The sequence below is a fragment of the Hemiscyllium ocellatum genome, chromosome 18, assembly GCF_020745735.1.
Source record: "Hemiscyllium ocellatum isolate sHemOce1 chromosome 18, sHemOce1.pat.X.cur, whole genome shotgun sequence".
Lineage (NCBI taxonomy): Eukaryota > Metazoa > Chordata > Chondrichthyes > Orectolobiformes > Hemiscylliidae > Hemiscyllium > Hemiscyllium ocellatum.
Window position 1 is genome coordinate 79,366,575 of NC_083418.1, and position 141,381 is coordinate 79,507,955.

The following is a 141,381-nucleotide window of genomic DNA, read 5'->3' on the forward strand; positions in this document are numbered from 1 at the left end:
AAAAGCATCAAATGTTTGAAAAACTGTCACACTTCTCAAGTTCTGTCAAGAACTTTCAGGAAATTTCCAAACTTGCCTACAGCATTCAAGAAGCACCAGTGAACTTCTTTGCTCTTTCCAGGTCACCCAGCCTTTTACAATCCCGAGTTAATGTTTTGAGTCCTGCATGACTCTTCACAAAATGTTAACTCTGTTTCTCTCTCCACAGAAGCTGCCAGACCTGCTGAGTTTCTCCAGCACTTTCCAGATTAGAAATGGCTTTGACACTGTGAGAATTTAAACCCCCAAATGAAATATGCCCAAAAAGTATTGATGGTTAGGGAATTTGTAAATTTAACTTTAAATTAATGAATATGTCTATCTAACTCTGCAAAAGTTTATTTTCATTTTCACTTAAAACAAAACTGAAACAAATTGCAGAGTGGTACAGTGGTGACATATTCCAGACAGCAACGATCTCTGTGCTAGGCTCCAGTGCTTAATTCTCTGTACAATAAGTGTTGAGAGCTATATGCTGTCATGAATACTTACCAGTTTGAAGATAGTGAAAATAACTCCTTCCAAATATATTCATTTATTTCAGGCATGTGCAAGGAGCAGTAACCACTCAGATTTCTCGGTGAGTGGGAAGTGTTTGCGCCCAGGACCATTCTTGTGAAAAGCTATTGATCAAAATAAAATTAAGTAAGATAAAGCCTGCTATGGCACAGTCCTAAATCTGCCTCTCTGTACAGATTTGTTGCGTTCTATCTCCTCACACCAGCAATCTAGAGTCTTGGAGTCATTGCAGCATGGGGTCTTCGGTCAAACTTGTCCAGACCAACTAATCCTGTCCCTTATCATCTCTGCAATCTCCTGTAGCCCCTTTACTTTCCAAGACATCTGTATGCATCAAATTCCCATCTCCCGAACACCCCCAATGTTAGATGGTTGATGTCTGGTGGCTTTGCCTTCAATACAAAGGCCTGAAACTCAAGACACCATTCCCCAAGCCTCTCTTTATCTTTCTTTCCTCTTCAGACCACTCTGTAAAACATAGCTCTTCAACCAACTTTTATACCACCTGTCATAATATAGCCTTATGTCGTTCCACATCAAATGTTTCTTTCTAATGCTCCTGTGAAGCACCTTCAGACATTTCATGACATTAATAATCAGATATAAATATAATTTTGTTGTAAAGGTCAGCATTAAGAGGTCTTTTCTTGATTCCTATTTCTAGGTTAGGTGTTAAGTTTTTGATGTCTATGATTTATTGATTCTGGCTTTTTTAGAATTCATTCACAGGATGAGGGTCTTACAGGTTGGGCCAGCATTAATTACCCTTCCCTAATTGCCCAGAGGGCAGTTAAAGAATCAAGCACGTTATTGTGGGTCTGGAGTCACATGTAGACCAGACCAGGTAAGGATGACAGCTTCCTTCCCTAAGGGATATTAGTGACCCAGATACCCTTTTCCTGACAATGGACCCATGGTCAACAGTAAACCCTTTACTTCCATATTTTTACAGACTTCAAAATCCACCATCTGTCATGGCAGGATTTAAACCCAGGTCTCTGGAACAATCACTGGATTAACATTCCAGCGATAATACCACCAGGCTATCACTTCCCCTTTCGTGAATAAATGTGAACTCGAACCACAGTCACATTCCGAATGCTGAAGTTAGATAAGTCCAAAGTTAGATAAGTTTCGATTGGCTGGTTGTCTGGCTTCCACTTTATAAATTCAAAGTAATTCTTCCTTGGGAGGTAACATAAGATGAGTCGCTGTAAGATTCTTTGTGAAGATAGAATTCTTCATTAAGATGGAGAATGAAGTAGTGAATCCAAAACTAGGGTTCTGAATTGAAATAAAGGGAACAATGAGGGTACGGGACGCGGTTTGGAAACAATGGATTGGCGAACGTTATGATGAGGGTTGACGGTGGATAAATGAAGCTCATATTTAAAGAATGTGTGCATGGAGTATAAAAGTGATTCATTCCTGTCTGGCACAAAAGCAAACCAGGAATGACATAAAAAAGGAATTAGGGTCAATATAAGAACCAAAGAGAAGACATACAAATTCACCCGAAAGAGCAGTAAGTCTGAGGATTATAAGTATTTTAGAATTTAGCATAAAATGGATAAACAGTTTGATCAAGAGAGAGGGGAAATAGAGCAAAATTGCAGGGTACATAAAACCTTAAAATTATCATAAATGTTAAGAGAAAAAGTTTAATAAAGACAAGTATTTCCCTGGGGAAGTTATGACAGGAAATAAAGCAATTGAGCCCATACTTTGCTCCTGTCTTCATAAAAAAGGGGCAAAAATAATCTTCCAGAAATGTTGCAAACTAAGTTTCTAGTGGGAGGGTGGAATTGAAGGGAATTAATATGAGTAAGGACATAGTGCTGGGGAAGTTAATAAGGCTAAAGGCTGGTGCATTATCAGAACCTGATAATCTACACCCACTAACCCTGGAAATATTGATGCTTTGGTGCTTATCATTCAAAATCCTACCAACTGTCGAGCAACTCTGACAGATTGGAAGATGCTAACCTCACTGTTTAAAAATGGAGGGAGATATAAAAACAGAGCTACAGGCCAATTAGCCAAACACCAGTAGTAAGGAAAATACCGGAGTCTTATTTTAAAAGATTTAATAGCAGCACATTTGGAAAAGCATTAATGGGATTGGACAAAGCCAGCCTGTGTTGATGAAAGGCCAGCCATGCTGACCAAATCTACAGGAGTTCTTTTTCAGATATAACCAGTAAAATAGATAAGACAGAGCCAGTGGATGTAATGTGCTTTTCAGAAGACTTTTGACAAAGCCCCTCCTAAGAGGTTAGTGTACAAAATTTATGCACTTGTGATTGAAAGTAATATACTGGCCTTTATTGAGAATTGGTTATGGACAGAAAACAGAGAATGGGAATAAATGGGTCTTTTTCTGAGTTGCAGGCTATGACTAATGAGGAACTGTAAGAATTAGTGTTTAAGTCCCAATTATTCATGATATATATAAATGACCTGGGTGATGGAACCAAATGCAATATTCCCAATTTTGAGGTTAACACAAGACTGGCAGGGATTGTGAGTTGTGATCAGGATGCAAGGAGGCTTCAAGGAGATTTAGAGAAAAAGAGTAGGTGGGCAAACACATCCTGTAGCAGTGGATAAGTGTGGCGTTATATTGAGTCACAGATGGATAGGATATTGAAGAAGGCATTTGGTATGCTTTCCTTTGTTGGGCAGAGTATTGAGTCCAGGAGTTGGGAGGTCATTTTGCGGCTGCACAGCACATTGGTTAGGCCATTGTTGGAATATTGCATGCAATCCTGGTCTCCTTCCTATCGGAATGATGTTGTGAAACTTGAAAGGGTTCAGAAAAGATTTACAAGGATGTTGCCAGGGTTGGAGGATTTGAGCTATAGGGAGAGGCTGAACAGGCTGGGGCTGTTTTCCCTGGAGCGTCGGAGGCTGAGGGGTGACCTCATAGAGGTTTATAAGATAATGAGGGGCATGGATAGGATAAATAGACAAGGTCTTTTCCCTGGGATGGGTGATTCCAGAACTAGAGGGCATAGGTTTAGGGTGAGAGGAGAAAGATATAAAAGAGACCTGAGGGGCAACGTTTTCACGCAGAGGATGATGCGTGTATGGAATGAGCTGCAAGGGAAGTGTTGGAGGCTGATACAATTACAGCATTTAAAAGGCATCTGGATGGGTGTAGGAATAGGAAGGATTTGGAGGGATATGGGCCAAGTACTGGCAAATGGGACTAGATTAGATTAGGATATCTGGTCGGCATGGACGAGTTGGAACAAAGAGTCTGTTTCTGTGCAGTACATCTCTAACACTGTGACTCGATAAATGGTTCTGAACCCATCAAATTCTCTACCATAGAAGGCTGTGCAGGGGAAGTCAGTAAAGTATAAAGATGTATTTCTCTTTTTCTGGAATATAGTCAAAGGCATCAAAGGTTATGGGGAGAAAGAGGGAATATGGCATTGGGGTAAAGGATCGGCCATGGTTCTGTAATGGTGGAGCAGGCTTAAAGGGCTGAATGGCCTACTCCTAGCTTCTATATTTCTAAAATAACTAAAAGGATGAGGGGGATGGATCTTCACATCTATCCTCACGACACACTAAATGCATAGAATCCCTACAGTGTGGAAGCAGTCCATTCAGCCGGTTGAGTCCACACTGATCCTCCAAAGAGCATCTCACCCAGACCCACTCCATTCCTGTAACACTGTATCCCCCAAGGACAAAGTGATGCTGGGGATCGGAGTCGAGAGTGTGGTGCTGGAAAATCACAGCAACATTCGTGGGGCAGGAGAATCGAAGTTTTGGGCAATTAGGAATGAGGCTTGTGGGCCAAGGAGGCAGAGAGATAAATGAGGAGATAAATGTAAAGTACCTTCCCCCAAGCCCCACCCCCCTCCTCAACGTTTCTTCCGCATCCAGCGTTACACTGGCACCATTCCCCACCCTTCCCTCCCACGAGGAGGTTGAACAGTTCATCAACTTCACCGACACATTCCACACCGGCCTTAAGTTCACCTGGACCACCTCGGATACCTCCCTCTCCTTCCGAGACCTCTCCACCTCCATCAACAGTGACCCACTCAACACGGACAGCTTCTACAAACCCACTGACTCCCATGGCTACCTGGAGTACACCTCCTTCCACCCTGCCTCCTATAAAAACACCACCCGTTATTCCCAATTCTTCCCAACCAATTCCACCACAGAACATTCCAGATGGTCTCCTTCTTCAAAGTCTAACTTCCCCCCAGCATGTGATCAACAACACCCTCCAGTGCATCTCATCCATTTCCCCAACTTCTGTCCTTGAACCCCACCCCTCCAACCGCAACAAGGGCAGAACCCCTCTAGCCCTCATCTTCCAGCCCATCAACCTCCATATACTTCACATTATCCTCTGCCATTTCTGCAACTATAAATGGACCCCACCACCAGAGATCTATTTCTCTCCACTCCATCTGTAAAGACCATTCCCTCTGCAACTCCTTTGTCAGGTCCATGTCCCCCAAAAACCCACCTTCCCATCCTGGCACCTTCCCTGCCACCGCAGGAATTGCAAAACCTGCGCCCACACCTCCTCCCTCACCTCCATCCAAGGCCCCAAAGAAGCCTTCCACATCTATCAGAGATTTATCTGTACTTCCACACGTCATCTACTGTATCCGATGTTCCCGATGTGGTCTCCTCTACATCGGCGAGGAATGACGCCTACTTGCGGAACGCTTCAGAAAACATCTCTGGGAGACACCTGCACCAACCAACCGAATGACCACCCCTCCCACTCCACCAAGAACATGCTGGTCTGGGCCTCCTCTATCGCCAAACCCTAACCACCTGACGCCTGGAGGAAGATCACCTCATCTGCCACCTTGGGATCCTGCAACCACATGGGATCAATGTGGATTTCACCAGTTTCCTCTTCTCCCCTCCCTCGACCTTATCCCAGATCCAACCCTCCAACTTGGCACCACCCTCTTGACCTGTTCTCCCTGTCCATCTTCCTTCCCACCTACCTGCTCCACCCTCCCCTCCAACCTATCACCATCACCCTCCCATCTTCATCCACCTATCACACTCTCAGCCACCTTCCCCCCAGCCCCACCTCCTTCATATTTATCTCTTCAGCCTGTTGGCCCACAAGTCTCATTCCTGATGAAGGGCATTAGCCTGAAATGTTGATCCTCCTGCCTCTCGGATGCTGCCTGACCCGCTGTGCTTTTCCAGCACCACACTCTCAACACTGCATCCCCCATGGCTATCCCACCTAGACTGTACATCCCTGGATGCTGTGAAGTAATTTAGCATGGCCAATCCACCTAACCTGCACGAGTTTGGATTGTGCTAAGAAACTGGGGCACCCGGAGAAAACTCACACAGACACGGGGAGAATGTGCAAACTCCACACAGACAGTCACCCGAGGCTGGAATTAAATCTAGCTCCCTGCTGCTATGAGGCAGCAGTGCTAACCACTGAGCCACTCAAAGGTGGTAAAGCGACAGCCTCGAAGTCAAATATCAATTCTTCAAAGGATGGCTGAGCTAAGGTCATTGAAAATCCATGCCCAATGAACATAAAATATGAATTTACTGAATAAACTGCTGAAGAGACAAATTTGTCCAGTTCAACAAATTTAACTCAATAAATATATTTGGCTCTTGGTCTTTGCTTTAGCCAATGAGATGGGACCTGGTATCGAGGCTGATTGTTACAGCAAGAGATTAAAGGTGTGTAACTATGTTCACGGGCTTTCATTCTGACTCAAACTGTGTTTTGTTTCCTGTAAGTGACCGAGTGTTCCCAGTTCTCTATGAGCAGAGCAGCGTTAATGCCAGTTCATGGCCTTTTTAAATCAGTGTTTACAGCTCAGATACTGTAATCTTCAATTTGTTCTGAAGATATTGCACTTTCAAAGACATTTTCATTGTGTTCATTTAACCACACATGTGCCAAGGGGCTGTATATGATCATTCATTAACCAGGATTCTGATTGATACAGCCTGCTTGGATTTCTCAACACTTTCCTTGTGGTTTTATGTATGAAATTAATTATAAACATGAAGCTATATTAAAATGGAAACCTTTGGACCATAAGCTTATTCATGGCAACTGTCCAGCTGTAAGCAGGAGAGTTTAAGTGTCAAAGAGTTTTATATTTCTTGGTGGTCTGTGTCCTTTCTTAAACAAGAGCGTCCAAATAAAAGACCAATCAGGTTATTATTTTGGCATCACTGTAAAACCAGCATTCATTGTGTGTTCCTCAGAGCCCTTCAGGAACGAAAAGTCATCTTTGATCATCAGCAGCTTGTGAAGAAGGAGTTCCTGCATTACTGTCATATAAAGGGCCCAGGGTTTTGACCCTGTGACAATGAAGAGACTGTTGTGATATATGATCAGATCAGGAGCCTGTGTGACTCAGCAGAGAACACGGCGGTGGCAACATTCCTGGTGAATTCAAAGCTACAAGGAAAGTGCAGCAGAGTGTAATCCAATTCCTTTGTAACATTGCAATATCACAATTTTAAACAAAGTACTTCAGACGCTGGAGATCTGAAACATAAGAAGACATTGCTGGAGAAACTCAGCTGGTCTGGCTGCATCTGTGAGGAGAAAATATCTGGGGTGGTAGAAAGGCAGAAAGGTGGTCAGCACTGCTGCCACTCCTACTGCCGTGGTCACTTCCGCCCCCACCAGCGCCACTCGCCTGCATTCTGCTGACATGTCCCCCACAGACCCCACTGTCACAATCCCCACACCCCAGAACCCCGAGGGGAACACCACCCCTGCTCATGACTCCACCCCCATTCCCCCCACCATCACACCCACTCCAGTGACAGGTTCCGTACCCACTCCCACTCCACACCCACACCAGATCCCAGCTCCCAGCCCTGCTGAGTTTTCACCATCCCTCCAGACCTCCCCCTCACTGAGGATGAACGATCAGTCCTCAGCAAAGGACTCACCTTCATCCCCCTCCGTCCACGCATCAATGAATTTAATACACGCCATGACGTCGAACAATTCTTCTGCCGCCTCCGCCTCCGAGCTTACTTTCACAATCAGGATTCCCACCCACCTTCCGAGGACCCCTTCGCCCACCTCCAACACACTGCATCCACCTGGACACCCCGCGCTGGCCTATTACCGGCCCTCGACCTCTTCATTTCCAGCTGCCGCCAGGACATTAACTGCCTCAACCTGTCTCCACCCTCCCCACTCCAACCTCTCACCCTCACAACACACAGCCCTCCAATCCCTCTGCTCCAATCCCAACCTCACCATCAAGCCAACGCATAAAGGGGGCACAGTGATAGTCTGGTACACTGACCTCTACACCGCTGAAGCCAAACGCCAACTCGAGGACACCTCTTCCATCGCCCCCCTCGACCATGACCCCACCCCCATCACCAAACCATCATCTCCCAGACCATACAGAACCTCATCACCTCAGGAGATCTCCCACCCACAGCTTCCAACCTCATAGTCCGGGACTGCCCGGTTCTACCTCCTTCCCAAGATCCACAAGCCTGACCACCCTGGCTGACCCACTGTCTCAGCACGCTCCTGCCCCACTGAACTCAGCTCTACCTACCTTGACACTGTCCTATCCCCCCTCGTCTAGGAACTCCCCACATACGTTCGAGACACCACCCACGCCCTCCACCTCCACTAAGACTTCCGTTTCCCCGGCCCACAACGCCTCATCTTCACCATGGATATCCAATCCCTCTACACCTCCATCCACCATGACCAGGGCCTCCAAGCCCTCCGTTTTTTCCTCTCCAGACGTCCCCAACAGTACCCTTCCACCGACACTCTCATTCGTTTGGCCAAACTGGTCCTCACCCTTAACAATTTCTCCTTTGAATCCTCCCACTTCCTCCAGACCAAAGGTGTAGCCATGGGCACACGTATGGGCCCCAGCTATGCCTGTCTCTTTGTTGGCTACGTAGAACAGTTGATCTTCCGTAATTATAACGGCACCACTCCCTTCCTCTTCCTCCCCTACATTGATGACTGCATTGGCGCCACCTCGTGCTCCCATGAGGAGGTTGAGCAATTCATCAACTTCACCAACACATTCCACCCTGGACCATCTCTGACACCTCCCTCCCCTTCCTGGACCTCTCCATCTCCATTAATGATGACTGACTTGACACTGACATTTTTTACAAACCCACCGACTCCCACAGCTACCTGGATTACACCTCTTCCCACCCTATCTCTTGCAAAAATGCCATCCCGTATTCCCAATTCCTCCGCCTCTGCCGTATCTGCTCCCAGGAGGACCAGTTCCACCATAGAACACACCAGATGGCCTCCTTCTTAAGAGACCGCAATTTCCCTTCCCACATGGTTAAAGATGCCCTCTAACGCATGTCATTTACATCCCGCACCTCCGCCCTCAGACCACACCCCTCCAACCGTAACAAGGACAGAACGCTCCTGGTGCTCACCTTCCACCATACCAACCTTCGCATAAACCAAATCATCCGCCGACATTTCCGCCACCTCCAAAAAGACCCCACCACCAGGGATGTATTTCCGTCCCCACCCCTTTCCGCAAAAACTGTTCCCTCCGTGACTACCTGGTCAGGTCCACGCCCCCCTACAACCACCCTCCCATCCTGGCACTTTCCCCTGCCACCGCAGGAACTGTAAAACCTGTGCCCACACCTCCTCCCTCACCTCCATCCACGACCCTAAAGGAGCCTTCCACATCCATCAAAGTTTTACCTGCACATCCACTAATATCATTTATTGTATCCGTTGCTCCTGATGCGGTCTCCTCTACACTGGGGAGACTGGGCGCCTCCTAGCAGAGCGCCTCAGGGAACATCTCCAGGACACCCGCACCAATCAACCACACCGCCCCGTGGCCGAACATTTCAACTCCCCCTCCCACTCTGCTGAGGACATGGGGGTCCTGGGCCTCCTTCACCGCCGCTCCCTCACCACCAGATGCCTGGAGGAAGAACACCTCATCTTCCGCCTCGGAACACTTCAACCCCAGAGCATCAATGTGGACTTCAACAGTTTCCTCATTTCCCCTTCCCCCACCTCACCCTAGTTCCAAACTTCCAGCTCAGCACTGTCTCCATGACTTGTCCTACCTGCCTATCGCCTTTTCCACCTATCCACTCCACCCTCTCCTCCCTGACCTGTCATCTTCATCCCCTCTCCCACTCACCCATTGTACTCTATGCTACATTCTCCCCATCCCCACCCTCCTCTAGCTTATCTCTCCACCCTTCAGGCTCACTGCCTTTATTCCTGATGAAGGGCTTTTTCCCGAAATGCCGATTTCGCTGCTCCTTGGATGCTGCCTGAACTGCTGTGCTTTTCCAGCACCACTAATCCAGAATCCACTGCTGCTGTACTGCACCAGGAACCTAGGCTCAGTTCCAGCCACGGGCAGTGATGAGCAATGCAGGGTTTCAGGGATAGGCTGGAGGGTGGGATGCTGTGTGGAGAGTTGGTGTGGATTGGATGGACTAAATAGCCCACTCTCACGCAGTAGGGAATCTATGAAAGCAGAGTTAATGTTGTGAGTCTAGTGACCCTTCAGAATCAAACAAAGTGAGGAAAACGGTGGTTTATTAGCTGGGGAAAAGGTGGGATATAAGCAGATAGCCAGGGGGTTGAGGTGCGGAAAAGGACTCAGTGTAGACAGAGCCCACAGAAAGACGAACACAGTCAGACAGGTAAAGCGATGGTTGATAATAAGTCAGGGAAGAAGAGCAGCTGATAATGGGGACCATTACTGGGTGAGAATGGTTTAATGGTGCTGAAATCAGCCCATGTGATGACAGTGCCTGGAGTGCGGGGGTGGGTAAAGAACATGGAAGGAGGTATGTTCAGGTTCTAAATATAATTCAATGGCTGACAGGTCCAGTTCAGGAGTGACAGTCCTGCAACTATTCTTAGACTCTGCCCCTGGTTCAAGAATCTCCAATCAATGGATATCATTTATCTTTATCGACCCTGTCTTTCCCAGTCAATATCTTGAACACCTCGATTAGATCACCCCTTACCCTTCTAAATTCTAAGGAATGAAGGCCTAATTTATTTCATCTCGGCTCATAATGCCTTAGTGGTTCAGTGGACGGTAAATGGCTCAGTGGTTAGCACTGCTGCCTCACAGCACCAGGGACCCGGGTTTGATTCCAGCCTCGGGTGACTGTCTGTGTGGAATTTGCACATTCTCCCTGCGTTTGTGCGGATTTCCTCTGGGTGCTCTGGTTTCCTCCCACAGTCTAAAGATGTGCAGGTTAGGTGAATTGGCCGTGCTAAATTACCCATAGGCTTCAGGGATGTGTTCGTTAGGTGCATTAGCTAAGGGTAATTATACAGTAATAAGGTAGGGGAATGGTCTGGATGGGATACTCTTCGGAGGATAGGTGTGAATGTGTTGGGCCAAATGGCCTGATTCCACACTGTAGGGATTATATGATAAATCCTGGTCTCATTGTTACAAGCCTGCATTAAACTCTCTCCAGGGTCAAAGCATCCTTCCTAAGATGTGGTGTCCTGCTCTGCTCACAGTGCCCTAAGTGAGCTCTAACTAGGGTTTGGTATAACTGTAACATAATGCCTATATCTTTAAACTCCAGGCCTATAGATATGAAGGCCAGCTTTCTATTAGCCCTTGACTATTTTCTGCACCTGTTCATTGCATTTGAAAGAGCTTTGTACCTGAACCCCCAAATCTGATTGGACATCCTCCGAACTTCAGTTTCTGCCTTCTAAAAACGCACCCTGATTTATCCCTGTTTGCTCCAAAATGGATAACTTCTCAGTGGCTTCTGTTAAAATCCATCTGCCACAGCCTTGCCCATTCACCTAACGTATTAATGTCCTGTTGTAATTTTATGCCGTTGTCAAGACTGTCTACGATGCTGCCCCATTTTCTGTCATTAACAAATTTGGATATTTGACTTTTTGTGCCATTATCCGAGTCGATAATGAATATTGTGAATAACTGAGTAACCCACACAGTTCCCCACACTAGACGTATCCGGCTAGTTTGAGTGCTGACCCATGATTCTAACTCTCTGTTTCCTGCTTCTCAACCAATCTCCTATTCATGTCAGTAAGTTACCCTCAATTCTGTGGGATGGGTAAAGCCAGACGACCCATATGATGAACTCTCCAGTAGTTGTTGTACGCAATCACTCACTAACGGGTTTGATTATTCACCTTGGAAACTCCGTGTCCCTGGTCATGGGATTTGTGGGTTCTTGTGTGGCTGGGGAGCCCAATCCTAGAGTCACATCTTCCATCAGACACCTGCCTGGTGGCTCCGGGAGGTGGGATTGGGCCTTGGCCTCATGCCAGTTCATTTTCAATACATCTTGTTGCTGATGGATGTTTTCAAAGAATTGTGCCCTTTCACTTTGGGAGTTTCTTTCAAATTGGCTTCTTCTGGAAGAGGGTCTCCTTTACATTGACATCTAGACATCCAAGAGTACATCCTGGTGTCTGAGAGTCAAACAATGAGGGACAATAAAGAATGCACACAAACTATGGTTCGATTCTCCGGATTTGAGAAGGCTACCCAGTGATTTGATTGATGTATTCAAGGTAATACAAGGAGCAGTGAGGGTCGATAGGGAATAAGGAAACAGGTTGGAGAGTCTAAACTGGGAGCATTGTCTAACAATTACAATCAGACCTGCTTGGAAAGAGATTAAGAACAACATTTCAACACACAAAGGATAGGAAGAGGTTTAGAATACTCTTCAGGAATGGTCAATCAATTTTACATCTTGAAAACAGAGATTGATGGGACTTGGTTAACCAAAGTCATTAACGGTTTTGGGGTGAAGATGCATCCATGAAGTTAAGTCACAAATCAACCAAAATTTCTTTCAATGGTGAATGGCTTCTTCCTGTTCCCATGTTCCTATAGTTCAGAGTTGACAATTAACTTCGACGCACCATTCTTGCTGAGCAAGTCAGGGAGAACTTAAAACCAACTGCGCTTCTGCTTTAAATCAACAGAATAATAGTCTCAACGAGCAGCCCCATAGAAAATTAAACTGGGCCAACAATTCTGACTTTGAAGCCAGTGATACAGTCCCTTCTTGCACGCGGTTGTATTGGAGAATGGGCTAATTAATATTGAAATGAGGGGAATGATTAATATTCAAATAAGGCAATGATGACATGAATGCTACATGAGCCTTCCTTTTGTACCAATCCCATCGGGGGGTTTTGAAAATTCCGGGCAAACTTTAGCAACCACTGCCTCTGGGCAGAGGTCACATTTATTATATCTCAGTACAAAAAGGAAGAAAACCCTTTCTAATCTGGCAACTGCCACTTGTGGGAGGGGAGGGTGGAAGGGGGAGTGGGGGGGAACATCCACTAACTGTCTGGGATAATTATCCAGTTTTGTTCAGACCAAAGAGAGGTTGGGGCCCAGTGACAATTTCGTGTCAGTTTCAGTCTGTGCATGGGAAATTGACACTTAGCAGACCAACCCCGGGAGTTCCAGGGTTTGAAAATCTGCCAAATCCTGGCACATCTTTCAGTGGGAGTCAGCAGTGACAGGCAGCACATATATCCGTGACATAAACAACACAGAGATATTTCGGAATGAGAAAAGCTTATGTCGAAATACACTTGGCTGAAAGTAAATGCTTTTAATGTTGGCTTGCTACGTTTTGTACAAAGAACCACAGAAAGTACTATGATGTTGAAAATATAGGTTGGGAAAGTAGCTACATAACAGGCAGAATTCCAGTAAAGATTTACAGAGAATTTACAAAGGGATTAGGCCATTCAGCCCAATCAGTTTGTGTTGGTGTTCCTTCTCCAACAGAGTCTCCTCCCAACCCTTTACCATCTAACCCTGTAATATAACCATTCTTTTCCAATCCATTCTCCCTTTATTGCATCAATTCTATTTACCTCAATTATTCCATGTGGTTTATTGTTCAACAGTCTCACTTAGTCCTGGTTAAAGAAACCTCTTCACTATTGACTTTTTTGATTCAATGCCTCACCTTTTATTGACACATGCAGGTACAGCAATTATTCAGAAAGCTAATAGAATATTCACATTTATTTCAAGGGGTATTACATACAAAAATAGGGAGTTTATACTTCTGTTACAAAGGTTACAGTGCATCTAGAATACTGTGTACTGTATTGGTCTCCTTACTTAGCAGTGCAGAGAAATTTTACCAATCTCATACCTGGATTGCCTTATGAAGACAGATTGAATTGACTAAACTTGTATCCATTGAAGTTTAGAACAGTAAAATGTGATTAGGTTGTAATACAGAAGATGAGTAGGGTTGTTGACAGGGCGCATGCTGAAAGAATGTTCCTCTTGTGGGAAAACATAGAAAGGGGGTCACTGCTTAAAATCAAGGGCTCATCCTTTTAAATTGAGAATGAAGAGAAATGTTTTCTCTCCAAGGATCAATGAGTCATTGGAGCTTTCCAAAGAGACAGGAGAAGCAGAAACCTTCAATACTGTTAAGGCAGAAGCCGGGTTTTAGAAAGCAAGGTGGGGAAGGTTTATCAGGGATGGTCAGGAATGCAGAGTAATCAGATTAACTGTGATGTTATCCAATTGTGATGTCAGCTTGAGATGCTAAGTTACTGATTCTTGTTTCTAATTCATAAGTTTGTACATATTTATGAACCCTAGGATCCAAAGTAACTTCACTACATCTGAATGTATTAAACTATTAAACTCATCAATATTTTTACTGAGAAAAGAGTCCCCAGTCTCTCCAGCCATTCTTCATTGCTGATCGAGTTAAGTTCTCTTTCCTTTCGCTCCTGCTCTATGATCTCAAAGGTGTTCCAGTAGGTTTGTTGTGGAGAATGCTGGAAAATAAAGACTGAAGTGACTGCCCTACCATTTGACTATAGATGCCTTTTCTCATGCTTGCCAGAAACTGTCCACTTGTCAGGATGGGTGCAGCTCCAACAACACTCAAGGAGCTGACACTATCCGGGACAAAGATTAGATTAGATTAGATTATTTACAGTGTGGAAACAGGCCCTTTGGCCCAACAAGTCTACACTGACCCGCCGAAGCGCAACCCACCTAGACCCATTCCCCTACATTTACCCCTTCACCTAACACTACGGGCAATTCAGCATGGCCAATTCACCTAACCTGCACATTTTTGGATCGTGGGAGGAAACCGGAGCACCCAGAGGAAACCCACGCAGACACGGGGAGAATGTGCAAACTCCACACAGACAGTTGCCTGAGGCAGGAATTGAACCCAGGTCTCTGGCACCATGAGTCAGCAGTGATAACGCACAGCCCCACTTGATTGGCATCACGTCCACAAACTGTCAATCCCTCTATCACTGACACACAGAGGCAGCAGTGTATACCATCTCTAAGATGCATTGCGGCACCTTACTAAGGTTCCTTTGACAACACCTTCAAACCCTGCAAACATTACCATCTGTAAGGACCAGGGCAGCAGGTACATGGGAACGCCATCACCCGCAGGTTCCCTCCAAGTGACACACCTGTCCTGATTTGGAAATATATCTCCGTTCCCTCACTGTTGCTGAGTCAAAGTCCTGGAGCTCCGTTTTTGACACCATTGTGGGTGGACTTTACCAAGTACTGCAGTGGTTCAAGGAGGTAGTTCACCACCACTTTATTTTTCCAGGGCAGTGAGGGATGGGTGAAAAATGCTGGCCCAGCCAGTGATTTCCACATCCCATGAATGAATTAATAAAGCTGCTCTTGGCTTCTCCTTTCTGGGTTCTCACACATAAATATAACAGCAGCAGGGAGGCTCCAGGTTCCAGATAAATTTTCCTACAGTTTATTCCACTTGCTGTAACTCCCTATGTCGACATATCAATAAGGCTTGCTTTTTGGTAAATATTTAAGATAGCAAGTTTTGAGAAGATTTGTAGCTCAGGTTGAGGTTCTGGATGTACGTTTACTGTCTGAGCTAGAAGGTTCATTTTCAGATGTTTCGTCACCATACTAGGTAACATCTTCAGTGAGCCTCTGGATGAAGCACTGCTTGTGTTTCCTGCTTTCTATATATATGTTTGGGTTTCCTTGGGTTGGTGATGTCATTTCCTGTGGTGACACCATTTTCTATGGTGATGTCATTTCCTATTATTTTCTCTCAGAGAGGTCGTAAATGGGGTCCAAGTCCATGTGTCTTTGAACCCATTTACCAAACCCATCTGAGAAAAAAAAGCCTATCTGGCTCACTAATATTCTTTAGGGAAGGAAACTGTCATCCTTACCTCGTCTGGATTACATGTGACTCCAGACTCACAGCAATGTGGTTGACTCCTAACTGCTCTCTGGGATTGACAATAAATGCTGCCTCACCAATGACACTCTCACCCTGTAAATGAAAAAATAAGAAACTGTCCATTTTGTCAGTTGGAGAATAATTTCAAGCAGGGACTACTTGCAGACACATAAATTACACTTTAAGACATCAGAGGGTTCAGTTCAGAAGAATATTTCATATCTGCAGGACAGACATCTATTGGGAACAAGGTAGAAAATAAACATGGAGATGAAGAGGATTGGAAATTCATCTTCAATTGTACCGTTGGCATTTATCAGCTTTTCCGTTAACCCACTTTTATTCTTGTTCTGAATAGTCATCCTGTAGCTGCTCACACAGTGGTTCGGAGTGCCAAGGAGAGTGCGTGATAATCCAACTCCAACATTTCCACAGAATCACTCAGTGTCTGTCCAAAGTTAAGTGCCCTTGAGCAGTGCAGTTTGTTGGCATCCTCTCACTGAAGCTTGCGTAAGCTCACTGCCGAAGGTAACCTTGCACAAGTACCAAATGAACTTGGGACTTGTACTCTTTCATTTCGCGGCAGGGTGGTCACATGTTCTACCGTTACATTTTTTTTATTTCAAAAATATACTTTATTCATAAAATATTCATAAAATAATTTAATACACTGTACATTAGGTAATGCCTCACATATTTCCACATTTACATACACAGCTCGGAATTCTCATTATTACATACAGATCTGTGCATTTCTCACTCACATATTGAGCTGAGGCGTCAGCAGAGCCCAAATGACTGCATGGGCCCCCTGTTCTTCTTTAGACAGGCAGATGTTAAACGGTGGTCTTTCCCCACCGCGCCTTGGCGGCAGCTGCCCCAAGCTTCAGCGCGTCCCTCAACACGTAGTCCTGGACCTTGGAATGTGCCAGTCCACAACACTCAGTCGGGGTCAACTCCTTCAGCTGGAAGATCAACAGGTTTCGGACCACCCAGAGAGCGTCCTTCACCAAGTTGATGATCCTCCAGGCGCAGTTGATATTCGTCTCGGTGTGCGTCCCGGGGAACAGGCCGTAGAGCACGGAGTCCCACGTCACGGCGCTGCTCAGGACGAACCTCGACAAATACCACTGCATTCCTCTCCAGACTTCCTCTGCATAGGCACATTCCATAAGGAGGTGTGTGACAGTCTCGTCCCCCCCGCAGCCGCTTCGCGGGCAGCGTGCGGTGCGGCTGAGAGTCCGGGCGTGCATAAACGATCTCACAGGTAGAGCCCTTCTCACCACCAGCCAAGCCATGTCTTGGTGCTTGTTGGAAAGTTCTGGCGATGAGGCATTCTGCCAAATTGCTTTGACAGTCTGCTCAGGGAACCACTCAACAGGATCCGCCCTCTCCTTTTCCCGAAGGGTCTCAAGGACGCTACATGCTGACCACTTCCTGATGGACTTGTGGTTAAAGGTGTTTTTCTTCAGAAATTTTTCCACAAAGGACAGGTGGTACGGAACGGTCCAACTACTTGGAGCGTTCCGCGGCAGCGAGGCCAGGCCCATCATTTGCAACACTGGGGACAGGTAGAACCTCAGTACGTAGTGACACTTGGTGTTTGCATACCGGGGATCCACGCACAGCTCGATGCAGCAACACACAAAGGTGGCCATCAGGGCAGGGTGGCATTGGGAGTGTTTTTTCCCCCATTGCACCTGACGGCCCAAGGGCCCACAAGCTCGACCACCTCCTGTAGCTGCTGAGGTGCGGTATCCCACACTCCTGCAGAAACAGGACGTCGGCTTTGACGCTGGCCAGGAAGGCCATCATAGAGACACATCGAGTAGCCAATTTGATGCTACGCACGCTGATGCTGGCAATTTTCAATCCCATTTTAACAGTTTACAGGTTTACCGGTGTCCATTTGCTGCTGGTCTTGCCCTTCTGGGGTAGCTGTGTGCATCCCTGTGGTGGCGGCAAACTGTTGGACCTTCACAGGGCTGAGGTAACTGTCCAGCTCCACGCTGGAGCCATTTCCGCGCTCTGGTGTCTTCGTGTCGGGCCCGTGGTCCGCACTGACCAGTTCTCCATCTGACAGCGGGGCTGTCATAGGACCGCTGCTCGCAGATACTTGGAGCTGTGGGCAGGTGAGTACCTCCTGGTTCTCACCGGATAGGGGGAGGCCTTTACCCGTCCCCTCAGAGGGATCGTCCTTTCCTTCTTGGGTGGTGCTGCCCTCCTTTCTCCCCACGGCGCTCTGTCTCTTCCTCTGGTGGCGACCCTTCTTGCGCCCGTCCTCACCATTGGAAGAGCTGCATGCGTCTTCGACTTGTAGGTGTCGCTTTCCCCTTCTCTGGGTTGCTTTGTGGCCCCAGAGAGGTTTCCTCTTTCTGTTTTTGACTGTGATCCAGTCCTCTGCCTCCTTTGATTCCTCCTCTTCCATTTCCTCCGACTGCCTTGATGGAGCTTGGATCGGCTGCTGCACCTCCCCGCTGTCTGCCGTCTGCTCCGCTACCGCCTGCTCTTCCTTCTGGGTGCCTCCAGGCACCACTTCCGTGCTATTTTCTGGTGCCTTGCTGGTTTTTGTTGGTCTGTGGCTCGTATTCGTGTTGCCACCTCCGGCCATCTGTGCGTAGGTGGCGGCTCCTCGTCTTGGGCAGGCCTTGTACATGTGGCCCGCCTCTCCGCACAGGTTACAGTTCTTGGCCTCCTTACAATCCTTGGTCAGGTGGCCTTCCTGCTTGCAGTTTCGGCATACGGTCACCTTACAGTCGGCCGCCATGTGGCCTGACCTCCCGCAGGTTCGGCACACCTTTGGCTGCCCTGCGTACGTCAGGTAACCTCTGCTTCCTCCGATGGCGAAACTGGAGGGTGGGTGGAGGATGTTCCCGCTGCCATCGACTCTCAGGGTTACCTTGACCTGCCTTTTACTGGTCCAGATCCCGAAAGGATCAACCACATTGGTGCTTTCTCCTTCAACCTGGACATACCTCTTCAAGAAAGTGAGAACATCTGCCGCTGGGACGTAAGGGTTGTACATTTGGATTGCAACAACCCGACTCCTCTGTGCAGGAAGCACACACAACAGGACCACCGACAAGATGGAGAACAGAGGTTCCCCTTCCTTCTCCTTGAATGCTTCACGCTCCTGAAGGTCACGTCGAAGTAGCCTGCCCCAGGGAAATCCTGCAGGCAGTACACGTCCACTGCTGCAAACCCACAGCACTCCAACAAAACCCCCTACACAAACACCGTCCGATCGACTGGTGTGTGCTCCTCCACCTTCTTCACAGTCACCCTGACTGTGTTGCGAATGCCCTGGCCAGGGCTGCGAATGGCTGCTGAGGCCATGGCTCCAAGATTGGCTGGTCCCTGAATTGGCGTTAGGCCGAAGCCAGCATGAAGATCCACCAATAGCAGGTCAGCACAACCAAACGATCCTCCAACGTCCAATCACGATCCAGTTCTACCGTTACATTTACCAACCCATATCCAGTTTTGCTCCTTTTCACTATGAGGCATCTTTCTCTTCCTCTACATGGTTATTACTTTCCTCACTGTTTCAGTTAGAGTGAGTTGTGTGCTGCATTATGGCTTTAAAACAATAAAGATTCAAATCCAATGATTTGTATAACTGTGACTTGATCACAATGTCAAATTATCATTAAACTAATACTTTGCAGAAGCAGCAATTTTACGCCGTTCACAAAATCTTTTTTTTCATTTGGAATAGCTGCAAACTATCTGCACACCCACATTACCAGCCACTTTATGCAAATACTTATTTTGCCTTTTCCCTTCAGTAGAATGGCTAGTTTAAAGGGCCCACACTGCTGGGGAGTGCAACACTATTGCTCCCAGAGCAAATCTCTCATGTTAACGTTCAGAATGAAGGTTTATTGTTACAGAGCTGTGTTGTGCAGAGTGCATTGCCTTTATGACTCACTCATCTCAGCACAACTGTCAGGGGTAATGATTTGGAGATGCCGGTGTTGGACTGGGGTGTACAAAGTTAAAAATCACACAACACCAGGTTATCGTCTGACAGGGTCATTCAGAAACACTAGCTTTCGGAGCTCCCCTCCTTCATCAGATGATTGTGGAGTGTAAGACCTTAAGATGCAGAATTCATAGCAAAAGTTTACAGTGTGATGTAACTGAAATTACGTATTGAAAAAGATCTGGATTGTTTGTTAAGTCTCTCATCTTTTAGAATGAACATGTTGGTTTCAGTTCTTTCATATGTAAATTGGAGAACATTTAAAAATAACATTTGAAACTTAAAAGTGTGATTTTTAACTTTGTTTCAGGGTAAAGAATACATTGCTTTTCCAAACTTTTTCTGAAAGATCACACTGAAGCATTCACAGCAGGTTTCAGCCAGGAGTACCAAGTGGATGATCCATCTCGGCCTCCTCCAGTGGTCCCCAGCATCACAGCTGCCAGCCTTCGGCCAGTTCGATATGCTCCACGTGATATCAACAAATGGTTGGAGGAACTGGATACTGCAAGGTCTGTGCCATTTGGGCAACATTCTAGAAATGTTACTGAAGGCTCATGCTCCAGAATGTGGTGCTCCCTTAGCCAAGCTCTCCCAGTATAGTTAAAACACTGGTATTTGCCTGACAATGTGGAAAGTTGCCCAGGTGTGTCCTGTACACAAAAAGCAGGACAAATCCAACCCGGCCATTTACCACCCCATCAGTCTACTCTCCATCATCAATAAAGTGATGGAAGGGATCATCAACAGAGCTATCAAGCAGCACTTACTCAGCAATAACCTGCTCAGTGACACTCAGTTTGGGTTCCACCAGGGCCACTCAGCTCCTGACCTCATTACAGCCTTGGATCAAACATGGACAAAAGAGCTGAATTCCAGAGAGGAGGTGAGAGTGACAGCCCTTGACATCAAGGTGACATTTCACTGAATATATTATCAAAGGCTCAGCAAACTAGCGTCACTGGGAATTAGTGGTAAAACTTTCTGCTGCTTGAAGTCATACCTGGCACATGGGAAGATGGTTGTGATTGTGGGAGATCAGTCATCTCAGCTCCAGGACATCTCTGCAGGAGCTCCTCAGGGGAGTGGCCTGGGCTCAACCATCTTCAGCTGCTTCATCAATGACCTTCCCTCCATCGGAAGGTCATAGTGGGGATGTTTGCTGATGACTGCACAATGTTCAGGACCATTTCTGACTCCTCAGATGCTGAAGCAGTCGATGTTCAAATGGAACAAGATTTGGACAATACCCAGGCTTGGGCTAACAAGTGGCAATTAACTTCCTCTATCTTAAGTGTGGAGAGGAAGACACCTCATCCCACTAAGATTCATGCACAACTGTGAGTATGATTGTCTTGAATTTTTGTTTGAATACCCATTTTTTTCATCAAGTACATTTGGAGAATCTGTGCATATAGAAAGTAGAATTGTCATGTAAAAATTACTTGTAATTGCCATATGCTCTATGATCTCAACTTTTACTGTGTTGTAATTCATAATTGATTCTTTAAATAAATATATATAAATGTGTAGTAAGACATTGTACTGTCATTCCTCAAGAACCCAGAAGCAGACAACAATTTTCTAGAATTCTTTAGTTAGGTTTCAAAGTGTTAAGATCTTGGTCAATTGAGTCAAGTGGTTTAGAAAAGATTAGATTTCCTACAGTATGGAAACAGGCCCTTCAGCCCAACAAGTCCACACCGACCCTCTGAAGATTAACACACCCAGACCCATTTCCCTCCCCTATATATACCCCTGCACCTAACACTATGGGCAATTCAGCATGGCCAATCCACCTAACCTGCACATCTTTCAACTGTGGGAGGAAACCCACGCAGATACAGGAAGAACGTGCAAACTCCACACAGACAGTCGCCTGAGACTAGAATTAAACCCAGGTCCTTGGCACTGTGAGGCAGTAGTGTGAACCACTGAGCCACCATGGTTTCTGCCGTAATGTATCCGGAGTTATATTCCATCCTGAGATTATTTTGCTGGACTGAAAACTCCTCACGGATTGTAGGACCATGTTATTTTTTAAAATATTCGTTGATGGGATTAGGGTGTCACTGGCTGGACCAGCACTTATTACCCAACCCTAACTGGTTAGGCGTCTGTGGATCTGGAGTCACACAGAGGCCAGACCAAATAAGGATGGCAGTTTTCTTCATTAAGGATATTAGTGAACCAGATGGATATTTCTGACAATTGACAATGGATTTGTTGGATTTGTGGTCATCATTAGACTCTTAATTCCAAATTTTCATTGATTTCAAGTTTCACCATCTGTCATGGCAGGATTATAAACCGGGTCCCCAGAGTGTTTCCTGGGTCTCCAGATGAACAGTCAAGTGATAACATCACTAGACCATTGCCTCCCGCACCCCACTCCACCCCGCCCCACCCGTCCCCCCTCCAGCCCCCCTCCCTCCAGTCTATAGCAAGTAAACTCACTTGTGAAGGTTGTTTAAGGAACGGAGAGCTCTCCTAGTTCAGGCGGACAGTAGGAAGTGGTTACCATGCTGGGGGGAAAGACAGAAGAACCATTTACATGATGCAAAACAGGACAATAATGGAATGTTCTCTGTTTGCCTGAGTGAGTGCAGCTCCAGCAACTTGAGAAGCTTGACATCATTCAGAGCAAAGCAGCCCACTTGATTGCCATGCTATCTTCAACATTGACTTCCACCACCACCGATGCAGCAGCTGGGTACTATCTCTAAGATGCAATGCAGCACCTCACTAAGGCTCCTTTGACAGCACCTTTCAAACCTATGACCTCTACTTCCAAGGAAGGCCAGGGCTACCGATTTATGGTAACACCCCAGTCTGTAAATTCATACGCCATCCTGATTTGGAACTATATCCTTTGTTTTACAGTTGCTGAGTTAATATTAGGTCTTGGAAGGCTATAGTTCACCGGACAGGCTGAAGTTCAGAACAAAACTGCTTTTTTTATCAATGGGGACATAGAAATCTCTGGGGCCAGACCCATTGAATCCAATTTTCAATTAGAGACCTGTCAATGACAACAGGTACCACAGGTAGATAGCACAGTTCCTGCCATTGTTTCTGATCCATATTGTGGCAGGAAAGTTCGACATTGGCATCAACTCTGCCCGGAGACCCGCACTCAATGCCAATCACACCATCAGAGCGGCCATTTGAAGGTAATTCATTTGAGGAAGAATAAGGACATTTCCATCAGCAGGTTAAAAATATTTACAACTGATCCCTCCAACTTACAACTCTCCAGAAGTAGATGTTACCGAGGAATGTGTTGGGCTCTCCTTGTGGAAATGTTGTAGACTGAGACAATGATTCCTCACACTGTATACACTCATGCAAACGTCAAATTTTTTTAGACCAGTTTTTAAGGTTAAATTTGGGAGTTGACAATTACATGGATACTATTTTTGAGGGATTGAAATTCATTCTTTAGTCCAAAATACCGTATCATTAGCAGAAATCCAATTGATCACTAAATGAATAAAGAAACAAAACATGTCTTATGGTAATATGACTATATTCCATGAGTGCTACAGGGGAACTGAGCTCAGCTGAGTTGGACACAAAGGGAGGTTGTCACCTGACTCTGACCTGATGTGTCATAAACTTTTGCACCATACTGCTGAGAACTGTACATCAAAACACATAACAGCACGAAAAAGAAGTTAATTCCTCATTGTAACATTTATATACAGAATTATACCTTGACTCACAAATGTTGATTTGTCATGTGTGAAGAACTAGAGGTGACTTCTACATGAGATATATGGAAAATTCCAGAATTTTCTGGCCAAATATAGGGGGTCGAGTTTTCCACAAGATCAACTTTTACTTGAGTATACATGGAATGCTGTTATGATTGTTGAGAGCAAGAAAACTTATTTTAAATTGGACATAGGGACAGGCGTACCCATTTTTTCAGAGGTACAACATCTGGAGCCTTATGTTGTGTATCTATCATCTCTTAAACTTCATGCTGCAGGAGCTATTGCAGTAAGAGCAGACAGACAGATTCAGGCTATACTTCAGTGTTATGGGTGAGAAATCACTGATATTCTGCACTTCAGTCTTAATCAGCATTGTCCTTTGTTAAACGGAGAAGTTTATGCAGCTTTGAATCCTCTTTATTCACCAGCTGTGGTCTAAACTGGAATGGATTGATTACAGTGTGAGTTGGTCTTCTTTGAAGAAACAACACCACAAGAGCCACTGGTGAAAACTTTCACTTCTTTCAGGGATAACTGGAAGAAGCTGGAAAGGGAAAGCTTGAGAATGAAAGTGGCCAGTAGCAGGATGATGTTGCTCTTGTACTCTGTCATGAACAGTGGAGGAGAACCTCCTTCTTGTTGAAGAATGTGATAAAGAGTTGAATTTCTTTGCTTATTTCTTTGCTGCCAGAAATGACAAACACAACAGCTGTGGACAGACACACAGACAGACGGTGGAAATCTAACCATGGAGAATAAGACTTTTATGTCCAAATAGAATCTAACCATTGATGAAAGTTCAGTGATTATTAGCCTGTACAAATGCAAGGAGGAGTCTGAAACTGAATCTCATCAATGAGTCCAGGAAACTCTCATACACACGTTAAGTAACAAAGCAGTGATCGAAATTGCAGAAGAACTAACTCGAGAAGTCCTGATACTGACATTGCCCTTACCAATGAGGCTTTTGTAGAGAAAATGTCTGATGCCCTTTTTGAAATTTCAAGTAAGTTTGCAGACCACAAGGCCCAGTGCTGAAGATGATTCCATTATTGATAATGGTATAACTCTACTTTCTGCTGGAGACCCTGTGGTTAGTGAGTTTTGAGAAGATTAGTAGCTCAGGTTGTCATTCTGGATGTAGGTTTGTTCGCTGAACTGGAAGTTTCAATTTCAGACATTTTGTCACCCTACTAGGTAACATCTTCAGTGAGTCTCCGGATGAAGCGCTGCTTTCTATTTATATGTTTGGGTTTCTTTGGGTTGGTGATGTCATTTTCTGTGGTGATGCCATTTTCTATGGTGATGTCATTTCCTGTTCTTTTTTTTCTCAGGGGGTGGAAATGGGGTCCAAGTCAATGTGTTTGTTGATAGAGTTCCGGTTGGAACGCCATGCTTCTAGGAATTCTTGTGCATGTCCCTGTTTGACTTGTCTGAGGATGGATGGGTTGTCCCAGTCCAAGTGGTGTCCTCATCCGTATGTAAGGATACAAGTGAGAGAGGGTCACGTCGTTTTGTGGTTAGTTGGTGTTCATGTATCCTGGTGGCTAGTTTTCTGCCTGTTTGTCTAATGTAGTGTTTGTTACAGTTCTTGCACGGTATTTTGTAAACGGCATTAGTTTTGCTTGTTGTCTGTCTAGACTCTTTCAAGTTCTTTAGCTGCTGTTTTAGTGAGTGTAATGGTGACTGTTTTCCTGAAGACAGTGTGGTGTGATACACAATGAGAAATCCCCACCCTAACAGTAAGTAAGCAAAGTCCTCAACTCCAGGATCCAGCCTGCCCTTTTACCTGCTCTCGTTCCTGATGAAGAGCTTATGCCCAAAATGTTGACTCTCCTGCTCCTCGGATGCTGCCTGACCTGCCCCTCGATGCTCCCTGACCTGCTCCTCGGATGCTCCTGACCTGCTGTGCTTTTCCAGCACCACACTTTTTAATTCTGACTCTCCAGCATCTGCAGCCCTCACTTTCTCCTGCTCCTTTACCTGCCAGCTTAGTTGTTGGATCAGCACTTCACTGCCGCTCTTTAATTATTCATTTATGGGATGTGGGTGTTGCTGGTCAGACAAGCATTTATTGCTTATTCCGAATTGCGCAGAGGACAGTGAAGAGTAAACCACATTGCTATGTGTCCGGAGTCACATCTGGAGTCAGACCAGATGATAAGGATGGCAAATTTCCTTCTCTTAAGGACATTAGTGAACCAGATAGATTTTTACAACAACGGCTAAATGAACTTTTCCAGTTCCAGATTTCCATTGAATTCAAATTTCACCAACTGCAATAGGATTCGAACTGAATCCCCAACGTATATGTCTGGAGGATACTGGGATACTGGTTTAGTGACATGATCACCCCTCCTCTTTGATTGTGGGAACAACAACAATGAATGATACAACAATGAAGCTCATCATAGGAGCTGAAAACCTGTCCTTTTCTGAAGCTGGTGGTATTGAACACCTCTGGTGTAGTTTGAAAACAAAGGTAAGAATTTCAGTTTGAATTGCCATCCCCTTCAACAAGCTCTTCTCGTTTACATCCTGGAAGAATGTTTCCTCCGTTGGTGTATGCACTCAGGTCACTCTCAGTGTTGTCGGCCGGGTAGCAGCTCTCCCTCTGCCAGTGTGTCTGACCCTACAGAGATAATCGAGGAGCACAAACATTCCACAATTCCCAAGGGAACACTGTTAGAGAGTGACACCTTCAGTGAAAGAGACCAGGAACGTGTGGGCAAGGTGGGCACTGCCACTAATTCATGAGAGAATAGCATGTGGGCAGAATGAGCATGAGGAAGATGTAGTGGAATGGTTTAACTGTACCAATATTCTGACAGTAGCTACTGAGCATGATGCAAAAGGAACCAAGTCATCATGGTGTCAGATCAAGTGGGACTAAGAGTTGATGAAGTGAAGTGCTGTTTCTAGATTTTGACTCTGAGCCTCTTGCTTTCTCTGAGATATAGTTTATAGGCAACAGAGTTTGCATTAATCATGTGTTCAACATGTGTATGTCACAAGCTCCTGGAATTTCCAAATTAGAGTTTGACAATATTGGTTTCCCTCCCTGTTAGTTCATAAACTCTGTGCCCCAGACCCCTCCTCCAGAATGGTTGGAGCCCAGAAGCCCAGGAGCTCCTTTGAGTGTGTGTTTGGTGAGTGTCTTGTAACCATTCTATTGATTCTCTCATTAGAAGTCAACCTATCCCTTCTGAAGCTTATCACATCACCACCTCCTTATGCTGACACTTTAATGGTTATTATGTTTACATGGTCATTCTGTCTGCTTCATTCTGCATTTACACTCCATTCACTCCTGTAGACTCCACGCTGAGTGTCTTCAGCAATTTCTGATTTGTGCTTCAGGTTTTGGGTATTGAAGTATTTTGTTTTATCTGCTCATTTGTATTCATTTTCTCAATCACAAAACGTGCACACAGCAGTTGCTGTATATGTTAAGGATGCTGAAAACTTCTATAATTCTGTGAACTAAATTGCAATCTTGTCAGGAATACCACGTTTCCCAAGAACAAACAAAAAGAACAACTTTAAAATGCCTTTGGTGTGGAGATACCAGAGTTGGACTGGGATGGACAAGGTCAAATGTCAAATGACACCAGATTATAGTCAGGGCTATAACCTGGTGTCGTCTGATTTTTGACCTTAAAATAACTTGACAGCCTGTTTTGTGATCTGGATATGTTCCTGTTTGTGAAGGAAAATTGTCGGAATAAAGGATTAGATCGCTGATGTGATAACGCTCAACTCAATCTCCTGTCATTCCCCCGTGATTCTCCTTCCTGGTTAATATATCTGTCTGTCTCAGCTTTGAAAATGCTTAATGACCCAGCCTTGACAGCTCCCTGTCGTAAAGGATTCCACAGATTCACTCCCCTCTGAGAGAAGAAATTCCTGCTCATCTTTGTCTTAAATGGGTGACCCTGTATTCTGAGATGATTCCCCCTGGTCCTAGACTCTACAATATGGGGAACTAACCTTTCCTTATCTACTCTTAAGCCCCTTAAGAATCTTGTATGTTTCAATAATGCCATCTCTTATTTTTCTGAACTCCAGTGAGTCCAGGTCTAACGTACAGAACCTTTCCTCATATGACACTCCCCTCATAACTGGGATCAGCCTGGTGAACTTCTCTGGACAGCCTCCAATGCCAGTATATCACTCCTTGGATAAAGGACCCAATGCTGTTCACAATAGCCTAGCTGTGGCCTGGCGAGTGCCTTCCAGTTCCATCACATTACTGATGAGAGACAGTACACTGCTGGGACAGTAATTGGCTGGGTGGGATTTGTCCTGTTTTTTTGGGCAACTTTCCAGTTGCCAACATGCCAACGTTGAAACAGCTTGGCCATGATCCCAGCCACTTTCGGAGCACACATCTTCAGTCCTATTGCCAGAATGTTGTTAGCGACCGTACCATTTGCAGTGTCCACGTGGAGAGACTCGAATTGGCTGAAATCAGGCATCTGTCGTGCCAGGGACCACGGGGATCATTAACTTACCACTTTTAGCTGAAACAGATTACAGAGTGGCCCAGGCTTGTCTTCTGCTCCTGATGTGCTGGAGGTCCCCACATTCAAAAATAGGAGCAAAAACAGAAAATACTGGAGAAACCCAAAGTGAGAGAACAAAAGAGAAGTCCAGCACAGGAACAGGCCCTTCGGCCCTCCATGTCGGTGCCAATTATCGTGCCCTAATTCAACTGAAAATCAAATCTTCTGCCCATATTCAGTCCATACCCTTCTATTCCTTCCTGAATCATGTAACCATCCAGATGCCTCTTAAATGTCACCAATGTGCCCGCTTCCACCACCTCTCTGCCAGTGCATTCCAGGCTCCTACCGCTCTCTGCATGAAAAGCATCCCTCACACATCTCCCTTAAACTTTCCCCCTCTCCCCTTGAACCTGCGTCCCTTTGTAATTGAAGCTTCTGGGAAAAAGCCTCTGACTATCCATCCTATCTAGGCCTCTCATAATTGTACAGACCTCTACCAGGTTTCCTCTGAGCTGCCATCTTCCCAGTGAAAACAATCCTAGTCTCCTAATATCATCGAGACCAGGCAACATCCTGGTGAACGTTCTCTGCACTCTCCAAAGCTTCCACGTCCTTCTGGTAATGTGGCGATCAAAACTGTGCACAGGACTCAAAATGCGGCCTAACAAGTTTTATATAGAACATAGAACAACACAGCACAGAACAGGCCCTTTGGCCCTCAATGTTGCGCCGACCTGTGAACTATTCTCAGCTCGTCCCCCTACACTATCCCATCATCATCCATGTGCTTATCCAAGGATTGTTTAAATCTCCCTAATGTGGCTGAGTTAACTATATTGGCAGGTAGTGTATTCCACGCCCTTACCACTGTCTGAGTAAAGAGAGCTGCATCTCTTGTACTCCATGCCCTGGCCAATGAAGGTCAGCATGCCATATGCCTCTTTAATCACCTTGACCAACTGTATTGCCACTTTGAGGGGGCTGTGGGCCTGCTTGCTCCGATCTGTGTGTGTGAATGTTCCTAAGAGTTCTGCATTTCACACCAGGTATAATTCACACCAAAAATTGATTTCTCCAAAATGCATCACTTCACATTTGTCTGGATTAAACTCCACCTGCCATTTCTGTGCCCAAGTTACCATTCTATCTTTTTCCTGTTGTAATCTTTCACAATCATCGGCACTATCAGAAACTCCACCAATCTTCATGTCACCTGCAAACGTACTCATCTGGCCACCCACATTTTTCTCCAAGTCATTTATACCTTCTACAAACAACAGCAGACCCAAGACTGATCCCTGTAGAACACCACTAGTTACTACTCTCCATTCTGTAAAACACCCTCCCACTGCTACCTTCTGACTCTACGAGCAAGCCGGTTTTGTATCTATCTAGGCAGCCCACCCCAAATCCCAACAGCATGTGTGGAGAGAGAAACAGAGTTAACATTTTCAGTGCACTAAGACACTTCTTTGGAGCTGAGAAGGGGATATTTGTTGAGCTTCAGCCTCCTGCCAATTGTTTAGTTGTCTGCTCCATTGACACCTGGATGTGACAGGACTGTGGTACTCAGATCTGATCCATTGGTTATGGGATTTGTTTCACACGCAAGTAACTTTCTGTTAAGCCTTATGCCTAGTATTGCACCTGATATGTCTTGCAAACTTTATTGAACCAGGGCTGATCCCTCAGCTAGATGGTGTTAGTAGAGGAATCAAACATTTTTGGGGATGGTTGTGAATGTGGGATTCAGAATGCAGACAGCTCAGCCTTGGTCTTATTAAATGGCAGAATGGGCAGGAGAGCAGGTGGTTTATTCCTGCTCTAATTCCAATGATTGTGTTTGTAAGGAGGGGTTCCAGGAGTTTAATTGTCCCCCAGCCTGTTGCTGGACTGGTCTGTGGGCCTTCCTAATTTCGACTTTTTACCAGCTCCCAGATTGTAAGGGTTTTTCAGGATTGAAATGATTACAGGATGCGTTGTTATTTCCAGTGCCTCATTCAATGCTCTATCACGTGTTTGATTGTTCAATCCTTTCCGGTATCTTTGAGAGCAATTACGTGTCAGCCATATTGCCGTGGGTCTGCACTCACATGTAGGCCAGACTGGGTAAGAATGGCAGATTTCCTTCCCTAAAGGGCACGGATTGGTTTCTGTGGCAATTGACAGTGTCATAGTCTCCATTGCTGGGACTGAACTGTTGAATGCCTCTTGGAATAAACCTAGTCCCTAAATGATTTATCTGGGTCTCTGGAATACTCAGACTGTGAGATTATAACCAGTCATGTTGAATATTATCTGATTTAGAGCTGTTTCTGAAAAGTCACCATTTTGGCTCACCTTACTTAATGCAGAGTTCAAGAGCAGGTATCAAGCTGCTAGGTGCTACATCAATGAATGTGACTGTTTCAGGTAATATCCTTCAGCATTCATTCCCAGGTTACGTTTGACTGGGAGGTGCCCAAAGTGGGAAGCGTCAGCTCTAGCCAAGAGCGGTCACGTACACTCACCTTTTCTTTAAACAACATCTTGACAATGGGAACCTTTTTAAAAACTGTCTTGGCAGAATGAGAACTCATAAATACCATCTGCAATAACATTAAAGGCTTTCCAGAGTGTGGTGGTTGTCATGGTGAGACAAATACATGATATCGTGGAATCAAAACACTCACAAAGTCAATAGTTTCAAAATGTTACCATGCATCAAGAGTTCAGAGAATGAATGCTGTTACCTTTCACACATAAAACCACCTTTCCTGATAGCTCAGGACCTCAGGCAATTAAAGCTGTTCTGGTTCCAGCTTTAGCTACCCCATAATCTCCAGCAATTCAAAAACAATTAATTTGTCACATTTTTTTCTTTGTTTTCATTGTTTCATAGAATCATGGATTTGTTACAGCCCCTTTGGCCCATCACAAACGTGTTAGCTCTTAGCCAAGGCTATTGAGCTAGGCCCCAGTCCTGCCTTTCCCTGTGGCTCTGCAGATTTCTGTTCTTTGTGCCCAACCAATTCTGTTCTGAATGTCCTGATTGAATCTTCCTCTCTCACACTCTCAAGCCACAGACAGACTCCACATCATAACCGCTCGCTGTGTAGAAAGGGTTTGCCTTGGATTGCCATTTTTTTCATAACTCCTTAAACCAGTGTTCTCTGATTCTGCCAAAGAAAGGCTGCTTCTTTCTATCTGCTCTCTGAACCTCTCTGAGTCTTCAATGAAATTTCCTCTCTGTTTACTCCTCTCTCAGGGGAACAGCCCCAGCTTCTCCAATCTACCCAGGTAACCAAAGAGTCATGCACCCCATGTACAGGCAGGTTATGGCCTAGTGGTGTTATCACTGGACTCTCAATCCAGAGAATATCCTGGGGCTGAGGTTAAAACCATGCCACAGCAGACGGTGAAGTTGAATTTTATTTTAAAATCTGGAATTAAGAATTTAATGATGGCTATGAAGCTGTTGCCAATTATTGGGAAAAAACACATTTGGTTTGTCATGTCCTTTAGGGAAGGACACTGCCATCCTTACCTGGTCTGGCCTACATGTGACTCCAGATCCACAGCAATGTGGCTGATTCTCAATTGCCCTCTGGGTAATTAGGGGTGGGCAATAAATGCTGGCATGGCCAGGGATGCAGGCATTCTGTTACTGAATTTTTTAAAAAGCTGAAATTGGTACAGTAGAGTACAGCACACTCCATGTGTTACAGAACAGTATACTCCATGAGGTACAGTACAGTATACTCCATGAGGTAGAGTACAGTATACTCCATGTGGTACAGTACAGTATACCCCATGAGGTACAGTACAGAATACTCCATGTGGTACAGTACAGTACAGTATACTCCATGTCGTACAGTACAGTATACTCCATGTGGTACAGTACAGTATACTCCATGAGGTAGAGTACAGTATACTCCATGTTGTACAGTACAGTACAGTATACTCCATGTGGTACAGTAGAGCACAGCATACTCCATGTGTAACAGAACAGTATACTCCATGTGGTACAGTACAGTATACTCCATGTGGTACTGTACAGTACAGTATACCCCATGTGGTACAGTACTGTATACCCCATGTGGTAAGTACAATATACTCCATGCAGTACAGTACAGTACAGTACAGTATACCCCATGTGGTACAGTACAGTATACACCATGAGGTGCAGTACAGTATACCCCATGAGGTATAATACAGTATACTCCATGAGGTACAGTACAGTATACCCCATGTGGTACAGTACAGTTTACACCATGAGGTGCAGTACAGTATACCCCATGAGGTATAATACAGTATACTCCATGCGGTACAGTACAGTACAGTATACCCCATGTGGTACAGTCCAGTATACTCCACGTGGTAGGGTACAGTATGGTATACTTCATGTGGTACAGTACATTACAGTATACGCCATGCGGTACAGTACAGTATACACCATGACGTACAGTACAATACACTATACTCCATGTGGTACAGTACAGTATACCCCATGTGGTACTGTACAGTACAGTGTACTCCATGTGGTACATTACAATATTCTCCATGCGTATAGTACAGTACAGTATACTCCATTTAGTACACTACAATATACTCCATGTGGTGGAGTACACTATACTCCATGTGGTAGAATACAGTTTACTCCATGAGGTACAGTACAGTACAGTACAGTACAGTATACTCCAGTGGTACACTACAGTATACCCTATGTGGTACAGTACAGTACAGTACTCTCCATGTGCTATAGTATAATCCATGCGATGGAGTACACTATACTCCATGTGGTAGAGTACAGTTTACTCCATGAGGTACAGTACAGTACAGTATCCTCCATGTGGTAGGGTACAGTATGGTATACTTCATGTGTTGCAGTACATTACAGTATATGCCATGCGGTACAGTACAGTATACTCCATGAGGTACAGTGCAGTACAGTTACACTCCATGAGGTACAGTACCATATACTCCATGCAGTACAGTACAGTATACCTCATGTGGTACAGTACAGTATACTCCATGCAGGACAGTATACTCCATATGGTACAGTACAGTATACCTCATGTGGTACAGTACAGTACAGTATACTCCATGTGTTACAGTACAGTATACTCCATGCAGTACAGTACAGTATACTCCATGTGGTATAGTACAATACGGTATATTCCATGCAGTACAGGACAGTATGCTACACATGGTACAAAACAGTATACTTCATGTGGAACAGTACAATACAGTATACTCAATGTGGTACAGTACAGTATACCCCATGTGGTACAATACAGTACAGTATACTCCATGTGGTACAGGACAGTATGCCCCATGTGGTACAGTACAGTACAGTATACACCATGTGGTACGGTACTGTACAGTATACCCCATGTGGTACAGTACAGTATACTCAATGCGGTACAGTACAGTATACTCCATGTGGTATAGTACAGCATGCTCCATGTGGTACGGTACTGTACAGTATACCCCATGTGGTACAGTACAGTACAGTATACTCAATGCGGTACAGTGCAGTATACTCCATGTGGTACAGTACAGTACAGTATACTCCATGTCGTACAGTACAGTGTACTCCATGATGTACAGTACAGTATACTCCACGTGGTACAGTACAGTACAGTATACTCCATGTGGAACAGTACAATACAGTATACCCAATGAGGTACAGTACAGTATACCCCCATGAGGTACAGTACAGTATACTCCACGTGGTACAGTACAGTACAGTATACTCAATGTGGAACAGTACAATACAGTATACTCAATGAGGTACAGTACAGTATATTCCACGTGGTGCAGTACAGTATATGACATGTGCTACAGTACAGTATACTCCATGTGGTACAGTACTGTATACTCAATGCGGTACAGTACATTATACCCCATGTGGTACAGTACAGTATATTCCATGCGGTACAGTACAGTACAGTATACCCCATGTGGTACATTACAGTATACTCCATGCGGTACAGTACAGTATACTCCATGTGGTGCAGTACAGTATGCTCCATGTGGTACAGTACAGCATACTCCATGTGTTACAGTACTGTACAGTATACCCCATGTGGTACAGTACAGTATACTCCATGCGGTACAGTACAGTATACTCCATGTGGTGCAGTACAGTATACCCCATGTGGTACAGTACAGCATACTCCATGTGTTACAGTACTGTACAGTATACCCCATGTGGTACAGTACAGTATACTCCATGCGGTACAGTACAGTACAGTATACCCCATGTGGTACATTACAGTATACTCCATGCGGTACAGTACAGTATACTCCATGTGGTGCAGTACAGTAAAGTATACTCCACGTGGTATGGCACAGGACAGTATACTTCATGTGGTGCAGTACAGTATGCTCCATGTGGTACAGTACAGCATACTCTATGTGGTACAGTACTGTACAGTATACCCCATGTGGTACAGTACAGTATACTCCATGCAGTACAGTACAGTATACCCCATGTGGTACAGTACAGTAAAGTATACTCCATGTGGTACGGCACAGGACAGTATACATCATGTGGTACAGTACAGTACAATGTACTCCATGAGGTACAGTACAGTACAGTATACTCCACGTGGTACAGTACAGTATACGCCATGAAGTACAGTACTGTACACTCCATGAGGTTCAGTAAAGTATACTCCATGTGGTACAGTACAGCATACTCCACGTGGTAAGGTACATTCCAGTATACTCCATGTGGCACAGTACAGTATACGCCACATAGTATGGTACAATACAGTACAGTATACTCCATGGGTTACCGTATGGTATACTCCAAGAGGTTGAATAAAGTGTACTCCATGTGGTAGGGTACAGTACAGTATACTCCATGCGGTACAGTACAGTAAAGTAAACTTCATGTGGTATGGTACAGTAGGGTATACTCCATGTGGTATGGTACAGTATACCCCATGTGATACAGTACAGCATACTCCATGCGGTACAGTACAGTACAGTATACTCAATGCGGTACAGTACAGTATACCCCATGTGGTACAGTGCAGTACACTCCATGTGGTACGGTACGATACAGTATACTCAATGCGGTACAGTACAATACACTATACTCCATGCGGTACAGTACAATATACTCCATGTGGTACAGTACAGTATACCCCTTGTAGTACATACAGTATACTCCATGCGGTAGAGTACAGTACAGTATACTCAATGCGGTACAGTACAGTATACCCCATGTGGTACAGTACAGTATACTCCATGCGGTACAGTACAGTATACCCCTTGTAGTACATACAGTATACTCCATGCGGTAGAGTACAGTACAGTATACTCAATGCGGTACACTACAGTACAGTATACCCCATGTGGTACAGTACAGTATACTCAATGCAGTACAGTACAATATACTCCATGTGGTACAGTACAACATACTCCATGTGGTACAGTACAGTATACCCCATGTGGTACAGTACAGTATAGTATACTCAATGCGGTACAGTACAGTATACCCCATGTGGTACAGTACAGTACAGTATACCCCATGTGGTACAGTACAGTATACTCCACATGGTACAGTACAGTGCAGTATACTCCATGTGGAACAGTACAATACAGTATACCCAATGAGGTACAGTACAGTATACCCCATGTGGTACAGTACAGTATACTCCACGTGGTACAGTACAGTACAGTATACTCCATGTGGTACAGTACAGTATACTCCACATGGTACAGTACAGTGCAGTATACTCCATGTGGAACAGTACAATACAGTATACCCAATGAGGTACAGTACAGTATACTCCATGTGGTACAGTACAATACAGTATACTCAATGAGGTACAGTACAGTATATTCCATGTGGTGCAGTACAGTATATGCCATGTGCTACAGTACAGTATACTCCATGTGGTACAGTACAGTATATTCTATGTGGTACAGTACAGTATACTCCCTGTGGTACAGTACAGTATACTCCATTTCTTGTTTAACCAATTGTCTGATGAAATGCCCTCATCCTTCCGTTCATGCAGCTCTGTTACATTTGTGCCCTTTATTTTCTGTTGCCTCTCCTTTCTCTTCAATGACTTCTCACGCTCTGTACCACCTTTTGAATGATTAGATAAACAGTCATAAAAGTCTATTGTGTTTGGACTTATTACATTGCAGCTAAGCTGTCTTTAAGTGTGGCACTCCTCTGACTGGAATCTGCCTGTGTTGAAATCCTGAAAGTGATATCTTCCAACATAAACCCCAAGTTTCCTTCCCTGCTGATCATTGCTTCCTGTCTACAGCCACTGCGCATCTTCAGATGAATTACAGGTTGTTCTGCTATAGCACGTGTTTCGTGAATGTGAATTCACTGGAACGCGATTGACAAATTGGGGACGTTGTTGCTAAAGTGTGAACTGTTCAAAGGTGTGTTGACGGTATCGTGATTATATCGCCAACTCTCTAAGCACTGTTTCTAAACCGCGACTCTTCTATAACACAGGCTTGTACAAGAACTGAACCATTGTGTTAGAGAAGAACTACCTATAACAATTCTGCTTGCTTCATGTTAAACTTGAGTTCTGCATTTTACCCACTGAATTGTAGCAATTTCCTCCTATACCAAATGGAAGACTTACAGGAGGAAGCCATTCAGTTTCTCCAGACTGACCATAACAAGGGAATGGTCATTCAGCCTCTCCAGACTGACCTGCCTTTCCTTTAGTTCATGGCTACTCTGTGTTTTAGCTCTTTTTTTTCTGTATTAACGAATACCTCTTGGAATTTTTAATTGTTCTAGCCTCAGCAACATTACTGCAAAGGGAATTCTGGGTTCCCACCATGTTCTCTGTACCTGTGTAAGGAGAGATTGAGCAGTTAAGGCCCACACTGTCAGGCATTTCGAAGAGTGAGAGGAGATCTCATTGAGAGGTCTGAACCAGTGATTGACAGAACAGCCACAGAGAGGATGGTTCCTCATGTGAGACGATCTAGAATGAGAGGTCATCGGTTTAGAATAAGGGCTATCAGATTTAGAATAGAGATAGGGAGGAATTCCTTCTCTCAAAGGGTCATGAATCTGAGGAATTCACTCCCTCCAGAGTGTGGTGGATGCTGGGACACTGAGTAAATTTAAAGAGGAGATAGAGAGATTGTTAATGAGTAATGGCTTGCAGGGTTATGGAGAGAGGGCAGGAAAATGGAGTTGATTGGATCTGAGGTGAGGTCAGCCATGATTGTATTAAATGGCGGAGCGGCTTGAGGGGTTGAATGGCCTCCTCGTGCACCTAATTCTGTTGGTCTTGTGTTATGTGCTTCCTAAAATCACCCCAGAACGACTCTGCTCCAACTTCAAGATTTATTTCCATTGCTCCAACTCCTTGCTGGGAAAACAGTCTCTCTTTCTCTGTCTGATGAACAAATGAAAACATGAAAATGATAAAGAGACAATGTAGAACATAGTTTTGATATTAGTAGATATGATTCACTGGCACTTGCTCTATGAGTCTCATCTGTGTCTGTGTTTGATTTTTTGGAAAGCATGTTTGGAATCACATAAGAGCTGAGACGACCATCTCATGTCAGTGAGTATGTTTCAACTTAGATTGCAATTAAAGTACTGCACTGGTGAACGATTGACAGTGTATGAAGACTCCTGTTAACCTGGTAACTAGTCAGATGTGAGGAAACACAGTGCGGACCCCTTTCTGGTTTTTATTTAATGTAACACTGTCATTGACTGTGGAATGGTGTGGAAGTGCCAGTGTTGGGCTGGGGTGGACAAAGTCAGGAGTCACACAACACTGGGTTATAGTCCAACAGGCTTATTTGAAATCACAAGCACTGCTCCAAAAGCTTGTGATTTCAAATAAACCTGTTGGACTATAACCCGGTGTTGTGTGACTTCTGACTGTTTGAGGAAACAAAGGCTTTTGTAGATGGCAGTGTTCTTGTCACAGTCCAGAGAATTAAAGACCAAACCCAGGCTGGCACTTCACTGCGGTGTTGGCAGAGTGCTGCACTGCCAGTGGTACCATAGAACAGGAGATCATGTGACCCATCAAGCACCTGAAAGAGTTACCTAGCTCATCCCATTCTCCAGAAACAAAGACAGAAATTGCTGGAAAAGCTCAGCAGAAATAACAGCTCTATGGAGAGAAATCACATGAATGTTTCAGGTGCAGTGACCCTTCCCCAGAACCCATTTTCCATCCTTATCTCCTTGGCCCTCTGAATCCATCCCATTCAAATATATATCCAACTCTTTTAAATCCTCCCAGGAATTGACCTCCACCACTGTCCCAGGCAATGCATTCCAAATCCTAACAACTCCCTGAGTAAAGGGGTTTCTCCTCATCTCACTCCGAGCTCTCTTGCTGACAGTCTTGAAATTGTGATCGCTTTGTAACTGAGGTAATCTCATTATATTCACAATGCTTGTTGTGTACAACCATACTGTGCCTCCTACATACCACCACTGAATACATTTCACAAGTAACTCAATGGTTTGCCACACAACCATAAGACCATAAGACATAGGAGCAGAAGTGAGGCTATTCAGCCCATTGCGTCTGCTTTGCCATTCGATCATGGCTGATAAGTTTCTCAATCCCATTCTCCCGCTTTCTCTCCATAACCCTTGATCCCCTTGAACTCAAGAACCAATCTGTCTCCATCTAAAATATACTCAATGACCTGGCCTCCACTGCCTTCTGGCAGTTTCTGATGTTCTTAGATCATGAAAGACATTATATCAATCCAAGCTCTCTCCCTCTCTCTGTCTCTGTCTCTCTCTTTCTCTGTCTCCGTCTCTTTCTATCTCCATCTCTGTCTCCCTCTGTCTGTCTCTGTCTCCTTTCTCAGTCTCCATCTCTGTCTCTCTCTGTCTCCATCTCTGTCTCTCTCTCTATCTCTGTCTCTATCTCTCCCTCTCTCTGTGAATGTTTTGTGCAGTTTTGACCCATTGGACTGAACAAAACTCCAGTGCAGTCAGCTGCTTCTCCAGTCAGGGAGATGAGTTTTGTAAGTTTCTCTCCTACACCAGGTTGCTCCTGTATCACCAAGTTAACGCTCCAAAATCAAGGATTCTTGGGTTTTAATAACTTGCCGTCAATTTGAAATGTCATTGTAATGCAACAATAACCTCTCCTTCTTTGCTCCTACTTTCCCCAGAAACCTTCTCTTCAAATCTAACAATTAATACCTTGTTCATCACTTTGCTTCTTTTCTCAGAGATTAGTTTAAGTTGCAATCCGATATCCTCTCTCGTACAGAGGCTGTAATATTATCTTTCCAAAGCCAAATAAGCATCTGCCTCCACTTGTCACTACTACATTCTAACTATAAATCTGTACAATATTGATGCATTCAAATAATTTGGTAAAACATTCAGGATTTGGTGGCATTGTTTGGTGTCATCAAAGTCCCTCAATGTCTTTTGCTCCAACCAATGTTATACATTGGTTCTCGGCCAATCGGAGAATCCACATTCTTGTTTCTAAATTTGACCTTAGTCTTTGAAATCTCCTCCAATGCAGACTATGCTAACTGAATGACAGGAAAGATGGAAGTGTTTGTTTCTTGGGCTGATGGAACGTTTCGAAGTTGAGTTCTCCAGAGGTCAGTATTGGGTGCCCAGCTTTATTGCCTCATGCTAATGACCCAGCTTTTGGTTTGCAGGGAATAACTTCAAAATCTGAAGATGGTACAAAACTTGGAGGCAGTGTGAATGGTGAGGAGGATGGTGTAGAACTTCCAAAGGACATAGACAATGAATAGAAGTGGCAGGTGACGTTCAGTGTGGAGACACATTTTAGCCAGTGGTGAAATAACTCCCCGGAGGACAGGATGTAGTCACCAAGTCCCCCTTTACTGATGCCTTGACACTGACCCAGCTCCCTCGGTGCCTGCTCTCAGAGTAAACAGAATCTCTGACACTCCTGTTTATTTTTAAAGCTTTTATTAGCCAGTAGAACATACAGTTAACGTGAACAACCATATACAAGAGACATCAATTTACAGGGGAAAGGAGTGGCAAAACCAGACCCCCAACCCCATCGTACAACCACTTCACAGGGAAATAAGGACAAACCTGGAATCCCACCTTATATTATCAGGAAGGACACAATGAACACATGCAAACACTCTGATAAGCCGAACAATGGAATAGTGCATTTAATACAGACACCCCAGCAACCCAGCAAACCTCCTACCTTCCGGCAGTGCATCCTGCTGAAACGTCTGTTTCTATCTGTCAGTCAGGGTTCCCTGATTGGACCAGGTTAACAGCCCCAATCAGGGACCTCCTATTCTGCGAGGGCCACCGGGCTGACCTTGTTGCAATCACTACCTGTGGAACATGGCGAGATAATAAAATGTAAAAGTTATAACCAGAAAGGGGTTTCAGGAGTAGGAAAGCGTTGAAAAATGGAGAATAGAAGTTGAAGTTTGGTCCTTTGAGCTTGCTGTACTGTGAAATACCACCATCTGTCTCAACCCCTGTTCCTGCAACCTTCTCCATATCCTTTCATCCCTTTAGCTCTCAGAACTATACATAACTCCTCCTTCAAATCTTCAATGCTTTGGTCTCAATTGCTTTCTGTGACAGGGAATTCCACAGGCTTCCCACTCTCTGGGAGAAGACATATCTCCTCATCTTAGTCCGAAATGACCTACTCCATATCCTTAGAATGTGAGCCTCTGGTCCTGCACTCCCCCACCATTGGGAACACCCTTCCTGTGAGCTGGGTTTATACAGGCATAAGGCATTGGCAGTGACAGGGTAGGCACATGGAGTACAACAGCGTTGTGGTCATGATCAACTTGTGTCAGATACATTTTGGATCTCAGCTGGAGGGCTGTACCCAGGTCTAAGTCCCAACTTTAGGAAGAACAAGCTCCCATTTGAAAGAGTGCAGGAAAGGATGACGATCTTCAGTTGTGAAGATTGAAGACATTTGGACTGTCTCCACTGTTGAGAGAAGATCTGATGAAGGTAATTTATTCAAAATTGTGAGGGGCCTTGACAGATAGAAACTATTCCTACATACCAAATATTTGAGAACAAGAAGGCACGGATTTAAAGTAATCAGTAAAAGATGCAAAGGTGATTTGAGAAAAGATCTTTCACACAAAGAGTGCAGAATGTTTGGTCTGAGAGTGTGGGTGAAGTGAGAGGGGTGGGTCTGCAAGAATACTTCCTGTTTAAAGCTGGGAAGGAAGTGTTACTGGGGTGGGGAGTGTTACTGGGGCAGGGGAAATGTTGTGGTGGGGGGAGTGTGTTGTAGTGGGGGAGCGTGTTGTGGTGGTGCCAGAGGGTTGTGGTGGGAGGAGAGTGTTGTGGCGGGGTAAGTGTTTTGGTGGGGTGAGTGTTGTGGTGTGGTGAGTGTTGTGCTGGGGGGGAGAGTGTTGTAGTGGGGGGAGACTGTTGTGGAGGGGAGAGTGTTGTGATGGGAGAGTGTTGTGGTGGGGGGAGTGCTGTGGTGGGGGGAGTGTTGTGGCAGGGTGAGTGTTGTGGTGGGGGGAGACTTGTGGTCGGGTGAATGTTATGGTGGGGAGAGTGTGTTGCGGTGGGAGGGGTGTTAAAGTAGAGGGAGAGTGTTGTGGTGGGTGAGTGTTGTGGTGGGGGGAGTGTGTGGAGATTGGGGAAGAGTGTTGCGGTGGGGGGAGTGTTGTTGTGGGTGGATAGTGTTGTGGTGTGGTGAGTGTTGTGGTGGGGGGAGTGTTGTGGTGGGGGAGAGTGTTGTGGTGGGGGAGAGTGTTGTGGTGTGGTGAGTGTTGTGGTGGGGGGAGTGTTGTGATGGGAGAGTGTTGTGGTGGGGTGAATGTTGTGGTGGGGTGTGTTGTGGTGGGGGTTGTGTTGTGGTGGGGGGAGTGTTGTGGTGGGGTGTGTTGTGGTGGGGGGTGTGTTGTGGTGGGGGGAGTGTTGTGGTGGGGGGAGTGTTGTGGTGGGGTGTGTTGTGGTGGGGGGAGTGTTGTGGTGGGGAGAGTGTTGTGTTGGGGGGAGTGTTGTGGTGGGGGGAACGTTGTAGTGGGGGGAGTGTTGTGGTGGGGTGTGTTGTGGTGGGGGGTGTGTTGTGGTGGGGAGAGTGTTGTGGTGGGGGGAGTGTTGTGGTGGGGGGAGTGTTGTGGTGGGGGGAACGTTGTAGTGGGGGGAGTGTTGTGGTGGGGTGTGTTGTGGTGGGGGGTGTGTTGTGGTGGGGGGAGTGTTGTGGTGGGGGGAGTGTTGTGGTGGGGTGTGTTGTGGTGGGGGGAGTGTTGTGGTGGGGAGAGTGTTGTGGTGGGGGGAGTGTTGTGGTGGGGTGTGTTGTGGTGGGGGGAGTGTTGTGGTGGGGAGAGTGTTGTGGTGGGGGGAGTGTTGTGGTGGGGGGAACGTTGTAGTGGGGGGAGTGTTGTGGTGGGGTGTGTTGTGGTGGGGGGTGTGTTGTGGTGGGGAGAGTGTTGTGGTGGGGGGAGTGTTGTGGTGGGGGGAGTGTTGTGGTGGGGGGAACGTTGTAGTGGGGGGAGTGTTGTGGTGGGGTGTGTTGTGGTGGGGGGTGTGTTGTGGTGGGGAGAGTGTTGTGGTGGGGGGAACGTTGTGTTGGGGAGAGTGTTGTAGTGGGGAGAGTGTTGTGGTGGGGGAGTGTTGTGGTGGGGAGAGTGTTGTGGTAGGGGGAGTGTTGTCATGGTGAGGAGAGCGTGTTGTGGTGGGGAGAGAGTGTTGTGGTGGGGGAGTGTTGTAGTGGGGGGAGTGTTGTGGTGGGGGAGTGTTGTGGTGGGGGGAGTGTTGTGTTGGGGAGAGTGTTGTAGTGGGGGGAGTGTTATGGTGGGGAGAGTGTTGTGGTGGGGAGAGTGTTGTGGTGGGGGGAGTGTTGTCATGGTGAGGAGAGCGTGTTGTGGTGGGGAGAGAGTGTTGTGGTGGGGGAGTGTTGTGGTGGGGAGAGTGTTGTGGTGGGGGGAGTGTTGTGGTGGGGGGAGTGTTGTGGTGGGGAGAGAGGGTTGCGGTGAGGGGAGTGTTGTGGTGGGGAGAGTGTTGTAGTGGGGAGAGTGTTGTAGTGGGGGGAGTGTTGTGGTGGGGGTGTGTTGTGGTGGGGAGAGTGTTGTGGTGGGGGGAGTGTTGTGGTCAGGAGAGTGTTGTGGTGGGGGGAGTGTTGTGTTGGGGAGAGTGTTGTAGTGGGGGGAGAATGTTGTGGTATGGGAGTGTTGTGGTGGGGGGGAGTGTTGTGGTGGGGGTATGTTGTGGTGGGGAGAATGTTGTGGTGGGGGGTGAGTTGTGGTGGGGAGAGTGTTGTGGTGGGGAGAGTGTTGTGGTGGGGGTGTGTTGTGGTGGGGGGTGTGTTATGGTGGGGGGAGTGTTGTGGTGGGGGGAGTGTTGTGGTGGGGAAGTGAAGGACTAGTATTGAGGGGGTTGGAGAGTGTTTTCTTGCATTCCACACATGACGCTAAAGTCCTTGGTACACCTCCTAACGCCACGCAAAAGCATAAAGTCTTTCTCTTGTTTTCTAAGATTCTGATATCTCAGTTTTGACCAGGCAGAGTCTCGGTTGTCCTCTTTACTTGCCGTCAGGTTTTTGTAAGCATTGTGGGGAAATTCCACACTCAGTGAGAAACAATCAAACACTTGATGAAATAATTTGGCAACGAGTGACTCTCTGTGCCATCATTTCGATGCTAACTTGGAGCATGTTCAAGGACATTGAAGATGAAAGTCTGCAGACAGTCACAGGAAAGACACCTGCTTTCCCTCACTCTGATTATTTCTCTAAAGCTCACCACGCAACTTGTCACTCGCTTCCCTCATCGCTGAATTGTTTGAAACGTGCTTGAAGTTGCCTACCATATTTTCATTAAATAAGTCACATGATTGCTACCTGTCACAGCACAGAGCAAAGATGACAGTGCGACTATTGTCAATGCTCTGAGGGAACCCCAGGTCAGCTCTTTGTGGTTTGGTCTTTTAAACCCTTGGGTGGGGGAGCCAGAAAAGCTGTATTAGGGTCACCATGCACTATGCTAGCAGGTGAGACTAGTTCAGTTTGGGATAATGTTCAGCATGGACTAGTTGGTCTGACGGCCTGTTCCTGTGCACTCTAAGCACTCATTCTTGGGGAGGAGATGCACTGTCCACATCAATACCCACCCAGTTGGAGATACAGACACTGTGTGCAATGCACTCTACATTTACAAACTGTCAGAAACGGGCACATCTGCTGTTAAACAGGCCATTCTTGAGCACATGAAGCTGGGAGTTAGTCCTTCCAAATTAAATCTGTTTACTCTAAATCTAACCAAGCCATACTATATGGCGAAGGTAGTTCCATGCCTTCATTTGGTGGTGGTTTACCGTGAGCTTCACCATACCTTGAGTGATTGGAGAGATAGTCCTTCCAGCTGATGCAGGAATGCAGCCCAATATGTTCCAGCCATCCAGCCAACTGACCTAACAGACTGAAAACCCCCAGTGTTGGAGATCACAGTATCCATGGAGAGAGAGCCAGCTAATGTTTCGAATTAAGATGACTCTTTGTCAGCGCTGAAGTGAAGTGTGGAGGGAGCCCAGGGAGGGAGAGGACCACAGTAGAAGTAGATGGCGTGGTCTAGCCTGACCCTTGGTGGGAGGAGGGTGCAGGATTTAAGTTTGAGTGCGTGTGAGCTACCAGAGAGAAGGTGATGCCACTCACCCTGACAGAGTGGGGACTATCACTGACCTTCAGCCTACTGTGCTGCCCATTTCTCCAGACTGTGATACTGTACTGACCCAGGGGTCAGGTCAGGTGTCGGAGCATCTGCTGCTGCTCCGGGGTGAAGAGGAAGTCTCTCTGCAGCATCACTCCATTCAGCAAGAGATCCCCCAGCTCCCTGCCTCCAAACTGGGCCCTTGATCTCTCCCAGCCGCCTTCTCAGGAATGGTGAAGGGCAGCTTTGATGCTCAGCACTTGACCAGATTCTCTGGCGTTCAACCTTTGGAGAAGATGCTCCCTCAGTTGGCTGAGGGACATTAGAAACCAGATCAAACCGGTTCAGTGATCGGATAAGGGAACTCACTGAAGGGTGCAGGGTGAGACATCCACTCAGGCTCATGTTTAACACATTGAGTGAAAAGGTACACAATAATTCCTCATTCCTGATGAAGGGTTTTTGCCTGAAAGTTGATTCTCCTGCTCCTCGGATGCTGCCTGACCTGCTCCTCGGATGCTGCCTGACCTGCCCCTCGATGCTCCCTGACCTGCCCCTCGATGCTCCCTGACCTGCCCCTCGGATGCTGCCTGGCCTGCCCCTCGGATGCTCCCTGACCTGCCCCTCGATGCTCCCTGACTTGCCCCTCGGATGCTGCCTGACCTGCCCCTCGGATGCTCCCTGACTTGCTCCTCGATGCTCCCTGACCTGCCCCTCGGATGCTGCCTGACATGCTGTGCTTTTCCAGCACCACACTCTAGACTCTGATCTCCAGCATTTGCAGTCCTCACTTTCTCCTTACAATAATTCCAAAGCAAGGAAGAAATTGCCGAAAGTCTTTTTAGTATTTTGAGATTTTTCTTCATTGCACAGGAGCATGTACATATGACAAAATATGATTGGCAATGAAAGCAGGTGTGGGTAACATTTGTCAAGAGATGCCAAGATTTGCAAGTTATGCAAATCAAGTTTTAAGTTGCAGCTGACCCACACATTCTCTTTATTACCTTGAGACACATGGTAACAGATTGGATAACATATGCAAAGGAAAGAAGATTAAAACTTATTGTTGTGACAATATGTGCTGCTGGAGCAATTCAAGCATGCAGTTGAATTAAAAGCTCACCTTACCTGGCTGCATGGACTGAACTCTTCACAAGCTGTTGAAAACATCTGAGTGTCATTGCAGGAACATGACAGTCTGTCCTGGTGTTGGTTCCAATGAGCTTCGACAGTGCAAACTCACAGACCTCCAGATTTACAGAGATTTTGTGCCATGTGCTGATTTTTAACATTTCAAATGCCCACCGCTCAGGATGAAAGCAAAATGCACAATATTCTCAATCTCAAAATGCTCTCCAGCTCCCATCCTGGGAGAATGCAATCTCTCTTCCGATGTGGGAAGTGAAGCCACCAATTTGGACGTGAATCGCAAACTGTGATAATGATCTGGTCATTTCTTTTCATGATGCTGGTCGAGAGGGAGAAATATTGTCCAGGACTCCAGGAAAAACACTGACATTGTTGGAGTCAGTTCTAAAGAAGATTCATATCAGACTTGTAATGTTAACTCTGTTTCTCTCTCCACTGAGTTTCTTCAGCACTTTATATTTTTACAGCAAACTTCCAGCATCTGCAGTATTTTGCTTTTGTTTGATACAGGTGTAAGATGTTTTATGTCCACCTGAGAAGATACGCATTGCCTTGGCTCTCAGAGCAACACAGACAGACCCTCAGTACAGTGTGCACCAGCCCACGTTCACTGTACAAGTCTCTGGAGTGTGACTTGAACCTGTAGCCTTCTGACTCTGATCAATGGGGCCACAGCTGTCACCATATGTTAAAAAAAAGCTCCAAATGCATTAGCAGCTAATTGGTCAATACTTACCGCGTAAAATATAGAAACAGTCATTGTTTCTGATCATAAGGTTCTAAATTGGCAGCCAAAGAGGGACTCTGTCAGCTACAAATATTCATATTTCTCAATCTTTGAGAAAAAGCAAAAATCTGACCTTCCGAATCGATCCGAATTAGTGCTTTATTCCTGCCTCGAGTTCACGTTTACTTTGAAAAGTGCACAGAGTAATTGTTTTAACATTCCTCTGTGTCCAGGCAAACTGTCTGGTTAACTTTTATGATTATTTTTAATAATCTATTGGACCGTGAGAACCTTAAGTTATAATTTCAAGGGAGTGATGCCTGTTTCTTAGATGCTTAATGAGCAGCCATACACTCAATATTTGCATCGTGTGGTTGTACTCATTCCATTTCGAGTGACCAGGTTTGTTTCTGGTTAATAGAAAATGCTTCCAGAGCTAGTGTCTGCAGCAGGTGCTGGACTCTCTACAGGGAGGGAGGTAGATCCCTCTGTAACATTAAGGTGCTCTGAAAGCTGGACTGGGGGGCATGTCTTATGAAGTGAGGTTGAGGGAGCTAGGGCTTTTCTCGTTGGAGCGAGGAAGGATGAGAGGTGACTGGACAGAGGCGCACAAGATGATGAGAGGCATAGATAGAGTGGATAGCCAGGGACTTTTTCCCAGGGTGGAAATGTCGATCATGAGGGGATGTAATTTTAAGGTGATTGAAGGAAGGTTTAGGGGAGATGTCAGAGGTAGGTTCTTCACCTAGGGAATGGTGAGCATGTGGAATGCACTGGCAGCGATAGTAGTGGAGTCAGAAACGTTAGGGACATTTAAGTAACACTTGGATAGGCCCATGGACGATAGTACAATGAAGGGTATGTAGGTTAGTCTGATCTTTGAATAGGATGAAAGATCTGCACAACATCGAGAGCCAAAGGGCCCGTACTGTTCTATGTTCTATGATCTATGTTAAACTCGAGGGGGCCTAGGCTAATTCTCTCAGGCAATGGTCTACCTGTAACTCCAGACCCACAGCAATGTTGCTGATTCCTGATTGCCCTTTGGAATGGCCAAACAATCGACTCAGTTAAATAGCAAATAGGCGCGTGGCTTGTTGGCGAGGCCTTCATACCCTGAACATATGAAGAAAAAACAAAATGTCCACCCACTGCTGGTGCTGACCCCTTGATGTCTTCTTCCTTCTCAATTGCTTCTAACCTAGGCCAACACAATTGCATCTCCCCTCCCATCACGATAGCGAAAGAAGACAAACCCATTTGAGATGGAGGTTAAAAAAATAAAAAGGGCAAGAAGATATTGGTGGGAGTAATCTATAGGCCCCTGAAGATATCGGTGGGAGTAATCTGTAGGCCCCTGAAGATATCGGTGGGAATAATCTATAGGCACCTGAAGGTATCGGTGGAAGTAATCTATAGGCCCCTGAAGATATCGGTGGGAGTAATCTATAGGCCCCTGAAGATATCGGTGGGAATAATCTATAGGCACCTGAAGGTATCGGTGGAAGTAATCTATAGGCACCTGGAGGTATCGGTGGGAGTAATCTATAGGCACCTGGAGGTATTGGTGGGAGTAATCTATAGACCCCTGAAGATATTGGTGGGAATAATCTATAGGCACCTGAAGGTATCGGTGGAAGTAATCTATAGGCCCCTGAAGATATTGGTGGGAGCAATCTATAGGTCCTTGACGATATTGGTGGGAGTAATCTATAGGCCCCTAAAGGTATTAGTGGGAGTAATCTATACACGCATGAAGATATTGGTGAGAGTAATCTATAGGCCCTTGAAGTTATTAATGGGAGTAATCAATAGGTCTCTGAAGGTATTGGTGGGAGTAATCTATAGGCCCCCTGAAGATATTGGTGGGAGTAATCTATAGGTCCTTGATGATATTGGTGGGAGTAATCTATAGACCCCTAAAGGTATTGGTGGGAGTAATCTATAAGCCCTTGAAGTTATTAATGGGAGTAATCAATAGGTCTCTGAAGGTATTGGTGGGAGTAATCTATAGGCCCCTGAAGGTATAGGTGGGAGTAATCAATAGGCCCCTGACCAATTGCTAGATAGTAGAAGAGAATAAATCAAGAGATAATAAGGCCATGCAAAAATTTTAACCATGGTTGACTTTAATCTTCACATTTGAGAAATGCACCATGTATTCTATTTGCCTGCGTAAACCTGGGCAATATTGCACCCTTTCCACAAAACAGAGTCCTGGAGGCAGCCAAACTGTCCACATGGCAATGCCCTGGCCAATCAGAACCTACCTGCTTGCTCTCAAAATTAAGATTGACAATTAACTGTTCTTGCTGCATCTTTGTGCCAATAATGATCCAACCAATGAGCATCATTTTCTCATTCTGTATAAGATCACGTATCTTATTTTCAAGTCTGTTTCATGTATCTTAGTTAAAAATCACACAACACCAGGTTATAGTCCAACAGGTTTCCAAAGTACGAGCTTTCCAAACTCTGCTCCTTTGTCAGGTGCGCTCCAAAAACCAGTGCTTCCAAAATAAACCTGTTGAACTATAACCTGGTGTCAGGTGATTTTTAACTTTGTCCACCCCAGTCCGACACCGGCTCCTCCACATTATGTAACTTAGTTCTAGTAACAGCAGGAAGTAAAGCTTCAACTTCCAGTTTCCTTTTCGTAATATTTATATTCTGTATTTCCAAGCGTTTAATTCATAGAGTGTAAGAGGGAGATAGTGTGGAATGCAGATGTTGGAGAGCCAGAGTCGATAAACTGTGGTGCTAAGGGAAAAAAAACAGCAGGTCAGGCAGCATCTGAGGAGCAAGAGAAAAGGGAATATGCCCAAAACATTGACTCTCCTGCTCCTCGGATGTTGCCTGACCGGCTGTGTTTTTTCTAGCACCACACTTTATTGAAACTTCATAGATTGTAATCCAAACAGGTTCATAAAACAATCTGTAATTAATCCAACCAGTGATCAGGATATTTTGGATCCGCTAATGAGTAATGAGACGAGTTTAGAACATAGAACATAGAACAATACAGAGCAGATAAGGCCCTTCGGCCATCGATGTTGCGCCGGCCTGTGAACTATTCTCAGCCTGTCCCCCTACACTATCCCAAAATCATCCAAGTGGTTATCTAAGGATTGTTTAAATCTCCCTAATGTGGCTGAGTTGATGAACACTCCTCCTTCGGGAATGAACTTCGAATGAAAATTTCCTCAGAAAACAGTGATCATAATATTATACAATTTAGCACTGGGTTTGAGAGTGAGATACCTGGGTCAGAAAGAATTGTGCTAAATTTACATAAATGCAATTAAAAAGTACTGAGAGTATAGTTGGCTGATGTGGAATGAGCAAATAGTTTAGCAGAAAAGGTGGTTGAGAAACAATAGTGGGCATTTAAAAAAAAAGCTGCAAATGTGTTGCTGGTCAAAGCACAGCAGGCCAGGTAGCATCTCAGGAATAGAGAATTCGACGTTTCGAGCATAAGCCCTTCATCGTTCCTGATGAAGGGCTTATGCTCGAAACGTCGAATTCTCTATTCCTGAGATGCTACCTGGCCTGCTGTGCTTTGACCAGCAACACATTTGCAGCTGTCATCTCCAGCATCTGCAGACCTCATTTTTTATTTAAAAAAAATAATTAATGATGCAGAACAAAGATATATCCTGGTGAGGGCGCAACCATGGGGATAAACCAACCCTGGTTAACAAAGTCGGGATTTGGAGGAGCTGGTATTGGACTGGGGTGGGCAAAGTTAAAAATCAGACAACATCAAGTTATAGACAAACACCTGATGAAGGAGCAGTGCTCTGAAAGCTAGTGCTTCCAAATAAAGCTGTAAAAACCTGGTGTTGTGTGATCTTTAGCATGGTTAACAAAGAAAGCTATGGATAGGATCAAATTGGAAGAAGAATCACATGATCTGGCAAAAATTAGTGATAAACCAAGGAATTTTGAAAGCTTTAAAAGGATGACCAAAAAAAATAAAAAGGAAGAAAATATACTTTGAGGTAAACTACCAAATAATATAAATATTAGTGAAAACATCCATAAGGATATAAAAAGGGAGAGAGAAACCAAAATGATTACAGGCCCCTCAGAGAATGAGGTGAAAGTGAGGCCTGCAGATGCTGGAGAATCGGAGTCGAAAAGGGTGGTTCTAGAACAGCACAGCAGGTCAGGGAGCATCGAGGGGCAGGTCAGGGAGCATCGAGGGGCAGGTCAGGGAGCATCGAGGGGCAGGTCAGGGAACATCCGAGGGGCAGGTCAGGGAGCATCGAGGGGCAGGTCAGGGAACATCGAGGGGCAGGTCAGGGAGCATCGAGGGGCAGGTCAGGCAGCATCGAGGGGCAGGTCAGGGAGCATCGAGGGGCAGGTCAGGGAGCATCCGAGGGGCAGGTCAGGCAGCATCCGAGGGGCAGGTCAGGGAGCATCGAGGGGCAGGTCAGGGAGCATCCGAGGGGCAGGTCAGGGAGCATCCGAGGGGCAGGTCAGGGAGCATCGAGGGGCAGGTCAGGGAGCATCCGAGGGGCAGGTCAGGGAACATCGAGGGGCAGGTCAGGGAGCATCGAGGGGCAGGTCAGGGAGCATCGAGGGGCAGGTCAGGCAGCATCAAGGAGCAGGTCAGGCAGCATCGAGGGGCAGGTCAGGGAGCATCCGAGGGGCAGGTCAGGGAGCATCCGAGGGGCAGGTCAGGGAACATCGAGGGGCAGGTCAGGGAGCATCGAGGGGCAGGTCAGGGAGCATCCGAGGGGCAGGTCAGGGAGCATCCGAGGGGCAGGTCAGGGAGCATCCGAGGGGCAGGTCAGGCAGCATTCGAGGAGCAGGTCAGGCAGCATCCGAGGGGCAGGTCAGGGAACATCGAGGGGCAGGTCAGGGAGCATCGAGGGGCAGATCAGGCAACATCCGAGGGGCAGGTCAGGCAGCATCCGAGGGACAGGTCAGGGAGCATCGAGGGGCAGATCAGGGAGCATCCGAGGGGCAGGAGAGTCGATATTCTGGGCATAAGCTCTTCCTCAGGAATAAGACTTTTCATAGAGTCCCTTGGAAATGTTTTATTCTGAGTTCATTCACTAAACCTACCTCTTTACACACTACCATATCCAAAATATCCTGATCCCTGGTTGGATCCATTACAGATTGTTGGATTACACTTGGTGCAGAGTCCAATTCCTGATGAAGGGCTGATGCCCAAAACGTCGATTCTTCTGTTTCTCAGATGTCCTCGGAGAACGAGGTTGAGGAAATCATCATGGAGAACAAGGAAAGGACAGTGCAATTGAATCAATTCTTTACATCAATCTTCACTGTCAAAGATACTAAAACATTTCTCGAATCCTAAAAAATCAAGGGTTAGGAGAAAGTAAATACAGCAACTATCACCAGATAAAAAGGTACTAAGGAAATCAGTGGGGTTAAAGATTGGTAAGATCCCTGGGCCTGATGGATGCATCCTGGGATATTACAGGAATTCACTGCAGAGAGAGTGGACCCATTGTCACAATCCTCCAGGAATCTTTAGATTTTGGAAAAAGTTGCAGAGGATTGGAAAAATGCCAATGTCATGCCTTTATTTAAAAAAAAGAGACCAAGCATAGGTAACTATAGGCCAGTTACTTAATGTGTATTATAAAGGATGTAATCGAACAGCATTTAGATACATATAATTTGATCAAGCATAGTCAACATGGCTTCAGGAATGGGAAATCGTGCCAGACAAGTTCATTAAAATTCTGGAGGGGTCACAGTAAAGTCTCCACTCCAACTGACCATTGGGCTGCTCTCTCATAGAGAGAGAGAGAGAGAGAGAGAGATGATTGGTGGGGATTAACCCGAGGGTCACCTTGGTTCAGGTGAGGGGAGAAGTTGAGAAGGAGAGCCCTTCATGGTAACCTCAGCTGGTGCAGGAACTATTAGCATCAACTTGCATCACAAATTAACTGTTGCCATTTAAAACAGGTGTAAATGAACTCCTGAGACGTAATGGGGTGAGTAAACAGGTGCAAATGTGTTGCTGGTCAAAGCACAGCAGGCCAGGCAGCATCTCAGGAATAGAGAATTCGACGTTTCGAGCATAAGCCCTTCATCAGGAATAAGAAACAGGTGAGAGATATGTTCATTTAGGGTTAACTGGGTTAGAATTGAATGTATAGATAGTAATTGGAAGGGGTGTGAAGTTTACAGAGTTTGGTTAATTAAAATAAAACTGGCACTAAAAGCGTGGATATAAACTCTGTTTACATACAGTTAGATTCTGGTGTATATCATTTGGAGCAGACAAGAATTGAGTCAAGTTGTAATGTTTCTAGGTCCGATAACCCACCCCTGCTCAGAGTCGATGAGCTGGAGTCTGAGCTTCGAATGCTGCAATACATCAGGGAGGGGGACAGTTACCTGGACGCTATGTTTCAGGAGGCAGTCACACCCCTCAGATTAACCACCTTGAATTGGGCCAGTGGTCAGGGATGGGAAGGTGCAACTATCAGCGATCCAGGAGGTAGTGCTGAAGGAGTCTTGACCTTTGAGCTTGTCGAACAGGTTGGAGGTTCTTGCTCCCTGTGTGGATGAGGGTGGGGGCTATAGAGAGGTAAGCAAATTGACCAAATCACTGTGATACAGGGAGCCATTCAAGAGGGGGGGAGAAAAGAGAAATGCAGTTACAATTAGGGATAATATAGTCTCTGTGGCCAGGATCGAGAGTCCCAAAGGCTGAGTTGCCTGGTACTCAGGTTCAGGATCTCTCATCCATGCTGCAGAGGGACTGGGAGGGAGAGGGGAAAGGTCCAGTTGTTATGATCCATGGTGGTTCCAATGATATAGGTAGAAAGAGGGTAGAGATTCTGCTGAGGGAATATGCAGCTAGGGGCTACATTAAAATGCAGAACCAAAAAGAGAATAATCTCCAGATTACTGGCAGAGATTAATTTCCACGAGTTAACTGGCACAGGGTCAACAAGGTTAAAGAGGTAAGTGCCTGGATCAAAGATTGATGTGGGAGAATTGTGTTTGAATTCATGGGACATTGGCCCCAGGGCTGGTGAGGTGGGGGGAGCTGTTCTGATGGGATGGGCTCTGCCTGACTCGTGCTGGGACCAGAGGCCGGGTGAATCACAACCTAGAGCTGTAGGTAGGGCCTGAAACTAAATGGGGGGGGGGAGGGGAGGGGGTTGCGTTCAGTTGCATGGAAAACGAGGGGAAAGTTAAAGAATGGGGAGATCTTAGCAGAAATAGTTAAAGTTTGCAGAACAATAGGATAGAAAGTGCAGGAAAGGTCAGGGATCTAACTTCAGGTGCAGTAGATAAGGAGACAACAATGAGAATGGGTCAGTAGATGTAGGACTGAGGGTGTTACACTTAAATGCACACAGGACATGAAACAGGGTAACTGAGCTTGTAGCACAGATTGAAATTGGCAGGTATGAAGTTGTGGGAATCACAGAGACATGGCTGCAAGGTGATAGGGCTAGGAATTAAATATCCAATATCCAAGGAATATCACAAGGACAGGCAGATGGGCAGAAGGGGTGGAGATGACTTGTTAATAAGAAATGAAATTAGATTGGTTCCAAGAAGTGATGCATAGATGGAAGACTGTGTGGGTAGAGTTGAGGAATAACAAAGGAATATAAACCCTGGTGGGAGTTATGTACAGGCCTCCCAGCAGGGGTCAGGATGTGGGGAAGAAAATAAATTGAGATATAGAAATGGTTTGTAAGAAAGAGGACAGTGATAGTGACCAATAGAATTCACCTTCTAGTCTGAGGGGGACAAGCTGGGATCAGATGTAACAGTATGACCATTGAGTAAAGGGAACTACAAAGACATGATAGAGGAGCTGGCCAGGGTTGATTGGAAGAGGAGTCTGCCAGGGAACATGGTGGAGCAGCAATGGCTGGAGTTTCTGGGATAATTCGGAAGGCACAGCAGAAATTCATCCCGAGGAAGAAGAAACATCCAAAGGGGAGGATGAGGCAACCATGGCTGCCCAGGTGACATCAGGGACAGATAAATGCAAAAGAAAAGGTATACAATGCGGTAAAGATTAGTGGGAAGCCAGGGGATTGGGAAGCCTTTAAAACTGGCAGAGGATAGGTAAAAGAGCCATAAAAAGGAGATGAAATATAAGAGTAAGCTACCTAGTCATGGAAAAGAAGATTGTAGAAATGTTATTAGATAATCTAAAAGGTAAGAGTGAGGCATGGGTGGATATTGGATGTGACTGGTAACTGAAGCTGGAGAAGTAGTAATGGGGAACAAAGAAATGGCAGAGGAACTGATTAGGGGCTTTTCATCAGTTTTCCCAGTGGAAGATACCAGCAGCATACCAGGAAGTATGTTAGTGAGTTTGCAGATGACTCCAAAATTGTTGGTGCAATGGACAGTGAAGAAGGTTACCTCAGAATACAACCGGACCTTGATCAGATGGGCTGAGGAATGGCAGATAGAGTTTAATTTAGATAATTATGAGTTGTTTCATTTTGGTAAAGAAAACCAAGGCAGAACTTATGCAGTAAACAGTTGAGCCTTGGGGAATGTTGCCAAATACAGGTTCATAGTTCCTTGAAAGTGTTACAAGTAGACAGGGTAGTGAAGAGGGTGTTTGGTATCACTTTTATTGGTCAGTGCATTGAGTATAGGAGTTGGGAGGTCATGTTGTGGCTGTACAGGACATTGGTTAGACCACTGTTTGGAATACTGCACTCAGTTTAAGTCTCCCTGCTACAGGAAAAATGTTGTTAAGCTTGAAAAAGTGCAGAAAAAGATTTACAAGGATGTTGCCAGGTTTGGAAGGTTTGAGCTATAGGGAAAGGCTGAACAGGCTGTGGTTGTTTACCCTGGCTTCAGAGGCTGAGGGATGACCTTATAGAGGTTTATAAAATCATGAGGGGCATGGATAGGATAAATAGACAAAGTCTTTTCACCAGGGTAGGGGAGAACAGAACTAGATGGCGGAGCTTTAGGGTGAGAGGGGAAAGATTTAAAAATGACTAAAGGGGCACTTTTTCACTCAGAGGGTGGTACGTGTATGGAATGAGCTGCCAGAGGAAATGGTGGAGGCTGGTACAATTACAACATTTAAAAGGCATTTGGATGGGTATATGAATAGGAAGGGTTTGGAGGGATATAGGCCAAGTCCTGGCTAATGGGTTTGGATTAGTTTCGGCACTGGTAAGTTGGACGGAAGGGTCTATTTCCATGCTGTACATCCCAATGACTCCAGGGCTCTATGTGCAAGGGATGCTGGTCAGTGGTGTGATTTCCGGTGTGGGATAAATCATGGATGGAGTTGGAGGTGACAGAAGCCACAGTGGCAGGGCAGTTTGAGAATCAGGCAGGTTTGTGAATACGGTTTCACTGGGTCTTGTGACAGGAATCCTTCCTGAAAACACATTGTCACCTGAACTTGGCCAAAACAATGTAAGCTTCGCTGTCAGTGATCTCACTGCCTGTGCTGTGTGAGGTGGAGGCTATAGGTGGTCACCATTGGTAAAGTGAGTTCAAGGGTAATCTCCATGGTCACCTTGTTGTGATACCATCTTACAGCTGGCACTGACTGTGGAATGATGCTGAATTGGGTGAATCAACGTGTGCCAAGCAGCTGAAAAATGAAATTGACCTGCGTCATTAGCTCAGTTTCTCGCTCCATAACCTGCTGAGTATTTCCAGCATTTTGTGTTTATTTCACTTTAGTTCACCATACAACTTCTGATAAAACCAAACCTTTACTTCATATCTTCCAAATCCTGACCACTGCATTAGAATTCTGATTGTTTTGTTTTAGTTGTGAGAGTGTCTTTGAGTTCAACCTGTCTTAACTTTCCCTGTTCTCCTTTAACACAGCAATTTGTCAAAGGTACAATTTACTTCACGTGAGCGCACAATGGGAAATGACCCAGTTTAATCCAGAGTGATTGTTGCTGAGGAGACCTCTCCCTCTGCTGTCATGGTGATGTGTATGGGCCAGCTTGCCTTCTGACCAACCCTCAGTCAAATTGGATTAAGGCAGCAGTGAAAGGTGATTATCCAGGAGGCTGAGCAAGGGCTGCAGTTTGAAAATGTCTCCAGTTGTGCTTTCTGTATCCAGGGTGCTACACACACTCACCACACACTCACACACGCACACACACACACACACACACACACACACCCACCCCTCACACACACACACACACTCACATGCTCACACACACTCTCACCCCACACACATTCACACACACACGCTTGGACACACACACACTCACACCTCCCCCCCACACACACACATTTACCACACACACTCACACCCCCACCCCACACACACACACACACACACTCTCACACACACACTTACCCCCCCCCCACACACACACACACATTCAGACACAATTTACCTCCCCACCGACTCCCCCACCACCCCCCCCCCCACCCCCCCCACACACACACGTGCGCACACACACACACACACAGAGTCAGATTTTCCACATTCTAAACTTGTTTCTAAGTTCAGTCATGGTATGACAGGTAAAAATTAGATAGATAGAAATTTGTTGTTGCTTGTTATTTGTGAAAATATGGTAAAACGTGCGTAATTCACCACAAAAACAGCACTGTTTAATTACATAAATTATGTATTATATTTAAAAATAAATGAGACAAAGTTAAGCCATGCCGAGGATTGGGACCCGTTGAAACCACTGAGGATCAGGGCCTGCTGAAACTGATGAGGATTGGGGCCTTCTGAAACCGTCAAGGATTGGGGCCTATTGGGACCACTGAGGATTGGGGCCTGTTGAAACCGCTGAGGAACGGGGCTCATTGAAACCTCCGAGAACCCAGGGACAGTCCAACCAAAACTGCTGCACCTCAGTTGCAGAAATTAGAAAGGATGAATTTGATACAAAAACTGAAATTAAGAAAGAGTAATACGAAGAAGAAGTAATAAAAAAAGGATATGGCAAGACCGCGGAAACGGATTGGATGGGCCAGGAGACTGAACATGATCTAACCTGCTGTCTCTACCATCTTGCTATCCATCTCTGCCATCTTGCTGTTGGTTTCTGCCATCTTGCTATCCTCTGTGAGCTAGGGTTATCACATTGCATACCACACCCCTTTCAAAAAATAGCAGATGGGGTGGATTAACTTCCCAGGGTAGACTCTTATTCTTAACATGTCCCTTGGCATGCAAACCACTTCTTAAAGAAAGAATGTGCCAAAGATTCAATCATTTCTCAGTGTTTTCTTAAACTGTAGCAAAAGCTTCCATGCGGCTTATTGTGTGAGCTGCTCCAAAGTATCAGGCCTTGTCACCATATTCCGAAGTGGGCAAGCAGTCAGTGTTCTGAGCTTTGAAAACAGGTCGCTGATTATTTCAGTGTGAAGACAGACATTATTAAAAGGGAGGCATGTGTTCAATGTTTCTCATCTTGTGCTCATCAGGACTGGGATAAGGCTGGTCTGTAGGCCCAACATCTCAGTGCGTTGGGAGGGGATGGAATCAAAGAAGTCATCCCTGTGAGAGTGGACAGTGAACAGCAAGCAGATCATACCACGCCAGCCTGTGCTTAACAAACAAACCGGCCCAGGAACTGAATCTCTCCACGTGCAGGTCAAAGGAGTTGGGAGGTCGTGTTGCGGCTGTACAGGACATTGGTTAGGCCACTGTTGGAATATTGCATGCAATTCTGGTCTCCTTCCTATTGGAAAGATGTTGTGAAACTTCAGCAAAGATTTACAAGGATGTTGCCAGGGTTGGAGGGTCTGAGCTACAGGGAGAGGCTGAACAGGCTGGGGCTGTTTTCCCTGGAGCATTGGAGGCTGAGGGGTGACCTTATAGAGGTTTACAAAATTATGAAGGGCATGGATAGGATAAATAGACAAAGTCTTTTACCTGGAGTTGGGGAGTCCAGAACTAGAGGGCATAGGTTTAAGGTGAGAGGGGAAAGATATAAAAGAGACTTAAGGGGCAACTTTTCCATGCAGAGGGTGGTACGTGTATGGAATGAGCTGCCAGAGGAAGTGGTGGAGGCTGGTACAATTGCAGCATTTAAGAGGCATTTGGATGGGTATATGAATAGGAAGGGTTTGGAGGGATATGGGCCGGGTGGTGGCAGGTGGAACTAGATTGGGTTGGGATATCTGGTCGGCATGGATAGGTTGGACCGAAGGGTCTGTTTCCATGCTGTACATCTCTATGACTCTATGACTCTATGTCCTGAAGGAATACACACTTCACTTACAAAACACAGCTTCCTCAGATTTTCAAGGGATTATCTGATATCATGGTATCCTGCACGATCCATCATTCACCAATTCAATGTATCTTTCTGGGTGTCTTCGATTTATGAAGGGTGTACTTATGAACAAAATACCACATTATAACCACTTCTAAAGATCCAACATGTGGACGTTTGCTCATGCCAACAAACAGCTGTTTGTCCTGTATTGTTTTTATTACTGAGGGGATTCTAGTCTCCTGGTTATATTTTTTCCTTTTTTTTTAGTTGAGTTTATATTCCCACACCCGTGTTTGTGTGTGTGTGTAGGTGTGAGATACAGTGAAAACATCAGGTATAAGTAACTTTATTAATATTCCGCCACCTGCAGAAGCACCCATGTGACCAAGGAACTGTTGTGGTTCTGTTCGCCGAGCTGGAAGTTTTTGTTGCAAACGTTTCGTCCCCTGGCTAGGCGACATCATCAGTGCTCTGGAGCCTCCTGAGAAGCCTTCGCAGGAGGCTCCACAGCACTGATGATGTCACCTAGCCAGGGGACGAAACGTTTGCAACAAAAACTTCCAGCTCGGCGAACAGAACCACAACAACGAGCACCCGAGCTACAATTCTTCGCACAAACCTTGACCAAGGAACTAGTGACAAGCAAAGCCTGGAGTGGGCAATGGAGGGGAGGGCAGGGATTAAATCAGACAGACTTGGAGGGAGAAATAAATCACTCGGTAGTCCCTGCAGTGCCCACCTCCCCCTGAAGGCATCGAGACTATTGGTGGACACTGCTCGCTCCTTTTCCAGCGACACCCGGGCCCGAAAATAACCGCGGAGGATGGGTATGCAGTTGGCCATAACGACTCCCTCTACGGCCTGCTGCCTGGACCTGTTGATGGCCAGCTTGGCCAGGCTCAGGAGCAGGCCCACCTGGAGATCCTTTGAACAAATCGATTTATCAAAGTACTCAGAATGGAACCCATTTGTGACACGGGGACTGCCTGCTAAAAATCCGCTCAAGGTGAGGTGAGATCTATTCTATGAGATATATTCAGAATATAAAGCCTTTGACATCATAGGAAGGTAAATTTTGTAAATGAAATGCATCCATGGGTGAGCTATCATGAGAGAATCATGGATGGTTTCTAATGAAGGTTTCCTAGATGTTGTAAAATGGAATTGTTCATTGTTTAAAAGTGGTGTATTGATGGCTTTTTCTGTTTAATATGCTGTCGACGGATATTACTTCCCTCACAAAGTATCTTCTTCAGATTTGCTTAGAGAATCTGTGCATCACTGGCTTGGCCAACATTCATCGTCCTGAATTGCTTTTGAACTGACTGGTTTGATGGACTTTGTCAGAGGGGAGTCTGTAGCTCTAAGGTCACGTGTAGACCAGATGAGAAATTTCTTTCCCTAAAGGTGAGTAGAGAACCAGATGGGTATTAAAGCAACAACGGGCAATGGTTACATGGTCAGCATTTAATTCCAGAATTATATTGAATTAAAACTTCAGTACTTGCCACAGTGGGATTTGAACCCTCCATCCCCAGGACGCTAGTGTGCAGGGCTCAGGGTTTTTAACCCAGTGATGGCACCTCTACACCACCACCCCCACAAAGTACAGTACTCTGTCTCTACAATCAGAAAAATGGTTTTTAGCAGCTGGTTTGTTTGTAGTGTCTTTCTCCTGAGCGGTTTATTGCCATAGAAACCTAGATTGCTAATATTCTAACGATTTGTGATATTTCTGTACATCTGGAGGGGTTTGCTGACTCTCGGGGCCTGAGCAATGAATCCACTCACAGTGTATTGTCAGAAACTCTTGCAACTGTTGTTGCTAATGGATGATCACTCACACAGTGACAATGTCGGTCTTTGAAGTATTTTTATGGTTAAGGTGCCACTCAGTGCCATGTCATCTTGGACTGAGGCTTGTTCTGGCATTTTACTGGCATCATAGTTCAACTTCTCTTTTTGAGCCAAAGGAAGTGATTACATTTAGATAGCACTTTTTAGCATCCTCACTTTACAGCTAATGAACTGATTTCATCACTGTTGTCATGGCTCAGCCATTGTTTACACAGCAAGATCCCACAAAGAGCGATTGGATCATTTCCTGCAGTGATGGGTCAGCCCCAAGGTACCATCCTGTTGCCTTCTTCCTACAATGATGCAGCGGACAAAGCTGATATTTTTCTAGTTGACTGCATTGTATGATTATAATAATTAGGTGTTAACTTTCTTTCCAGCAGTGTCTGAGAGATAAATAACCAATCTTGGAGAAGTCCCTTGGTCCCTAACAAAGTTTGAGTTTCCATGGACAGGAACAACAAAGTGGTCTTTCAGAATTAGAATGAGGGGACTAAATTTACAGCAAGAGTTGAGTTTGGTTTAAATCCAGTTCAAATGGGAGCACAACAATATATCTGTTGGCCCATTTTACAGTGAGATATTATAATCAAGCTAGGCTAAAGAATTATAATGTTTTAGATTAGATTAGATTACTTATAGTGTGGAAACAGGCCCTTTGGCCCAAAAGGTCACACCGACCCTCCGAAGCGCAACCCACCCATACCCCTACATTTACCCCTTACATTTGCCTCATTTGACTCCCTGACTCGGAAATTTAACACCGCTCCTCCAGTGTCGCTGGGTCAGAATCCTGGAATTCCCTCCCTAAAGATATTGTGGATCTACTGACAGCACGTGGACTGCAGTGATTCAAGAAGGCAGCTCATCCCCACCTTCTCAAGTCGAAAAGTGGGATGCTGGAAAAGCACAGCAGGTCAGGCAGCATCCAAGGAGCAGGAGAGTTGACATTTCGGACATAAGCCCTTCATCAGAAATGATGAACAGCTAAAGACCGAAATGCTGACTGTCCTGCTCCTCCGCTGCTCCCTGATCTGCTGTGCTTTTCCAGCACTACACTTTTCCGACTCTGATTGCCAGCATCTGCAGTCCTCACTTACTACCACCTTCTCAAGGGCAACTAGGGATGGGCAATAAATGTTGGCCCAGCCACTGATACTAACACCCACAAGTGACTGAAAACATAATAATCAACGTTGTTTGTAAGCTGCATGGCCACAACTACCTTTAAGTAAAAAATGAGGTCTGCAGATGCTGGAGATCACAGCTGCAAATGTGTTGCTGGTCAAAGCACAGCAGACCAGGCAGCATCTCAGGAATAGAGAATTCGACGTTTCGAGCATAAGCCCTTCCTTTATTTCAGTAATGAGATTCATTTGGAGAGATTTGGACATTTTTCTTTGGAGAAAAGGGGGCAAAGATGATATCTGACTGGAATATTCAAAATCATGAGAGGCAGAGTAGATAGTGAGAAAATGCCCCTGTTTGTAAAAGGTTCAGGAATGAGCAAAAGAAGCAAATGGGTGAAAAACAAGTTTCCCACAGCGAGTAGTTTGGGTTTGAAGTGCACTGCCTGTGGTGGGGTGGATGCAGGTTCAATCAGATGGTCATTTCTGGGGAAAAGGCAGGAGGATGGCACTCAGTCAGGACCCTCATTCAGACACGATGGGCTGAATTACCTCCTTCTGCAATGTAACAATCTGTGATTCTGTTTCCACCCAAACCATACACGTATGGCCTCACAACTGCATTGTTTAAAGGGCCCATGCATCTAAACAAAACGCCCGTGCACTCCGAAAATAAAATTGAATGGTCTGCTGCATCAGCATATTGAATACAAAAATGACAGCAGGTAACAGAGAATCCTGCCCAGCCTTGTTCACTCATATCGGATTTTCCTTTTCAATACCTGAACTTAATTACTTCCTTCTTGCAGAGAGAGTAAACACCCACTCTGTGCTTAACTTTCAGCACCTACGGAAATTAAACAGACTTCTTGTCTTCAAATTCAAGCAGATTTCCTCCTTGCTAATGTTGACTTGGGGCTCAGCGATGAGTTAAGCTCAAAGGAAGTAGCTATTGTTTCTTTTGATTCCCATGGGAAACCTGTGCCGTGTTTGAAAGCATTCAGCACATCCATGGTATTCGGACAGTGGTGTCATAAGAGACATTGTTACAGCTGGCATCAGATCAATCCTGCTGGGGAATGCCAGTCTCCTGGAATTTGGAAGTCATGTTTAACTTCAGTGGAAAGGACAGTATAACAAGTTGTCAGAGAAAGCTGTGGGGTCAGGTTGAGAAACATGCATAGAAATGGAACAAGGGACTCTTTTGAAAACACTTGCTTAGTCAGATTTCAATTACGTTTAAGTCTTTAAAGGTGACATTTATTGCACAGGTTTCGCTTGAAAAATTTGGCAAATGTTTCATGAGTCAAATTATTAAGAAAGCTCTTTGGACATGTCAGAAAATTCCGTCTGTTCAGAGGTTAAATCTTTGACTCACATTCACAGAAGTGCCGCATTGTCTGTTTTAGAGTCACATTAACCTATTTAAGGCAGTTGTGACAATTACAAATGACTGTGTTAAGCACAATGTGCTGGTATAACCCATTGTCATTCCAAGGCAGTCATTACTGTATTTATTTAGGAGCTGCGTCCAGCGACTCGCTCTGTCCCATTACACCATGATTACTTTAAAGAGGATACCTACAGAAAATGAACAAACAAATTGCTGTACAGACCAAGACTGAACAATGATGTCAAAGAAGACAGGAAGTGAACATTTATCGAAATAGACTTCAGTAACATTAATTAATATTACTGCTCTCACACAAAACATAAGGGAAGGCAGAAATTCATTTATTTTGCTCATTTTCAAATAAATCTCTGTAAACCACATACGATGGCGACAGTGAGGACTGCAGATGCTGGAGATCAGAGTCTCGGTTAGAGTGGTGCTGGAAAAGCACAGCAGGTCAGGCAGCATCCGATGTTTTGGACAAAGGGCATTTCCTGTTCCTCAGATGCTGCCTGACCTGCTGTGCTTTTCCAGCACCACTCTGATTCTATGAAACCATCACACCTCCTTGTGAAGGGAGTAATGTGCATTAAATTATTGTCGATTAGTGAGTTCCCAATCTGTGGAAAGCTTACTTTATATTCGCTCACTTTTCTTTCTCGAACTTTGATTTTATTAATGCTTTGCTTTCTTTTAATCGTGGCTTATTGAAAGAGTTGAGATTTAATAAGTGCATGATATTGTTAAATATCCTGGCAAAGCTCTTATACGTGGTTGTTCAGCTATTGCAAAAGAATTGAAGTTAGACATATTTCCAATGGGTCCAAAGTGCTTGGGTATTCTGAAATGGACAGCAAAAAACCTCAATATCGAGGTTTTACAGGTTTGTCTTAACCCTTAGCCTGAACCTAAATCCAAACCTAACCCTATCCTTAACCTTAATCCTAACACCAATCCTCACCCTAACACTATCCTTAGCACTAGCACTAACCCTAACCCTAACCCTAATACTATCCTCAATCCCAACCATATCCCTAGTTCTAATCCGAACCCTATCTCTATCACAGCACAATCTAATTAGGTTAGTTCATGTTTAGAATGATGCTTATTATTAAACTCCCTTTTTATTGAAAATGATGTCATTTTTTGCATTTGTTAGATGTACTTGAAAATAGCACTGGAACAACTGGCAGTAAAGTAGAGAAAGAGAGTTTCATTAATACCACTCTGTTGCCTTGGGTGGGCTTTTTGTCAGCTTTTTATTGGTCCCTGTGTGAAGGAGAATCTATGGAGGAAATAAACAAACTGCAAGGAAAACTGCAAACGATGACCATGTACTCCCCAGTTGTAACTCTGTACCCAGGCCTCGGGCCTGTTCCCTACAGGAAGCAGAGTCTAGATTAGAGCGGTGCTGGAAAAGCACAGGAGGTCAGGCAGTATCTGAGGCTACTAGAAGCAGTTTCATTGGAGTTAGACTTTGGCTGGCAATGTAGAACATGTCAACAGGAATTGAGACAGATATGCAAATCTATTGTTTTTTTCTCATTTAATGTAAAACTGTGCAATTGCTCTTTAGATTCGATGTAACATTCTATGACACTGTGAGACAACTTTAACTCTAGCGCTGAAAATCAAAGCATCCTGCCTTTCAGATATGGGGCTCACTCAATAAAATGGCCTTCAAATATCTCAAATAAGAATCTATTGGCATTGACAGCTTGTCAACAACACCAAACAACGCTCAGAGAATCTATCAACTTTGTCATTACATTGTTAAACCTATTGAGATTGTGAATGATTTTAACAGAGTAAATAAAGATTAACTGTACCAGATGGGTCAATAACTATGGGAAATTACATATCCTTCAAAGGAACACAGACAACATGAAAACATTCCTAGTGGCTGCCTCCCTCTCAGACTCACCTTACATGGATTCTGACTGAAGTTTTATCCCTCGTGTTTTGAATCCCCCCAGGATTACAGGGATCTCTGTGATGCTCAACGTTCCTCATGCAGCTGCTCTCACCGCACCCTGAGATCCACGTTCAGTGCCATGCGTTCCCATGCGCACACTCTCAATCTCCCTCTCCCGCAGCAGCACCCCACACTGGCTCAGCACTCCCCCAGCCACCCCAGTTCTACTTCACCCACGGGTCATTTGGTGTATTAACAAGAAATGTTTCATTTTCCTTTCAGGCAAGATACAACAACTTAGAGATACCCACAACCCCTGGAGCCTTCCTCCCGCACCCCACCCCACCTTCCCACTGACTCTACCCCCTCCCCAATCCCACCTCCTGCTGTGTATTTATTATCCCTGCTGACCTTCTGCTCGCTGACATTTTGTATTCAGCTAAGGTCTTAGTTTTACCCCCGTCCTCCCCCCACCTTAATGAATTTTGGGCACGACATGATGTTGAATTCTTCCTCCATTACCTTCCCCTCTGTGCCCACTTCTTTGGGCAAGAGTACTCTCTCCATCCCACAGACCCCTTCACCCAGCTGGATCTATCCCTCTGGCCCTTACCCACTCTCGGCCATTGAGAACTGTCAACTTGACATCGGTCACCTTCACTTCCCTACCCTGTTAACCCTTCCAACCGGTCTCCCTCTGAACTGAGTGTCCTCCGTGCTCTCAGATCCAGCCCTGACTGTGTTATTAAGCCTGTGTCAATAAAGGCTATTGCTGTCTGGTGCACTGACTTCTACATTGCCAGATCCCAGATACCTCCACCATATCTCCTTCTGGACTGTTACCCCACCCCATGGAACACCAGCCCATTGTGTAACCTCATCCCGCCTGGTGATCTGTGCCCCAACCCCTGGGCCCCAGGATTGGACACTCTGGCAGCAGGAAACATGTTTCCGCTGATGGGTGAGTGCCGAATCAGAGGACACAGCTTAAAAATATGGGGTAGACCATTTAAGACAGAGATGAGGAGAAACTTCTTCACCCAGAGAGTGGTGGCTGTGTGGAATGCTCTGTCCCAGAGGGCAGTGGAGGCCCAGTCTCTGGATTCATTTAAGAAAGAGTTGGATAGAGCTCTCAAAGATTGTGGAATCAAGGGTTATGGAGATAAGGCAGGAACAGGATACTAATTAGGAATGATCAGCCATGATCATATTGAATGGCGGCGCAGGCTCGAAGGGCTGAATGGCCTACTCCTGCACCTATTGTCTATTGTCTATTGCCCCCAAGCTGACAGACCCCAGCCCCACACAGCTCACTTCTATCTCCTTCCCAAAATCCACAAACAGTACTGCCTGGGCAGTCCCGTTGTTCCTACATGCTCCTGCACCACAGAACGCATCTCTTCCTTCCTCAACTCATTTTTTTCCTGGCTCTGACCAGTCCTTTCCCACATATATCCGGGATTTGGCTGATATTTTGTGCCAGTTGCAGAATTTCCAGTTTACAGCTCCAGCTGCTTCCTCTTTGCCATGGAGGTGCAATCCTTTTCCACGTCCGTCCCCCACCAGGATAGTCTCAGGGCTCTCCGCCTCTTCCTGAAGAAAAGGCCTGAACCACCCACAAACCCACCCCCCTCGCCCACCCATCCTCACCCTCAACAGCTTCCCTTTTAACTCCTTTCACTTTCTTCAGATCAGAGAGGTGACCATGGGGCCCAGTGATGCCTGTCTCTTTGTGGGGTATGTGGAACATTCCTCATTCCAGTCCTATTCCAGCACCCACCCACAACTCAGTCCCTAATGTATTGATGGCATCATCAGTGCTGCTTCCCACTCTTGTCTGGAATTTAAAAAGTTTCTCAATTTCGCCTCCAATTTCCATCCCGCTCTCTCCTTGACCTGGTCAATTTCTGACTCCTTCCTTTCCTTCCTCGATATCTCTGTTTCCATTTCGGGGGATAGACTGTCCACTAATGTCCCTATATACCTATTAACGCCCACAGTCACCTCCCCACATCGCACTTCCTGTAAAGACTCTATCCCATTCTCCTAGCTCCCCCATCTCCATCGTGTGTGTTTTGATGATGAACACTCCGACAAGACAGCCTCCAAAATGTCCGTCTTCTTCCTCAACTGAGGAATCCGTGGTTGACAGGGTCCTCAGCCAAGTCTGTGATCGCACTTCAGCCCTCACCTCCTTTCTTCCCTCCTACAACAGCGATAGGGTCCTCCTTGTCCTTAGTTGAAAATGTGTTGCTGGTTAAAGCACAGCAGGTTGGGCAGCATCCAAATGATCTCCAGCATCTGCAGACCTCATTTTTTATCCTCCTTGCCCTTACCCACCATCCCACCAGTATCCATATCCAGAGCGACATTAGCCAACAATTCCACTATTTCCAGTGGGATGCCACTATCAGACACATTCCCTAGCTTTTCAACCGTCTGCAGGGACCATTCCCTTCTTGGTCCATTCTTCCTTCATTCCCAGCAACTTCCATCCCCCACCCCCACAGCCCCACAGACCCACAGACCCACCTCCCCAATCCCCTCAGCCCCACCCTCACCCCCCTCAGCCCCACCTCCCCACCCCCCACTCCCATGCAGCCTCACCTCCCCCACCCCCCACAGCCCCATCTCCCCACAGTCCCACCCACCCACGCCCCCACAGCCCCACCCTCCCACAGCCCCACCTCCCCACAGCCCCACAGTCCCACAGCCCCACCCCCACAGCCCCACTTTCCCACCTCCCCACAGCCCCACCCCCAACCCTCTACAGCCCCACAGCCCCATCCCCCACAGCCCCACAGTCCCAGAGCCCCACCTCCCCACCTCCCTGTGGGGGTGGGGGATGGAAGTTGCTGGGAATGAAGGAAGAATGGGCCAAGAAGGGAAAGGTCCCTGCAGACGGTTGAAAAGCGAGGGAATGTGTCTGATAGTGGCATCCCACTGGAAATAGTGGAATTGTTGGCTAATGTCGCTCTGGATATGGATACTGGTGGGATGGTGGGTAAGGGCAAGGAGGACCCTATCACTGTTGCAGGAGGGAAAGAGAGGAGGTGAGGGCTGAAGTGCGATCACAGACCTGGCTGAGGACCTTGTCAACCACGGATTCCTCAGTTGAGGAAGAAGACGGACATTTTGGAGGCTCTCTTGTCGGAGTGTTCATCATCAAAACACACACGATGGAGGTGGGGGAGCTAGAAGAATGGAATAGAGTCTTTACAGGAAGTGCGATGTGAGGAGGTGACTGTGGGAGTTGATAGGTATATAGGGATGTTAGTGGCCAGTCTATCCCCCAAAACGGAAACAGAGATATCGAGGAAGGAAAGGGAAGAGAAATCAAAACCAACTGAAATTCTGAGGAAGGGTCACTGGACCTGAAATGTTAATGTTGATTTCTCTTCACAGATGCTGTCAGACTTGCTGAGCTTTTCTAGCAACTTCTGTTTTTGTTTCTGACCCCAAATGTTAACTCTGATTTCTCTCTAGAGTTGCTGCCAGACCTACTGAGTTCTTCCCAGTGATTTCCATTTTTGGTTCTGATTTCCAGCAACTGTAGTGTTTGGCTTTTACCAAAAAAGTATTTTTTGGCAATGAATGATGCTGTGACACTCAAAGAGAAATGTGATAAATATTTGAAGAGATAAAAACTACAGTTGTAATAAAATCATTATTAAAAACATCATTTGTACTGTTTGAACTGGCAGCATGTTAGCACTGTAGTATTTAAACCACAGGATGTTCCAGTGCTGGAACCATTTATCCTGCCTTGTAATAAAGAGAGGATTCACTGGGAAGATTTTGATAAATCACCCAGATTAGTTCAATGGTTGGTGAACAACAGTTCAAGGGTCATTCAGTTTGTCACTGAGAGAGTGAGAGAAGGTGACGCCTTGGGAGGAATTTTCCCATTTGTGGTCAGTATTTTTATTGACAAAGTCATTATTCTTAAATTGCTATTTAAAGCTGGACAGGAAAATCGTAACCGTTTTTCTCAATGTTAAAATTCTAACTCTTCTGTCCATATTCTCCCACCTTTCTTGTCCACTGCTCACACCACCCCAGAGAGAGACATGTTCCACCCCATGTTGCTAAATGACTTGTTATTGGTCAGACCAGATCTCCTCAGGATATTTTAAGAAGGTAGCCTAGACCCTAACTTTTTCTTTGAAGGTAAATGTAAGTGCCATGTTCCAGATTCAATTCGATTGATCAAACAATTTCTTCAAACACTGTAGTTAAACTACATAAAAAATAAAGGAGTTTGGATTAACCTACTCTATTGGAAAACTCGGCAGAATATTAGACACAGTAACTATTACTAATTAACTGTTCCAATATAGTAACATTCCATTAGTACACCTGTGACAAAAAGGTGAATTCAGAAAAGCAGATTGTCTCAGATGCAGCTCTCCAATCTAGGATGAAAGAACATCAAAAGGCAATTCTGAGAGAGGGTGTAGCAGTCAGAAGAGATTCACTGCCTTCCAATCCTACTGAGACCCCAGCAGCAACTGCTCAAACTTAACTAAAAACCCTGGTTCTGCGAGAGCTTGACCACACCCAGTCAGGCTACTCCTATTGTTCCAACGTCTAAACAAAAACCCAAAGCCTTACACATTGTTTACCTTCTCATAGAGTGTTCCATACCTGTCCCCCAATCTCTATCTGAAGGAAACAAGGAGATGACACACCTTTTAAAGCATTATCACAGACTGCTGTTAGATAGCTCAGGCAGCTGAAGTAAAGGAAGACCCATGAGTGCACAGAGCAGCAACTGAATTGGAACTGAGCCAGTGATGAAATACTGGAGAATTTCCCGGGGAAGACGAGCTGGATACAGTCTCAGGAGTGGGCCAGTTGTCAACTCCCCTGCTCGTCTGATGCTGCTTGACCTATAGTGTTTTTTCCAGCTCCACTCTTTATCTGCTGTAAAAATATGACCAACAAATCTGATTCTGGGAGCTCAGGGGAATCCACCTTCAGCAGCAGGTTGGTGAGTTTCATCATTTGGTCAAAAACATGAAGTTGTGCTCCTAATTAGGATCATGTGAGCTACCTCAGGAATCCTGGCGATTGCGGTCTTGGGAGAAGAGTTCGGGTAACAGGAACAGTTATTTATGAGGAAAATTAAAGGCCAAGCCTCCAAAGTAAAGATTTAATATCACTCATGAAGAAGAGAAAGTATCCTGTGATTTAGTGACCCACTATGTCACTAACATCTGTGGGTAGTGATTGCAGAGAGGTCTGAGGGAACCACCTTGACTGTATCTGTTACTTAATGTGCTGTTCAAACACAGTTTTCTGTTAACTTATATTTATCTGACATTTATTTTGGATGTTAGTGCATTGACTGATTTTTTTTTAACTTTGTGCAGTAAATTTAACTTTCTGTGATAAAAAGGCATGAAATCTTTGGAACAAGTCCCTGAAATTTTCAGCTTACAGTAAAGAATTAGTCAGCAACACACCTTAATACTACATAATGTCTCCGCCAGATTTCTTCTTTCTATTTAATTACATCATTTATCTTTGGATGTTCCGCTCCAAGCCACTCACCATCCAGACTTGGAAATATATCGCTGTTCCTTCACTGTCACTGGGTCAAAATCCTGGAATTCCGTCCCTATCAACTTTGTGGGTCAACCCACAGTACAAGGACTGCTGCAGTTCAAGAAGGCAGCTCACCCCCACCTTCTCAAGGGGCAACTAGGGATGGGGAATAATTGCTGGCCCAGCCAGTGACACCCACATTCCATGAGAGAATTTTAAAAATTAGCAACAGAAATGTAGTAGTCAGATTCAAAATGCTAATTACAGAACAATCTGAAGTTTGTGGGTGGCAAATGAAGTATTTTTCCCTACAGTGCAATCAATTATTCCTAAATTGACCCTAGCAGAACCTATACTTCAATAAAGGACTTGTCTGGAGTTTAGGTTGTCATTATTAATCACAAGATGTTTGGTGATGAGGAAGACCCTATAACCCATCTCAAGTCATCTGTGCAGAAAATCTCTGGACTTAATCTCATTGCTGATTCAAACTGTAAGAAGAAATAACAGCTGAAAGAGGCTGTTCTTTGGTCCTTTGATATTGCTCTGCTATTCTATCCCAATGTGACTTGTATCCCAAACTCTGATTCCTGAATTATCCCCAAGTCCCTTCTCCTTGTACCCAAAAATCTATCAGCCTCTGTCTCAAATAGATTCAGCAGTGGGGTGTTCTCTGATATACTTCAGGCTGAATGTGTGTCTAATTTATCGAGGGATCTCCTGATTGTGTGATTTCAAGGGATCTGCTTTCGAGACTTTCAGCAGAGGAATGTCTTACAAAGGATGGAGATATCCTGACTATGGTGCTGTTGGAACAGCCCACAGACAGTGTTGGTGTCAGGAGGGAGTGGTGCCAGAAAATGCAGAGAAGAGTTTGAAGGGATGTACCATCTGATGGGGCTCTCAGTTCCTTCAACATACATTGGTCATAGAGAACAGAAAGTGGGAAGGGGAGCTGTACTTCATGGAGTACTCCGCTTATCTTAGCCAAGGACAGTATCTGAGGAGGCTCCAATTCACCAAGCTGGTGGTTACACCACAATGTCATCTCCTCCAACTGGATCCACAGCCTTTGGACAGGCTGAGATGGCACTTGCGATTGGCATAAAGATCACAGTGGCCTCTACCTCTACCCCTCAGGAATGGGAGATCGTGAGAACATAGACAGAGACAGAAAATAGGAGCAGGATGAGGCCATTTGGCCCATTGTGCCTGCTCTGCCATTCAATATCATCCAACTGATCATTCAACTCCATCCCCAAATGCTGCATTTCTCCCCATAGCCTTTTGGCATAAGCACTATATCTAACTTCACCTTGAAAACTTTCAATGTTTTGACCTCAACTGCTTTCCATGGCAGAGAATTCCATAGGCTCCCCACTCTCTGGGTGAAGATGGTCCTCCTCATCTCAGTCTTAAATGGCCTACCGTGTATCTTTAGACTGTGACCCCCTGGTTCTGGGCTCCTCTGGTCATTGGGAACACCCTTCCTGTGTTTAACCTGTCTAGTCTTGTTAGAATTTTAGATGAGATCCCCTCTCATTCTTCTAAACTCTGGGGAATACAGTCCTACTTAATCTGGTCTTCATAGGTCAGCCCTACCGTCACAGGAATCAGGCTGGCAAATCGTTGTTTCACTCCCTCCATCACCAGAACATCGCTCCTTTGCGAAGGAGACCAGAACCGCAGTATTGAAGAAAGCCGACATCTCACTGTTCATGTTGGATGGCCATGTGGGCAGGTGGCAGTGTCCTGTGGAGAGCCAGGAGGATTGGATTCGTGTCATTGCCCAGGTAGTGCAGGGAGGCACTGGCTACATGCCTGAGAGTCTGGAGGTATTATATGTTATTACTGAGATACCCTGGAACTGTGACAGATGGGATTCCTATCACGTGCAGTTTGTCTGTGATCACATCAAGTCAGGGAGTGCCTGTTTCTCCAGAGGTGCACGAGCTGCTGTCCTTTCTGTAGTGCTGAGTGGGTTATGGATGGTGCATGCACCGTGCGTGTCTGCTGAGCATACAGCACTCCATGTGCCAGGCTGCTCTCTGCAACTCTCTAACAGTGAGAAAGCAGCATGGGGTTTGTGTACAGTCTGCACTGCTTTGACCAGGATCGCCCTCACCCAAAAACTGCCCCCATCAAATCTTTACTCAGTGGGAGGCCATTTGGCCCATTGCGCCAGTGCTGGCTCTTTGGAAAAGACATTCAATTAATCCCACTTCCTGGCTCTTTTCTCAAGGTCTTATTGTTTTTGGCCTTTTTGTCCAGCTTCTTTTCGAAAATTGCTGTGAAATAGGCTTCGACCATCATCTTGAGGAGGGAACGCATTCCAAACGGGGACTACTTGCTGCATTCAAAACCAAACAACCACTTCCACCTGCCAGCTTTCTCTGCCTAATCTTAAATCTGTCCCCATTTGTTACTCTCTCAGCCAACCACTGAAAGGACCTCCTCCTCTACCACAAGGAAAACCCTTATAATGTCCTACACCTTCAGTGGCAAAGTGCTTGATCCTGTAAGTGTGGTCTCAGGTTCAAGCCCAAGCCTAGTAAAAGCCAAGGAAGGACCCACATTTCCAAGAGTCAATTCTTATTTCTCAGGTTGTCCAAACGTGCCCTCACAGCTCATGAATAACTTTTTAAAAGCACTCACTGCAATTCCTTTGAAGTTGAATCCCAGCGTTCTGACCCATTACCTCACCAGCAGTAAGGATACTTCTGATTTGAAACAGCATTGCTGAGAATAAACTTGTGTTTTTACTTGTTGATCACTTACAGGGAGCATTCCAAAGTAGGTCCCTCTGTATTGAATGAATTCTGGAAGGGTGTTATATACTTAGCATGAATGTGTTTTGCTTAGAAGCTACACCCCACTGGATACAAGGGATTGGATAGGTTTCTTCCAAAAGAAAATCCATTAAATTTCCCCTTGGAGTTCCACAACAGAAAATGCGAAGGATTCACAGAATTGAAGGCAATTACAATTAGTGGTGGTTTCGGGACCTGGATGGTGTAATGAGTTTTGATCAGTCCAAGATATAAAGAGGGGGACTTTCTACCAGCTCAGTTTAAAGAACTGCTGATGGAGCCATAGAAACATCGAGTTGTACAACATGGAAACAGATCCTTTGGTCCAAATCATCCACGCTGACCATCCTTTTAGAAGCTTATCATGGTTTCAAGTGAATATATCCTTCATCTGCTCAGGGTTAACCCTATGGCTGATCCCAATTCTGTCAAGTGTCCTGGGAAGTTTCATTATGAGATTAGCTATTACTGAAATCAGGAGAAATGTTTTTACCCAGAGAGTAGGGAGCTGGTGGAATTCTCTGGCACAGAAGGTGTTTGAGGCTGAAACGTTCAATATTTTCAAGAAGGAATTAGATATAGTTCTTGGGGGCGAACGGGATCAAAGGGTATGGGGGAGAAAGCAGGAACAGGAGACTGAGCTGGATGATCAGCCATGACCAATGCTATGACTTTAGGCTGGAAGGTGACATTGGTGTAGGTCTGGTGCAGTGTAACAAAGTCAGACACTGCTGGAGCAACTCAACTCTGCCGGGGAGATCTGCCAGACAGACTGAGTTTCTCCAGTAGTTAGTTTTTGTTTCAGATTTTCAACATCTGCACTGCTTTGTTTAGTTTTAGATTTAGTTTTTTAAAAAAATTATTCATTTTGTGGATTGTGGGCATCGCTGGCTGGGCCCGGCATTTATTGCCTGTCCCTAGTTGCCCTTGAGAAGGTGGGGGTGAGCTGCCTTCTTGAATTGCTGCAGTCCATGTGCTATAAGTTGATCCACAATACTCTTGAGGGGGGAAATTCCAGGCTTTTCACCCAGCGACATTGAAGGAACAGCGATATATTTCCAAGTCAGGATGGTGAGTGGCTTGGAGAGGAACTTGAAGATGGTGGTTTTCCCATGTATCTGCTGCCCCTGTCCTTCTAGATGGAAGTGTCATGGGTTTGGAGGACCTATTTGAGGATCTTTGGTGAATTTCTGCAGTGCATCTTAGAGATAGCACACAGTGCTGCTACTGAGCATTGGTGGAGGAAGGAGTGGATGCTTATGGGTGTGATTCCAATCAAGCGGGCTGCTTTGTCCTGGATGGTGTCAAGTTTCTTGAGTGTTGTTGGCTCAATACCCATCCAGGCAAATGGGGATTCCATCACAATCCTGACTTGTGCCTTGTAGACGGTGGACAGGCTTTGGGGAGTCAGGAGGTGAGTTACCCGCTGCAGTATTCCTGGGCTCTGACCTGTTCTTGTAGCCATTGTGTTTATGTGGTGAGTCCAGTTGAGTTTCTGGTCAATGATAATTCACAGGATATTGATAGTGGGGGATTCAGTGATGCTAACATCACCAAATGTCAAAGGGTGATAGTTAGACTGTCTCTTAATGGAGATAATCATTGTCTGGCATTTGAGTGTTTGGCAGTGAAGGTTGGGCCTCTTCGGAGTTGCTCTATGATTTCTCTGATTTGAAGACGCTGGTGTTGTCCTGGGGTGGACAAAGTTAAAAATCACACAACACCAGGTTACAGTCCAACAGCTTAATTGGAAGTACTAGCTTCTGGTGAGCTCCCCTTTCACAACCACCTGAGGAAGGAGCAGCGCTCTGAAAGCTAGTGCTTCCAAATGAACCTGTTGGACTATAACCTGGTGTTGTGTGATTTTTAACTCTGATTTCTCTGATCATGGTAAATGTTGGAGCAGGTTGGAAGGGCCAAATGGCCTACTCCTGCTCCTGTTTTGTACATTTGCTCCTCCACCAAACCAAAAACCATCTGCCTACTGCCCTCAATCGTTGGTTGGGTCAGGGGTCGTCTTGCTCCCTCGTGTTACCTGGGGACAATATTTTAACATTTACAGCCTGGGGATATGTGTCACCCTATGGTGTTGCCATTTTGCATATTCCTTATTTGTACATGCCAGCTATGCAAATGTGTGTGCTACTTGGAAAGGCTGGGGTGTTGTTTTTGTGGTTGACATGGATAAGATCTGTTACTGTAATGCAAATCCATCTAGCAATTATAGCCCTTGGTTTTAATTGCTGACGCAACATCTGTGAAGATTCTAGTGAGTTGAAATGGATACATCCTCGTGAGGAGCAGGCAGCTTTCAGTGAAATTAGATTTGCTGCTTCTTTTCAGTCTGTCGCCTGTTGGAACCGATGGTACATTCAGAGAACAAACTGATCTCCAGCTTCAGACTGCACCTGTCTCCATTACAGCAATGTGAACAATATGACAAACACAGCCCTGTCACATGGCCTGGGTTTTTTTTGTCAATGATAACAACCCATAATATTTGCAGTTCCCATGGCGCAGGCTTTCAGATGCCGAGATAATTGCATTCTTCAGACTTAGAGTAAATGACTGCATGCATTTTCCAGCATGTCAAGGTTACAATTAGTTCTTTTGCAGATAAAACTCTATAGCTACGTAAATCATTGAAGTTTTTTTTCTGAATGCGTTCTACAGTTCTGACAAAAAAAGCAATTAATTCAAAGTGCAAAGCAGCTTTCTGTTTCTGGAGGTTGAACTGTGATACAGTGATGACTGGAAATTCTTTGGAGAGAAACCATCATTAGATGGTGCAAGAGAGCTCCCCACGCTGTATCTCAAAAAGACTCCAAAGGGAGCCTGCTTTCAGACTGGGCTGGAGCTTGGGATGAGAATGCAGGCTTGTTCTCCAGTCCATAGGAAACAGAAACAGACAGGGGCTAAAGTACAGGGTATGATGAGAAATACAGAGGCCCCAGTTTGATGTAATGTCATGGATAAGTGTAGCAATGTGTGTTAGGTTTGAGGTGGGCTGGGAGGCAGTGGACAGTATAAAGTTTTTTTTTGAAAAATCGCAAATGCATCAGACTACAAACATTCTACAGTCGCTGTGTCAAAGACAACGAGGCACACAATGTGTGTTTTATAACCACAGCACATAATGATATTTTCTGTTTCCATAAGACAGCTTAGATTCAAATATAATTAGGCCTCATTTGAGCATAGTTAAAGCATTCCTTTTCTTTATCTGCCAAGAAAAGTCAAGGTTATAATTAGGGACTTGACAGATAGAATGCTCTGCTGACATGTTTTATATATACACACGAATACCTGCTCCACAAATCTGGAGGCTAAATAACTCCTGGTGCAATCTGTGAACATTTCACCACAGTGTCAAGTTAGGACAGAAGTGCTAGAAGAGACAAAATGCTGTCTCCAGATGGGGTGAAAGAGCCACTTATCAGGCTCAGCAATCAGAATCACAGCACAGCACAACACAGTCCAGGTCCTCGTGCAGAGCAGCACTCAGGCATTTGTCTGTGAGAAATGTGGCTGCGCTGGTCACTGACAACCTGAAAGTCTTCTCAGTTGGATTTTAAGTGAAGGAGATTTGCAACCTCATTTGCATGGCATTCCCAGAGTTCACTGTGCAAGCTGCAACTAGCAATACTGAAAGCCAGCAGAAAAAAGCTAGGATCCACATACTTGTCTAACTTGAATGCTCTTTAACTCACCCTTTTTTGCATTAACCCTCATCTTCCAGAGGATGTTTGCATTTGTGAGAATTTGCTGCCAGGAAGGACTGTTGGGATATGTAAAATTCTTTGATTCTATGTCATCGAGTTTAGACTTAAATCACGGGTGAGGAGCTGGAAGCCTGGAGGTTAGCTAATGTAGTGCCATTATTTAAGAAAGGTGGTGAGGTAAACCCAGGAAACTATAGACCGGCGAGCCTTGTGTCAATGGTGAGTAAGTTGTTGGCATTGGATCTGAGACACAGGATTCATTTTCATTGGAAAGTCAAAGATTGTTTAAGGATAGTCAACATGGTTTTGTGTGTGGGAAATCGTGTCTCACTAACTTGATTGAGTTTTTTTGAAAAGGTGACAAAGAAGATTGATGAGGGCAGAGCTATAGGTGTTGTCTACATGGACTTCAGCAAAGTTCTCGCATGGTAGACTATTAGTAAGGATAGGTCACAAGGGAGTCTAGATTAGAGTGGTTCTGGAAAAGCACAGCAGGTCAGGCAGCATCCAAGGAGCAGGGGAATCGACGTTTCAGGCAAAAGCCCTTCCTGATGAAGGGCTTTAGCCTGAAACGTCGATTCTCCTGCTCCTCAGACGCTGCCTGACCTGCTGTGCTTTTCCAGCACCACTGTAACCTAGACTCTGATTTCCAGCATCTGCAGTCCTCACTTTTGCCTAGTTAGATCACATGGAATCCAGGGATATCCAGTCATTTGGTTACAAAATTGGCTTAAAGTTAGGAGGTAGAGGGGTGTGCTGGAGGCCTGTCCTCAGCAGTGGGTCACAAGGACCAGTCCTGGGCTCTCTGCTTTTCATCATTTATGTAAATGACTTGGATGTGAATATGGGAGGCATGACCAGTAAGTTTGCAGATGACACCAAAATTGGTGGTGTAGTGGACAGTGAAGAAGTAAACTCAGAGTACAACAGGACCTTGACTAGATGGGCCAATGGACTGAAGAGTGACAAATTGAGTTTGATTTAGATTAATGTGAGATGTTGCATTTTGGTAAGGCAAGCCAGTTAACTTATGCCCAAAATGTCGATTTGACTGCTCCACAGATACGACCTGACCTACTATGCTTTCCCAGCACCACTCTCTCGAAACCAGTTAATAATAGGACCCAGGGGAGTGTTGCTGAACAAAGACACCGAGGGATGCAGCTGCGTAGTTCCTTGTAAGTGGAGTCCCAGGTAGACAGGACAGAGGTGTTTGCCTTTATTGGTCAGAACATTGAGTATGGGAGTTGGACGTCATATTGTGGCTACATAGGACAGTGGTGAGGCCACTTTTAGGATATGTGTACAATTCTGGTTACCCTTTTATAAAAAGGATGTTGTTAAACTTGAGAAAGTGCAGAAAACATTTACAAGGATGGAGGGTTTGAATTATAGGGAAAGACTAAATAGGCTGGTGCTGTTTTCCCTGGAGCGTCAGAGGCTGAGGGCTGACTTTATAGAGGTTTATAAAATCATGAGGGGCATGGATAGGGTGAAGAGTCAAGGTCTTGTGCCTCATGTGGAGGAATCCAAAACCCGAGGGCATAGGTTTACGGTGAGAGAGGACAGATTTAAAAAGGACCTGAGGGGCAACTTGTTCACGCAGAGGGTGGTGCATGTATGTAATGAGCCACCAGAGGAAGTGGTGGAGGCTGGTACAATTGCAACATTGAAGAGGCATTTGGATAGGTATATGAATAGGCAGGGTTTAGAGGGATATGGGCCGGGTGCTGGCAGGTGGGACTAGATTGGGTTGGGATATCTGGTTGGCATGGACGGGTTGGACTGAAGGGTCTGTTTCCATGCTGTACATCTCTATGTCTCTATGAATCTGTTTCCATGGTATATGACTCTACGATCCTTTGCAAACAATGAGGAATGTATCTAACAATGCACACCTAATAAAAACTTGCATTTATGTATTGCCTTTAGCATAACAAAAAGCTGCATGATAATTAAAATCTATGCTTGGATATAAATCAAAATTCATACTGGTGTAACAAAAACAAATATTACTGGAAAAGCTCAGCAGGTCTGGCAGCATCTGTGGAGAGAAATCAGAGTTAACATTTTGGGTCAAGTGACTCTTCTTTGAGTTCTGACAAGTTCTGAATTTTTCACCAATTACTGTTTTTATTTCTGATTTCCAGTAGCAAGAATTATTTAGTTTTTTTCTCATAGCAGGGTACTTTCATTGCAATATTTCAACCCTAGTCTCCACTGTAGTGTTTCACTGTACATGGGAATGCACTTAAAAAAAATGAGGTAATATTCTTCAACTATTCCTTGTTTGGACAGAATGATAAAACCATGATGTTCACATTTTGCCAGCATTAGTTTGATCAGGTTCTTATAATTTAATTCCTACTAACTGGTTCAGCAGCTAATTGAGAAAATCCAGCCGACAAATTGGTACATGTCTTGTGTCTTAATTGTACTGGATTTGAAGGCGACATTTTCACTCATTAAAATGAGTCACCAGCCCTTTTTTTGGATATGCCTAACTTGTAAATTGAGAAATGTTCAGTGTATGCAGTTTTCATTGCTGCATACATGTGGGTTCAAGTGCCCAGGTTTATACTGACATTCTGTCACAGCCCTGTGGCAATGCTGCACTGTTACAGGAGTTGTTAAACCATGTTACCTTAAAAAACAGACACGGGGAAATTCTATCGCACTATTTCTGAAGAAAGCAGGGAAGCTATACCAATGTTGGAGTCTATGATCAGGGAAGCTATCCTAATGGTGGAGTCTATGATCAAGGTTGGGGTAACTGATTGCCTTGTCAAGGTTATCATTCAGGGAGAGTCAACGTGAATTTATGATGACTAGCTCATGCCTGACATGAAGTTTACTGAAGAAGTAATAAAGGTGGTGGTCAGAGGTAAGCCGATAGATGTGGACTTCCAGAATGCTTTCGATAAAGTCCCACACAAGAGACAGTTAGCTAAGGTGGAAAGCCATGGAGTTAAGGACCAATTATTGACATGGATAGGAAATTGGTTGAGTTTCAGGAGACAGAGAATTGGAGTAATAGGTAAGTACTCAAATTGGCCAGACATGTCTAGTGTCCCCTAGGGGTCTATGTTGGGGCCTCAATTATTCACACAATATTCATTAATAATTTGGATAATGGTATAAAAAGTAAAATATCCAAATTTGCTAATGATAGAAGATTGGGCAGTATTGTGGACAGTATCAACAACAGCAAAAAATTACAACAGGACCTGGATAGATTGTGTGAATGGGAAAAGCTGTGGAAGATGGGTTTTGATATAAGTCACTGCGATTCTATCCATTTTGGAATGAACAGGAACAGATCAGGGTATTTGTTTAGAAGGTAAAGAGTTAAATACAGTCAATATCCAATCAGATTTGGGAGTTCAGATACAAAACTCTTTCAAATGCAATGAACAGGTGCAGAAAATAGTCAAGGGCTAATAGAAAGCTGGCCTTCATATCTAAGGGGTTGGAGTTTAGAGATATAGGCATTATGTTACAGTTATACAAAACCCTAGTTAGAGCTCACTTACAACACTGCGAGCAGAGCAGGACACCACACTTTAGGAAGGATGCATTGACCCTAGACGAATTAGATTAGATCCTCTACAGTGTGAAAACAGGCCTTTCAGCCCAACAAGTCCACACTAACCCTCCAAAGAAGAACCCACCCAGACCCATTTCCCACTGACTAATGCACCTAACACTATTGGGCAACTCAGCACGGCCAATTCACCTGACCTGCACATCTTTTATGCTTGTGGGAGGAAACCCATCCAGACACAGTGAGAATGTGCAAACTCCACATCGACAGTCGCCTGAGGCTGGAATTGTACTCAGGTCCCTGGTCCTGAGTTAATGCCAAGTTCAACACAGGTTTACAACAATGAGACCAGGAGATTCGAGAAGCAGAGGGCATCGTCTAAGCATTAGGGCCAGGTCACTCAGGGGGAATGTTAGAAAGCATGTGTGGACATGAAGAGTCATGAAGGATTGGAACTTTCATGTTCACATGGCGATCGTTGCTAATTCAACCATTTAATTTAAATCTGAAATAGACAAGTTTTTGTTAAGTAAGGATATCACAGGGTGTATTGATTAATTTGTTGCTGTCACATGTACTGAGATACAGTGAAGCATTGTTTTGCGTGCTCTACGGGCAGGTTGTACCATACAAAGTGCTTCAGGGTGGTGAACAGAGTGCACAATATAATATTATAGCCACTGAGAGAGAGAGAAAGAGAGAGAGAGAGAGAGAGATCAACATTAATATTTGAGAGGATGGTTCAAAAGTCTAATAACAACAGGGAAGAAGCTGTCCTTGAATCTGATTATACATGCCAAGCTAGACAGGCTGGCCCCCAGGCAGATGTATGGAGCCAGACCACAGATCAGCCGTCCTCTTACTGAATGGTGGAGCAGACTCGAGGGGCTGAATGGTCTCTGTACTATGTTCCAATGTTCCAGCCAATGTTTATCCCTCAATTAACGTCAACTACCTTCAGGTCTCAGTTGTACAGACTTTAGAGGAGAGATCTGTGCTCCTTAAAATGAATTCACAGAGGACAGGCGATAAAGGGAGGCAATGAGCTACCCACTTCCCCAGGTCAAGCCCTCCCTCTCCACCGCGCCCCCTTGACCTGACCTAACCTGTCCATCTTCCTTCCCACCTATCTGCTCCACCTTTCTAACTGACCAATCACAATCATCTCCTACTTTCCATCCCACCTACCTTTTCCTCAGCCCCACCCCCTCCCTTTATTTATCTCGCAGCCCCCTTCTCCCTCCCCATTCCTGATGGAGGGTCTTGCCTGTTAACATTCTCCCTTCTGATGCTGCCTGATCTGCTGTGCTTTTCCAGCTTCACATTTTACCGACTCTGACTCTCTTGCACCTGCAGTCCTCACTATCTCTGAGTGGTATCAAACTTGTCTATTAATTTAGAGACACAGATAATTTTCTGGGCACTTGGGTTCATAAAAAATGAGGTCTGCAGATTCTGGAGATCACAGTTGAAAATGCGTTGCTGGTTAAAGCACAGCAGGTCAGGCAGCATCCAAGGAATAGGAAATTCGACGTTTCGGGCATAAGCCCTTCATCAGGAATCAACTTGGGTTCATAACCCTGCCATGGCAGAGTTTGAAGTTAATAAAAAATCTGGAATTAAGAATCAATAATGACCATGAATCTTATTATTGGAAAAACCCATCTGGTTCACTGATATCCTTCAGGGAAGGAAACTGCCATCCTTACCTGGTCTGGCCTACACGTGACTCCAGACCCATGGCAAGGTGATTGATTCGGAACTGCCTTCTGGGGGAATTAGGGATGGGCAATAAATACTGACTTGGCCAGCAATGTCCACATCTTGCGAATGAATTCATAAAATCCTAGTTATTATGTTATTATTTTGTATGGAACATGCTGGGTGTAAATTTGTCAAATGGGATAACAGTGTCTACAATTCTAAGGTCGATTGGCTGTGAAGAACTCAGTGTGGTGCCTTTCAGTTTGTGGAAGATGTTTTCAAAATGTAAGTTTCTTTCTGTTCCCCATACGCTGCAATTTTGTCCCCTTCAGGGTTTTTGCCAATTCCTTTTTGAATGCAGCTATTAAATACCCTTCCACCATTTCCTCAGACTGTGTGTTTATGCACAAAACACTCACTGCAGCGAAGCAACTCTCCTCTGCTTTTTTTGCCAATCACCTTAAATCTTCATCCTCCAATTGCTGACTCTTCTGCTATTACAAGGAGTTTCCCCTTATTTACTGCATTAAGCCCCTCATTGTTTTGACTGTGTCTTTTGAATGTTCCCTTGGCCTTTTCTGTTGGAAGAGATCAATTGCAAATCCTCCAGCCTCTCTTAATCATGGGATGTACCCGTCCACTATCCCAAACAAGATCTGTGCAGAGAGTGTCAGGGAAAGGGTTACCGCTGGTATTTTGCTCTGAAATGGGCTGGCGTGGGGGGGTGAGTGTAAATTGATACATAATGGGGACATAATGAGAAAAGTAACCGTGTGGGGAAAACTGTGATGATTCCATTTGAAAAAAGTGAAGTCTTGTGGGTGTGTGGATGTGTGTGTGTGTGTGTGTGTGTGTGTGTGGGGGGGGGGGGGGTCATGAACTGGTTTCTCCCTCCCTGATGGGAACATTCATTTTGTCATTCCTGCTGTGTGATGTGTAACTAAATAGTGGGTTTCTTCTTGCTTCCTTCTCTGCTTCCTATGCGATGGAGCATAGGCAGCCTTTGTTAATCCAAACACTGTGCTCCCTCTCTGCCTCATGACCCTTTCCTTAAAATAACAGGCAGTGATGACATCAACATGCAGGGGAAGCAGGAATCCTGGAACTCCGTACCTGTGAAAGGAAAGTTACAAACGGATATGGCAGATGGCACACCTTTGACAAATCTGAATGGATTGTGCTTGCTGATACAGAGCTCGCTGTATACTGTGCAGCAGTTGGTTTTTGTGGTTTCATATCCTACATAGCTAGCTGACAGCATGCACAAAAACTCGAGTTAAACACTGGCTTTCTTACCACAACTGTTTGGGATATACCATTTGCTGACCCATGTTTCGACATGACTCACTATCTTGACAGTTTCATTCTTAGAATTATTTCTTGCACTCGCTGTGCTGCTGTCTGCTTCAGCCTGGCCAGCTGAACAGGAACACGCTTGGGAAATTAGGAAGTCTGACTGCAACTTAATTGACAAATTTTTTTTTAGAGCTGGTAACCTTTTTTTCGCTCCCTGTTCCGGGGTCTTGCCTTAATTTTCCAGAAGCAGACCTTGCTGATCTCCTCTCGCCTCGGTAATTATTTCAGGATAGTCACGGCGCCAGGATCCCAGAAAACAGTTTTTGTTTGTCTTTAATTGGTTGTGCATGGAGCCCATATGCTTTACTCACACGTTGTATCACTTAGTCCCCTTCATGCGTATCACTAATGCAGGAGATGCACATGAAACACGTGGACACATTGTACACTGATTTGTCCCAATGAGATTTCACAGAATCTTTTGAGGGCTCTTGTTGTCCAGTGGTAGTGTCATTATCACTGAGCCAGGAGGCCTAGGTTCAAGCATAGAGAATTCGACGTTTCGAGCATAAGCCCTTCATCAGGGCTTATGCTCGAAACGTCGAATTCTCTATTCCTGAGATGCTGCCTGGCCTGCTGTGCTTTGACCAGCAACACATTTTCAGCTGTGATCTCCAGCATCTGCAGACCTCATTTTTCACACGGCCTAGGTTCAAGTCCCACCTCTTCCAGAGGTGAGTCGTAATACCTTAAAAATGGATTTAAAATGTCTTCAACATGTTTCTTACTTAAAATTAAAGATTTGCAAATATAAACCTGATGCATTAGTTGAATTGTGCTGGTTCAAGAATAAAACGTACAGTGCAATGTGGATTTGGTCAGACGGATAGACAGAAACTGTTTCCTCAGGGATGGGGGGAACGAGTCTGGATAAAAGGGGCTAGAACTTTAAAAAACAAGGAGCTGGCATGCTTTGGGTGATGTTGGGGAAGACTTTGTCACATGAAAAATAGCGAAAGCTTTGGACCTTTCTTTCCCCAATGGCAACTGGATCTGTCGGGTCCATCGTTGATCTCAAACCTGAGATTGATGGACATTAGTGAGATAGAGTCATGGAGTCAACGTGGACAGGTGGGGTAAACAGAACCATGTAGAATAGAACCATCATTCTTGATGAAGGGCTTATGCCCGAAACGTCGAATTTCCTGTTCCTTGGATGCTGCCTGACCTGCTGTGCTTTAACCAGCAACGCATTTTCAACTGAATAGAACCATGTGCTTAGCAGCATCGATCTTAAATATTGATGAAGAGCTTTTCAACAAACGCCAAATTGCCATCAATCACATTGATTAATGCTACAGGACAGGAGGGTGCTGAATGGTTGGGAAGTTAGAATGTAGATATGTGTCAGCCGTGATCTCACTAAATGGAGGAACAAGCCTGAGGGGCTGAATGGCCTCCTCCAGTTCCTTACTGTTCCAAGATGGTTGCTGCTGGATCAGTCTGTTCCAGACCAATCATTTCCTCCCTTCTGTCCTTACGCTTTTTATCTTATTGCCTTTTCTTTTGTTTTTCTTCATGTGGTGAGGAGTGTCTGGAATGGGCTGCCAGAGATAGTGGTGGAAGCGAGCACAATTTCATTATATAAGAAACATTTAGACAAGTCCATGGATGGGATAGGTATGGAAGGATAAGGACTAAACGCAGGTAAACGGGACTAGTTTAAATTGTGAAAGCATGGGCAGGTTGGGCCGAAGGGCTTGTTTTCATGCTGTAGACCTCAATGACTCTATGACTCTAAATATAGAACATAGAACAATACAGCGCAGTACAGGCCCTTTGGCCCTCGATGTTGCGCCGATCCAAGCCTACCTAACCTACACTAGCCCACTATCCTCCATATGCCTATGCAATGTCTGTTTAAATGCCCATAAAGAGGGAGAGTTACCACTGCTACTGGTGGGGCATTCCATGAACTCACGACTCGCTGAGTAAAGTATCTTGAGGGTTTCTACCTCTTGCTTTTGAAAGTAAGTTCTGAATACCCACACTCCTCTAGATGAAAAAGCTTTGCTTAAATCCCCTAAAAACCTTAAAGCTGTGCCCCTGCTTATTGACCCCTCTAGTCCAGGGGAAAGGTTCTAGCCTGTCTCTGCCCCCCAAAACTTTGTATACCTCAATCAGGTCTCCCATAAACCTCTTTGCTCTTCAAGAAAACAATCCGATCTTTTCTAATCTCTCCTCATAGCTGAATCACTCCAGCCCAGGCAATATCCCAGTGAATCCCTTTAGCACCCTCTCTATTGCAACCACTTCCGCACCTGTCCTGCACACCAAAGTCCCTCTGATCCTGTGTACTTCCAAGAATACTACCATTCAATGTCTACTTCCTGGCCTTGTTAGTCCTCCCAAAATGCATCAATTCACACTTTTGTCACTATTCAGCCTGTCTGAGCAGCCCATCTATATCATCCTGGTCTCCTCACTATTTATCACATCATCAATTTTCATATCATCTGTGAACTTACCGATTAAAGCTCCTACACTCCTGTCTTCTCTCATGTACACTGCAACTAGCAATGGACCCAGCACCAAACCCTGTGGGTCACCACTGGGCACAGGTTTCCAGTCACACCAACATCCTTTGACCCATTACCCTCTGCTTTCTGCTACTAAGACCATTTTGGAATCAATTTGCTAAAGTGATTGGATCCCATGAACTTCTTGACCAGTTGCCCATGTGACACCTTGTCAAAATCCTTCCTAAAGTCTATGTAGATTATATCAATTACTTTACCCTTTATCTACACATCCTCTCATCATTTCAAAAAATTCAAACTTGTTAGACATGACCTCTCCTTTGCTAAGCCATGTTGACAATCCTTGACTATTCTTTGCCTCTCCTAGTGGAAATTAGTTTTGTCCATCAGAATTTTGTCCAATACTTTCCCTACCACAGATGTTAGACTCACTAGCCTGTCGTGTCTTGGTTTACCCCACCCACCTGTATGGAAGAATGGTATCACATTAGCTGTCCTCCCGTCCTCTGGCACCCCTCCCTGTGACAAGGGAGGATTTCAAAACTCACGTTCGAGTCTCTGTAATCTTCTCCTTTTCCTCCCACGGCAGCCTGGGATATATCTCACCTGGGACTAGGGATTTATCCAATTTCAAACTGGCTAACATTGCTAATTCCTCTAATACTAATTTGTTCAAATATATCACAGTCACCATCCCTAATTTCTAGCTGAAAATGTGTTGCTGGTTAAAGCACAGCAGGTCAGGCAGCATCCAAGGAACAGGAAATTCGACGTTTCGGGCCAGAGCCCTTCATCAGGAATCAGCCCTTCATCGGGCTCTGGCCCGAAACGTCGAATTTCCTGTTCCTTGGATGCTGCCTGACCTGCTGTGCTTTGACCAGCAACACATTTTCAGCTCTGATCTCCAGCATCTGCAGACCTCACTTTTTACTATCCCTAATTTCTAGACCTACGTCACCCTTCTCTATAGTGAATACAAATACAAAATACTCATGTGAAACCACAGCTGAAGCTTCTGTCTCCGCAGTAGATTGCTACTTTGGTTCCTCTGAGAAGATCCTATTCTTCCCCTGGTTATTCTCCTGCCCTTAATATATTTATAAAACACTTTTGGATTAAGACCATCAGACCATAGCAGCAGAAATTAACCCATCGAATCTGCTCCACCATTCAATCATGGCTGATAGGCTGTTCAACCCCATTCTCCTGCTTTCTCCCTGATAACATCAACTGTCCTTCATGTTTAGAGTTTAGAAGTTTAAGGGGAGACTTAATAGAGACGTACAAGACAATACATGGATTGGAAAGGGTGGACGCTAGGAAATTGTTTCCATTAGGCGAGGAGACTAGGACCGGTGGACACAGCCTTAGAATTAGAGGGGGCAAATTCAGAACAGAAATGCGTAGACATTTCTTCAGCCAGAGAGTGGTGGGCCTGTGGAATTCATTGCCACGGAGTGCAGTGGAGGCCGGGACGCTAAATGTCTTCAAGGCAGAGATTGATAGATTCTTGTTGTCTCGAGGAATTAAGGGCTACGGGGAGAACGCTGGTAAGTGGAGTTGAAATGCCCATCAGCCATGATTGAATGACGGAGTGGACTCGATGGGCCGAATGGCCTTATTTCCACTCCTATGTCTTATGGTCTTATGGTCTTATGTTACCTCTTTGCTCTCATAATCTTTTTTAAGCAATGCTCTACACTTTCTATACTCCTCCACAGCACGAGCTGTTTGAGTTTCAATGTCTGCCACAAAAGTCAAAGAATCATACAGCACGGAAACAGACCCATTGATCCAACTCGCCCACCCCAATCTGGCAGAAGTGGGTACTTCAGATGCTGGAGATTAGAGTCAAGATTAGAGTGATGCTGGAAAAGCACAGCAGGTCAGGCAGCATCCAAGGAGCAGGAAAATTGACGTTCATCATGCTAGCATTCCTCAGCCTCTGCCACTTTTTTTCCCACAGGGTCCCTAGGGCACTACATGCGACCCATACCCTGACAACATTTAGCCTGACCTTGGAAAGATTCAGCCCCCACATTGGAGATCACTTTGCTGCTTAGTCATGAAATGGGAATTACCAGTTAGTCGTCGTGATAAAAATCACTTGGTTTCTCGTTTCTGTTCATTCTGATGACTTTGATTGCCTGTTGTCTGCTCAGCTGATAGAGCTGATGGACTCAGAAATACGCTGATCCACAAAACCGCAAATCAGCAACTTGTCCAAAAGTTATTCAAATATCTTTGTTGGAAAGTCCTGTTCATTAATCAGCTTTAATCACGTGGTAAGTCCAACTGCTCACTAAATCACTTCTAAGTTTGTTTTTTTTTAGAGTGAGGATGTTTCTTGAGCTGTCAGTGGGCATGTCAGCCAATGGGCAGAGACTGTGAGGATGTCAGCTACCAGGATCCGAGCTTCCAGAACATTCTGCATATTTAATGACGTCGTCAGTGTGACAAAGGTCAGAAACCTGTAGCTTTAACCTTACCACCTGCATTACTACCACCGAAAGTACTCACTCACTCTACCGTTCAGACTCCGACAATCACTGCACACTGTGTTCCATGGTTTTCCCTGTCAATAGCGTGAATATTTCAGCAGTAATGGAGTTCATTGACTGGGTAGATACAGAGGGGGATCCAAGATTTGCTCTGCAGGGGCTGAGGTACACTCTATTCATCTTCCATACCATTTTGACTTAGAGTCATAGAGTCATAGAGATGTACAGCATGGAAACAGACCCTTTGGTCCAACCTGTACACACTGACAAGATATCCCAACCCAATCTAGTCCCACCTGCCAGCACCCAGCCCTCTAAACCCTTCCTATTTATATATCTATCCAGATGCCTTTTAAATGTTGTAATTGTACCAGCCTCCACCACTTCCTCTGGCAACTCATTCCATATACACACCACCCTCTACGTGGAAAAGTTGCCTTAGGTCCCTTTTAAATCTCACCCTAAACCTATGCCCTCTAGTTCTGGACTCCCCCAAACCAGGGAAAACACATTATCTATTTACTCTATCCATTGTCCTTATGATTTCATAAACCTCTATAAGGTCACCCCTCAGACTCCGACGCTCCAGGGAAAACAGCCCCAGCCTGTTCAGCCTCTCCCTCAAGCTCAAATCCTCCAACCCTGGCAACATCCTTGTTTTCTATTCCTTTCTGTTTTTTTGATGTAGTTGTAGCATGATTGTTAATGATTAATTGTGTTGCATTAGGTGATTTGGTGATGGATTATTAAAAATAAGACAAACAGGTATAAACCTGATGGGCCAAAGGGCCTCTTCTGTGTTTTGTGACCACACTGACTGGATCACCTGGGCTTGTCCTCACTGAAACTTAGAAGAATGAGGGGGATACGGCTCATAGAAACTCAAAAAATCCTGATGGGCCTGGACAGGCTAGGTGCATCGGATGTTCCCGATGTTGGGGAAGTCCAGAACAAGGGGTCACAGTCTAAGAATAAGGGGTAGGCCATTTGGCACTGAGATGAGGAAATATTTTTTCACTCAGAGAGCTGCGAACCTGTGGACTTCTCTCCCACAGGAAGCTGTTGGGGCCAATTCATTAGATAGATTCAAAAGGGAACGGCCCTTGTGGCTAAAGGGATCAAGGGGTATGGAGAGAGAGTGGGAGTGGGATACTGTGATTGTGTGATCAGTCATGATCATATTGAATGGTGGGGCAGGCTCGAAGGGCTGAATGGTCTACTCTTGCACCTATTGTATAATGGTGTATATTTCTCACCATTATTGTGACCTTCACCTCCCACACCCAGATCTTCTCAACTTCATACAGCTTATGTTTTACTCACAAAATGTGTGAGAGGGAGCTGGATCGGGGGAGACTGGGTCTGCCTGAAAGGGCCCTTCACACAGAGGTGAGTTGCTGGCCATCGCGAGGTGAGAGAGTGACATAGCTGTGGTGAGTGACAATGCTGAAGGAGGACAAAGTTAACATCACACAACACTAGGTTAGAGTCCAACAGGTTTATTTGGGAGCACTAGCTTTGTTGAAGGAGGTCCTGATCCAATTCTGCCCTTCTTTCTGCTAAACCTCTGTGGTGACCACATTGGGGAGCACTGAGCGATTGCCAAGCGCACAGGACACAGACCTCCATCTGTCTCAGTGTGAGCTCAGTGACCTTCCCTGGTCCAACCTGTAACCACCAGCAAAGCACTTCACAGGAACTTGGGGATAGGTAAACTGCTACACATATCATCTCCTGGCACTACACAAGAAGGTTTGTCTTAATTCTTCTTCCACGCCTAGGTGGAACTGTCTTTAAGGTAAAAACAATGACTGCAGATGCTGGAAACCAGATTCTGGATTAGTGGTGCTGGAAGAGCACAGCAGTTCAGGCAGCATCCAAAGAGCAGCGGAATCGACGTTTCGGGCAAAAGCCCTTCATAAAGGCTTTTGCCTGAAACATCGATTTCACTGCTCGTTGGATGCTGCCTGAACTGCTGTGCTCTTCCAGCACCACTAATCCAGGAACTGTCTTTAAGACTGTACTAACAGAAGGCATTTAGGCAGTAGCATCAAGGCCATTAGGGGTAAGGATTGCAAGGCTGTTGGGACACCAAGATTTTGCAGATCTGAGCTTATATCTCCTGATGTCTTCTCTTGTTGCAGTGGTCCATTTCATAACTTTAAAGATGCTATGTGAATGTAAGTTTTTGTTGTTGTGTGGGAAGGTCTGGAGGAGCACAGATCGGGTGGATAGAAAGCAGCTGTTCCCTTTTGTTGAAAAGGTATGAATTTGAAGGGAAAGGCAGAAGGTTTATAGGGATTGAGGAAAAATGTTTTCACCCAGAAGGTGGTGGGAAATCTGGAATGCACTGCCCGGGAGGGGGTGGGGGGAAGAGGGGGAGGGGGTGGGTGTGGGGGTTGGTTGGTGAAGTGGGAAACCTCACAACTTTAAAAAGCACTTGGATGAACACTTAATATGTCCTTGCTGTGGGCCTAATGTGGTAAAGCGGGATCAGTGTGGATAGATGATGTTTGGTTTGTTGGTGCAGACTCATGGGCTGAAAGGCCCCTTCTGTTCGATCCATGACTTGTGACAGGACTCTGAGAGAAGCTACTTTCTGAGATCTCTGGCAGTTTGGTTGATTTCAGTCCTCTCCACTTTCTCCCTGTTCCCGTTGCTGGCAATGGTGGGAGAACATTGTCAGAAACACTCCAAGGTTCATTAGCAGCCAGACGGAACAAGGCGTCACCAACCCGATCTGGCAAGGATGATCCCTGCTGATGTGAGACCTGCTGAGTCACCAGCACAGACCATCCTCACAACAGCCAGGGACATTACAAGAAGTGTTGCTCTCTGATAAATAAATTAACAAGGTTTCTGACCTTTTTTTTTAAGATTAGATTACTTACAGAGTGGAAACACGCCCTTCGGCCCAACAAGTCCACACAGACCCGCCGAAGTGCAACTCACTCAGACCCATTCCCCTACATTTACCCCTTCACCTAACACTACGGAATTTAGCATGGCCAATTCACCGAACCTGCACATTTTTGGACTGTGGGAGGAAACTGGAGCAAACCCACACAGACACGGGGAGAATGTGCAAACTTCACACAGTCAGTCACCTGAGGCAGGAATTGAACCCGGGTCTCTGGCGCTGTGAGGCAGCAGTGCTAACCACTGTGCCACCGTGCCACCCCCAAATGTGTAGCATTGTCACTTTGGATGTTGTAGAATCACAGAAGAGGCCCTTCAGCTCATCGAATCTGTACTGTCAAAGCTACACTAAATCCACATCAGTCCCACCTTCCAGCACTAGCCCCAGAACACATGACACAGAATTGGCACATGTTTTATTCAATCCTCAGTATTCCATGAGCTAAATTTACTGGCATTGAATGTTTCCAGTAAAGCTTTGCTCATGGTAGGGATTACAAGGTGTGTAGATGATACAATTGACTCAGACGATCAGCAGATTATAGCCAATAAATCTGACAATTCAGATCTAACCATTTTCAAGATGGTGCCGCATGCAAGGTAGGTAGCATCAGGCTCCTGAGCTCATCCACTCCAGCCTGGCCACATTCTTCTTCCTTTTTCCTTTTCATCTTCTTTATTTTCCTTTGATTTCATCTTCTCCTTGTCATTGGCAGGGGGTGTGTCATTGTGGGGGAGACTGGAGGCCCAGATCCTAGTGATGTCTTCAAGGCGGAGCTGAGGACCCCTAGGGTATCAGTTGGACCCGGAGAGGAGACTCATTACCACCCGGAGACTGGAGCAGCTTTTACAGTAACCCCAAAGACCTGAAAGAAACCCGGAGCCATGCCTGACAGAAAGGACTGTAAAGTTATACATTATTGCTTATACTTCTGCCTTCAAATTTTTCTGCCAATTGAACATAAGATGAAATTCTATTTTATTCATTTTGTAATCCAAAATGATACTGGATTGTGACAACAAAACACTATTCATTGTATTTTCCCAAATACATGACGATAAAGTCATTTATTGAGTTCATAACTCAAAATTCCACCTCGGTTTCTGGACCTCTAATAGTTCCAAAGTGAGACTGTAGCTCCACAAAATATTGCCTGCACACCTTGATGATGCAGATAAATTAAACATGATTGTTAAATTGATTAATACTTAATCCTTCAATGTTTAAACACAGTATGTTTTTTGTGTTCAGCCATAGGTGTGGGCGTTTCTGACAAGTAAAGCTCTCGCTGCCCTTCCCTGATCATCCTTGAGAAAGTAAGGAGGCGAGCTGCCTTCTTAACTCACTGCAGTGCATGTCGTGAAGGACTTCCACAGAGCTGTTTGGTCCAGGGGTTTCCAGCATTTTTCCCCAGCCTCACTGAAAGAACATTGATATGTCTCCAAATGAGGATAGGCTGTGATTTGGAGAGGAACTTGCAGACGCTGGTGTTCCCATTTACGTGTTCCTCCTCCCCCCCATCCCCCCTTGTGGTAGAAGTTTGGGGTTTATAATTAATTTCAGTGTACAAGAAATTGAAATTCCAAATTCCCCTCAGTTTGTTTCATTTCACCAAAAGCAGTTTAGTTGAATTCCTTTCTGAACGTATCTAACTGATTTGGCAAAACGTGTTGCATTGCAATTGGTTGCTATCTGTTTATCAGAGGAAATAACTCGCATTTAAAATTTACATTCTTGACCTCACATTCAGTGAATTACTTTCAAGTGCAGTAAGCATAATATGGGAAATGCAGTGGCCAATTCATGAACTGTAAAGTTCCATAAACAACAATGAGATAAATGATCTGAGTGCATTTGCTTAAGGGATAAATATTGATAACTACAGCAAGCAATATCCCTGCTTTTACTTGAGTGGAGATGTGGGATCTTTAATATCTACCCAAGACTAGAGATGGGCTTAACACCGTATCTGAAAGACAGTGCCTCAGTCTGCATTGCATAGCCAACTTGATGTTCATGTATCTGATTTTGCACCTGAACCCAAAATCTGTGCACACAGAGGAAAGATCCTTGAACCAAGTTTGGAACAATGATAGTCGTTTGGTTCCTGGCCTCAACGACAGAAAGGAACAACAAACATTGCCAGGAGGGACAGCGGAATACCCCGGGAAAGAAAGAAATGAAACAAAAAGAATTCATGTGGTGAATCACTTCTCTGGTCTGAGCGTTTATATTCAGTTCTTTAAATTTATCAAGTCATATGTAAATGTTGGTCGATATGAGTCAACCCTTTTGTTCGTTTTAATAAAATTGCTTGAGAGAATGACTCATTCACTTTAAAATCTCTTCTCCCTGATAAAGCTTATCTTTCAACACATCACTCCTTGTTTTGTTTTCTCATAAGTGACACAGTTGGAAGTGGGTGCAGGAACATGTACACAAAACTCCGAATGTGACAGGACAAGTTGGGAAGTCTATTAAAACAGCATTTGTGATCCTTGGCTTCAGTAGTTGAGGACTAGAGCATAGAAACAAGGAAGCTATACTCAGAGTGGACATACTGGTGGACTCATCCACTGAGGCAGTATGGGTTAGAACTGCAAAATAAGACAGTGCAGTCACTCTGATAGGATTATACTATCATCTCCACTCACCAAGCAGCTACTGAGAGATTGAGGAACAAATATGTAGATAGATTATGGAAAGGTGCAATAAAAACAGAGTTATCATACTGTGTAACTTTAATGTCCCCAATATTGACTGGGACTCCCTTACAGCAAGAGGCTGAGACAGAGCAGAATTTGTTAAGTGCATCCAAGAGGGTTTCTTGAAACAGTAGGTGAGTCCAACTGGAGGCGGGGCTATACCGGACCGTGTACAGCTGCATTTTGGATGCTGCCTGAACTGCTGTGCTCTTCCAGCACCACTAATCCAGAATCTGGTTTCTAGCATCTGCAGTCATTGTTTTTACCTCGTTGATTTTAACCCTACTGCGAATCCTCTTGCAAGGATGCCTGCCTTGAAGAAGTTTTCCTCTTCTCTCTACAAGAATCGCAGGGAGTCCCTCTCCCACTGCAACTCCCAGGTCATTTCCTCTGCCCTGAAGCCGGACTTGCCCTACCTGCCTACCTCCTTTTCCACCTATCCATTCTACCCTCTCCTCCCTGACCTATCACCTTCATCCCCTCCCCCACTCACCCATTGTACTCTATGCTACTTTCTCCCCACCCCCACCCTCCTCTAGCTTATCTCTCCACGCTTCAGGCTCTCTGCCTTTATTCCTGATAAAGGGCTTTTGCCTGAAACGTCAATTTTGCTGCATTTTGGATGCTGCCTGAACTGCTGTGCTCTTCCAGCACCACTGATCCAGATACTGGTTAATGAGCCTGGCCTTTCAGTGGGGGAGATCTCGGGAAACAGTAATAACCACTCCTTATATTTTAAGATAGCGATGAACAAGAATAAGTCAGGACCTTGGGGGAAGGTACTAAATTGTGAAAAGGCAAATTATGTCAATATTAGGCAGGACCTAGGGCCTGTTAATTGGGAGGAACTGTTAACAGGCAAGTCCAAATTTGACATGTGGGAAATGTTTAAAGACCTGCTGATGAGAGTTCAGGACCAGCATGTTCCTGTGAGGAGGAAAGATGAGGATGGCGAGGCAAGGGAACCTTGAATAACGAGGTAGGTTATGAATTTCGTCAAAAGAAAAAAATAAACATATGTAAGGTTTAGGAAGTTAAAATCGGACAGGGACAATGAGGAATATAAGCAAAGCAGGAAAGCACTCAAGTAGGGAATTAGGGGAGCAAGGAGGGGCTATGAAATAACCATGAAAAGTTGGGTTAAAGCTTTCTATACATACATTAAAAGCATAAAGATAGCTAGAGAGAAGGTGGGACCGTTCAGGGGCAAAGGAGGGAACTTGTACTTGGAGGCAGAGGATGTGGGTGAGATTCTAAATTAGTGCTTTGTGTCAGTATCCACCCAGGACAAGGATATGGAGGATAGTGAGATTCTTGAGGAACATACCAATATGCTACAGCACTTTGAGATCAAGAAAGAAATGGTGTTGGATCTCTTGAAGAGCAATAAGTTAAATAAGTCCCCAGGGCCCAATGGTGTCTACCCCAGGTTATTGAGACAGTCAAAAGAGGGGATTGCTGGGGACTGGACCAAGATCTCTGTATCCTCGCTAGCCACTGGAGGGGTCCCAGATGACGGGTGAGTAGCTAATGTTCTTCCTCTATTCGAGAAGAGAGGTAGGAATAATCCAAGGAACTATAGATCAGTGAGTCTCACATCAGTGGTTGGGGAGCTTTTGGAAAGAATTCTTAGGGATAGGATCTACATGCATTTGGAAAAGTGTGGCTGAATTAGGGGCAGTCAGCGTGGCTTTGTGCAAGGCAGGTCATGTCTTACTAACTTGATTGAATTTTCAATGAAATGATGAAGGTTATTGATGAGGGTAGAGCAATGGATGTTGTCTACATGGATTTTAGTAAGGCTTTCGACAAGGTCCCTCATGGGAGGCTCATCCAGAAGATTAAGATGCATGGCATCTATGTGACCTGACTGTGTGGATTCAGAATTGGCTTGTCCACAGAAGCCAGAGGGTAATAGTGGGAGGGTGTTTTTCAGGCTGAAGGTCCACGACTACTGGTGTTCTGCAGGGATCCATACTGGGCCTTCTGCTATTTGTAATCTATATAAATGACTTGGATGAAAATATAGATGGGTGGGTTAGTAAGTTTGCAGAAGGTACAAAGATTGGTGGAATTGTAGACAGTGTAGAAGGATACAGCAAGATATAGAGCATTTGCAGACAGGAGTGGAGAAATGGCAAATGGGTAAATATGAGGTGCTGCAGTTTGGGAGATCAGATGTTAAGGAAAAGTATACAGTTAATAGCAGGACCCTGAACAGCATTGATGTACAGAGGGATCTTGGGATTCAAGAGTGGTGGAGGCTGGTACAATTACAACATTCAAAAGGCATCTGGATGGGTATATGAATAGGATATGGGCCAAGTGCTGGCAAATAGGACTAGGTTAGGTTAGAATAGCTGGTCGGCATGGACGGGTTGGACCGAAGGGTTTGTTTCCATGTTGAACATCTCTATGTTTCGATAAGTCCATAGATCCCTGAAAGTGGCCACGCAAGTAAATAGGGTGATAGTGAAAGCAAATGGCATGCTTGCCTTTATTGGTCAGGGAATTAAGTACAAGAGCAAGAATATCATGTTGCGACTTTGGTCAGGCCATACTGAGAGTATTCTGGTTCAGTTCTGGTCACCATATTACAGGAAGGATATGGAGGCTTTGTAGAGGGTGTAGAAGACGTTTACCAGGATGTTGCCTGGATTAGAGGGTATGAGCTATAAGGAGAGGTAAGAAAAACATGGGTTGTTTTCTTTGGAGCAATGGAGGCTGAGGGAAGGTCGATAGAAGTCTGTAAAATTATGGGATGCATAGATAGGGTTGATGGTCAGAATCTTTTTCCCAGAATTGAAATATCAAAAAATTAGGGGGGCATGGATTTAAGGTGAAAGGAGGAAAGGTCAAAGGACACATGAGGGACAAGTTTTTTTACCAGAGAGTGGTAAGAGTTTGGAACACACTGCTAGGGGTGGTGGTGGAGGCAGGAATGATCGGGGAATTTAAGGGGCTTTTAGATAAGCACATGAATATGCAAGGATTGGAGGGATATGGACCAAGGACAGGCAGAATGGATTAATTTCATTTGACATCATGTTTAGTACAACATTGTGGGCCGAAGGGCCTATTCCTGTGCTGTACTGTTCTATGTTCTGTGTTCTAAAATTTTAGAAATCACTGCATCGGCCTCAATGGGCCAAATCTGGTTACCACACTTGGTGAAAGATTTTAAGTCCTTACAATAATAGTTCTTTAACAACATGAGTATAGTTGGGGGATTTCAATGTTCACCACCAAGAATGGCTCAGTAGCAGTACTCCTGATGGACCAGATAGGGGCCTAAAGGACAAAGCTGTTGGACTGGATCTGCTGCAGGTGGTGAGAGAACCTACAAGCTGATAAACATACACAACTGCATCCATACCAACCTGCCGGCTGCATGTGCATCTGTCCGTGACAGTATCGGTAAGGGTGACCACTGCAAACAGGCACAGTCCATCTTCACAGAGAAAATTCTCTTATCACCCTGAGTGGCACTACCATGTGCTAAGGGGGACAGGCTCCAAACTGATGGAACAAATATTAGGCACTGTGGGCCAACAACAATTTGTAACCTCATGGCGTGGCATATTCCCCCACTAAGCCATTATCATCAAGCAAGAAGATCAATCCTGGTTCAATGGAGAATGCAGGAGGACAGGACAGGAGCATACCTGAAGATGAGGTGTCACACTGGTGAAGTCACCAAACAGGACAACATGCGTGTCAAACCATAGAGCAACAATGATAGACTGAGCTAAGCGATCCCGTAATTAGATTGAAGCTCTGTAGTCCGGCCACATCCAATTGTGAATGGTAGTGGATACTTAAACAACTGACTGCAGGAGTATCCACAAATATCCCCACTCTCAATGATGGGGGATCTTAGTATAAGACAAGGCTGAAGCATTCATATCCACCTGCAAATGGAGGTTTTAGTGAATAATCAGTCTCAGCCTCCTGCAGTGGTTCCCAATAATACCAACATTGGTCTTCAGCTTGTTCAGTTCAGTTGCAGGCACTAGATACTGCAAAGACTATGGGCTCTGAAAACTTTCCATCAATAGTACCGTTGACTGGTGTTCCAGAACTTGCTTCACCTCTAGCCAAGCTCTTCCAGTACAGTTATAACATTAGTATTTACCTGACAATGTGCAAAATTGCCCAGGTGTGTCCTGTAGATAAAAAGCAGGACAAATTCAACCCAGCCAATTACCGCCCCATCAGTCTCCTCCTTATCATCAGTAAAATGATGGAAGGGGTCAGTAACAGTGCTATTAAGCAGTACCTGCTCACCAATAACCTCCTCAGTGACGCCCAGTTTGGGATCCCCCAGGGCCACTCAGCTCCTGGCCTCATTACAGCCTTGGTTCAAACATAGACAAAAGAGCTGAATTTAGGAGGAATGGGGAGAGTGACAACCCTTTATAGAGTGTAGTATCAAGGACCCACAGAAAAAAACATAATCAATGGGTATCAGGGGCAAACTCTCTGCTGGTTGGTGTCATATCTTGCACAAAGGAAGATGGTTATGGTTGTTCTTGGTCAGTCATTTCAGCCCCAGGACATCTCTTCAGGAGTTCCTCAGGGTAGTGTCCTCAGCCCAACCATCTTCAGCTGCGTCATCAATGATCTGCCCTCCATTATAAAGTCAGAAGTGGGGATGTCCCCTGATGATCGTACAATGTTCAACATCATTCATGATATCTCAGAAACTGAAACAGTCTGTGCTCCAATGCATAAGATCTAGACAATAACCAGGCTTGAGCTGACAAGTCGCAGGAAACATTGCAAGAAACACAAATGCCAAGCAATTACCATCTCCAATAAGAGACAATTGTTCCTTCATATCAATAGTATTGCCATTGCTGGATCCCTCACTATCAACATCCATAGGTTATCATTGGCTAGAAATGGAACTGGACAAGCTACATAATAGTGTGGCTACAAGACCAGGCCAGGAGCTAGGAACTAGGAATCAGGAGTGTGATGGAATACCACCCCCCACCCCCCAGCACCCCCCCCTCCCCCTTCCCCCCGCACCTTGTTTGGATGGGTGCAGCTCCAACACCACTCAAGAAGCTTGACACCATTCAGGACAAAGCAGGCCATTGATTAACACTACATCTGACACTGTGAATATGTACTCCATCCAACTTCAACACACAGGGGCAGGGGTGTGCACAACCTACAAGTGCTCTACTCCACCAAAGAGCTGGACTGAATCACGACTCCCCATGCTGCCTGACGTTAAAACACGAGGTGTTGAGTGACCTTGATTGCAATCCCTTTCACTTCAGTCTTTGTTCCCTGTGTTCTCAGTGATGTGGGGAGTTGTGGTTGGGCTGGTTAAAACTGAAATACTTTTACTCTATTTTCCCAAATTGTGTCACCACTAGAAAGGATCCCTTATTGAAGGGGGAGGGGAATATGTGTGTGGGGGGGGGTTGGGGGGGTAGGGGGCGAAATGCATGAGTCAGGCATTCCAGACTCAGCTCTTTAGTCAACTCCAAGGGGAAAGCCATTATGGCAAATTGGATAATTAGAGGCTTCTTGGCTCTTTTATGAGGTTTTGTATTTCACTTCACAAGTCAGAGTCATTTGGTGGCCCAGTCAAGATCTGATACAAATATTTCAGTTGAGGGCAGTGCAGGGGGGAAGAGTAGGGCACCTCATTGGCTCAGGAACGTTTGTGTGCACCATATACTCCCTCTGTGTTGGTATGCATGCCTCACAATTATGCAGCGGTCAAGATGGAAGGAAAGATTTTACATGCATGCATTTACACAACATTAGTTTATTTCTTTTCCCTCAACATTTCATTAATGTAGAAATCTAAGTAAGTAATTTATGCTGCCTTGGGTCATTGGGTTTTGTCACAGTGGTGTTCTGCTGAAACACAGTGCCAATAAATAGTGCTGCTCTGCAGTAGCTCCATATTCAGACAATGTCCCCCCCTTCTCCAGTAAAGCAGGTCTTGTCACCTGGGACTCTGGTCAAAAAGTAATTGAACTGCAAGTACAACACTATTGTGTTGGATATTAGCAGCCAATTAGAGAGCAGCAAGGTCCAATAAGCTGCAACAAAATCCGATACTGTGTAAAGGTTTTCCTTTTTCATTAAAGAAGCATCGTTTCCAGAACTTTCCTGTTGTTCTTTGAACAGTGCCATGTGCAAGAGAATGGGGAGCAGACTCGATGGGCCGAATGGCCTAATTTCTGCTCTTACAGTCTTATGGAGTTACTTCAGTCCCTGTAACATTGGATGTTACAACTGCAGAGTCAGACACTGGCTTGGTACAGTGTTTGGCTGCTTCAATGTCTTGCTCAAAGATCTTGACATGAACCCATGAGGGTGCTGACTTCGATGTGGGAGTGCTGCCAGTCAGTTGACTTCGGATAACAAGCTAACAAAACAAAAACTAAAAACCCCTTTTGGGAGCTTGAAGACCCCACCCCACCCCAACCCCTTGACATGCGGGATTCGGGGCTTCAGGGACTATGCCAGCTGGTAAACACCTCAGTGTGAGCTTTGGGGAGCCTGGGCATTCAGAACCAAAGCATCTCCTTATTTTCCTGAATTTCTTCTCTGTGTCCATCTCCTCTGGAGCTCTTGTCCTGATACTTGACACTCAGCTGGAACACAGACACCAAAGGCAGCAGCTTCACCCACAGAAACAAACTCTCGCAGCACAAACAGAGGCCATTTAGCCCATCATGTCTGGGCTAGCCAGCACTGGAGCAGCAACTTTCACTGCTGCCACTTTGTCCCATTTTCTCAGCAAAGATTTCCCAGGGAAAAGGTGGGCGGACCGTTCTGTTAAGAAGGAGGGACTTTGTACAACGGAGAAGGAGAAGATTGGGAGATTAAGGTGTAGAATTAGTTTGGATACAGTTGAAAAGTTGTAAAGGCAAAACTTTGCTTGCGGGAGTTATGGAGTCTCCAAACAATGTAACAGAACAGGAGAAGATAATGAAGGCTTATGAGGAAGGGACAGCATTAATTGTGGATGATCTTAACCTGTACATACGTTGGATAAATCAGATTCGTAAACATAGACTGGACAACGAATTCATGAAGTGTTTTGGGACAGTTCCTTACAACAGCATGTTCTGGAACCTACCAGAGGAGGCTATTCTAGACCTGAGAATGTGCAATGAGATAGTATTACTTAATGATGTTGTGGTGAAGATAATCTGAGGTAGTACGGCTGAATATCACATGAAATTTGAGGGAGAGAATAGTGGATCGAAAGATAGTGCTTTAAACTTAGAAGAGGATAATTATGAAAGCACTTTACTCGTTGAAGTTTAGAAGGGTGAGGGGGGGTCTGATTGAAATGTGCTGAATACTGAGTGGCCTGGATAGAGTGGACATGGAAGAGATGTTTCCATGAGCTAGGAGAGACTCAGACCCGAGGGCACAGTCTCAGAGTGAAGGGATGAATCGTTAGAACTGAGATGATGAGGAATTCTATAGTCACAGGGTGCTTTGTGCAACTTATGGCTGCAGAAGATGCCAAGTCATTGAGTGTATTTAAGACAGAGATAGACAGGTTCTTGATTGGTACGGGGATCAAGGACTATGGGGAGAAGGCAGGAGAATGGGTCATGATCAAATGGTGGGGCAGATTCAATGGGCTGAATGACCCAATTCTTCTCCTATATCTAATGGTCATATGGCATGAATGACAAAACTGGGTGAAGTGAACTGGACAATGAAATGATGGGATAGGTCAGTCAAGGCACAGTGGCAGACAAGTAAGGAGATATTTCAGAAGACACAAAACAGCTACATTCCAGTAAGGACAGAATGCCCTGTCTCTGACTAACAAGGGATGTTACAGATAGAATCACATTTAATGATAATTATATCATTCAGCAAAGGTGAGCAGCAAGTTAGGAGATTGCACAGAATCTAAAGAACAGTAAATAAAGATTACGATGGAGGGCAAGAGAGACTGCAAGAGGAAGCTCAATATACATATCAAATACAGATAGTGAGAGTTTTTACAGGGATTTAGAAAGTATAAGTGAGTGAGTTGTCTGGAATGTGAGTCTGGGGATTACAAATGGACAATAAGGACAGGATAGGGCAAACAGATCAGACATTTTGCATTTATTTTTGTCACGGAGGACAAAAGTCACATCCCAGAAATACTTGTGAATCAGACTGTGAAGTGAAGAAAGAACTTCAAACAAATTGTCATGACAAAAGAAAGAGGATTGAAGGTGTTGTACAAAGAGCCTTAGTGGATTGCTGCAGTGTATCTTGTAGGTAGTACCCACTGCTGCTACTGAGCATCGGTGGTGGAGGGAGGGGATGTGGTGCCAATCAAGCGGCTGTTTTGTCCTGGATAGTGTCAAGTTTCTTGAGTGTTGTTGGAGCTGCACCCATCCAGGCAAGTGGGGAGTATTCCATCACACTCCTGTGTTTTATGCTTGTAGATGGTGGACAGGCTTTGGGGAGTCAGGAGATGAGTTACTCTCAGCATGATTCTTAGCATCTGACCTGATCTTGTTCAGACATTGGCATCTAGTATGTGTCAGTACAGGCACAAAGTCAGGATACTTATCATAGTTGTCAGCAGATATCAGTCAAACCAAGGGGGACAGCTGTTTCTCAGGGGTCCCTGACACAGTAAGTCAATTCCTGCTTTATTCCTGATGAAGGGCTTTTGCTCGAAACGTCAATTTTACTGCTCCTCGGATGCTGCCTGAACTGCTGTGCTCTTCCAGCACCACTAATCTAAAATCGGTTTCCATCATCTGCAGTCATTGTTTTTACCACAGTAAGTTGAGGGCAACCTCTGATACAAATGCACGTTCTCAGAGAGGCCAGAGGCAGCATCCTTTCCTCATAGAAATTGTAGGGATGCTGGACAGTTCCAGGATATCCCAACAGCAGTGAGATGTTCTGGGAATGATTTGTGGTAAGCTGGAGCTGAAATTGGGTGAGAGAGGAGCCATGGGGTGATGCAGGGAGAGCATGAGGTGAGGCAGGCATGGTACAGCGAGAGAACCTTATTGGTCTCACAACAAAAAACTCTCCAAAAAACTCAACAAAGGGGCACTTTGTCACATTTCTCTCTGAGGATAAGTCTTTGGAACTCTCTTCACCAGAGAGGGTGGTGGCAGAGTCTTTGAATATTTTCATCGGACAATTAGATGGATTATTGATTAACATAGGATTGGGGAGTAGGCAGAAAAGAGGTGTCGAGGTCATGATCTTACCAAGTACAGATGGAGCTTTGAGAGAACAATCTTCCGCTCCCAACTCATCTGCTCAAATGCTGTAGCTGTCCTTTGTCTGTTAGACATCAAGAATGAATCAGTATTTCATCTGAAAGTCAGCCAATAAAACAATTCCTGCGCACTGACAACACAATGCATCATTTGATGTTTGGGGCCAGGTGAACAGTAAATTTTGACACAATCATTCTGTCATTGGCAGAGAACATTTTAAGAGACAACTCTTGATAAATTTCAACAGGAGCCAAGTAAATGGAATTACTCACCTTGAAGAACTTGTTCTGGTCTGAGATCTGGAAATCGATCACTATTTCAGTAGCTAGAATCTCATTTATGCTGAAAGTGGGTTGATTAGTCTTACCCTGATGTATTCCTGACAATCAATCTGCAAATTGAATCACCTTTTCAGTGGCTGTGACTGGTTTCTATACCACAGACAAGCACCGAATAAAAATATGGACTCACCCAGCTTTCCAGATCTTACTTTCCACTGGTCAAGTACTTCTGAGAGACCCGGAGTAGAGTTTGACAGTCAGATGTAAGAGCAGATGTATTTCAAGCAGGTCATTTTAAGTCCATTTTAAGAAACTCGTGTTGTTTGTATTTGAAATACTATTGACTTAGGGCATTGTAAATATCCAAAAAAGAAACACATACTAAGCATGTGTGATGAGCAATGGAACCATGCCATATCTTTTCAGCAGTGCAACATTTTGCAGCTAAAACTGGGAAAGCAATACAAGTGACAGCAGTTTCTGCATGCATTGAACAAAGAGAGAATCAGATGATTTAATTTGAATTGCCTGTCATGTCTATGAGTGTGTTTGCATGTACTGACTACATATTGTTATTCTTTGCAAAGGTGGCCACAGTAATATCCTTCAGCACAGTAGTACTCATGATCAAGGATTCCGAAAACAGGGCTGGGATCCCAAGCAAGGTCGCAAACTGAAACTTCAGGATTGTGAGCACTGAGGCAGACTTTCGCAAGTGTCCTATCCTCTCCTCCCACCCTCCCCCACTCTCCCTGCTCTCTCTCAGAGAGGGGGCATGGCAATTTTCAAGCCTTGAAATGGGGTCCACATGGCAAGTATATTTGGGGAGTGCTGGTCCCCAGAGGGTGGAAGGCAATAGAAGTGGGAAACCTCAGAACCTTTAAAAGGTACCTGGATGAAAACTTGAAATGTCATGACATTCAATAGCTTTGGACCAAGTGCTGTAAAGTCGGGTTAGTGTGGAGTTTACGTTTAGATTTTATTGTCATGTGCACTCAATTATAGGAGGAAAGCAAATAGTGTATAATGTTTCCATACATGATGCCATTTTAGGTACAAGGTACCTTGTGGGGATTTTTTGTTTGTACAATCTTGATAGACCGATGGACCTCTTCTGTACAGTGTGACTCGATATGGCTGAGTGATGGGATCATTTGATCAGAGGATTAAAGGATCCTGAACAAAAGCAGAATTTGCTGGAAATGTCAGCAGGTCTGGCAACGTCTGTGGTAAGAAATCAGAGTTAACATTTCAGGCCCAGTCATCCTTCCTCAGACCTTTGTCCTCAAGATCTTTCTGTTCTGAGGAAAGGGCACTGGACCCGAATAATGGACTCTGAATTCTCACCACAGATGCTGCCAGAGCTGCTGAGCTTTTCCAGCAACTTCTGTCTCAGTTTCTGGTTTCCGGCATGGTTGCCGAGTGGTTAGCACTGCTGCCTCACAATGCCAGGGTCCCAGGTTCAATTCCCACCTTGGGCGACTGTCTGTGTGGAGTTTGCACATTCTCTCTGTGTCTGCATGGGTTTCTTCCCACAGTCCAAAGATGTGCAGGCTAGATGGATTGGTCATGCTAAAGTGCTCATAGTGTTCAGGGATGTGTACTTTAGGTGTGTTAACCATGATTACAGGGAAAGGGTAGGGGAATGAGTCTGTGAGGAATGATCTTCAGAGGGTAAGTGAGGACTCATTGGTTGAATGGCCTGTTTCCACACTGTAGGAATTCAATGGAAATTCTATAGATTCCAGCATCTGCAGTTCTTTTGTTTAATTTTTATTAAAAAATCCTAAATGCTCAATCTTTCAAAATTGAAAGTATACTAAAGCACAGACAAAATTCAGACCAATTTTCCTGTCACAGGATAATAATCTGGATAACCCATCTGGTTGAGTATTCACTTTAAACAGGTTTGAAGATAAATAAACTAGAATGGACTATAACGTAGCTCACAGATCACAGAACATAGAACAATACAGCACAGAACAGGCCCTTCAGCCCTCAAAGTTGCACCAACCTGCACTAATCTAAGCCCATCACCCTAGACTATCCCATCATCATCCATATACTTATCCAAGGACTGTTAAATGCCCTGAATGTGGCTGAGTTAACTACATTGGCAGGCAGGACATTCCACGCCCTTAACACTCTCTGATCAAAGAACCTGCCTCTAACATCTGCCTTAAATCTATCCCCCCTCAATTTGCAGCTATGGTCCCTCGTACAAGCAGAGGTCATCAAGGGTGTCATTTAGTGTTCACTCAGATGCAAGAGAATGGTACACCTTCCCCGGTCATGGCTAAAGGGAAATGTCTCCATGAGTTGATTGGAACCAGTTGCATAACTAAAAATAAAAAATGCACACATTTACATATTCCCTTTTGGAACTTCCTAGAGAGCTTTACACCAATGGGGGATTATCGAGCTGTTCCGCGCTCTTGTTCTGTCGGACAGTGTTGCACGTACAACAGTTGCAATTTGCTGAAGAAATTGAAGAAACCATATGCAACAGATTGGTCATCAGTGGCATGGAGGACCACCTTTCCCTGAGCAGTCGGTGCCAGCGCTCTCCTCCCAGGTCGTCAATGATCAGATATTACCCTTTCCTAATGACCCCGAGGGCAGTTAGGAGTCAGTCACATTGTTGTGACCCAGACCAGGTAAAGGCTGGCAGTTTCCTTCCCTAAAGGACATTTGTGAGGCAGATGGATTTTCCCCAACAATCAATTCATGGTCATCGTTAGAATCTTAATTCCAGATTTTTAAAAATTCATTCAAATTCTGCCATCTGCCATGATGGGATTCAAGCCCAGCTCCCCAGAACATCAGTTAGGTATTGGGGTTAGGAGTGCAGTGATAACACCATTAGGCCATCATCTCCTCCATATGTGAGCAAGCAGCTAAAAATCAAACAAGGAACTATGGATACTAAATATCTGAAAGAAAAGAATATCTGTTTGTATGTTGAACAACTGACTGACCCATCAGTCTGCATGGGTAACACCTCCACCTTTTGCCTTGAGTAACACACCACAACACGACTGTATCGATGATGGCTGTGTCTCGATCCAGGTAGCTCCCACCACTTGCTCCTTTCTCCAGTGTCAGCACCCCACTAGATCAGTCAAAGGCACCCCCTTGGGCTCACAGTCTGACTTGTCCTAGATATAGCATACCCGCCCTTACAAGGTCAGGAGACAATAAAAAAACTGCAGATGCTGGAAGCCAGGGTAGACAGGCAGGAGGCTGGAGGGAACACAACAGGAGAGGCAGCATCAGCAAATGGAGGTCGATGTTTCAGGAGTGACCATTCATCAGGACTGGGGGGTGGGTGTAGGGGGAGCTGCAGATAAAGGGGGTGGCAGGAGCAGGGTGGTGACGTGTGGATAGATGAAGACAGGTAGAGAGCATGACCTGGTTGGTCAAGAGTGGCCGCAAAGAAGTACATTCATGGTAGCAATCTCAAACTGAACTCTCATTACATATTCCTAACTGGTCGAACCATGTGTGTGAGACTGAGTACCAATGTCAGCACAACCAGCTGGCATTCTGCTGGCAGGGAGCCTGGAGAAGCCTGTGCTTTCATGTAGCTCTGTGCTTGTGCAGAAGGGTGCTGCCTTATGAAGGAGATGGTCAGACTGACTTGCCTCACATGTGTTTAGATGATCAGACAGCACCATTTCCCCGAAGGGCCAGATTGTTTCCCCTGGTAGCCTCCTCAAGGTTGTCCCCTTCACTGCCACAAACACATGAAACAAGCACAACTTGGCCAATTTCACTTCACTATCTCGGGGAGCTTGCTGTACACAAGCTGACTGCACAAATTTCCTCCATCACAACATTTCACAGGACTTAAAAAAAACCCAAAACAACTGCAGATGCTGGTCATCAGAAACAAAATCAGAAATTGCTGGAAGACCTCAGCGGGTCTGGCAGCATCTGTGAAGAGAAATTAGGGCAGTATTATAGACAGCAGTGATGAAAGCTTAACATTTCAACATGATATTGATTGATTGGGTGAATGGGCAGAGCTGTGGCAGATGGATTTTAACAAAGAACATTACAGCACAGGGACAGGCCCTTTGACCCACCAAGACTGCACCAACACACAATGTCTTTTTAAACTAAAAAATGTTTGCATCTACACTGCCCATGTCCCACTTCTCCCTGCCCAGTCATGTACCCAGTCAAAATGGTGCTCAAACATTGCTATTGTATCAGCCTCCACCAGCTCATTCAGCAGCACGTTCCAGGCACTTCCCCCATTCTGTGTAAAAACACCTGCTTCTCATTTCTACTTTAGACTTACCCACTTTTACCTTCAACCTATGTCCTCTAGGAATTGACATTTCTGGGAATAAATGGGAATAAAACTGTGAATATCCATTCTATCCATGCCCAGCATAATTTTGTAAACTTCCCTCATCCATTGATATTCAAGTGAAGGCAAACCAAGTTTGTCCAATCATTCTTCTTAGCTAATACCCACCAAACCAGCCAACATCCTAGCACTGTACTCTCTCCACAGCCTCCCGGTCCTTCTGGCCACGTGGTAATCAGTACAGTTCACAAAACTCCAAATGTGGCCTAACTGAAGTTTCATGCAGCTGCAACATGATTTGCCAATTTTTATACCAATGAAGTCAAGCAGGCCATATACCTTTGTTAACACCTTATTCACTTGTGTTTCAGGGAATTATGGAGCTGTATACCTAGATCCCTCTGTATGGTCATGCTATTGAGGGCTCCGCTATTTACTGGATACTTCCCTCCAGGTGGGCGGCGCGGTGGTTAGCACTGCTGCCTCACAGCGCCTGAGACCCGGGTTCAATTCCCAACCTCATGCGACAGACTGTGTGGAGTTTGCACGTTCTCCCCGTGTCTGCGTGGGTTTCCTCCGGGTGCTCCGGTTTCCTCCCACAGTCCAAAGATGTGCGGGTCAGGTGAATTGGCCATGCTAAATTGCCCGTAGTGTTAGGTAAGGGGTAAATGTAGGGGTACGGGTGGGTTGCGCTTCGGCGGGTCGGTGTGGACTTGTTGGGCCGAAGGGCCTGTTTCCACACTGTAAGTAATCTAATCTAAATTAAATCTTCTAATCACATCACCTCACATATGTCTGGATTAAAGTCCACCTGCCATTTTCCTGCCCAAGTCTCCAGCCTCTCTCTATCCTGCTGCATATCTCTGGCAATCTTTCTCACTATCCCCACAGCTCCCTCAATCTTTGTGTCATCCGCAAACTTACTAATCAGATCACCTACATTCTCTTCCAGGTCGTTTATACACATTACAACCGACACGGGTCCCAGCACTACTCCTGGTCACAGATCTCCAGTCAGAAAAACCCTTCTACTGCTACTCTCTTTCATGCAAGCAAATGCGAGATTATCCATTTCAAACTGGAGAAGGATATATGCGGCACAATGTGGGTATCCAATGAGATTTGGGTGTTCAAAGGCATAGCTCTTTAATCTGGTGCAGAAAATAGGTAAATACGAGGACTGCAGATGCTGGAAACCCAAGTCTGGATTAGAGTGGTGCTGGAAAAGCACAGCAGGTCAGGCAGCATCCAAGGAGCAGAAAATAATCAAGGCAGCTATTGGAATGCCAGCCTTCATAGCTAAAGGTTAGGGGTTTAGAGATATAGATGTTGTGCTGCAGTTTTACAAAACCCTACTTAGAACACACATAGAGCACTGTGAGCAGATCAGGACACCACACCTTAGAAAGGATGCTTAGGTCGTGGAGGGAGTTCAACACAGGTTTACACCAATGAGACTGGGATTTCAAGGGTTAAGTTATGATGAAAGACAAGACAAATTATGCCTTAATTCTCCGGAATTTAGAAGGTCAATGTGTGATCTAAGTGAGACCTTCAGGATATAAATGTTTGGAGGAAAACATAGCTGGTCTAAGCAGTAAGTCTGTGGATGATATGAAGATTGATGGAGTTGTGGATAGTGAGGAGGATCGTCAGAGGATACAGCAGGATATAGATCAGTTGGAAGCATGGACAGAAAAATGGCAGATGGCGTTTAATCCGGACAAATATGAGGTCATGCATTTTGGAAGATCAAATACAGATGGAAATTACACAGAGAATGGCAGAACCCTCAGGAGTATTGATATGCAGAGGGATCTGGGTGTGCAGGTCAACAGATCACTGAAGATGGCAGCACAGGTAAATAAGGTAGTAAAAAAGGCATATGGCATGCTTGCCTTCATTGGAAGGGACATTGAATATAAGGGTAGAAAAGTTTTGCTGCAGCTTTATAGAACTTTAGTTAGGCCACACTTGGACAATTCCATGCAATTCTGGTCACCACACTACCAGAAGGATGTGGATGCTTTGGAGAGGGTTTACCAGGATGTTGCCTGGCCTGGGGTATTTTAGCTATGAAGAAAGGTTGGATGGACTGGGTTTGTTTCCAGTGGAACGCAGCAGGTTAAGGGGCAATAAAGTTGATACGATTGTGAATGGCATGGATAGGGTGGAAAGGACAAGGCTTTTTCCCAGGGTGGAGGGGTCAGTTACTCAAGGCCACAAGGTTCAAGTAGTGGGGGTGTGTGTGAGGGGGGGGGGAGATTTTAAAAGAGATGTACGAGGCAGGTTTTTTTGCACAAAGGATGACGAGTGCCTTGAACGTTCTGCCAGAGGATGTGGTGGAAGCAGATACAATGGCAACATTCAACAAGCACCTGGACAAATACAGGAATAGGAAGGGAATAGAGGGGTACGGATCCTGTAAGTGAAGACAGTTTTAGTGTGGAAGGGCAAAATGCAGGCTTGGCGGGCTGAAGGGCCTCTTCCTGTTCTGTATTGTTCTTAGTTCTTCTTGGTACTCACAGGGAATGACAGGGTCGATAAAATAAACTATTTCCAATAGTTGAAGATTCTAGGACCGGGGGCATAGTTGAAGAATTAGGCCAGGCCATTCAAGAGAAATGTTAGAAAGCACATCCACATACAAAGATTATTGCAACTTTCTTTGAAACTTTCTTCCTCAAATGGCAATTGATGTCAATTCAACTGTTCAATTTCAATCTGAGCCAGTCAAGACTTTGATAAACAGGAGATCGAGGGCTGGCATAAGGGGTTAGGCAACAGATCATCCAGGATCTTACTGAATAATAGAGCAAGCTTGAGGGGCTGAATAACCTACAGTCATCCAGGAGCCAATCAACACGGTTACGGCAGTGATCCCTGGGATGAAGGGGATTGACCTATGAGAAGAGATTGAGTAGGATGGTGTTGATATGCTCTGGAGTTTTGAAGAATAATCTGAATGAAATGATTGGACAGGGCAGATACTGACAGACTGATTCCTCACCCTGAAGGATAAACAAGTAAAATGTGGGAATGATGGCGTTGGTTTTAACACTACTTGAACACCTTAATATGAATAATCTCAAGAGAATGAGCAGCTCAATTTGGAGTGAGAGGAAGCTAAATGTCTTCACTTGGCAGCTTGTGAATCTTGAGAATTCTCAATTCCAGAGAGAGAGGTAGATGCTCAGTGGTTGAGTCTGCTCAATGCTGCAATTGATAAGAAATAAAGAGATATGGGGATATACCTGTAGGGTGGTGTTGTTGTAGAATGGAAGCCATGTTTTTATGGAATGGCAAACATGCTTCAGGTCTGAAATTACTTATTCCTTCACATGTTCTTACTGCATAGAACATACAACATGACACGAGGGTAGGTAGAGTTGTGGACAGTGCTGAAGGATGTTGTGGGTTACAGAGGGACATAGGGGATAAGATGCAGAGCTGGGCTGAGATGTGGCAAGTGATGTTTAATGCAGAAAAGTGTGAGGTAGTTCATTTCAGAAGAAGTAACAGGAATGTAGACTACTGGGCTAATGGTAAAATCCTTGGCAGTGTAGATGAACAGAAGGATCTCGGTGTCCAGGTGCGTAAATCCTTGAAAGTTGTCATCCAGATTGATAGGGATATTAAGAAGGCATGTGGTGTGTTGGCCTTTATTGGTCGGCGGATTGAATTTAGGAGCCACAAGGTCATGCTTCAGCTGTACAAGACACTGGTGCGGCCGCACTCGGAGTATTGTGTACAGTTCTGATCACCGCATTATAGGAAGGATGTGGAAGCTTTGGAAAGGGTTCAGAGGAGATTTACTGGGATGTTGCCTGGTATGGAGGGCAGGTCTTACGAGAAAAGGCTGAGGGAACTGAAGCTGTTTTCTTTGGGGAGAAGAAAGTTGAGAGGTGACTTAACTGAAACGTATAAGATAATCAGAGGGTTAGATAGGGTGGACAGTGAGAGCCTTTTTCCTCAGATGGCAAAGGCTAACACGAGGGGACATAGCTTTAAATTGAGGGGTGATTGATATAGGACGGATATCAGGGGTAGTTTCTTTACTCAGAGAGTAGTCGGGGCGTGGAACATCCTGTCTGCAACAATAGCAGACTCGCCAAAGTTAAGGGCATTTAAATGGGCATTGGACATACAAATGGGTAATAATGGAATGGTGTAGGTTAGATGGGTATCAGATTAATTTCATAGGTCAGCGCAACATCGAGGGCCGAAGGGCCTGTACTGTGCTGTAACGTTCTATGTTCTATGTCTTTTGTAACACTTGTCCAAATGACAGCAGGAGAGGAGCTCAGTGGGAGGTCTGTTAATACAGGAAACTTTGTAGATCATAGTTGAGGGTATCAAGGTGTTCTGAGACAGAGTTGTACCACTTGACCAGCATTTTAATGTGGGAAACACATTTATTGGCTGGGAAAACTGCAATGCACCATGTGCACTTTGTGGGTTTTACTCAATTAAACAAAAGGATGTGCGAACAAACTGAGGTCTCGGGGTGACCTTATCGAGGTTTATAAAATCATGACGGGCATGGATAGGGTAAATAGACAAGGTCTTTTCCCTGGGGTGGGGGAGTCCAGAACTAGAGGGCATAGGTTTTAGATTAGATTACTTACAGTGTGGAAACAGGCCCTTCGGCCCAACAAGTCCACACCGACCCGCCGAAGCGCAACCCACCCATACCCCTACATTTACCCCTTTACCTAACACTACGGGCAATTTATCCTGGCCAATTCACCTGACCCGCACATCTTTGGACTGTGGGAGGAAACCGGAGCACCCGGAGGAAACCCACGCAGACACGGGGAGAACGTGCAAACTCCACACAGTCAGTCGCCTGAGTCGGGAATTGAACCCGGGTCTCCAGGCACTGTGAGGCAACAGTGCTAACCACTGTGCCACCGTGCCGCCCACCAAGGCTGGGTGCTGGCAAATGGAACTACATTAAGTTGGGATATTTGGTCAGCATGGACAAGTTGGATCAAAAGGTCTGTTTCTGTGCAGGTTTAGGGTGAGAGGGGAAAGATTTAAAAGAGACCTAAGGGGCAACGTTTTTACACAGAGGGTGGTACGTGTATGGAATGAGCTGCCAGAGAAAGTGGTGGACGATGGTACAATTGTAACATTTAAGAGGCATCTGGATGGGTCCATGAGTAGGAAGGGTTTAGAGGGATATGGGCTGGGTGCTGGCAAATGGAACGAGATTAAGTTGGGATATTTGGTCAGCATGGACAAGTTGGATCAAAAGGTCTGTTTCTGTGCTGGTCATCTCTATGACTCTGCTGAAAATGTGTTGCTGGAAAAGTGCGGCAGGTCAGGCAGCATCCAAGGAGCAGGAGAGTCAATGTTTCGGGAATGAGCCCTTCTTCAGGAATCTCTATGACTCTGATTTGAAATGGTTGTGTGTGCTGAGATGTGTCACTTCTTGTGTCCATACACTCAGGCTCACTCTTCTGTGACAGATGTTCATTTACACGACACTTGTTCCAGTAGGATGGCCACTCCAGAATCCATGGTCCCACAGACTCCTGGAGCTACTCTCTGAACCTACTCTGTCTTTGTTATGACTGTGGTGCACAGTTCTTTTTTATTTACTTGCAGGATATAAACATCGCTGGCCGGGCCTGCATTTATTTCCCATCCTTAACTGCCCGTTGAGAAGGGGGTGACGAGCTACCTTGTTAAACCATGGCGTGGAGGTGCTGGTGATGGACTGGGGTGGACAAAGGCAGAAATCACATGACACCAGGTTATAGTCCAACAGGTTTATTTGAAATCACAAGCTTTCAGAGCACTGTAGCTTGGTGTTGTGTGACTCCTGACCGTCTTAGACCACTGCAGTCCATGTGCTGTAGGTTGACCCACAATGCCCCTTGCAACAGAATTCCAGGATTTTGCCTCAGCGGCACTGAAGAAACGTCAATATATTTCCAAGTCAAGATGGTGAATAGCTTGGAGGGGAGCTTGCAGGGGGTGGTGTTCCCATATTTCTGCTGCTCTTCTTCTTCTTGATGGAAGTGGTCTTGGGTTTGGAATGTGCTCTCTAAGGATGGTTAGTGATTTTCTTGGAGCTGGTACACACTGCTGCTACTGAGCGTTGGTGGTGGAGGGAGTGGATGCTTTTGGATGTGGTGCCAATCAAAGGGCTGCTTTGTCTTGGATGGTGTCGAGCTTCTTCAGTTCAATTGCAGCTGCACCTGTCCAGGCAAGAGGGGATTACTCCTTCCCACTGCTCATTTCAGCTCTGCACACTCCCTCGACATTAACATCTGAAACCCCTCACTCTTTAAGGCAGGGTCTGCATCAGTTTACTTACCGGCCAAGTTGTGAGCTCTTATTTACACCACTTCATATTACTGACAGGCCCAGAAATCTCTGAATACATCCTTCTCGCTCTCTCTCACCGAATCGCGAAGCTTCTGCACCTACTTATCCTTGTGATGTCGGCCAAATGATTTTCCCCACAGCGTTCTTTCAGAGACTACTGTCTTTAATTTCCAGCCTCTGCAGTTTATTTGTTTCCTTCTGTATGAAGAGGACAGAAGTGAAGAAAAAAATGTCTGCTTTTGGAGGGAGCCCAATGTGAGTGGTGATAATTGAGATAGTCACTGATAAATTTAATAATGCAATCAGGAGACTCTCTGCTGGTCTTGAGAATGAATAAAATGCGGAACTTGTCACCACGAGCAGTAGCTAAAGTGAACAGCATAGATACAATTCAGAATTAGTTAGATGAAAGAGAACAAAAGTTATGATGAGAGTGAGAAATGACTTTTTATTTCAATTCCACTGCTGTTATTTTTATGAGAAAGATTCTGGTAAATTTTGAACGCTGGAGTTATCACTTCACGGGATACCTTTTCAAAGACTCCAGTCTTGGCACAGAGTGGACATGGGGATCAAAGAATTATGTCCCTGAGATCTAGCATTCTCGATTTTAGTGGCCTAGAAAATCAACAGAGCTGATTTCCACATCTGATTTTGTGACCTTCACTCCTGCTGAACACTGTACTGGAGTTTTATGAATGCAAAAACACACCCTGGGCAATTATCAGAAGTATTTGGACAGGATATGAAGCCCCTTTATATCAAGTTACGTCTCACAGTGCCATGCAGTGGAATATGTAAATAGATCTGTCTGATAGTCTGCAGAAATCACAGCAATTTAGGGTGAGTCTTGAGATGGATTAAGGATCGCTTTTTCCAAATGATTCAGGTTTCCAGGCCACAGTTTGTGTAGGCTGCAGGTTCCAGCAAGGTTCCTGGGGGTCTCTGACATAACCCAGAAGCAGCTTGTTTGTGAATTTGATTCCTCCTCAGTCAGTAGGACCACCAGGGAATCAGATGAAACTAACCACTAAACCACCAGGGAAATTGGGTGGGTTCCTCCAGATGAAGAAAGGCAAATCCTTCCTGCCTCCCTCCCTCAGCTAGATCATAAAGACCACCAGAAATCTGGGCGCATTCCTGCCTTCCACAAGGCTAAGGTTGGAGTGTGAGTACGCCACTGCATGGTGAGGGAACTCAGATCTATCCCACCCCGGGCTACTCCGATGAAAACAGCCACAGATGGGCCTCCCCACAAGACGACTAAGACCGTCTTCAGTCTACACAACAGCAGCTGAGCAGAAACAGCTCAGAACAGACTCCTGTACGGAACTTTAGGATCGGGCTAGCTGCTGGAAATGCTCCTAATCGGATCAGGTGAACTAGTCAGATCCTTCCTCTGCCCACATTTCTGCAATGGTTATGATAGAATATTACGCAAGTGGCTACTAACTGGCTAGTTGTCAGATCACAAGAATACTTTTCTGTACATTTATTTATTTCATTGCTTGGAATGGAAATTTCTTGCAGCACTTCACCTGAGCAGATGTTCTCTGTTGCACTCCGTACTTTGCAATGGCATAGTATACCTCAGGTCATTACCAGGTTTAGCCTACTTACGACTCCAGGCCCATAGCAATGTGGTTGACTCTTATATAACAAAACATTAAATCGAGGATGCTGGAAATTTGAAACAAAGTCAGAAATTGCTGGAGAAGCTCAGTAGGTCTGGTAACGTCTGTGGAGAGAAATTCAGTGTAATGTGGAGGTGCTGTTGTGGACAAGGTCACCTGACACCAGGTTATAGTCCAACAGGATTATTTGAAATCACAAGCTTTCAGAGCGCTGTTCCTTCACATGGTGAAGTAAAGTGAAGAATGCAAGTACAGAATTTATAGGCAGAGAGATTAAAGGATCATACAAATGGTGTGAGTGGAGTGTCGAGTTTCTGTATCAAGTTTCTGTAGGTGATCAAAAGTGTCAGGCCGTGTGAGTAAAATGTCAACAGCTCAACAGCTAGTGAAGAGATGACTCCGCAACCTTTTCACACAGAGAATGGTACATGTATAGGATTAGTTGCTGGAGGAAGTGGTGGAGGCTGGTACAACTGCTGCATTTCTAAGGCAACTGGATGGGTATATGAATAGGAAAAGTAAAAGGGATGTAGGCAAATGGAACTAGATTAATTTAGGATATTGGGTCGGTATGGACGAGTTGGCCCGAAGGAACTGGACATCTCTATGATACAACTAATTGAGGCACAGGAATAATTACAAAAATAAATGGTGCTGGAACCATGACAAATGGCTCAAATAACATAATAGGTGTAAGAGTTGCATTCCAAGGGTTGAATCAATCTAACAAGTCATCCAAAACTGTACAAACTAATTAAGGTAGAGAGATCATAGCAAGTTATCAAGGTGATGATGTCAAAACAGAACAGTAAGGAGGATTTTACAGAGACAGAACAGTGTGATGGGGTTGTATGTCGTGTGACATGAACCCAAGGTCATGGTGAAGGCCATCTTCCTCGGTATGGTTAGACCCTCTGCATGCAATCCTTACACCCACCATGTTATTCCAGCCATTTGGTTTGTCTCCAGCACCATCTTATTTTTGTAATTATCTCTCTGCCTCAATTAATCGGATTATAGGTCACTCCTTCACTTGCTGTTCAGCTGTTGACATTTTACTCACACTGTCTGGCAATTCTGATCACCTGCAGAGACTTGTTCTTCAGCCTGTCGACACTCCACTCACACCATTGTACGATCTTTTGATCTCTCTGCCTATACATTCTGTGCCTGCGTGCTCCTCTTGACTTTACCTGACGAAGGAGCAGTGTTCCAAAAGTTTACAATTTCAAACAAACCGGATGAACTATAACCTGGTGTTGTGAGTGATATCTGAGAAAAAATAGAGTTCCCATTTTCAGTCCAGTGAATCTTCTTGAGGGCATTCTGAATGTTGGCTCTGCTTTTTCTTCACAGATGCTGCCTGAATGGCTGAGTCTCCAACAATTTCTGTTTTGACTCTAATACTATGTTCTATGTCCCCTGACCCAACCAGTGATACCCAATATCCCATGAATAAATAAATTTTTAAAAAGTTAGCGCTTTTGAAAATTTGTTTGTGGGTCTTGAACATTATTGAGCACTCTATAACCAGTAAAGTATTTCTGATGTGCAGACTCGACTGTAATGTGGACAACGACCTTTCCTATATTATATAAATACAGTGGCTACAAGAGCAGGTCAGAGGCTAGCAATCCTGCAGGTACCTGATGGGTGGCACGGTGGCACAGTGGTTAGCACTGCTGCCTTTCAATTCCCACCTCAGGCAACTGTCTGTGTGGAGTTTGCACATTCTCCCTGTGTTTGCGTGGGTTTCCTCCCACAGTCACAAAGATGTGCAGGTCAGGTGATTTGGCTGTACTAAATTGCCTGTAGTGTTAGGTAAAGGGGTAAATGTAGGGGTATGGATGGGTTGCACTTTGGCGGGTCGGTGTGGACTTATTGGGCTGAAGGGCCTGTTTCCACACTGTAAGTAATCTAAAAAAAATCTACCTCTGTCCACCATCTACAAGGCACAAGTTCAGAGTCTTCACCTGACTCCCCATTTTCCTGGATGGGTGGAGCTCCAACAACACTGGGAAGTTTAATCCTTTACCTCGTGCTTTTAGCCAAATGCTGCTACCTGCATAACGAGAGCTACTGGAACATCCCGGGCTGTGGGTGTCTGCATATACACTGTGCCTAAGCTGCTGGTTCTTTACCATTAAACGAGGCACTTCAACTCCATCTGCACGATCATACCATTACTCACATATGTACATGGCATGGTACCACACACAACTCTCTAGCGTAGTGTCCTAAACCTCTCTCCTCACATTCTCATTCCAGACTGGAGTCGTTTTTTTTAATTCACTCATAGAACGTGGGTGTCACTGGTTGGACAGCGTTTATGTGTTCGTCCTAGTTTCCGACCTGCTCTTGCAGCCGTTGTATTTACACAGAGAGTCTAGTTAAGTTTCTGGTCAGTAATAACTGCCGCAATGTTGATAGTGAGGGATTCAGCACCATTGAATGTCAAGAGGCAGTGATTAGATTGTCTCTCATTGCCTGGGATTCGTGTGTTGCAAATATTACTTTCCAGTTGTCAACCAAGTTTGGGTATTGTCTAAATCTTGTTGCAATTGAACATGGACTGCTTTAGTAACTGAGGAGTTGCAAATGGTGCTGAACATTGTATAATCATTAGCAAACATCCACATTCCTGACCTTCTGATGGGGAGCAGGTCATTGATGAAGCAGGTGAAGATGGTTGGGCTGAGGACAGTACCCTAAAGGACTCCTGCAGAGATAACCTGGAGTTGAGATGACTGACCTCCAACAAACACAAACATCACCCTTGCTGATGTCAGGATCATGTGATTCGTTGAATGTGATAAGGGCTACAGGGAGAAAGCAGGAGAAAGAGATTGAGAAACTTATCAGCCATGATTGAATGATAGAACAGACTATGGTTAATTGTAACCCAACCACAACTACAAACACCCACTCCCTCCACCATCAACGCTCAGTATCAGCAGTGTGGACCATCTACAAGATGTACAGCAGAGATTCACCGATGATCCTCAGACAACACGTTCCACACCCATGACCACTTCGATCCAGAAGGCCAAGGGCAGCAGATGCATGGGAACACCACCCCATGCAGGTTCCTCTCCAAGCCACCCACCATCCTGACTTGGAAAGATATTGCCGTTCCTTCACTGTCAGTGGATCAACATCCTGGAATTCCCTCCCTCAGGGCATTGTGGGTCAACCCACAGCACATGGACTGCAGCAGTTCAAGATAGCAGCTCGTCACCACCTTCTTGAGGACATGTAGGAATGAAGCACACATTAGCAGTTATTCATTCCCTCAGAGTTTGTGAACCAGCCCTTTGTCTTTCCAACTGAGCTTTTTCTCTCTCTTTAGGCTCTACCTCCATCAATAGTTTACTCCTTAAACCCTCTCCCCATCCTATCTTCTGTGTGTAAAAAAAAATTTTCCTAACTACTGTCAGTTCTGAGTTCAATGGACGCAAAACGTTAAATTCTGATTTCACTCTCTAGACGATGCCAGACCTGCTGAACTTTTTCAGCAATTTCTGTTTTTGTTTCTGATTTCCAGCATCCACAGTTCTTTTGGTTTTGTTTGTGTTGATGAGGAACAGGTGTTGGCCTGACAGGAAATGACCACACCTTTTGATATAAACTTTTTTTAAGAACATTCTCCAGCACCTTAATAAGCGTGGAAGTTCTGTCTCTCTCGTTGGGATGAAGGGTCCTTCCTGAATCATTGACTCTCTTGCTCCTCAGCTGCTGCCCGATCTGCTGTGTTTTCTCCAGAGCCACATTTTAGATTGGATTCCCTACAGTATGGAAACAGGCTCTTTGGCCCAACAAGTTCACACTGACCCTCTGAAGAGTAACCCACCCAGACCCATTCCCCTACATTTACCCCTGACTAATGCAAGGAGAAAGTGAGGACTGCAGATGCTGGAGATCAGAGCTGAAAATGTGTTGCTGGAAAAGCGCAGCAGGTCAGGCAGCATCCAAGGAGCAGGAGACTCGACATTTTGGGCATGAGCCCTTCTTCAGGAAGGGCTCATACCCAAAACGTCGATTCTCCTGCTCCTTGGATGCTGCCTGACCTGCTGCGCTTTTCCAGCAATACATTTTCAGCCCTTACTCATGCACCTCTCATTATGGGAAATTAAGCATGGCCAATCCACCAAACCTGCACATAGAACATAGAAAAATACAGCGCAGTACAGGCCTTTTGGCCCTCGATGTTGCACCGATCCAAGCCCACCTAGCATCTTTGGGGTGTGGGAGGAAGCCGGAGCAAACTCACACAGACACAGGGAGAATGTGCAAACTCCACACAGACAGTCGCCCGAGGCTGGAATCAAACCTGGGTCCCTGGCGCTGTGAGGCAGCAGTGTTAACCACTGAGCCACCATGCCATCCCACTTTATTCACTTCATTGTTATAGCAGATATGACACTGAACATGGTGCATGGGAAGATCCCACAAATGGGCATGGAGGGCAAGTAACCCTGGTTTTGATGACAACACTGAGGGAAGAGTATCAATCAGTGTCCGTCATGTACAACCCTCCACTGTGTTTGATGTTTGGTGCCTTTAACCACACTGCCCTGTCTATATGGTGCCACACTGACATGCGAACACCAGATTACTCCATTACGACTGGAATAGGTTTTAAATGCACATTTCTTTGATACAGCATCAAAGCTGCAGTCAACTAAACCATACTGATACACAGGTAAAAGGGAAGATGCAGGAGATCTGACATCAAGGCAGAACGTGTGACAAAAACTCAGCATCCATGGAGAAAGAAAAACATCCAGTATGACTTTTCTTTGGAGTGGAATTAAAATGGACTTTCCTCAGCTTTTAAAAGATTCCTTAAGATGGGAATTTCAAGACTAGGGGGCACATCTTTAAGGTGAGAGGAGAGAGATTTAAAAATAAACTTAAGAGGCAATATTTTACACAGAATGATTCATACTTAGAATGAACTTCCTGAGGAAGTGGTGGATGTGGGGAAAACTACAATGTTTGAAAGACATTTGGATAAATACATGATTAGGAAAGATTTGGATGGATATGGGCCTGGAGCAGGTAGGTGGGACTAGTTTAGTTTGGACAGGTTGAACCGAAGGGTCTATTTTCATGCTGTTAGACTCTATGACTTTATGACTCAATGTGTAATAGAATTCTTTTCTTTGTCACTTCCATCTCAGGAGAAAGTAAAAACTAGAAACAAAACGTAGAAAATGCTGAAAATGCTTCAACAAACAGACAGAATTCAAGAAAGGAGCACTGTCAATATATTGCAGAAAGGAGATGGTTATTTAACAGTGTAAGATAAAATTAGGGAAAAAAATGAGTCTATTCAGGGCAATGATACAGAGGCTATGCAAACTAAAAGGAAAACTCTGGGAATGCTGAGCAGGTTGAGTTGAAGTTGTGGAGAGAGTTAAAAGCAATGTTGATATTTCAGGTCAATAATTCTTCCTGAGGATCCATGGATGGTCACAACTGAATAGTGGAGTGTGGGGGGGAGGGACAGGAATATGGAAATCCTGGCACAGTGGGCTAAGGCTCCAATGGTCCAGGAGGCAGCGGAGAAGGAGGTGGAGACCCCAGTGTTCTCGGTCAGATTGCCCAGCTGTAGATAGAGGATGCCCACTCCAGGTAGCACCCACATGCCCACCATTCCTGGAATCATTGGGCCCGACATGCCTGGTGCTACAGTGGCCTAGATGTCCATGGAGCCAGGGACACCTGATGGCAGTATGCCCAGGGCCGCTACTCCTGGTGCTAGTGAGGTGGCAGCTACAGTAGCAACAGTGTGATGTAGCTGGAGAGGGGAATCCTGGGGTGATCGAGTCAGCAGTGGAAGCAGGGATTCCTGGAGGTGGTCTCCATAGGCCTGGACAGGGGGACTCCTGGTTATGGGCAAGGTGACTGCAGCAACGGAGGCTTGGGGTCTCCTGGTTGAGGGGCAAGTGTAGGTTCAGCACGGTACAAGGCAATGTCAACGGCAAATCACTGGCAAAGAGATAGTGCCTAAAGAATGGCGACTCCTTTTTTGGTGGGTCTGGTGCAGGTGGTGGTGAGGCACTGATGAACTCTTTCTCAATTACTGGAGGCTAGGTGCTGAGGTGGGCTGTGTTGGAAGGACTGTAGTACTGAACATTTTATTTCTCTACCTTTCTAACTTTTTTCCTAAGAATTTATGTTTAAGAATCTGTACCTGGTTATCTTGGTACCTAAGACGATGCTCTCATTGGCAACTTGTAAACTTTTCCGTGTACTCATTTGAGTACTTGTGACAATTAGGCTAATTCAATTCAGTTCATTACAATTTTTGTTCCCTTAACTTAGTTTGGTGCAATCAGAATCATCAAAGTATTATGGGACAGAGGAGGCCATTTGGCCCATCATGCTTGCACTGACTCACCCAGTGCCAATCTCCTGCCTTTTCCCCATAGCCCGTGCACACCATTTCTTTTCAAACAATCACCCAAACCTCTCTTGGAAGCCTCAGTTGCCTCCATCACTTTTCCAGGTAGAGCATTCCACACCCACACAACTTGCTGGGTGAAAACAGTTTTCCCCACATCATTCGTGCTTCACTTCAACAGACACCTCCTCATTCCAGTTCCTTTTACCAGCTGGAGCAGTTTCTTCCCATCGACTGCGTCCAGCCCCCTCATAATTTGGAAAGCCTTGATCAGATCTCCTTGCTGTCCAAGGAGGGAAGGCTTCAGCTGATGGCCTCAGCTTCCCTTCTCTCTTTCACAAAGGCTGGTCTTTATAAAGACACAAGCTGTCATTTCTAATACTTGTTTGTGTTGTGTTGTTCCTGTTGCAACATCAGTCAGTGCTTACCTCATGTGCCCAGAACTCAAGCACTCATCCGTTTCTGGTTTTGTGGGGTATTCTGTCACTAGCCAATAACAGCAGGAAGATACAGCAATGAGCTGACTGGTCACCTTGCTGTTGTCAAGGAGACTCCTCCAATCCGTTTGCAGACAGTGGCTGCGCTCTGTTTTATATATAGAACTGGGGAAGTTCAGCATCCATATCTCATGTCAATTTTAAAACAGGAAAAGAAAGTGCAAATTAGCCGATTAAATCTGCAGTCCATTGCTTTTGTTTCAGAGTGAAGGGCCCCTTTCTCCAGCCCTTCCCACAGTTTTAAGTGGACTCTGAGAGAAATGATTTTAAAAGTATTCCAATTTCTTCAATTTCTGTAATTTGTTCAGATAACGATCATCGATGATTTTGCTATTTTATTTACCTTTGTACTCCCTCTTGGTGACTGAGATCCATAGAAACAGGAGCTGACCAGTCAGCCTTTGCAGAGAGAGGATTGAGTATCCTCTTGCAAGGGTGCCTGCATTGAGGAGGTTTTCCTCCTCTCTCTACATGAATCTCAGGGAGTCCCTCTCCCACTGCAACTCCCAGATTATTTCCTCTGTCCTGAAGCTCTTCCAACTGCCTATCTCTGTTCCACCTATCCACTCCACCCTCCTCTCTGACCTCTCACCTTCATCCCCACCCCCATCCACCCGTTGTACTCTTTGCTACTTTTCCCCACCCTCCTCCCTGACCTACCACCTTCATCCCCTCCCCACTCACCCATTGGACTCTATGCTACTTTCTCCCCACCCCCACCCTCCTCTCATTTATCTCTCCACCCTGGAGGCTTCCTGCCTCTATTCCTGATGAAGGGCTTTTGCCCGAAACATGGATTTTCCTGCCCCTCGGATGCTGCCTGACCTGTTGTGCTTTTCCAGCACCACTCTGATCCAGAATCTAGTTTCCAGCATCTGCAGTCCTTGTTTTTACCTACAGGAGTGGGGATGTTTTACTACAATTGTACAGGGGCTTCTGAACCACCCCTGGATTATTGTGTAGTGTTTTGGTCTGTTTATTGGAGAAAGGGTCTTCTTATGAAAAGAGGGAGTGTAGCGAAGATTTCCCAAATTGATTCCTGATATGGCAGGACTGACATATGAAGGGAGACTGGATTGCTCAGCATTATCTTCACTGGAGAGAGGATATTGTTTATAATTCCAGCAGGACTAGACAGGATAAACACAGGAAGGATGTTCCCGATGACCAGGGAATCCAGAACCAGGGTTCACAGTCTGTGGGTACAGGGTTGGCCATTTTGGGCTGAGATGAGGAGAAATGTCTTTACCCAGAGAGTGGGGAGCCTGTGGGATTCTCTGTCACAGGTTGAGGTCATGACATTGAATATTTTCAAGAAGATAGATATAGTTCTTAGGAATCGAAGGGTAGGGTGCAAAGGCAGGCATGTGAGTTGGATGACAAGCCCAGATTATGCTGAATGGGGGAGCAGACTGGAAGGGCTGAATGGCCTCCACCAGCTCCTATTGGCCATGTTTCTATGCTGCGTTATTTAGTCTGTTCTAGATTTCTGGATTGATGCAATTTGTCTCAGTTAGCTTCATATCCATGGATAGCCATACCATTGAAAAGTTCAATGAAAGCAGCTGCCACAGGACCCCCTCTCAGTCTGGTGGTTCCACAGTGGGGGGGAGTCATTTCTGTTCATTTACTCCATTGATCCGAGAAACACCTTGACTAGATCAGCCTTCAGACTCTAATACTGACAGGAGACACACACACCATACATGTCAGGGCTGTCCTTCACAAACAACCGGGTCATCTTGGTCTGATTCTGATACCACTTTCCTGTCCAGGCCGATCTATCTAACCCAGGATACGATGCTGGGAACAGGCTCTGACTCTAAGCTGAATATGAGGAGGTACACTGTTCCTATTCCATGTCCCCTGAGATAAACACTGATGTTTTAACTGCTTTCTTGATTGTTGTTTTACATCTGTCCACGAACTCTCAGTGATTTTTATCATGGACACTCAAATCCTTTTGCATCCTCAGAGCTGATCAGGTGTAATCCTATTGAAAGGTGGAGCAGGCTCGAAGGGCTGAATGGTCTTCTGTAAGATCAGAAGAAATAGGAACAGGAGTAGGCTAATCAGCAGCACGGTGGCTCAATGGTTAGCACTGCTGCCTCATAGCGCCAGGGCTCCAGGTTCAATTCTAGCCTCGGGCAACTGTCTGTATGGAGTTTGCACATTCTCCCTGTGTCTGTGTGGGTTTCCTCCGGGTGCTCTGGTTTCCTCCCACAGTCACAAAGATGTGCCATGCTAAATTGCCCATAGTGCTAGGTGCATTAGTCAGAGGGAAATGGGTCTGGGTCGGTGTGGACTGGTTGGGTGGAATGGCCTGTTTCCAAACTGTAGGGAATCTAATCTCATCAGCCCTTCAAGCCTTTCCACCATCCATATAGGATGGTGGCAAGGAGTTCCAAAGAATTATAACCTTCTGAGAGAAGAAATTCCTCCTCATCTCTGTCTTAAATTGATGTCCCTTTATTCTGAGACTGTGCCCATGAGGGGAAACATCCTCTCAGCAGTGACCCTGTTAAGCCCCATCAGAATCAGATATGTTACAATGAGATCATCTATCATTCTTCTAAACTCAGGTGAGTAGAGTTGCAACGAAGATGGTGTGAGGTCAGAGTGGAAGTGATAGTCAGACCACACAGACACAACCTAGGATTAAGGTTAGAAGACTTTATTCAGGCCAGAGAAAGGGCAGAGCATTCCCACAGTAAAGGTGGGAACTACTTATCAAAAACACAGATAGTGAGAAATCATTCAAGAAAGAACTGTCAAAGAAATAAAGATTATTATTACAGCAGTGGACAATGGGAATCGGCCGGTTAAAAACAAATTGAGAACCGAGAGGTGCGGGGAGGGGAATAGCAAAGAGGAACAATGAGAAAAGATTAGCAGCTAAGATAAAAGGAAATCCCAAAGTCTTTTATTAATATATAAACGGCAAGAGAGTGGCTGGAGGAGGAGTAGGGATAATCAGAGACCAAAAGGGGATGTACACATGGAGGCAGGATGGATGACTGAAGTGTCCAAAGAATACTTTGCATCTGCCATTACTAAAGAGGCCATGGTGACAGAGGAGGAAGCTCTGCCACATGAAGGGATCAAAATTAATAAAGAAGAAAACTTGGATAAATTGTTGGCACTTAAAATTGACAAGGCCCTGGGACTGGATGTGAAACATCCAAGGATCTTGAAGGAAGTGGTGGTAGAAATTGTGAAGATACTGACCAGAAACTTTCAATCATCCCTGGTTTTGGGGTGTTGCCAGAAGACGAGAGAACATTACAACCTTGTTCAAAAGCAGTTGTAAAGGTAATCCCAACAACTACTGACCAATCTGTTTCATTTCAGTCACGGGCTAACGATTGGAAACATTTATTTGGAATAGAATAGGTAGTCACACGGAAAGAAACGGGTTGGTAAGGAAGAACCAGTATGGATTTCTGAAGATTAGATTAGATTCCCTACTGTGTGGAAACAGCCCTTTGGCCCAACCAGTCCACACCAACCCTCTGAAGAGTAACCCACCCAGATCCATTCAACCTGACATAATGAGTAATTTAGCATGGCCAATTCACCTGACCTGCACATCTTTGGACTGTGGGAGGAAACCCACGCAGACACAAGGAGAATGTGCAAACTCCACACAGACGGTCACCCAAGGCTGGAATCAAACCCAGTCCCTGGTACTGTGAGGCGGCAGTGCTAACCAATACGCCGCCATGCAGCAAGTTTAACTCACTTGTAGAAGTTTTTTGAAGAGGTAATGTAAAGGATTGATGTAGGTGATGTTTTTAACATGGTATTCATGGATTTCCAAGAAGCATTTGACAAAATGCCTCCCAATAGACATTTGTGAAAGGTTACAGGTCACATTATAAAAGGGACAGTGGCAATACAAATACAAAATTGACTGGGTGATAGAAAACAGAAACTCATGGCCAAGGCATAATCTTTGGGCAGGAGGAAGGTATGTGATGGGATTCACCAGGGGTTGGTATTGGGACCTTTGCTTTTTGAGATATATATTAATTAGCTGGATCATGGTGTGAAGGAGAGAATTTCCAAGTTTGCAAATGACTTAAAATTTAGGAGAAGTGAAACTTGTGAGGAGGATAGTGTAGAACTTCAAAAGGACATCAACAAGTTGGATGGAGCCGTTGGATGAGTGTCAGATAAGATTCAGAGAAGTGTGAGGTGATGCACTTTGGTCGGAAGAACATTGAGAGATGATATTAAATAGAGGGTACAATTGTAAAGGGGGTGCAGCCGAAGTGATCCCTGGGGGTAATATGTGCACAGATCATTTCAGGTGGTAGGGGCGATGAAGAGAGCAGTTAATGAAGTACACAAAATCCTTGGCTTTATTAATACGGGCATAGAGTACATGAGCAAGGAAGTGATGTCGAATATGTTTGAGACATTTGTTAGACCTCCGATGGGATATTGTGTACAGTTGTGGGCACAATATTATTAGAAAAATGTGAATAGTTTGGAAAAGTGATTTACGAGAATGGTTCCAGGGTGAGAAATGTCAAGGATAAGGATGGATTGACGACGTTGGGATTGTTCTTCTTGGATAGAAGGCTGACTGACATTTCCAAAATCATGAGCGAGCAGGAGAGAGTAGGGTGGGAGAAGCTGTTCCTGTGCATAAAAGGATCAAGAATAATAGGGTTTTGATTTAACAGGATGTGCAGATGAAGCAGAGGGTGATATGAGAAAGTCCTTTTCACCCAGTGAGTAGATAGTGTCTGCAGTGCACTGCCTGGAAATGTGGTGGAGGCAGGTTCAACTGAGGTATTCAAGAGGGAATCGGAATTGAATGGTTATTTGGGTAGAAGTGTGGGAAAAGGCAGGAGATTGGCAGTAGGGGATAGCAATGTGCAGGCCTCCTTCTTTGCCGTAACAGTCCTGTGATTCTGATTAAAGACGCATTGAGTTTGATTCATTCAATGGATCTGGTCAGGAAATGGGAATCATTTACATTGGTCTCAAACAGCAGGGATTCAGTGACTCTGTGAGAAGCTGCAAAAAAATACACACACGCACATACACACAAAAGCGTACACTAACACACATATACACACACGCGCCTATACTAACACACACACATGCACACTCACACTCACTCAAACACACACACGCGTACACTAACACACATATACACACACGCATATGCTAACACACACATACACACTCACACACACACAAACAAAACACACATGCGTACGCTAACACACATATACACACACACACGTACACACACGTACACACACACACACACAGACACACACACACACACACACATACACACGTACACACACACACACACACGTACACACACACACATACACACACACGTACACTCACATGGTTTTTAGTTCCAGAAAGCAGGAGGTCTTCATTTTGACTGAAAACCCCTCCAGTCACAGCACAGAGCAACAGAACCTGCTCTTGCTGCAAAAGTAAAAGCCTTTGAGCAAACAGAACAAATAGTCACAAAAAAACAAGTCGTGGCCTCAGAAGTAGTATTGCCAGGCAGGTTTCAGGCTGATTGAGATTGGACAGATTGGGCTTCTTTTTCCTGGAGTTCAGGAGAGCAAGAAGTGACTTGATTGAAGTTCATAGTATCCTCAAAGGCCTTGATTAATTAGATGTGGAAAAGGTGATTCCTTTTGTGGGTGTCAGAGATGACGAGAACTTTTTTTGGCTCCTTAGTAAAAGGATTGCAGTAAAAAGAAATATTGTTTTATTAATAAAACAACATACGTTCAATGAAGATGCAATAATTAGTTAACAGACGCAGTCAATATCATAGAGGCTGGCATGCTTATTCCACTAAATGTCTTTTAAAGAAGATCCAAAACACACACTCACACCCACAGCAGCCACCACCCCCCCCCCCCCCCCACACACAAACACCATCACACACACATTCAGTCTCTCTCTCACACACACACAGACAGACACACAAGCACACTCGCTTACACCTACACTCTCTCATATACACACGCACACACACATACATACAGACATACGCACAAACACACACTCATATACAGACACTAACATGGAGAAAGTGAGGATTGCAGATGCTGGTGATCAGAGTTGAGAGTGTGGTGCTGGAAAAGCGCAACAGGTCAGGCAGCATTCGAGGAGCAGGAGAATCGACGTTTCAGACATAATTCCCGATGAAGGGCTTTTGCCCAAAACATCACTTCTCCTGCTCCTTGAGTACTGCCTGACCTGCTGTGCTTTTCCAGCACCACACTCTCGACATACACTAACATACTCACTATCTAACACACTCGCAGACTCACTCTCTAACACACATACACACAAACAAACATACACTCACTCTCTAACACACACACACAAACTCACTGTCTAACACACACACTCACACAGACTCACTCTCTAACACACACACACACACACAGACTCACTCTCTAACACACATCAACACACACACAAACTCACTGTCTAACACACACAAACACAGACTCACTCTCTAACACGCGCGCACACACAAACTCACTGTCTAACACACATAGGCATGTACAGTCACTCTCTAACACACATACAGACACACTCTCTCTAACTCACATGCACACAAACACGCACACACACTCACACACAAACTCACTCTCCAACACACAGATACACACACTCACTCTCTAACACACATACACACACACTCGCGCACACACACTCACTCTCTGACACACAAACACTCTAACATATACACACACACACACACACACACATTCACACACACACACACAGACACACACACAGACACACAAACACACACACACACAGACACACACACACACACACAAACAGACACACACACACACAAACACAACACACACTTCTGCGCCCATCGTTTTAACTCCTCTTGAACCTTGTATGTTTCAATGAAATTTCTTCTCAATTTTCTACATTCCCCTGAGGACAGGCCCGATCTACGAAACCGCTCCTCATAAGACAGACCATTCTCAGCCTCATGACCCTTCTCTGGATTGCCTCCAATGCCACTATGAGGAGCCCAAACTGTTCACAGAATTTCAGCTATGGTCAAGCTGGTTCCTTGTATCATTCCAACAAAACCTCCTTGCGGTTGTACTCCATTCACTTTAAAATAACGACCAACATTTTATTTGCCTTCCCTACTACTTGCTCAACTTGGGTGCAAGCTTTTAGTGAAGGAACAAGCATTGATTCTTGTGGTGCCCCGTTAGTGACAGCTTGCCATCTTAAGAAAGATCCGTCAATGCCTAATCTCTGCTTTCTCTCTATTAAGTGATTCTCGGTCCCTTCTGGTCTACCTCCCCCAATCCAGTCCAATCCAAACTATTGATGAGGAGACATTTCTTCACCCAGAGAATTGGAAGCTTGTGGAAATCTCTGCCATAGAAAACAGTTGAGACCAAAGCATTGAATATTTTCTGGAAGGAGCTAGATATATTTGTGAGGACTTTAGGGATTAAAACATATCAGAAGACAGCAGGAGCAGGGCTCTGTGTTGGATGATCAGCCATGATCAGGTTGAACGAGGTAGCAGGATCGAAGGGCTGAATGGTTCACTTCTGCTCCTATTTTCTAAGTTTCCATATTTCTGTGCTAATATTGTGGGAAAAGGACACTGAAGTTGGTGATGTGCCATGATTTACTGGAGCATTTTAATGGGCTGAATGGCCTTCTACTGTTCCCATGGTCCTGAAACTTGCTACTTGACAGCATCGCTAGGAATATCTTCACCACATGAGCTGCAGTGAGTCATCAACATCCTTGTTTCTCCTTGAGATTAGAGTAGATTCCCTACAATGTGGAAACAGGCCCTTCGGCCCAACCAGTTCACGCCAACCCTCCGAAGAGTAGCCCACCCAGACCTGTTTCCATTGGACTAATGCACCTAGCACTATGGGCAATTTATCATGGCCAATTCACCTGGCCTGCACATCTTTGGATTGTGGGAGGAAACCCACACAGACACAGGGAGAATGCGCAAACTCCACACAAACAGTCACTCAAGGCTGGAATCGAACCTGGGACCCTGGTGCTGTGAGGCAGCAGCGCTAACCACTAAGCCACCATGCCACCCAAAAATCTGGAGAACAGATGGGACTTGAACCCAAGTCTCCTGGTACAGGGTAGGAACTTTACCTCTACAAATGTCAATGTCTCCACTACAAAGAGATGTTTGGTTTGAAGGAATGTCCTGTAATTGAGCTCCTTCCTCCAATTGTCCACGTAACCCAAAATAAAAACCAGAAGAGCTACAGATGCTGTAGATCAGAAACATAACTCTGATTTCATTCCAGAGATGCTACCAGATCTACTGAACTTTTCCAGCAACTTCTGGTTTTGATCCAGGTAGACTAGTGTCTCAGCGTCACTAACACCCATACTTAAACAGAAGCACTCAAACCCTGCAAAGTTGCACAGGATAACTGAGAAAGTGCCAATCTTGATCTTAAATCACTTTATTCTGTTGTTGGAAATGGGTCTTTCAAAGACATTGGGTCAACTAGATGGAAAGCTTCCACTTATTATTCTTAAAAATTCTTCATGCTTGGTGAAAGAAATCGGTTGGAGTGAGATTAATCTGCATTTGAACATCAGAGAGAGAAAGGTCATGAACAGACCTGTATGTTTGTGGAGTTGACAGATAGATCTTATGAAAAATGTAGATGATTGGAAGTGTAAGTTATTGATTACTGCACTGATAACTGAGAGAGGGTTTGACTCTGGAGGACGCAGAAGGATTGCTGCCAGAAACGGGCTGTAAAGAAAAGCCAGCTGAGAAGGCAGAGAGTCACACGTCTGAAACATCGGCCCCACATCAAGAAGCTATGTTAGCAACCAGAACACCCCCATTCTTAAAGGTAGTTCCCCTCCCCCACCACTCCTTCCCCCCACCCCCGGAACCAAACTCAATGCAAGAATTTGAATTCTTTCTGGGTGAAAATGTGTCCAAAGTGAAGGGACATCAACACAGCAAGCAGAATCAGCTGTATAAATGTGGAATCTGATCTGGAAAGTAACATCAGATGGAGATTTCACTGCTCTTCTCAGGGATGTTTTAATTTACATAGCGACACTTTTCAAAAGAAATGAAAAGGCTTAGCACGTCTCTCAGAAATGACTCCAAATGCTTCACATGAATCACTTTGAAGTGCAGGGACTGGTTATATCAGCAAATCTGGCAGCCATTTGTGTGCAACGTGATTCTCCAAACAGTAATGAGATTAATTAGTAGCTAATCTGGTTTGTTGGAGTTGGTTGACAGCACGGTGGCTCAGTGGTTAGCACTGCTGCCTCACAGCACCAGGGTCCCAGGTTCAATCCCAGCCTCAGGTGACTGTCTGGGTGGAGTTTGCACATTCTCCCTGCGTGGGTTTCCTCCGGGTGCTCTGGTTACCACCTACAGTCTAAAGATGTGTAAGTTAGGTGAATTGGCCATGCTAAATTGCCCACAGTGTTAGGTGCATCATTCAGAGGGAGATGGAAATGGGTGGGTTGCTCTTTGGAGGGTCGGTGTGGACTGTGTTAGGCCGAAGGGCCTGTTTCCACACTGTAGAAAATGAATCTAAAAGTGTTTATGTCAATTCTGGTTACTTGAAGACCTCTAGTGCACTTGTTTACAGTTAAGCAAATGCATACAGTATAGACTAATCTGCTGACACAGCCTGTTGGCCTGCAGTTCCACAGTGCAAAGTGCCTGTGGTCTGTGTTAATGTGATAAAATCCGGTTACCTGGCTCAATTGCATGCTCGCTGGGGGTGGGATGTCACTCTAGATTCCACATAAGGAGGTGCACAAAGCTCTTCATAGGACTGTAATCAGAAAGAATTAACACTGAGCCACAGAAAGGCTTTACTGCAGGGGCTTTGTCAAATGGCATTTTTAAATAGGGTCTTGAACTAGGAGAGAGAGGAGTGGAGAGGCAGAAAGGTTTGGTGTGTGGTGGCAGAACTTTGGTCCTAGATATTTGAAGACACAGCCATCAATCGGAGGAATGGTGGTGGTTTAAACTAAGGATCCCCATGTCTCAGGCAAGGAGAAGAGTCCTTCATGGTCACCTCAGCTGGTGTGGGAATCAAACTCACGCTATTAGCATCACTCTACATCACAGACCAGCCATCCAGCCAACTGAGCTATAACAAGTCAAAAAGTAGAGAAAAGTAGACTGTCCAGTGACCAGTGCTGGAGGTTTACAGGATAATGGAAAATTGACAATTTAGAGGGATATGAAAAAAAATGAGAATTTTAAAATTAAAAATTTATGGATAAATTCTACTTGATCAAGCTGCTGCAGATCAGTGGAGCAAATAATTGAGGTACACCATCTGGAAGAGAGAAATAGGTGATATGATTCATGTCTTAAAGTAAACAGGCTTATTGTTTAATGAAGGTGTCTGGTTTGGTTATGTGTGGGTCTAATTATTGAGCTGTGAACGTGTCCCATTAATATTAAAACAAACACCCTTTATACTGTCGCTCTGATTCTACTCACGTGTCTAACTGTTATAGTCCAACACCCACTCCAATGTCTTCAGGACAAACATCTAACTGACACTCCAGTCCAATTTTGAGTGAGTGCTGTACAATGGAGGTTGGATCTGATGGCCATCTCCTCTCCAAAAGAGATGTGAAAGTTTCTATGATATTTTGAACTTCAGAATGGCGATGTCTTGGTCAATATCAGCACAACAGATTTATCTCATTCTCTGCCTCTGTCTCACTCTCCCTCTTTCTTTCTCATTTTTTTCTCTTCCTTGCTTTCGTTCTCACTTTCTCTCTCTACTTCGGTTTTTCTTCTCTATTTCTCTCCTTTTTCTCTTTCTCATCTTTTCTCTTTTTTCTTTCTTTCTCTGTCACACTTTCTCTCCTCTCTGCTCCTTTCTCGCTTTCTCCTTTTCTCTGTCTTCCTTTCCCCTCTCTCTGTCTCTTCTTCCTGTAGTGACATAATCTCTTTAAAACTACTGAATGGAGCGACATTATTACTTTTCATTTTTATTAGGTTACTCCTTCATCTTGGAAACTGTGTTTTAAAAAAAGTGGCATATTTATTCCTTCAGTGAACAAAACTTCCATGCGTCTAACATTTTTAATGAATAGACAAAAGTACCAGAAGCTGTATAGGAAATAGACAAGGAGGGATCAAGCAGGAAGGTCAAACCCAAGCATGGTCATTTGAAGCATTTGTCAATAATAGTTCTGTACCTTGCAGACAAAGGATTATCCAAATAGAAGCAGAAATTAAAGCTCACATATGGTTCACCTAAGAGTCTCTTTGTTCAGTGTTGTCCAATCCATTCCTGAGTCTCAGATTCACATGGGATTACAGAATTACAACAGCACAGAAAGTGACCAGTCTGCCCACCATGCCGGTGCTAGCCCTGCAATTGTTTGATTTTCTGTAATTGGTATCAGGAACAAAACTGCAAGATGTTTTGCAGCAAATCGTAGGTTTAAAGCTTAGTAAACAATCTTAAAACTCCATGTGCAGTTTTGTAAAGTGACAAATTCATCTCTGACATAGATGAAACAAATTAAAATGAAGCACACTTGCCAGTTTGCAAAGAGCCAGACTAGGTTGATGTTGTTCACTTGGTGTCTGCACTGAGAGAATTAACTGAAGGAAACCCACATTAGGTAAATGAACCTTTATTACTGATTGACACATCTGTTGCGCAAGTCTGTACAAGGAGGGAGAATTAAAGTTTATTTCATGCTGTAATTTTTTTTAATAATTGGAATTCTGATTAGGTTGCTTATGCAGTTAAATGTCCTTAATTTGGTGATGGTTTATTCTTAAAATTCTCTGAACACGAGGTAGCTCAGGTTAAAATGAGTGCGTAGGTTTACTCAACTTGTGTATCAATGATACATGAATGCACTCAAGGAATACCATCAGCAATGTCTCCATCGCATCCTCAGAGTCAGTGTGAGGACTGATGAAAAAACAATTGGTTCTGAAGTCAGCTCCACGGGTATTCAGGCAAAACCAGCTTTAATAGAATTCCTACAGTGAGGGAGCAGGCCATTCAGCCCATCAAGTCCACACTGACCCTCTGAAGAACATCCCAACCAGATCCACCCTATCCCTGTAACCCTGCATTTCTAACCCACCTACCCTACACATCCCTGTAACCCCACATTTCCCATGACTTACCCACCTACCATAGTGGCTCAGTGGTTAGCACTGTTGCCTCACAGCAACAGGGTCCCAGGTTTGATTCCAGCTTTGGGCGACTGTATGTGTTTGCACATTCTTCCCGTGTCTGTGTGGGTTTCTTCCCACAGTCAAAAGATGTGCAAATTAGGTGAATTGGCCGTGCTAAATTGCCCATAGTGTTAGGTCAATTAGTCAGAGGGAAAATGGGTCTGGGTGGGCCAAAGGGCCTGTTTCCACACCAGAGGGAATCTAAACTAACCCACCTACTCTACACATCCCTGTAACCCCACATTTCCCATGACTAATCCAACTACCCTACACACTATGGGACAATTTCTCACAGCCAATCCATCTAACCTGTACACCTTTGTACTGTGGGAGGAAAACAAAGGTATCCAACACAGACACAGGGAGAATGTGCAAACTTCACACAGACAGCTGCCTGAAGGTGGAATTGAACCCAGGTTCCTGGTGCTGGGAGGCAGCAGTGTTAACCACTGAGCCACCATGATAGATGCAAGTGAACTCCCCCTTACTCAGTCCTGTTCTCTTAACCCAGGAAGAGCCTTTCCTCTCTCCCTGCCAGCTCTCTCATTTTCCAGCATGGACATTAATCAGGGGCACCCTGATACAACATAAAGTTACCAATCAACATACAATCTCACTACCGAATACAAAGCACACTCTCATTGTTACAAAACAAACTTCCATGAGAATTAAATTGCAAGAATAAATTTCTGATATATAAAAACAAATGTTTCACTGAAGCATTCAATCACTTATGCAAATAAACATTCCATTTGTGGTTAATACCTTAGGTCAACAAGCATTTCCATCCAGTACTTACAACTCCTGTGTCAATCAGTAGTTCCATTCAACAAGGAGATGGAGCTTATAGACCTGCCATCATTGCCTGTCCACAACTCCCCCATCCAACCACACCCTCTGCCCTGTGCGTTTTGTGGTTTATCAGCAATGAAACGCAAGTTCTATTAGTGTCTAACACATCCAGGAAACTCGCTGATACATGTGCAGCAATATTTTTAAAACTGGATTTCTCTTTGCACAGCATCTTGCCAACTTTGCAAGAACTCATGAATTTAAGCATATTTTGTTCACATGCCTTCTCACAGCCTCAAGTGTGCCTTGCCTCCACCACAGACGTGAGAACTAAAACAGGCTGATGTGCAGATGTTACTGGCCCCAACTTCCATCTTTTTCACGAAGTGATCTTTACCCGTGTCAAAATCGGAGCCAAAGTATCTGCATGCAGCAGGGCCTAGATTAGAGCATTGCTGGAAAAGCGCAGCAGGTCACGCAGCATCCAGCAGGAGAATCGACAGTTCAGGCATACACCCTTCATCAGGAATGAAGGAAGGCTTTTGCCCAAAACGTTGATTTTCCTGCTCCTCAGATGCTGCCTGACCTACTGTGCTTTTCCAGCAACACATTCTCGACTCTAATCTCCAGCACCTGAAGTCCTCACTGTCTCCTACTGCCGGGTCTGCCAGCCCCTCATCAATCAGCATAGTAGGAGTAGCCTTAGTTTTACATGGAAGTTGATAAGACAGCATTTCTGACAGTGCAGCACTCCCTCAGCAGTGCACTGGAGTGTCAACTTGGGTTTGGGGTTCAAGGTTCTGGAATAGGATTCTGAACCTGTAACCTTCTCATTGAGCAGTGGGTGTGTTATAATTAAACCATGACTGACACCAGGGAATATTCTTGACATGTTGCAGTGTGATCCAAATTATATAAATGAAGTGTCTCTTATTAGAATGTACAAGGATTTCACTAAAGTAAGTCACTGTAATAGGAGTAATGGTCAATTCTTATACTTTTATAAAACAACATTGAAGTTACACTAATTGCTTATGATTTACTTATCAATTCCTTTTCTTAAGCTCCTTTAATGTTCACTGCATTAGTTTGCATTACTGACAGAAAAGGGTTTAAAGATGTGCACGTTTCCTCTTCTTGGAGCTGGTGTGAAGGGGTAATTCTAGGCTCGAGAGAAAGCCACACCTTCTCATCATCTCTACATGTATGTTCTGGTCAAGAAAATCCTTGGGTGGCAGAAATGAATGCCTTTAAGTGGTCGAACAATGGATGCTCAAAGGGTTTCGACTCATCACCTCCTCAAGCTATTGTGTCCCTAGTAGATGAGAAAGTTAGCGAGCTCCCAACTGGGAAACCATGGCAACCTGCCTGTCATGTTTGGGGGATGGAGTCCTCAAATGGCCCCTATCTGGGGGCAATCAGATATATGAGGAGAAAGTGAGGACTGCAGATGTTGGAGATTAGAGCTGAAAATGTGTTGCTGGAAAAGCGCAGCAGGTCAGGCAGCATCTAAGGAGCAGGAGATTCGAAGGTTCGGGCATAAGCCCTTCTTCAGGAATCATTCCTGAAGAAGGGCTTATGCCCGAAACGTCGAATCTCCTGTTCCTTGGATGCTGCCTGACCTGCTGCGCTTTTCCAGCAACACATTTTCAGCAATCAGATATATGGCAATCACATGCATGGCCTCTGAAGGCCACTCATCTGTCCTGTCCTCCAGACCCCCAGGCCCTTATGTTTTATGTTGATTTGATTTTTATTGCGACTTGTACTGAGATACAGTGAAGAGTATTGTTTTGGTGTGCTAACCAGACAAACCTACTTTACATAAGTACATCAGGTTAATAAAACAGAATGTAGAACATAGTGTTACAGCTACAGAGAAGGTGCAGAGAAAGATCAACTCTAATACATGAGAGATCCATCAGTCTGATAACAGTGGGGAAGAAGCTGTTCTTGAATATGTTGGTCCGCATTTTCAAACTTTTGTACCTTCTGCTCAATGGAAGAGGGTGTAAGAGAGTATAACCGGGGTGGGAGGGGTCTCTGATGTTGGCTGCTTTCCCGAGGCAGTGGGAAGTGTAGATGGAGTGAATGGATGGAAGGTTAGGTTTGTGTGATGGACTCGGCTGTAACTTGTTGTGGTCTTGGACAGAGCAGTTGCCATACCGAGCTGTGATGCACTCGGATAGGATGCTTTCTATGGAGTATCTATAAAAGTTGGTCAGAGTCATTGTGGACATGCTGAATTTGCTTAGCCTCCTGAGGAAGTAGAGGCATTGGTGTGTTTTCCTGACTGTAGCATCGACGTGGCTGGATCGGGCCGGATTGTTGGTGATATTTACTCTGAGGAACTTGATGCTCTCGACCATCTCCACCTCAGCCCCATTGATACAGACAGGGGCATGTCCTCCACTCTGCTTCCTGAAGTTGATGACCAGCTCCTACATTCTGCTGACACTGAGGGAGAGATTGTTGTCTTTACACCACGACACTAAGCTCTCTATCTGTTTCCTGTGCTCTGGGAATGCGTGCCACTTCATGCACCCCACCCTGTGAGAAGGAGTTAAAGCCTTACCTTCTTGCCTCTGGATTTCATGGAGGAGTTGACCTCAACAGTGGAAATTGGAGTTTCCTTTCTTGGGGTGTGGTAAATCCAATACTTGTTGCCCTTGAACTGAATTTCTGAGGGAGGGTGAGAATCAATCACATTCCCATTGATGTGGAGTCCAAGCTCGGTAAGGATGGCAGATTTCCTTCCCTAAAGGCCACGAGTGAACCGGATGACAATCAAAAGTGGTCACAATTAATGCTTTCCGTTCCACATCTTATTAATTGAGTTGATTTTCCACCAGTGGCAATGGCAATTTGAACCCAAGTCTCCCAGCTGTGTCTTGACCAGTGACAATACCCCATGCCCTCTGCTCCCCAAGACAAGGGTTATGCTGTTGGAGTGTGTGATTGATGAGAAGCCTGTTGGCCTCAAAGGGCTGTGAAATGATTGGTGGCTGACTAGGTGAGTTATCATGCCGGGGCGAGGGAGGTGTGCACCTTTGACCTATCAACTGTCTATCTTTCCTCACTGACTTTCTGCACACTGTATCTGGCTCTCCACTTCCTATTCCATCATCTGATCCATAGCTCAGGTTTCCACCCCCTTGCCAATCTCCTGTTGAACCCTCCTGTAGAGCTCTTGTAAACCTTCCTCCCAGGATGTTGGTGCCCCTCCAGATCAGGTGCAAAAAGTCCATCTTGTACAAGTCCCGCCTTCCCCAGAAGGTCTCCCAGTGATCCACAGGAAGAAGGTTATCTCAGGATACAACTGGATCTTCATCAGATGGACCAATGAATAGACTGAGGAATGGCAGATGGAGTTTAATTGAGATAAATTGTAAGGTACTGCATTTTGGACAGGCAAATTAGAGCAGTACTTATACACTTAGTGGTAAGGTCCTGGCAGTGTTGCTGAACAAAGAGACCTTGGAGTGCAGGTTCATAGCTCCTTGAATGTGGAGTCGTGGGTAGATAGGATAGTGAAGAAGGCGTTTGGTATGCTTTCCTTTATTGGACAGAGCATTGAGTATCGGAGTTGGGAGATCATGTTGCAGCTGTACAAGACATTGGTTAGGCCACTGTTGGCATATTGTGTGCAATCCTGGTCTCCTTCCTATCGGAAAGATGTTCTGAAACTTGAAAGAGTTCAGAAAAGATTTACAAGGATGTTGCCAGGGTTGGAGGGTTTGAGCTATAGGGAGAGACTGAACAGGAAGGGGCTGTTTTCCCTGGAGCATCAGAAGCTGAGGGGTGACCCAATAGAGGTTTATAAAATCATGAGGGGCATGGATAGGATAAATAGACAAGATTTTTTTTCTCCTGTGGTGGGGGAGTCCAGAACTAGAGAGGATTAGTTTAGGGCGAGAGGGAGAAAATTTAAAAGGGACCTAATGGGCAACTTTTTCACTCAGTGGGTGGTCCATGTATGGAATGAATTGCCAGAGGAAGTGATGGAGGCTGGTGCAATCACAACATTTAAAAGGCATTTGAATGGATATATGAATAGGAAAGGTTTGGGGGGATATGGGCCAAGTGCTGGCAAAAGAGACTAGATTAGTTTGGGATATCCGGTCAGTAAAAACAATGACTGCAGATGTTGGAAACCAGATTCTGGATCAGTGGTGCTGGAAGAGCACAGCAGTTTAGGCAGCATCCAACGAGCAGCGAAATCGGCATGGACAAATTGGACTGAAGGGTCCGTCTCTGTGCTGTGCATCTCTCTGACTCTATGACTGTTTATCTGAAGCCCTCCCTCCTATACCAACCCTGCGGCTATGTGTTCATCTGCACTTGCTCTCTATCCTTAGCATCACTAGCATGTGGCACCGGGAGGAATCCTGAGATTACTACACTGCTCGTCCTGCCTTCTAGCTTCCAACCTAACTCCCTATGTTCTCTTTTCAGCTCCTCTTCCCTCTCCCTCCCTGTGTCATTGGTACCGATAAGTACCATGACTTCTGGCTGCTCACCCTCCTCCTCCCTCTTAAGAATCCTATAGATGCGATCCGAGACATCCCTGACACTGGCACCTGGGAGGCAACGCACCATCTGGGAGACTCGCCCGCGACCACGGAATCTCCTGTCTGTTTCTCCATGATTGAATCTCCTATCACTCTCCTATTGCTCTGCTATTCTCCCCGTTTCCCTTCTGAGCCCCAGAGCCAGGCTCAGTGCCGGAGACCTGGCCACTGTGGCTTTCCCCGGAAGGTCACTCCACCCCAACAGTATTATTGAGGGGAACAGCTACAGGAGATCCTGACACTGCCTGCCTATTCCCTTTCCCTCTCCTGACGGTCACCTTTATCCTGTACCCTTCGTGTGACTACCACCCGATAACTACTCTCTATCACCCTCTCCGCCTCCTGAATGATCTGCAGTTCACCCAGCTCCAGCTCCAGTTCCCTAATGCGGTCTGTGAGGAGCTGGAGTTGGGTGCACTTCACACAACTGAACTCAGCAGGGACACTAGTGGTGACCCTTACCTTCCACACTCTTCAAGAGGAACATGTAACTGCCCTGGCCTTCATCCCCTCTGCTCTTAATTGCTAAGAGAGATTGAATAAATATTTTTAAAAAGCCTTACCTTATCAACCCTCCACACCGGGTCTTTTGTTTTTGTTAGGAGGAGGGCGGGTGGGAGATACTACACATGTCGGGTCTCGGGTTTAGCCACAACCCCAATATATCAGTTCACGTGCCCAGCAATCCTCAAATCCATGTCCATGCTGGTGAGCCTTAGCTCCACTTATTCACCAGGGAAGTATTTCAGAGGGAA

The 141,381-nt window shown here is 45.0% G+C and overlaps 1 pseudogene; it reads left to right on the forward strand.

Moving 5' to 3' along the window:
• Nucleotides 1-26,608: 26,608 nt before the first annotated feature.
• Nucleotides 26,609-59,657, forward strand: LOC132824324 (dynein heavy chain-like; annotated as a pseudogene).
• Nucleotides 59,658-141,381: the final 81,724 nt, after the last annotated feature.